The sequence below is a fragment of the Benincasa hispida genome, chromosome 3, assembly GCF_009727055.1.
Source record: "Benincasa hispida cultivar B227 chromosome 3, ASM972705v1, whole genome shotgun sequence".
In the NCBI taxonomy this organism is placed as follows: domain Eukaryota; kingdom Viridiplantae; phylum Streptophyta; class Magnoliopsida; order Cucurbitales; family Cucurbitaceae; genus Benincasa; species Benincasa hispida.
The window spans coordinates 44,391,732-44,535,910 of record NC_052351.1 but is presented as its reverse complement, the minus strand read 5'-3'; the positions used below and the strand labels follow the sequence as shown (position 1 = coordinate 44,535,910).

At 33.3% G+C, this 144,179-nt stretch overlaps 3 protein-coding genes, 1 long non-coding RNA gene and 8 other non-coding genes across 17 annotated transcripts; 2 read left to right on the top strand and 10 right to left on the bottom strand.

Annotated features, from left to right (window-relative positions):
* Positions 1 to 37,870: 37,870 nt before the first annotated feature.
* LOC120074698 lies at positions 37,871 to 38,488 on the bottom strand. Its single transcript, XR_005481046.1, has 2 exons — positions 38,244 to 38,488; positions 37,871 to 38,159 (listed from the first exon to the last, which is right to left on the bottom strand). It is a non-coding gene; the product is annotated as an uncharacterized LOC120074698 (long non-coding RNA).
* Positions 38,489 to 56,551: 18,063 nt separating this feature from the next.
* Positions 56,552 to 56,633, bottom strand: TRNAS-AGA. The gene has a single exon. It is a non-coding gene; the product is annotated as a tRNA-Ser (tRNA).
* Positions 56,634 to 56,703: 70 nt separating this feature from the next.
* On the bottom strand, positions 56,704 to 56,776 carry TRNAA-AGC. The gene has a single exon. It is a non-coding gene; the product is annotated as a tRNA-Ala (tRNA).
* Positions 56,777 to 66,584: 9,808 nt separating this feature from the next.
* TRNAS-AGA lies at positions 66,585 to 66,666 on the bottom strand. Its single transcript has one exon. It is a non-coding gene; the product is annotated as a tRNA-Ser (tRNA).
* A 70-nt stretch (positions 66,667 to 66,736) lies between these two features.
* TRNAA-AGC lies at positions 66,737 to 66,809 on the bottom strand. Its single transcript has one exon. It is a non-coding gene; the product is annotated as a tRNA-Ala (tRNA).
* A 12,038-nt stretch (positions 66,810 to 78,847) lies between these two features.
* Positions 78,848 to 78,920, bottom strand: TRNAA-AGC. The gene has a single exon. It is a non-coding gene; the product is annotated as a tRNA-Ala (tRNA).
* An 871-nt stretch (positions 78,921 to 79,791) lies between these two features.
* Positions 79,792 to 84,034, bottom strand: LOC120074435 (probable proteasome inhibitor). The gene is made up of 9 exons (XM_039027554.1): positions 83,732 to 84,034; positions 83,471 to 83,648; positions 83,233 to 83,376; positions 82,668 to 82,802; positions 81,806 to 81,883; positions 80,763 to 80,797; positions 80,622 to 80,682; positions 80,445 to 80,522; positions 79,792 to 80,167 (listed from the first exon to the last, which is right to left on the bottom strand). Exons 1-9 carry the CDS (start codon positions 83,904 to 83,906, stop codon positions 80,095 to 80,097), a joined length of 957 nt encoding a protein of 318 aa, XP_038883482.1. The 5' UTR covers positions 83,907 to 84,034; the 3' UTR covers positions 79,792 to 80,094.
* A 12,293-nt stretch (positions 84,035 to 96,327) lies between these two features.
* On the top strand, positions 96,328 to 99,553 carry LOC120074283 (glucose-6-phosphate/phosphate translocator 1, chloroplastic-like). 2 transcript variants are annotated; one of them, XM_039027361.1, is made up of 3 exons: positions 96,328 to 96,542; positions 97,132 to 97,302; positions 97,847 to 97,949. In XM_039027361.1, exons 1-3 carry the CDS (start codon positions 96,423 to 96,425, stop codon positions 97,856 to 97,858), a joined length of 303 nt encoding a protein of 100 aa, XP_038883289.1. In that variant the 5' UTR covers positions 96,328 to 96,422; the 3' UTR covers positions 97,859 to 97,949. The 2 variants fall into 2 exon arrangements, 1 of the variants encoding a protein (XP_038883289.1); XR_005480947.1 differs by lacking the exons at positions 96,328 to 96,542; positions 97,132 to 97,302 and adding exons at positions 97,509 to 97,626; positions 98,473 to 99,553 and having other exon boundaries at positions 97,847 to 98,276.
* Positions 99,554 to 111,247: 11,694 nt separating this feature from the next.
* TRNAS-AGA lies at positions 111,248 to 111,329 on the bottom strand. The gene has a single exon. It is a non-coding gene; the product is annotated as a tRNA-Ser (tRNA).
* A 70-nt stretch (positions 111,330 to 111,399) lies between these two features.
* TRNAA-AGC lies at positions 111,400 to 111,472 on the bottom strand. The gene has a single exon. It is a non-coding gene; the product is annotated as a tRNA-Ala (tRNA).
* Positions 111,473 to 115,509: 4,037 nt separating this feature from the next.
* On the bottom strand, positions 115,510 to 115,582 carry TRNAA-AGC. The gene has a single exon. It is a non-coding gene; the product is annotated as a tRNA-Ala (tRNA).
* Positions 115,583 to 129,077: 13,495 nt separating this feature from the next.
* LOC120074621 lies at positions 129,078 to 143,143 on the top strand. 5 transcript variants are annotated; one of them, XM_039027796.1, is made up of 6 exons: positions 129,078 to 130,421; positions 130,727 to 130,845; positions 137,193 to 137,293; positions 138,868 to 138,914; positions 142,697 to 142,887; positions 142,982 to 143,143. In XM_039027796.1, the coding sequence occupies exon 1, from the start codon at positions 129,218 to 129,220 to the stop codon at positions 130,232 to 130,234; it is 1,017 nt and encodes a 338-aa protein (XP_038883724.1). In that variant the 5' UTR covers positions 129,078 to 129,217; the 3' UTR covers positions 130,235 to 130,421; positions 130,727 to 130,845; positions 137,193 to 137,293; positions 138,868 to 138,914; positions 142,697 to 142,887; positions 142,982 to 143,143. The 5 variants fall into 5 exon arrangements, with proteins under 5 accessions (XP_038883724.1, XP_038883723.1, XP_038883726.1 ...); XM_039027795.1 differs by having other exon boundaries at positions 129,078 to 130,425; XM_039027798.1 differs by lacking the exon at positions 130,727 to 130,845.
* The last annotated feature ends 1,036 nt before the right edge of the window (positions 143,144 to 144,179 follow it).

Here is a 144,179-nt window from a genome sequence, read left to right as displayed (position 1 = left end):
GTGGATCCCGTGACCAAAGAATTTAGTCAGTTATTCACACACCGTTGGAGCTTCGAGCTACAGGTCCATTAGGTCCCTTAGTAGCTCAATGGATTCAAGTTGAGGATCAATTCTTGGTGTTGATTTGAAATGTTCAAATTGACAAGAGGTAATTCGATTATATATGATATGATCGGTATGATGTATGAGATAATATTTGAGGATTAATGTAAATGATATTTTTCAGTAAGTGTCATGGAATAGAAAAAGAGCTATGGTTTATATGTTTCATGAGATGAAATATTAAAACTATAGGTTAAAATATAGTATGATAAGGTTGGTTATCATTTATATATTAATAATATTAATTATTGGATAATTATCTATTTATCTCTATATAACCAATTGAGTGGGAGGTTATTTGGTAATTTCATGGTAACCGTGAGATAAAAGAAAAAATGTTTTCCTAATTTTAATAGAAAAAAAAAAAAAAGCTTGAGATTTCCTCTCTCGAAAATATTCTCATGAAAGTTATCAAGTAAATAGGATTTACTAAGCGACAAATTGGATACTCAGCTAAGCGATGAGCTAAACGATCGCATAGCTTTTGCTAGACAATCGCTTGGCTTTCCTAAACGATTGGGCACCTCAGATCCTTATACGATAGGTTCTACCATCTCCCACTTGCTCAATCGTTTACACAATTGTTGTTTCCTCCGTCTTCTACCTCAAACCAAGTCCACACAGAGCCCATCCTCTGTATTCTCACACCGAGAATACCAAGATAGCCTTCTTGTGGTGTCATACTCAATTCGACACTGTCGAGGTTCTGTGGAGGTCGTTCGTGTTGTTCGGAGTGTCCGTGACCTAAGTGATCGCTGAGTTTGAGTGTGCAGTATTCGTGTAGTGTAGTGGTCGTGTTGGACGAACATTCGTGGTTGTTGTGTTGCTGTGATTGAGCATTTGTGATCAAGGAGCTTGGCAATGAGTTAAAAATGTGTAGCATTTCTCCTTGATCTTTTGTATATCATGCTGTGATTTATGTATTTTATGCATAACTGTATGTTTCTATTTGTGACTGTAATTGTAAAGTTCATATACGATTGTAATTTGGAATGATCTTTCTGTTGCTCATGGAAATCCTCATGTTCGGTTTCCTTCAAAGAGTATAAGAATAGAATGAAAAAATAAGTCACTCTTACTTTATAACATTATTTACTGTTTAAGACTGACTATTTCAATTCGATGACCTAGGTAACTTAACCTTAATTTTGAGCTAACTATGAACTCCTGTTTATTCGAGATTATCCTTAGATTTGCATAGGTGAAGGTTGGCTCAATAGCGTTGGTTCTATAAGCCTTCCATTTCAAGGGTAAACCCGGGTATATAGCTGGGGACATACGGTGTAAAACGGAATTCGCTTATACCCATCTTTAGGGATAGTAGAGTGGTTGTTATCTTAAGTACTGATTTTAGGTTTTAAACAATGGACCTCACCCTTTCATTGGCCAAAGAGGGACTCAGTTTAGTGATTGGATAAAAAAATCTATTGTTCATTAGAGAATCAATGGGACTTAAGGAGCAAAATGTAATTTTGGGGGTAAAACAGCAATAGACCCAACCATTATTATGAAAAACCAGTGAAGAGTCTACTATTTATGGTTAAATCAAGTGCACAGAAATATATCGACAGTGAGGAGAGTGCAACCGTCGAGTTATAGTGGTATGTCTTGGTGGTTAACGAATATTGATTAATAAAGATTAAAGAATTTAATCAATTAATCTCAAATTGTTGGATTTCATGATCTGTAGGTCCATAAGGTCCCTTTACTAGCTCATAAAAGATTAAACGTTGGATTAGAATATTGAGCAAATTTGAAGCGTTCAAATTTGAAATTAGGGTTTGCAATTTGAAATGTTCAAAAGTATTTAGGGTTTGGATAATTATATTCGATATAAATAACGTTTAATTTTGTTGAAATTAAACATAATTGGAGTGTTCAAAATATTTAAATACTGATTTAAATATTGATTACATGAATAAGATTTATGTTTAAACTAGGTGTTTTATTAATTTAATATTCGATATTAAATTATTAATTATTTATTTATTTAAATTAAATCAATTTTAAATTTAGGAAATTTAACTTCTGAAATTGATTTTTAATTTAATTGGAATTAAGTTGAAAAATTGAATTAAATTAAATTTGAAACTGAAATTAGTGGATTTATCCAAGATTTCAATTTCTTAGTGGAGTTCTCCATATGTCAACACCTAGGACTCACTAAGTACAATTTGAAGCGTCAAATTGCTGAATGTTGAATGCTTGCATGCTAAAGCTTAATAAAAGCTTCAATTATCTGATATTGAGAGATGCTAGATTCTGAATTTTGAGGAGTTTTTGCTTTCAAGCTCTCTCAAACCCACTCAATCCCTCTCAATTCTGAGTTTTTACCACTCAATCCAAGGCTGAGAATAGTAGAGAAGATTCTCTTGGTGGTCTACTAAAGAAATTGAAGGTCAATTTCGTAGATTAAGTAAGGAACAAGTGGAAATCATCAAAGGTATACACAATGAAACCATCTTTCTATTAAAAACTTATTTTAGCATGCTTTTGAGTCAAATTTATTTTAATAGAGGAATGTCCTCGATCTCCAGGGTCTTCTACAGACCAAAATGGTTGGAATGCATATGACAGATGAATTAAGGTAAATGAAAAGGCCTGAAATATTATTCTAGCATATATCTGATATATTAGCTAAGAAAATTAAGAACATGACTTTTGCTAAAGAAATCATGAATGTCATAGATGAAGAAACATAGAAAGAAGGACAAAGTAAATACGATTTGTTTGTCACTGAGACGTGCTTTGTGGAACATGATAAAAAGACTTAGATAATAGACTGAGGTGTCGCTATCATATCTGTGCTTTCGCTCAGGACACTAGTTCCTAGAGATAGCTTACAGAAAGCGAAGTAATTTTTAATGTAGGGATCGAGGAAGTTGTTTCAGTTAAAGCAGTGGGAGATATGAAGTTATTTATTGGAGATAAACACATTTTACTTGAAAATGCCTATTATATTCCTTCTATGAAAAGGAATTTAATATCTATCTCATGTTTTCTTGAACAAAAATACAGTCTCTTGTGAAAATAATGAAGTGTTCTGTTGGGATTGGTGTCCTAATTCTCCCGGTGGTCTCGTAGTTTGTAAACATTTTGTACACATTATTACTAATAGAATAAATGTATTTTATAAGCATTTACTCAAATCCAATAAACTAAGATCCGTAGTTATTTTATGTAACTTAAGCATGTATGGATACATATAAGTGGATCATGCCTTAAGTAATAACCTAAATGGTCTGTAGTATAAGGATAAAGGAGGAATACCTTATCCTTGTGATACTACGAATACGACCCGCTTTGTAGATGTTTACAAGTGTTGTAAAGTTCTACAAATGGTCTGATTCTGACCATTCAAGTGGAGACATGCAAGCGGGGGTATCCTATACAAAGAGTTTGTATAAGACCGGACCACAAGATGATTAATCTATTTATATAACGCCGTTGATAATTGAGACTTACATTTCACTAAAATGACCATAGGTAAAGTAACCTTAATCCTGAGTGAGTTGGGAACTCCTACCTATGAGAGCGGTCCTTTGATTAGTATGAGTGAGAGTGGCCAGATTGCCAACTCAACAAGCCTACCTTTTTGAGGATTCGTCTGATTGAGGAGCTGGGAACTCAGCTATACAAGACGAAATTCACTCCTTCTCCGAAGTAAGGGTAAGTAGATAAATTGCTCCCTTAAGGGCTAATTCCGGGTCTTGAACGTAGTGGACACACCCTCTCTTTGGAAGAGAGGACTCAGTCATAGTAAGACTTGACTTATTATTCATTAGAGAAATCAGTTATACTTAAGCAGTTAGATGTAACTGTAGGGTCAAAACGATGAATTATCCCAATTGTACTTACGAGCGATTTGTGAAAAGTCATCGCACTGTTGATTGGTTATATGGACACAGAAATATATCTGTAGTGAGAAGAGTGCAGTTGCCGATCTTTAGTGGTGTGACCAACAGCTAACAGATGGTGGATCTTGTGACTAAAGAGTTTAGTCAGTTATTCACGTATTGTTGGAGCTTCAAGCTACAGGTCCATGAGGTCCTTTTGGTAGCTCAATAGGTTGAAGTTGAGAATCATATTTTGGGTTAATTTGAAGTGTTCAAATTAACAAGAAGAAATTCAATTATATGTGATATAATTGATGTGATGTATTAGATACATTAATTGGAGGAATTAATATAAATATGGTTTATATTAAATACCATAAAATAGAAAAAGAACTATGGTTTATATGTTTCATATGATGAAATATTAAAACTATAGGTTATAAATATAATATGATAAGTTGGTTATCATATTTATTTATAATATATTAATTATATGATAATTAATTCTTTTTCTCTAATAATCGAATTGAGTTTGAGGTTATTGGAAGTTTTATGGTAACTGTGAGATAAAAAGAAAAATTGTTTTCCAAAATTAGTTGTTGATTCATTCGGAAAAATCTCATGAAAAAGGCTATCAAGTAAAAATTGTTTTTACTAAGCGATAGTGTTGAGAGCATACACGATTGAGCTAAGAGTTGACTATACGATAGTTACTCGCTGATCATTGCTACACGATCGAGTACCAAAGTCTATGCGATGGGCTTCATCTTCTAAACGATCGAGTACATCGTCTATACGATAGACAATCTTTATATCTCCCACTTACTCGATCGTCTACCTCCTGTATTCCTCAATCCCAGATCATACAGAGCCTACAATACCTGGATTCTCACACTAGAATACCAAGGTAATACTTGTGGTGGTGTTCTAAATTCAGTTTGAGGATTGTGTTGGACTCGATTGGGTTCGAGATGCATTCAGACGATCATTGTGTTCGTGTTCATGTTGTTGGCTGTTCTGTTCGTTACGTTCGAGTGCATCGTTGGACACATTGGACATTGGTCGAGGGATACTTGAAGAATAGTTCTTCAAAGGTACACATACCCTATCCCTTGTATCCTCTTGTAGCATTCTATAATTTCTGATTATGTATAACCTGTTCGTTTCCGTTTAAGACTGTAATTGTTTGTGTTCATTCTGAATAGAATTTGGAACGGTCCACTTTCGCTGCTCATGGAGATCTCTGTTTAAATTTCCTTCATGTTCATTATTTCAAAAGGTATTAAAATATGTTCTGCAAATTTAGAAAATAGCTTACACGTGTTAAAACCAACTGAGGTAAAATCCATTTTAAATATAGAGATGTTTGGAATAGCTAAAACTCAAAAGAAGAAACGAAAGAGTTCTCCAAATGCCTATCTTTGGAACTTAAGATTAGGACACATTAATCTCAATAGGATTGAGAGATTGGTTAGGAGTGGACTTCTAAATTAGTTAGAAGATAACTTTACCTCCACGTGAATCTTGTCTTGAGGGTAAGATGACCATAAGATCTTTTACATGAAAAGGTATTAGAGCCAAAGAATCCTTAGAACTGGTATATTCTAATCTTTTTGGTCCGATGAATGTTAAAGCTAGAGGAGGATATAAATATATCATCAGCTTTATTGATGATTATTCGAGATATGGCTATATTTACCTAATGCATCATTAGTCCGAAACACTTGAAAAGTTCAAGGAATATAAAGCAGAGGTTGAAAACCAATTAGGTAAAAAGATTAAAATACTTTGATCAGATTAAGGTGGTGAGTTTATGAACTTAAAATTCCAGGACTATTTGATAGAACGGGAATTCAATGTCAACTCATAGCACCTGGTACACCACAATAAAATAGTGTAGCGAAAAGAAGAAATAAAACTCTGTTTAACATGGTTCGTTCAATGATGAGTTATGCTCAGTTACCTATTTCTTTTTGGGGCCATACAGTTGAGACTACGGTGTATATTTTGAATATGGTTCCCTCGAAATGTGTTTCAGAAACAACTTACGAGTTATAGAGATGACTTCAGGATTTGGGGATGCCTAGCACATGTGTTGGTGTAGAACCCAAAGAAAATGGAATGTTGTTCAAAAGTATGTATATTTATAGACTACCCTAAAGAGACAAAAGGTGGTTGTTTTTGTGATCCTTAGGAAGATAAAGTATTTGTATCGACAAATGCAACATTTCTAGCGGAAGACCACATGAAAAATCATCAACCTCGCAGTAAGCTAGTATTGAGTGAGATGTCCAGAGAAACTACAGATAAAACAATAAAAGTTGTTGATCAAGCTGGTCCTTCAACAAGAGTTGTTGATGAAATTGGTACTTCATATCATTCTCAAGAGTTGAGAATACCTCGACATAGTGGGAGAGTTGTTTATCAGCCTGACCGTTACATGGGTTTAATAGAAACTCAAGTCATTATACCTGATGATGGCTTAGAGGATCCATTAACTTTTAAACAGACAATGCAAGATGTGGATAGATACCAATGGATAAAAGTCATGGACCTTGAAATAGAGTCAATATATTTAAATTCAGTCTAGGAACTTGTAGATCAACCAGAAGGGATAAAACCCATTGGATATAAATGGATCTACAAGAGAAAATGAAACCAAGCTGGTTAGGTACAAACCTATAAAGCTAGACTCGTGGCAAAAGGGTTTACCCAAAGAGAGGGGGTAGACTATGAAGAAACCTTCTCTCTAGTTGCCATGATTGAGTCTATTAGAATACTCTTGTCCGTTGCCACCTTTTAGGATAATGAAATCTGGAAAATGGATGTCAAGACAGCTTTTTTAAATGGCTATCTTGAAAAGAGTATATATATATGTCTCAACAAAAGGGGTTTATTGAACAGGGTCAAGAGCAAAAGATTTACAAGCTTAATAGAACCATTTATAGGTTAAAACAAGCATCTCGATCCTAGAATCTGAGATTTGACGATACGATCAAATCTTATGGCTTTGAATAGAATGTTGACAAACCTTGTATTTTTCTTGTCAAAAAAAAAAAATGTAGCTTTTCTGATTCTATATGTTGATGATATTCTACTCATAGGAAATAAAGTAGAATTTCTTGCTGACGTTAAGAGATGGCTAGCTACGTAATTCCAAATGAAGGATTTGGGAGAAGCACAGTATGTTTTTATGATCCAAATAGTTCGAAATTGCAAGAACATAACTCGTAGCTCGTAATGTCAAATATATTCTATTATCAGTAAAGATGTTATTGACTTTTATTCAATAAACTTTGTTGTTGAGTCCATAAATTGTACTTGTAATGACTAAATCCAACAAACTAAGATCCACGACTATTACATGAATACTTGGACTTTAAATAGTCAAAACGGTCTATAGTATATGAATAAGGTTGGGTACCTTATTTTGGTAATACTATTGGATATAGCCCACTTTGTATCTACTACAAATGATGTGATCCTGAATCGTTCATGTGGAGACATGCGAGTGGGGGCGTCCTATGCAAAGAGTTTGTATAAGACTAGAACCAATAAATAAGTCACTCTTACTTTATAATGTTGTTTATTGTTAAGACTGACTATTTCAAATCGATGATCTAGATCATTTGACCTTAATCTTGAGCTAACTATAAACTCCTGTTTATTTGGATTATCCTTAGATTTGCATAGGTAAGGGTTGGCTCAATAACATCGGCTCAATAAGTCTTCCATTCAGGGTTAAGACCAGGTAGATATTTGGGGACATAGGGTGCAAGACGAAATTTGCTCCTACCCATCTCTAGTGATAGTAGAGAGGTTGTTCTCTTTAGTACTGATTCCAGGTCTTGAACAAGGGACCCCACCCTTTCATTAGCACGAGAGAGCCTCAGTTTAGTGATTGGATCATAAATCTATTCTTCATTAGAGGATCAATGAGACTCAAGGTGCAAGATGTAATTTCGGGGGTAAAACAACATTAGACCCAACCGTTATTACGAACAACTAGTGAAGGGTCAACTTATTGTTTATGGTTAAATCAAGTGGACAGAAATATATCTATAGGGATGAGAGTGTAATCATCGAGTTATAGTGGTATGTCTCGGTGGTTAACGATATTGATTAATTCAGATTAAAGAATTTAATCGATTAATCTCAAATCATTGGAGCTCATGATCTGTAGGTCTATAAGTTCCCTCTACTAGCTCGTAAAAGATTAAACCTTAGATTAGAATATTGAGCAAATTTGAAGTTCAAATTCGAAATTAGGGTTTGCAATTTGAAATATTTAAATTCAGTTTTTAGGGTTTGGATAATTATATTTGATATAATTAACGTTTAATTTGTTGAAATTAAACATAATTGGAGAGTTCAAAATCTTTAAATACTGATTTAAATATTTATTACATGAGTAAGATTCAGGTTTAGACTAGGTGAATTATTATTTTAATATATTAAATTACTAATTAATTAATTATTTAAATGAAATCAATTTTAAATTTATGAAATTTAATTTTAGAAATTTAATTTAATTAAGTTGAAAATTTGAATTAAATTAAATTTGAAATTGAAATTAGTGGATTTATCCAAGATTTCAATTTTTTAGTGGAATTCTCTACATTTCAACACCTAGGCCACTCACTAAGTGCAATTTGAAGTGTCAAATTGCTGAATGTTGACTGCTTGCATGTTGGAGCTTAATAAAAGCTTCAATTATCTGATATTGCGAGATGTTGGATTCTGAATTTTGAGGATTTCTCAATAAAAACTGTTTTTTGCTTTCAAACTCTCTTAAACCCACTCAATTCTGAGTTTCCACCACTCAATCCAAGGCTAAGAATAGTAGAGAAGACTTTCTTGATGGTCTTCTAAAGAAATTGAAGGTCAATTCCGTGGATTAAGCAAGGAGCAAGTGGAAATCTTCAACGGTATACACAATGAAACCCTTTTTCTGTTAAAAACTTGTTTTAGCATGTTTTTACTCAAATTAAGTGTAATTAGAGTGCTTAAGGACTCTATTAGCTTCCATTTATGCATCTTTAATCTATCAGTAAAGATACCCGTATCTTGAATAATCATCTATGAAAGAGATGAAATATTCATACCCTCGACATTCATCAAACCACAGAGATCTGAATGTATAAGCTCCAAGGTCTCTTTGGCTTTATAACCTTTTCCAGTAAAAGTTCGTTTTGTCATCTTGCCTTCAAGGTATGACTCACTACAGGTAAAGAGTTTTCTTATAAACTATTTAGAAGTCCACTTTTAACTAATCTCTCAATCGTATTGAAATTAATGTGACCTAACCTTAGATGTCAAAGGTGTGCATTTTCTTTAGGAGAAACTCTTGGTCTCCTAGTAGTTGTTGCCATTTTGAATATTTTAGTATGTAGGAAAACCTTTGTAACTAATGACCTTAGTACATATAAGTTACTTTCTATTGAAGCAAAGCCTATCTCCATTACATTATTAAAAATAAACACTTTATTTCAGAGAAGGAGAGAGAATATTTTTATTCAATCAAATAAGAAACAAAGATTAATTTCCTCTTGATATTAGGAACCTCACCAGTACTGACTCGAAGAGCCATCTCTCTAACTACCAATCATCTCCAGGAATTAAATCCTTGATAGGAAGAACATACGTGATTAGTAGCCCCTGAATCAACTATCTAGGCAGGATCATCATTCTCTACTAAGCATGTTTTTAAGACAAATAAATCAGGTTTACTATCATTGGACTTCTTCCTTTTCTCGAGAGTAGTGGGATCAGCTTGAACCTCTTATTATAAACTCTAAGTTTTACCTCAGAGGATGAACCTCTTTGATAAACTTTACTAGAGTTAGCAACATTTCCCTCCTCTATTAGTCCCTTGACATTCAATATGGACCAAAGTTCATTTAGAGCTTACATTACTGGTTTCGTCAAAATCAATCCCATCCTTCTTGAATTGTGAAGATTATTGCTCAAACAATTCTTGCATTGATTGTATGATCTGAAGTGTAGTGACAATACCTTCAAATATTTTGACTGAGACATCAGGTATGCTCGCCAAAATGTAAACTCGAGCCTTATTATTGGCATTCGTCCATCTTTTGTATACATCATGAACATTTCGTGTTAAATCAGGGGTTAGGACTGAAGCACATTCCTCAATCAAGATGAAGTTAAGGTCGTTAACCATGAAAATAGTTTTAATCATATCTTTCCAAGTTGTATAATTGATTTCGGTCAAATATGTAAAGGGAAACAATAGAAAAATAGAATTTGACATTTTTCTTAAATGAAACAAACTGATCTACATTAGATTTCAGCATAACTCTAATAAATCCGATTTTAGAAAAATTTTAATGAACCTCATTTACATCTAATTTTTCAATGATGCTTAAGTGATTTAGGAGAAAAGCCACCGAAGGGTGATCAGTCACCCCTCCACTGAACTAAGACACTCTTAATCAATTATTACATCAAAATAACTCTTATTCCTATAATAATTAGTCACTATCGATTTGGTAAGAAATCATTAGCTTGTTTAATAATTTCTTGTAAGTGTGACTCTCTATTTTAGACCCTAGAGTTTTGCCCAAATGAGCCAACCAAAGGGGAAAACCGACTGAGACAAAAACTAAAGCGATTCTATCTATTTCTGGAGTTTGCCCTGATATTGACCTAATGCACATACCATCTGAAGGGGGACGCTCCCAGGGTGCCTCTGAAGGAACTCTTATTCAAGAGAACCAGTAAGCGGAAGCAAGATCTTTCCAAGTCCATTGTGAAAGAATAAAAGGCATTCACAAACATACAGAACAATTATGCATCATAAAACAAATTACAACATGCTTTCTTAATCAAATACAAAAGGAATGAGAGACATACCTTTGAAGAACACTTCTTCTATAAATATCTTGCTCTTTTGAAGAATTGGATAGCAACCTCTTGCTATCGTTCAGATCGCCTAGCCAATTGTCTAGTAATCACGAACTGTCTAATCCACACACAACAACCCCTCAACACAACCACTCAGCAACCTTGGTATTCTCGGAGTGATAATCCAGAAGGTATAGGCTTTGTGTGAATTTGGTAGAGGGATGAAGGAAGGAAATGATCGAACTACACGATCAAGCAAGTGAGAAAAGGTTCTGTCTATCATATAGACTGAGAATGCTTGATTGTTTAGTAAATCTCGCTAGCACACGATTGTTTAGGAAATCGCTCTAGATCGTTTAGTAAATGTCGCTAGCACACAATCATTTAGTAAATCTCTCGCTTTCGCTTACATTCTTATGAGGGCTATCGTATAGTCTCTCGTGAGTAAACGATTAATCATTTACTAAATGAAGCAAGCGTATAAAAAAATGAAAACACTTCTCATTTAATCCTTTAGTTATTCAAAACTAAAAATAATCTCCCACCTTCACGATTAATGGAGAAAATAACCAACCACAATTATCATATAATTGTTTAATTATAAATAAATATAATAACTAATTTATCATATTATATTTATAACCTATAGTTTTAATATCACATCATATGTAATATTTAAACCATAGTTCTTTTCTCCTTTAATTAATATAATCATATTTAATATCAAATTCCTCCAATTAATATATCTCATACATCATATCATATTATATACATATAATTGAACCAATTTAATTATATATCATATATAATCAATTTCTCTCTTGTTAATTTGAACACTTTAAACTACCTAAAAACTGATTCTCAACTTGAATCCATTGAGTACCAAGGGGACCTTATAGATCTATAGCTTAAAGCTCCAACGGTACATGAATAACTGATTAAACTCTTTAATCAAAAATCCACTATCCGTTAACTGACGGACACTCCACTAAAGACTGACAGCAGCACTATTCTCACTACAGATATATTCTGTGTCCATTGGATATACCAATCAACAGTCACGATGACCCTTCACAGATCGCTCGTAAGTACAGTTGGGCCAATTTAGCTCCTTAAGTACCACTGATTCCTCTAAGAACAATGCATCATAGTCCTACTATGAGTGAACACCTCTTGAGCCATGAGAAAGTGTGTGATACCACATCGTTCAAGCCCTGGAATCAGCCCTTAAGGAGCAATTATCTACTTACCCACACAGCTATCGGGTGCAACGGAATGAATTTCGTCTTGTGTAGCTGAGTTCCCAGATTCAGGTTTGAGTCAGCAATCTTTCCACTCGCACCCATGTAAATCAAAGGACCACCCTCATAGGCAAGAGTTCCCAACTCACTCAGGATTAAGGTCATGTTACCTATGATCATCCTAGTGAAATGAAAGTCTCTATCATGAATGGCGTTATATAACCAGACTAAATATTTCGTGGTCCGTTCTTATATAAACTCCTTTGTATAGGACACCCCCGCTCGCATGTCTCCACATGAATGATCAGGATTAGACTATCTATAACACTTTACAACACTTGTAATATCTACGAAGCGGATCATATCCGTAGTATCACCAGGATAAGGTTTTCCTCCTTTATCCATATGCTACAGACCATTTAGGTTATCATTTAAGGCATGATCCACTTGTATGTCTCCATATACATGCTTAAGTTACAAGATAACCAGGGATCTTAGTTTATTGGTTTGTGGTTAATGAAACTAAAATATCTTCTATTTCGTAGACAAGAGTGAAGAAAATATTTCATATTATTACATCACAAACGTTTGTTCATACAGGTGTTTACAAACTATAGGACCCTATGAGATTTAGGGCATCAACCCCAACAGCCTCGAGGTCGTGCAAAAAGACCTCACGATGTAAACTAATGAAGAAGATCGTAGGACATGTTGACATACATCCCTCTCCCACTTACTATAAATAGTCTCTTCATTCACCTTGATATTGACCCATGCAAACACCATCTGAAGGGGGATGCTATCATGACAGCTCAAGGCCAAGCATACATCTCACAGAGTGAACATTAAGAGAGAAACATAAGTGGAAAAATTTATGTATCAAATACACCTTTTTCCTCCCACTGAGTATTTTAAAACATAGGGTTTCTTACTTATGTAAATTCGGCTAATTAATTTATCTAAATGATTGTTAACTTTGTCCAACATAACTTTTAAATTGGGCAATTAAACAATAATGATTTTTGTTTATTAAACATTTTAATAAACCCCAATCACTTATTGCATGCTTATAAAAAATTTATCTAATTCACCTTCTAAGTTGGTTCCCAGTAGGGTATTTCATTTTCGTCAACTTAAAAACCTCATCCTAGACATAACCTTCCTTAGACAATGGTCCTTTATGGATAAATTTGTGATAAATTTAATCTTTTATTTAATCCAATTTAATCCTATTAAACGGAATTAAAAGATTAAATCTATTTCTGCTTGTTAGAATTTTTATTAAAATAGATCTAATGGTGAAATCGATTTTAAACTATTTAAAACAAATTTTAACCTATGATCGCATGCAACTCTTTATTATTTAATTCTAATTTCATTTAACTTATAACAATTATTAAGTTTAATGAAACAACTAAAACCTATACATGCATCTAATGACATACTTGAAAAATTAATAATTATAATTTTACTAAAGTGGTGTTATGCTTCATGCATTCCATTTCCATTACAACTAACATAACAATTCTATAGTAAAGTAAAAAAAAATTAAATAACATCCCTCCATTCATCTAAACTATATATTATAACATTTATAATATAAATGATAAATGGACATATTATTAATGCACGCTATCATATTATATAACTTTTATATAAATGATGTACGAATATGCTTTTCATTAGTAATATAACACTTATATTATACTAATGAAATTATATCAAACATGCATTTATAGTATAGCCCTTATATTAAAAATACATGAGCATGTTGCATATTCATACAACTATATAATATAACGCTTATATTAAATACGATGGATGAATAATGTTTATTCTAAGGTGAGATTTTTAAATAAAACTATATGACATACTTTGTGACATATAATTCATTTAACCATACATCAAATGTAAAAATTAAATTTAAAATAGCAAATTGAATCGAATTTTGGCACCCTTAAAAGTTAATTAAATTAATATAACTAATTTTTATTAATCTAATTAATTAAAATAATAAAATATAACAAAAGGAAATCTGCTGCCAAAAGCCACATGGACGGCTCAAATGCACGACCTCACGAATGCATGCAACACGCGTAACTGCTTCGGAATGTCACAACACTACGGAAAAATTTTCGTCCGCCTCGCGTCAGAGCTTCGTGACACTAAGGTATAGTGTTGCAACACTGCATCATAGAATGCACATTGATAACATCAATCTCACACTGATTTCCTTTGTTTTTCATCCCAATCGTCAGCAGCTTGCCACAACCAAGATCTGGACTTTACAGGCTTGGTAGCATTAAAAAAATGCCCAAAAACAACGTGCCCTTTACATCTTGAATCAAATTAAAGCAACCCTAAAGTGCCACGATTTGAAAATGCCCATGTGATAACTCAATCTAAAAAATTGCATAATCATTCAACACATCAAAATGTGTAACGTAAAATCCCACCTAAACTCTGATTTTTTTAATCAAATTGGGAACTTAAAATCGGACGATTTGGCTTTGAAATTAATTGATGGGATTGAATCCCAAGTGAAAACATGTGAACACCGTACAATTTTAATTTCAATTTGGATCCAAAATCGAAAATACAGAGTAAACCAATTGTCTTTCTAGAATAAACAAAATAATAAAATCTACAGTATGCTTGAGAGGAGAAAAATGAAGAGAATTAAGTCTTACCCTTGAAGACAAATGTTCTTCGCATTTCCTCTCCCGATCTCACAAACGGTTGTCTTCCCCGATCTCCCCTCCACAAATGCAACAAAGAAGAAAGAAACAATGGGCACTACTACAAGACCTTCCTCGTTATTCTCAAGAATGAAAATTTTTGTAGAGTTATGGACTAACAATTGAATTAATTTTGGGAGAAGGGAGTAAGAGATTTATGAGAGAAAATTCACATCAGAAAATTTCCCAGAGAACTTTTTCTAGAGAGAAAACCAAGGAGAAAGAACGTGATCTCCAATCCTCTGTGAAACGTGAACTAATTTCATGTAAAATTTTTTATCGAGAGATTAATGGGGGAAGTTATCAAAATAACTTCCTCCCTAATTATTAAAAACAAAATTAAAATAAATAAATAAAATTTTGAATTTTAAGTAAAATAAAATATATTATAACTAACCTTATTATACATTAATAAAACTATATATTATATCACATATAACATATAATCTATAGTTTATTTTATGTCACATATAATATAACCTATAGTTTATTAATTTCTCTTTTAACCTATAGAATTGATATGAATCACATTCATATTAATTTCAACCTATAGTTTTTATATGAATCATATTCATATAATTAATATTTGAATCATATTCAAATATTTATTTCTTCCTTTAAAACTTATAATGTATCATATGCATTATATTAATTATATCTTATATATAATTAATTTCCTTTAGTTAATCTAAACAATTCAAATTAATCCTATAATGTATCATATACACTATATTAATTATATCTCATATAACTAATTCATTTCCTTTAATTAGTTTGAACAATTCAAATTGATCCAAAATTAATTTAATTCTCATTAATCCTAATTAAACTAATGATGGACGTTATGGACCTATAGATTGAAGATCCAATAGTACTTGATTAATTAATTGAACTCTTTAATTAAATTAATCAATTTTCATTAACTACCGGTCACTACACTAAAGACCAATAGCAACACTCTTCGCACTATAGATATATTTCTGTGTTCATTGGATACAACCAATCAATAGTGTGTTGGCCCTTCACAAATTGCTCGTAAGTACAACTGGGCCAAAAATACTATTTTGCCCCTATAGTTACCGCTAACTTCTTAAGTACCACTGATCCCTCTAATGAACAATTAGTTGTAGTCCAACTATAACCGAACCTCTCTTTGATCAAGAGAAGTGTGACGTCACTTTGATCAAGCCCTGGAATCCGTCCTTAAAGGAGCAATTTCTCTATTTACTCTAACAATAGGAAAATAGTGAATTCCTTCTTATGTAACTGTATTCCTAGCTCCCCAATTAGACGAATCTCCAAGATGGTAGGCATATTGAGTCGGCAAAACTGACCCCTCTCACCCATGTAAATCAAAGAACCATGTTCATAGGCAGTAGTTCACAACACAATCAGGATTCAGGTCAAGTTACCTTTGGTCATTCTGCTGAAATGTAAGTCTTTCTAGCAACAATTTTATAAGAGAGACTATTCATTTCATAGTCCGGTCTTATACAAACTCTTTGTATAGGATAGTCCCGCTCACATGTCTCCACATGAATTATTAAGATCATATAATCTGTAGCACTTTACAATACTATTAACAACTACAAAGTGGATCGTATCCGTAGTGTCACCAGGATAAGTTACTCAGCCTTATTCATCTACTACATACCGTTTAGGTTATTACTTAAATATGATCCACCTGTAAGCCTCTACATACATGTTTAAGTTACATAAAATAATCTAGGATCTTAGTTTATCAGATTGAGTAAATGCATATTAAATAATAATTATTTTATTGATAATAATTTGTTTATAGAGTTTACAAACTACAAGAATAAAGAGAGATTTAGGACACCAATCCCAACACCTTCTGTAGTACCAATAGATTTTTTTTTTCTTATCACGAGAGTCAGTTGCCAAATGAGCACTTTCTATTCTTTCTCTCTTAATCCTATCTTCTTCTTGCACACATTGTAAGATAAGCTCATTAATACTCCATTTTTCCTTCTGAGTATAATAGCTTATCTTAAGCTGAGTGAGGTACGAGAAAGAGAGATAAGTACCAGATGTACGAGAAAATTTTCATTGATCTCAATATCAAGTGCCTTTAATTTACCGCGAGATTGGACATTTCCATAATGTACTCCCTTATGTTCCTATTGCCCTTATACCTCATGGAATTTAAAGCCATGAAAAGACTTCGAAATGAAGTGCCTAAACTTAATGATCATTAGACACATGCAATTTGACTATTCCCTCTTCTCTATCTTAGTCGTATTCGATTATTCCTTAGTGGAAATGGGTTTATTGGTCCTTAATTCAAGGTCCAAATCCATACACCCAAGAGTATTTCTAGGCTTTCCTTTCAAATCTTGAAGTTCGATCCATTCAACTTAGGGATTGAACTCAGATTTCTAGATATTTGAGAAAGATCAACTGAAAAAATAAACAACAAAACATATACTCACAATTAAAATATGAAAAAATAAGTTCACATATACGGTAGGCCCCTTTAATAAGATACCTAACACAATACTGATGTCCAGCCTTTGGACAAAAACATCAATTGTAAATGGTACTCTCAATGTAGTAATCAAAGTGTTGATAATAAACTCTGTCAAAAAATAACCTTTCTTTGGACCGACTAGTTTTTCATGAAATTGACATTCAACAACGGAAGCTATTAGAATCCTAAGCACTCTAATTACATAAATTTTAGTGGATTAGCATGCACGTTCATGATAATAATAGAAGTTAGGTTTCAAGAATACAACATTTGATTAATTCACTCAATTACTCCAAATCTCCATGCATTTCTTCTTCAATCTTTGAAATAGACTACCACAAGAGCCTTCTACTATTTCAGGCCTTAGATTGGATTGTGGGATCCAAATTGAGGCAGATTTGAGAGGATTATAATAGTTGAAAAGAGGAAATTTTTTTTTACAGAATTTCCTCTTCAATTCCAGGTTGCATGAACGATTTTCCTCCAAATAAATCTCTATTTATTCAATTCTAACATGCAATTAAGTTAATATGGGATATTGACACTCAATCTTTTCATTTTTAAACTATTTTTCTTTTAATTTAATTTTATTTTTCAAATAAAATCAAACTAAAAAAACTTAATTTCTAACTTTGAAATTTGAAATTCAAATTTATTTTAAATAAATAATTAATAAAAAAATAATAATTAATTAATTAAATATCAAATATTAAATTAATTAAATACCTAATCCAAAACATGAATATTTAAATCTCATTTAAATATTTTCAACTCTCCAAAATCGTTTAATAGTTAATTAAACATTTAATTATATCGAATATAATAATCCAAACCCTAAATTGAATTTGAACATTTCAAATCCTCTCAACACGCTAGTCTAAGGTTTAATCACTTAACGAGCTAGTAGAAGGACCTAATGGACCTACAGATCATGAGCTTCAACGATATGAGATTGGTTGGTTAAACTATTTAAAGTGAATTAATCAATATTTGTTAACTATTGAGACACACCCTTGTAGCTCAATAGTAGCACTTTCTTCATTATAGATATATTTCTGTCCACTTGATTTAACCATAATCAGTAAGTTGATCCTTCACAGGTTGTTCGTATTTATAGCTAGGTCAAAATTATCGTTTTACCCCTGCAATATTTCTTGCTCCTTAAATCTCCATTGATCCTCTAATGAATTGGTTTATGTTTGTATCAATAAATCGAGTCCCTTTCAGCTATGGAGAGGGCAGAATCCTTTTGTTTAAGACTAGGAGTCAATACTTAAAGGAACAACCTATCTACTAACCCTAAAACGAGTATGAGCTAATTTCGTCTTGCAAACTATGTCCCCAACTATCTATCTGGTATTACCCCTAAAATGGGAGGCTTATTCAGCGACAATGTTGAGCAACTTTCACTCATGTATATTAAAGAATAATTTTGAATAAACAGGAGTTCGTAGTTAGCTCATGATTGAGATCGAGTTACCTAAGGTCATCGACTTGAAATAGTCGGTTTTAACAATGACCGGTCCTTTTAAAGAAAAGTGACTATTTCTTGGTCCGGTCTTATGCAAACATCTTTTACATAGGATGCCTCCACTCGCATGTCTCCACATGAACGACTTTGGGATCACACCATTTGTATTAATATACAAAGCGGGCTGCATCCATAGAGTCCCTAAGATAAGGTACCCAACACTATCCATATATTTATAGACCATTTTGGCTATATACTTAAACTTGATCCTCTTTTTTTGTTTCTACATAAAGTGTAAGTATTCATGTTATAGCCATAAGTTCATTAGTTTATTGGATTTAGGAATCTATAAATGCAATTTATATGTTCAATAACAACTTTATTGAAACAATCTCAATAACATCTTTATTGTAAATAGAAATATGTTTAAAAGTTTACAAACTGCGAGTTTTAGAACATATAACCTAACAAACTCCCACTTGGACTAAAATTCCAGTGGGTTTAAATATATACAAACATACAATGTTGAGTACGAGAGAATAAATACAATAAACTAGAATGTCATTTTAATTTCTTTGGATTTTGTACCAACACATGTGATGGGCATCCCCAAATCCTGAAACGACGTAAACTACCTTTACACCCTCTTCATAACTCACACGATGTTTCTAAAACACTTTTTGAGGGAACCATGTTCAAAATATATACCGTAGCCTATACTGCATATCCCCAAAAAGACTGGGGTAACCGGACTGAATTCATCATCGAACAAATCATGTCTAATAGAGTTTTATTTCTCCTTTATGCTACACCATTTTGTTGTGGTATACCAGGTCCAGTAAGTTGGGGTTGAATTCCATATTCTATCAAATAGTTTTGAAATTCTAAATCCATATACTCACTACTTCGATCTGATCGAAGTGTTTTAATCATTTTACCTAATAAGTTCTCAACCTCTGCCTTGTACTCTTTTAGCTTTTCAAGAGTTTTGGACTTATGATGCATCAAGTAAACATAACCATATCTGGAATAGTCATCAATAAAACTAGTGAAATATTCATATCCTCCTCGAGCTTTAACATTCATTGGACCACAGAGATCTAAATGTATAAGGCTCTAGAGGTTCTTTGGCTCTTAGACTTTTTCCTGTAAAATATCTCTTAGTCATTTTACCATCAAGACATGATTCACACAGAGATAGAGAATTGTCTTCTAACTGATTTAGAAGTCCATTCTTTACTAACCTCTCAATCATTTTGAGATTTATGTCTCCAAGTTTTAAGTGTCAAAGATAGGCGTTAAGAGAAATTTTTCGTTTTTGTTGTTTTAAACGTTTATATATTTAAAATAGCTTCTGCCTCAGTTGGTTTAACACATAAAAGTTATTTTCGAGTTTAGCATAACATATTTGAACACCTCTTGAACTAATGAACAGTTCATTGATATCAAAAGTAACATTATACATATGTTCTAATAAACAGGAGATTGAAATTAAGTTTCTTTTTATGTCTGGTACATAACATACATTTTCGAACAAAATGTAAGCATCTCCAAAAAATAACTTTGGATCTCCCCCTACACGAGTCGAAATGACTTCACTTGTTCCCACCTTGTAAGTCATCTCGTTCTCTATCAGCTGTCTTCAGGAACTAGTTTCCTGAATCAAAGTGCAAATATGGTTAGCAACATCTGAATCTAGTATCCAGGTCAAATGAGAACTTTCCACTAAACATGTTTCAATTACAAATAAATCAAATTTATCTTGATCTTCTTTTTCAACCTTCTTTTTAGCAAGATATTTAGGGAAATTTCTTTTCCAATGCCCATCTTCATTGCAATGAAAATATTTTCCGTTTACAACTTTTTCCTTGCTTTTCTTTGTAGGAGTTTTCTTTTTCCCTTTTCCCTTCTTCTTCATTTGGATACTTTTATCCTTAGAGGTCCAGACTTCTTATCAGAAGGTTTTGTCCTAGATGTCGATCCCTTCTGAAATTTTCTTGGGCTACAACATTTGCTTCCCCTTCATGATTCTTATTTTTCATCAGGGAATGGTAAGTCTAAAGCCTATTCAAAAGAGTAGTCAGATTGTATTCTATTTTATTCATCACAACAATTGTACGAAGTTTTAGGAAACTCTTCGGAAGAGATTCCATGATAAACTGACTTGGCTCTTTTCGTCTATGACAACCCTATTTGCTTCCACAATGTTGAAGTGAACCATCATGTCCATGACATGTTTTCTAACAGAGGTTCCTTCCTTCATATGAAAATTGTAAATGTATTTGATAGTATCATGTCAACCGATAGGACGGTTATCCAAACATCACCTATAACGACTCTATGATCTCCTTAGTTGTGACCATGCTTTCATACTTCTTAGTTAACATATCAGATATGCTAGGTAAGATACATGCTCGAGCTTTTTTCATTTGCCCTAACCCATCTATCATATGCATCCCAAGCATTTCCGTTTGCAGTTGAGCTGGGAACTGGAGGACATTCCTCCATTAAAACAAACCTCAAATCATCCCCAACTAGTATCGTATTGATGTTCGATTTCTAATTTGAATAACTCTCGCTGTTAAATTTATCGAAAGCTAAAAATTGGATAACTAAGTTTGACATGCTGAAACATAAACAAATTTTATCAGAAAATTGCATCTAAATCCAAATTCATTTTAGAAAAAGCAAGACATTCTTAACTAAATACTAATCACAGAATAACTCTTTATTCCTTTAGTTATTTAGTTACCGTTTTCAATCAAAAATTTACTAACACTTAGTAATTCTTATAAGTGTGACCCTCCATTTTCAGATTTCATAGAACGGTATCAACAAGCCCCCGAATTGGAAGACAATGTTGAAGACGAAACTAAGAAACGCTATGTATTTCTGAAGTTTAAGTTGTTCCAAATCCTATGTTACAAAACCCTACGAGGGGATAGTCGTTGAAAAAATGACTAGCTAACGCCACCTAAAAGCAACAGCAGGAGCAACATAAAAATCTCACTATTCAAACTAATGGAAGAGACTGTAGGATATATTGACACATTTCCTTCACCCACTTACTATGAACTACTTCCTCTATTCACCTTGTTATTGACCCATCAAACACTTTCCGAATGGAGGAGTCGCGGTAAAAATGATATGAAAAAGAGCATGGATCTCACGGTGTGAACTCTTAGGGACGTGAGAGCTAAAAACAATATATCATATATATTGTTAATCTCCCACTGAAGTGTTCTATTTGATTGGGTATATTCTTTACTTAGGTATATGCCGGCTAAAAACATCCTAAGTCTAGGTGATTATCCAAGTATAATGATTATACTTGGATTTAACTTATGATGTCTAAGTGATAAAACCATTTATTATCTCACATCACTCACGCATGCTCATAAAACTGAGTTAATAACGCTCAATAATTCGACTACAATCCTAAGGTAACAGGTGTTTCGTAAACCATCAACTTAAATACCTCAAACCTTAGACAGAATTATAGTCCGATTGAGTTTGTAACTAGAGTTTTATAAGATAAAGACCTATTTTAATTATTAAAGCAAGTTGTTATTTGTTAACCCTAAGTGAGCATATATCTTATTTTTGTTATAGATTTTAAATATCTAATTCATTTTATAACACTTTATAAAACTAGAGATATGTTATAATATTCATCATGTATTACATAATTTAATATAACAACTTATATTAAATACATGAAACCCTAAATCATAAATAATATATATTATAACATACTATAACATACTTTTAATGCATGATACATGCTTCCTATGGTGGGATTTTAAATCTACATGGCATACTTTATGCATATACAATATTTAATTTAATTATAACATACATTTGTAATGCATAAATAATTAAACATACACTGATATGTACCAGTTCTGTCTCTTATACACATCTAGATGTGTATAAGAGACAGAACCAGACCTCCAAGGAAGAAATTTGGGCTGAACCGGTTTGAAATCGGTTGAACTGGACCTCCAAAACCCGAATCAACTAGACCGGTCCAATTCAACCACCAGTCTAGTCGTGCGCATGCATTCTGGGCTAGGATGAACAACGTTGCAACGCTTTATCCCAGTGTTGCAACGCCATGGGTTTTCTCCTCCTATTCTTGGTTGGCTGAAAGACAACGTTGCAATGTTGTGAGGCAGAACCTTCACCTGTTGCTTTCTACTGCTGAGGATGCTTCAAATCTTCTTCAATTATAACCTAATTGCAACTCTGAGTCTAACAAATTTACAAACTCTTAATCACACATTAAGACATATAAACAATCTAACAAATTTACAAACTCTTAATCACACATTAAGACATATAAACAAAGAGCCAATTACAATAATTTCATCATAATTAAAGAGAAATGTAATGTCAAAACCATAATATATCCATTTTAGCACCCATTTCATGCAACTCATGAAAAACACTCACCAAGCTAAAATTAACATAAATTGAGTGCTTAAATAAAGCTTTGATACAAATGGATGAAGTTGACATTTAATAAAAGGAATCTATTAGGATCCTAAACACTCTAATTACATCAATATTAATGGATTAGCATGCATGTTCATGATAATAACAGATAGGGTTTCAATACAACCTTTGATGAAGTCACTTGATTGCTCCAAATCTCTAGCATTTCTTCTTCAATCTTTGAAGTAGACTACCACAAGAGCCTTCTCTACTATTCTTAGATCTTATATAGGATTGTAGGATCCAAATTGAGAGAGATTTGAGAGGATTATGATAATTGAAGAGAGAGAAAATTTTTGACAGGATTTCCTCTTCAATTTCAGGTTGCATGAATGATTTTCCTTCAAATAAATCTTTATTTATTCAATTTTAACATGCAATTAATTTAATATGGGAGATCGACACTCAATCTTCCACTTAATTGAGTGGATTAGGTGTAGGTTAAATGAAAAAAGTGGGAAAACCAAATCAAATTTTCAAATAAAATCATATTTAATAAAAAAAACTTAATTTATGAACTTGAAATTTGAAATTCAAATTTATTCTAACTAAATAAATAATTAATTAAATAATTAAATATCAAATATTAAATTAATTAAATACCTAATCTAAAACATGAATATAAATCTCATTTAAAACCGTTTAATTCGTTAATTAAACGTTTAATTATATTGAATATAATAATTCAAACCCTTCAAATTCTCTCAACGTTATTCTAAGGTTTAATCCTTTAACAAATTAGTAGAGGGACCTAATGAACCTATAGATCATGAGCTCCAATGATCTGAGATTAATTGGTTGAACTCTTTAAATCAAATTAATCAATATTCATTAACTACTGAGACACATCACTATAGCTCAGTAGTAGCACTCTCCTCACTATAGATATATTTCTGTCCACTTGATTTAACCATAATCAGTTAGTCGATCATTCACAAATTGTTCGTATTTATAACTAGGTCAAAATTGCCATTTTATCCCTGCAATACATCTTGCTCCTTAAGTCTCCATTGATCCTCTAATGAACAATTGGTTTATAGTCCTACCAATAAATCAAATCCCTCTCAGCTATGGAGAGGATGAGACCCTTTGTTCAAGACCAGGAGTCAGTACGTAAAGGAACGACCTATCTACTAACCCTAAAATGGTTAGGAGTGAATTTCGTCTTGCAGAACTATGTCTCCAGCTATCTATACAATCTTACCCATAAAATGAGAGGCTTATTGAGTGGTGATGTTGTGCCACTCTCACTCATGCAAATTGAATGATAATTCTAAATAAACAAGAGTTTATAGTTAGCTAAGGATTGAGATTGATTTACCTTAGGTCATCGAATTAAAATAGTCGGTTTTAACATTAAACGATTCTCATCTTTTTCATAGGATGCCTCAACTTGCATGTCTTCACATGAACGACTTTAGAATCACATTATTTGTATCAATATACAAAGTGGGCTGCATCCATAGTGTCCCCAAGATAATCTACCCAATCCCATCCATATACTTATAGACCGTTTTGGCTAAATACTCAAACTTGATCCTATTTTTTGTCTCTACATAAAGTGTAAGTATTCATATTATAGCCATGAGTTCGTTAGTTTATTAGATTTAGGAATCTATAAATGCAATTTATATGTTCAATAACAACTTTATTGAAAGAATCTCAATAACATCTTTATTGTAAATAGAAATATATTTAAAATTTAAAAACTGTGAGTTTTAGGACATATAACCCAACAAACTTCACTTGGACTAAAACTCTAGTGGGTTTAAATATATACAAATATATGGTTGGGGTTGATGCCCTAAATCTCGCCGGGTCCGTAGTTTGTATTGTATTGTATTGTACAAATATTTTATTTATTTAATAAAATATGAGATGTTTTATTTGACATTTAGTAGCATTAAACCCATAAAACAATAAACTAACATCCAAGATTTTCATCTGTAGCTTAAACATATAGTAGAGAAATACATGTGGATCATGTTTAAGTGATAACCTAAATGGTCTGTAGTAGATGGATAAGTTTGGATACCTTATCCTGGTGACATTACGAATATGGCCCGCTTTGTAGAAGTTACAATTGTTGTAAAGTACTACAAATGATCTAATTCTGATCATTCATGTGGAGACATGTGAGGGGGATATTCTATATAAAAGAGTTTGTATAAGACTTGACCACGAAATGACTAGTCTCATTATATAATGTTGTTCATAATTGAGACTTACATTTCACCAGGATGGCCATAGGTGACATGACCTGAATCCTAAATGAGTTATGAACTCCTACCTATAAAGGCAGTCCTTTGATTTGTATGGGTGAGAGTGGATAGATCGTTGACTCAATAAGCTTACAATTTTGGGGATTCGTCTGATTAGGGAGCTGAGAACACGGCTACATAAGACAGAATTCACTAATTCCCCAAAGTCAGGGTAAGTAGATAAATTGCTCCCTTAAAGACTGATTCCGGAGCTTGAAAAATGTGGTGTCACACCCTCTTCTGGCCCGAGAGGAGTTTGGTAATACTTGGATTATGACTTATTGTTTATTAGAGTTATTAGTGGTACTTAAGAAGTTAGAAGTAACTACAGGTGCAAAAGGGTAATTTTGGCCTAACTACATTTACGAGCAATTTTTGAAGAGTCATCACACTGTTGACTGGTTATATCTAATGGACACAAAAATATATCTGTAGTTCGAAGAATGCAGCTGTCGGTCTTTAAAGGAGTGCCCAACAGTTAATAGATGTTGAATAATTTAATTAATTATTCAAGTACGATTAGAGCTTCAAGCTACAGGTCCATGAGGTCCTCTCTGTAGCTCAAAAGGGATTTAATGAGATTCAATTTTGAATTAATTTGAGTTGTTCAAATTAATTGAGGGAATAAATTATATGTGATATAATTAATTTAATTTAATTATATGTGATATAATTATTATAATGTATTTGATACATTATAATATAAAGTTTATTTGAAAGGAAATAAATATTTGAATATGATTCAAATTTAATTATATGAATTGGATTCATATAATTAAATAAAGTATAAATGGGATTTATATTAAATACCGTGCATTAATGAGAGAATGAAAACTATAGGTTATATTGTATTTGATATAATATTAAACTATAGGTTATATGTTATATTTGATATAACATATAGTTTAATATATATTATATGATAACAATATATAGTATATGATAAAGTGGTTATCATATAGATATATATTCAATAGTTTATTAAAATAATTTTTTAAATTTATTTTTTGTTTCTTCTTTTTTAAAATAAATAGTTTATTAAAACAATAGTTTAATCCTTTTTCTCTCTACTACGTGTGTGTGGATGAGAGTGGAGAGTGGTTGTTTCTTCTTCTTTCTTGAGTTTTATAGAAAATAGAAGATTTTTTTTTTCTCTCTGAAATGATCTCGGCAAGATATCTTTCCCAGTTGTTCTTTTCTCTTAATTCCTCTCAATTCCCATATCCTCTCCAAATTCACATAGCCCACAAATTCTTGTGATTCTCATCCCAGAGAATACGTAAGGCTCTAACTGGTGCTGGTCATTAGGGTTTCAAAATCGTTGCAGTTGGTGATCAATTCCGGAGAAGATAAAATATGTGAAGAAGGTTATTCTTCAAAAGTATCATTTCTTTCTCCCTTTTCTTCTTCAAATTGCATGTTGTAAAATTATTTTTAGTTTGATTGAATAATGTTTATTATGTGATTGTTCTATAAAATTGAAATTTGGGACCAATCTTCGCTTCTACACTGAACCTTCATCGGTTCCTTCACATATTGTGAATCTCTTAAATCTTTCATTTGAAATTGCAATGCTAGTAATCTCTTAACGTCAGTTAGGAATCCTATCTCATTCCCAATGAGTAGGATATCATCAACATATAATACCAAAAAAGCTATAGTTTTGTTGACAATTTTCTTGTAAACACAAGATTCGTCAACGTTTTGTTCAAAGTCATAAGATTTGATCGCAGTGTCAAATCTTATATTCTAGGATCGAGATGCTTGTTTTAACCCATAAATGAATTTTTTAATCTATACTTATCGACCGTTTTGGCTATATACTCAAACTTGATCCTCTTTTTTGTCTCTATATAAAGTAAGTATTCATGTTAGCCATGGATTCGTTAGTTTATTGGATCTAGGAATCTATAAATGCAATTTATATGTTCAATAACTTTATTGAAACAATCTCAATAACATCTTTTTTGTAAATAGAAATATGTTTAAAGTTTACAAACTGCGAGTTTTAGTACATATAACCCAACATTTTTCATATGAGCAATCCTTATAATTGTTATATACTCATTACCACATGCATACCCACTATTTTGTATGATCGGTATGACAATCCTAGAAGGGTGAATAAGGTTTAAACAAATTAATTAAAACTAATGAAAACTTTTTTTTTCTAATGTAGGCCCAATTAAATAAATTAACAAACTTTTCGTTAAAAAATAATTTGAACAAGAAATTTATGCAAATAAAGACGACCCAAAATAGCCAAATAATTAAAACTAACACTTTTAAGCACTCAATTAGATTTTAATAAAAAAAAAAATGATATAAGATATGTAAAGATCAATTCAACCAACCTAAATAAATATTAAGCAATTGATTTTAGGAACAAATATATTGCAATTAATTTCATGCAATAAAATATAACAACAAATTTATTGCAAAATTAAAGTAGGAGTGAGATAGAGAAATTAAGATCGAGATTTTTATAGGGGTTTGGCACAATCGACCTACGTCCAGTCCACTTCCCAAACTTCTTTTGGGTACTTCACTAGAACTTTTTGACTCTTTCCACGAGTTAGAGTCAAACCACTATAATGTTCTTTTTCCGAGTGCAAGAATAAACCTAATCCTCTCCACAATTGAGGATCAAACTGTTACAACAGCTCTTTTTCTGAGTTCAAGAGCAATCCTTATAAAATGTTTGTAAAAATAAAGAGCACACCTGACAAACTCTCTACAATAGTAGATTTATAAATTGTAACACTCAACAAATTAATCCTCACAACATAAAATATCTCTCTCAAGAAGAAGATGGAAGAAGAAAATTGAAGCTTAAAGAGATTACAATAGAGGTTTTGAATTATGGAGGATTGAAAAATAATGTAAAATTGTTGTTATAATTTTGGAGAAGATGAAAAGTTTAAATAGAAAGGAAAAATTGTTGAAATCCACGTTTAATTTAAACTAGTGGATGTTGGTAAAAGAAAATTGAATGGTGGAGATTTAAACTCAACTAGTTGTTAGACACAAACAAAATATAATATAATAATATATATCTTTTTAAATCATTTTTCTAAAACCCAATAAAAAGCAATTCTGTGTAAAACTAGCAGTTAGCCATAAACATAAAATAATATTAAATTTATTTTTTTTTAAAACCAATTTAAAAATCAAAAGTCCACCATATGTCACTTCTCCATTGGTCTAAGTGACACATTTCAATTAGTCTACTTTGATGAGAAAAATTATGTCACGTCATCAATTTGGGATTTTTTTTTTTAAGCTTATTTCTGCCATATCTTCTTCGTTTGATGCATGATTTAGGTGATTTAAATTGTCTTGAAATCGATGTTCCAAGCTCTACGCAATGGACACTTCAAAACACTCAAATTATTAATAAATAAAAATAGGTTATCATCAAAATATTAATTAGTTAATTAATTGGGGATTAACGATAAAAAACCAACATATTTGGCCAAATAATTATATCTTTTGGGTTGATAATTATCTACATAAATTCATGAATATGCATATCTTATATTTTTAAATTAAACTAATCTAGATTACAGATGCTACTTTGACAATAGATTATTGTGAACAATTCAATTTAAAATATAAGATACAATAATATAATAATATTATTTAAAAAAATAATACAAGTAAAACACCAACTAGTCTTTATCAAAATTCACCCAATAATTGTATATACATAATACAATTAAGGAAATTTGTATTGAATAATACAAATGGAAAAAAATCTAATTATATATACCACATTTTTAATATTTGCTATTATAGCAAACATTGACCGGTAAACCTTTCCTTTTTTTCGGAATTCCAAATTTATCCTCTCTTTCCCTTTATTAACTTTCCTTTTTCACGTTCGTGACCTCCTTTGAACATTGCCGTTCGTGACTTCTTCTTACAGTGAAATATCTATCGTCTCCATGAAATCAGATCAATGAAGCTCTGTGATACCTTTTGCTTTCCTTTTTGTCGTTCTTTCCTTTTTACCATTCTTTCCTTTTTGCCGTTCTTTCCTTTTTCTTTCACGGTGAAATATTGATGAATCAGTCTCCATGAAATCCCATTCGTGAAGCTCCGTGATACTTCGATCAATTCCAATTCGTGAAGCTCTGTGATACTTCGATCAATTCCGATTCGTGAGTTCATTTTTCTTTTTTCGATTTCATCTTTGATCAATTCCGATTCGATGTTGGTGTGAATGTATTACCTCCAATAGTTAAACGTCCGATTGGACAACCACGTAAACAAAGAATATTATCAATTGGTGAAAAGAAAAGGAGCTCGAAGTGCAGTCGATGTCATCGTCGTGGCCATAATTGTAGGACATGCAAATTTCCACTACTTGTTTAATGAAGAAGCTTGATTTATAATTGATGTGTGTAATGAAGAAGCTTGTTTTGTAATTGATGTTTGTCATCAATTTATCAATGATAGTGAGACAGCCGATGTTTTTCACCAATTTGTCAATTAGATTGTAGTTGTTGCTTGTTGTTATCAATTTAACCATTAGATAGTGAGACAATTTGTTATTGATGTTTGTCATAAATATATTAGAGACCTTGTTACTAATGTTTTGTTAGTGGAACAGACTTTGTTGTTGATATATCTGTTGTTTAGTCAATATGATGCTTTTATTTATGAAGCTTTCGTTTTCCTTTAGCCACAACAATTGAAAGAAATGATATCAAGCTATCTATAATAGCTTCTGTCAACAATTAATACAATGAAGTGATAGATTCTATCACTGACAGTAGATAAACATTTTTGTAGAAGATCCATCAATGATAGATTCTATCATTGATAGAATTGCCAACCAAATGCTACACGATTGTATAGCATTACTGATACCATATTATCAGTGATAGAAGCTGTGCAGCTTGTGTTTAAACAAGTTTGTAGAAGAAAGTTTCTTAAAAGAGCTCTGGATTGTGAGTTATGAATTTTTGAAGTTGTACCAGGGAATTAGTGCATAAGCAGATAGCTGCTTGTGAAGAGCAAGCAAGCAGTTCATCGTGGAGAATTACAATGAGATTTTGTAAAGAGGATATCGCTCTCGGGGGAAATCTCGCTAAGAATTGAGGTGAGTATCACTAAGAATTTCACAGGAAAAGCTTGGTATCGCTCTAGAAGGTATCGCTGGTGTCGCTCTAGAGGATCTCGCCCTAGAGGATCTTGCTAGTGTTGCTTGTGGGGATCTATTATTCTTTAATGTCTTGGTTGCATGCATGTATTTATGTAATCTTTTTAGAACCTTAGGTTTGCTGTTTGTATATATTACTAGTGTTTTAACAGGTTGGTATTTAGATTAAAAGTCTTGGGTGGTGGGTGCTGGCAGGAGGGGCTAGTAATTACCACGGTCATATCATTTTCCAGAATATTGAGTAATCTGGGAGGGGGTGTGACATTATACGATCGCCTACCCAATGCTAGATGATCGCCTACTAAATGCTACACGATCGCTGAGCTCGGCTAAACGATCGCTTAACTCTACTACACGATCACTGAGTAACAAAATACTATACGACGTTGCAACTATATCAATCACATTTATGAATCAATCACATTTATACTATGCGATCGCCCTCTTTTCCCTCCAACCAAACAACCTCCAAAATAAATTGAAAGTTGCAACTATATCAATTACATTTATGAAGGATTCATATTGATTCAATATAACTATCATTGATCTGGTAAAATAACAATGTAATTCACAAATCATCAATTAAAATCTAGATTTTAAATTTACTCATCATCAAAATAAAAAATCTAGATTTTAGAAAACACTAAATTATCCATCAAATTTAAAAAAAAAAAAAAACAAACAAACAAACAGATTCACAAATTCTCAATCAAAATTGAGATTAAAATTCACAAAAAGTTAACAATCCAAAAATCAAGAAACGTAGCACTATCAAACAAGAATAGCCGGCAGAACGACAATCAAGAAATACGACAGACCTCAAACGGCAATTAACCAAAAAATATGACTGGTATGTCCTTTGATTGAAAAAGAAATCATCGCAGGAAAATCCATGAAAACCACAGTCGGCAAGTCTTTTGATCAAAATCCATCGCCGGCGGTGCCTTCGACGACAAGCAGCGCCGACTCCACGGATAGCACATCGACCGCCGGCGGATTCCTTTGATACCGATCAACCAACTGGTTTTTCGTAACGTGAGTTTTTTTTTTTCATGCATTTTTTTAAAAAAAATCTTTAAATAATCTTTAATTCTTTAACGAAAACCATAATTGAATAGAAAAATCCAATGGACAACAAACCTAAATCAACAATTCAACATGAAATTCATGCTCAGATACCACTTGTTAATATAAATTCTTTAAATCGATATTGAATAAATTAACTAGATCATTTATGTTAAATTGTCAAGAATAACATACCGATTTCCATTTAAAAATTGATGATAGATATAATGTGGCTATTATCTTCCTCAACCAAAACTCTGAATGTAGGATCTCTTTGTATACTAGTTCAATTAGAGTTTCTATTAAACCCTAATTAATCTAGGACCTTAATTAATTAGATCACATAATAGGTTTCAATCTAATAAAATAATCTAATGTGATAGTATATTAATCTGCATACATAGTTCATACTTTAATTATACATACTATAATTTAAATACATATATGTAACAATTTTGCCCTATTTATCTTTTAAACTTCTCAATTTAATCTTATGACTTTATCGAACCTTGCTTGAAATTAGTCCATAGAAAGTCATAAAAAGATGGGTCAAAGTAAGTAGGCTCGACTTTTGAAACTATTACCATCTAAAACTTTGTCTTCATCTATAAAAATAGGTTGAATTCTCTCTTTTTGCCTAGACTTTTAGGAGAATTTCATCTTCTATATCCTACGTAAGATCTTTTAAATGTTTAGCTTGCAACAAATATTTTATAAGGTTTGATTTAGGTTTCAAATATTTTATGAAAGGGTAATTTCATGATTAATTGATTAGACTGTTGTTTAGGTACTCTATCTTTTAACCACAAGTAAACATAATCTAAAATGATTATTTTTATAAAATATTTGTATTTACAAGTTGTATTTACGTGCCCTGAAAAAGTTGTATGTTGATACTTCAATGCTTCAGTTAGTTTAGATATTTTTGTATGTACCAAGAGTCTAGAGTAATGAGAGTTAACTTACCTTCACAAAAGTGAAAAGAATATATTTATATATTCTTTTCACCACAAGTAAACATAATCTAAAATGATTGTTTTTATAAAATATTTGTATTTACAAGTTGTATTTACGTGCCCTGAAAAAGTTGTATGCTGATACTTCAATGCTTCAGTTAGTTTAGATGTTTTTGTATGTACCAAGAGTCTAGAGTAATGAGAGTTAACTTACCTTCACAAAAGTGAAAAGAATATATTTATATAAGGTTTGATTTAGGTTTCAAGTTTCTTTTAGTTTGGAGTGGAAAAGGAAAACATAAATCATGAACTAAGGGTGACTTAGGTTGGGGTCTCAAGAAGCAAGTCTCATATATACCTTCGCTGGAGAGGTCGAGGAGACCAATTGTGCCTTTGGCCCAATTAGTTCCTTTTTCAGGACTTGATGAGCTTTTAGGTTGCATCTCGAGACTTGTGAGTTTTTTTTAATCTTGAGATTGACCTTTATTATTGAGCCTCTTTTACCATGATTTTATATCTATTGTCCTCTTTTTTCTTTTTGGTTTGTCCTTTAGGTCCAATATCATCTCTCTCTATATATACATAATAATAAATTTATGCACTAAGCTTTCAAACCTTTTTACGTCCACAAATTTACTAATCAACAAAATGGAAAGATTAGGATTTATTTGACATAAAGTTCAAATTTATATCTAATAGATCGATTAATTTTTAAAATAATTGAATTTATCAGGAACATAGACACACAATATTGAAAGTTTATGAATATATCCTATACTTTTGAAAGTTGAGAATTGAAACATTAAACTTATTTTGTAATCTAATATTTGATGATTATATAAGCTTTACAGAAAAGAATGAATTATAAAAACTCAATAAATGTGAGCATACTAATCTTAATAAATATATATTATTTTGACATAATATTCTTTAAGATAAAGATTGGTCCCAAGTGTAAAAGTATGTATTTTGGGTCTCAAAATACTATCTACAATGTTTATCAGAGCTACAAATTTAAGATGTTTCCAAATTTTAGAATATTGGAATAACAAAGATCTGTTGACTAAACCAAATTATTGTGCATTTTAAGAGATAGAATTAAATGGTTGGGCAACTTGAATTTCTATCCATTTATATAAAATGCTTTCCATAAAAGAAAAGCAAAAGAAGGGGATCCCATTTCTTATTTTGGCCCAGAAAAGATGGGATGCCCTTTATCCAACATTGAAATCCCTTCTCCATGGGATGCCAAAGGGTGACAGGGAACAATATCAATCACCTTATCTTTGATTTATACAGGAATATAACTTATAAGATAAAGTTTATTTTTTGTATAGATAAGTTACATTGCTCTATCTTTTCTACCTTCTTCTCATCCCCATTCTAAGTGAATATTTTTAAATTATTATTATGCTATCTTTATTTTGTTAGTTTGGACATATATAACTTAACTGACATCACAAAGCGTGAATATCTTCGACCAAAAGGTCTGAAGTTTGAATCTTCATACCAATGTTGAGCTAAAAAAATATAGGGAGAATTTCAATTCATACCCTTAAATTTTAGGATCATTTCAATTTAAACTTTGAATTAATAATTAATAATTGTATCAATTTAACTCTTGAACTTTCGTAAGTATATTAATTAACATCCTCGTTTAAAGAAAATTGTCCAAAATTCAAAAACTTCTATCAAATTACCTCTTATCCGAAAATATGTTTTTTTTTTCACAAGATGTGAAATATCCAACATGCCCTCATTTTAATTGAATCTTTCTCCAATTCTCTTCTTTGTATTTCTTCTTATATTACCAAAACATCTAATATATATACCAAAAACTATCTAAATGAAAAACTTTTTAGGCCTTTTAAAAGTAAAGATGCTTTAATATTTAGCTCTTTTTATAAGAGTGATCATTTAGCTAAAATGAAATTGTATTGAATGGAGATATGACCAAAATAAAATTACACCTACACTTAATGATCGTTCACCCAAGGTTAGCGATCGCACATCCAAGGTTAGCGATTGTGTACCTTTTGTTAGAGAATGTTGGTTTTGTTTTGGTCATATCTTCGTCGATACAACTTAGTTTTAGCTAAACTACCATTTTTTTCATATATTTTTCATGTTCTTTCCAATCATGCTTGTAAACATAGCAAAAACCTGAACAATATTTGACCTTAATACTCCCAAAAGCAAAATTTATCTACATTTAAACATTGTATGGCCAGTTAAATTCAACTATTCTACATTTTGCTCTTTTTATAAGTATGATTGAAAAGAACATAGAAAAACTTATAAAAACGAGTGGTCATTAAGCTAAAAATGAGTTATATAAAAGAAGATATGACTAAAACAAATTCAACATTTACGTAACAAAAGGTGTACCATCGTTAAGCTCACCTTTATCAATAATTTTCATATACTATTTGATCAATAGAGGAAAAGAAGTATGTCAGTGATCTCTATCAATTATTTGTCATTTCAATTTAGGTGCTTTTATGTTTATAACTGATTTATGTCCTCAAATAGAACATATATCATTAGTAGACATAAAAAAGGGTTTAATATTGATAAATAGCAATCTATTATGAATGTTATAATAAAAAATAGATGTCAATTACTTAGTGTCCCAAAAGTCATGTGTCACTATTCATGTTGTCCATGTGTCGTGTAGTAATTCATACTTGGTGTCCATGTAAGTCCACATCCTACTTGTCATTTTACAAATGTGACCTTTGGTGGATCTTAAAATGATATATCCATTTGTGAGAAATCTACACCAAATTCCACTAAAATTTTCTATTATCCAATTTTATAATTTTAGTTTTATTTATTTATTATTATTATATTATATTTTTTTATATACGTATTTTTGTTGTACTCCTCAATTTTACAACACAATTAATATTATCACTAACTGATTTCTATCAATATTGTCAGAGATAATATATTTTATTTGTATACTATATATGGAAATTATATATAAGAGAGCTCAATTCAACGTATAATGTCATATAAATTCAACCCAATTCAAAATAAGTTGATAACCCAACTTTAATTATATAGATTGGATCTTTAGGTACTCCTAAAAACATAATTTTATTTCCTTTTTAATCCGAATTTAAAATAAAACATATATCACACTTTTGATTTATGTGATTTGATCGTTTCAAACGTCAAAGACTAAACTTTTAAAGACTCACAAAAAAAATTATATGGCATTAGTGAAGATTCCAATTTTATATTATTTTATCTCATGTGAATTTTTTCTCTTCTTCACTCATTTCTCTCTCCCTTTTTTGATTTGCTTACCAATTTTCTTTCAATCTTCTTCTTCTCTTTTGTAAGAAATTGTCTATTTTAAAATTTTGATTTGCTCACCATTTTGCTTTAATCTTTTTTTCTTTCAAAAGAAAGTGTCTATTTTAAAATTTCAGTGACCAAACAGACATTAGGTATAAATCTCCCAGACGAAAAGTTCGTTTTATCCAATAAAATATGAATCATCATTATGAAATTATTTTAATGATATTATCGTAATAAAACTATGAAAATGTATGCAAAGGTTATCAACATATAAAATTCCAACTTGTTTCATTGGGTTTGAATCACTGAGGCCCGTATTCACTTTCCAGCCCAAATCACCCAAAAAATATTTTGAATATAAGGTATTTATTTTTTGGTTGATCATGTTGAAGTTGTTTGTAGAGGCATATCTTTAATTATATAATTTTACCATTTTAATTTATTGACATTATTTTCAATCAACAATTTACCATGTTATTTGACTTTGAAATAGTAAATCACTTTGTGGAATGTCTCTAAATTATAAAGCACAAATTTAATTTAGATTCAAATCATTTTGCATAGAAACTTTAATTTGATAAACTGTTGTCTAATGATTAACATAATTAAACAAAAGTCCTCATCAACTACATAGGCAGGACATACCAAAAAGGGAGGAAAATATGGTTCAATTCAAGTACTGAATATCATGTTTATATTAAATAGGGAACATCATCTTCTTATTTCATTTGTTTGTTTACCTTATACTTGATTAACAAATTACAAAGAGATGACTGAAAAATCATTTTCATTATTATTTTTAAGTATAGTTCATTTAGGCTAAAATGTCAATTAAAAGAACAAATTAAAATAATCCAATAAATTTTATGTTCATTTAATAGTGATGAAGTTGTATATTAGTTACAAACTGTCAGTTTTATCAATGTATCAACATTACACTAATTCTATATATATATAATAGGACATTTATTAAAAAAAAGTGGAAGAAAATTCATGAATTTATAAATAAAAATGTCATCTTTTCATTCCTCAAGATATTCTTCTTCTTCTTCGGTTAAAATATAGGGTAATTGCAATTGATAGCATTTTTAGGAATAATAACCAAATGTATAACATCATTTTAAAAAAATTGTAAATATAGCCAAGTCTATCAACGATAGACTTCTATCGTCGATAGACTCCCAAGTCTATAGCGATAGACTTCTATCGTTGATATACTCTTATCAGTGATCAGTCATATGGTCTATCACTGATAGACTTCTATCAATAATATGACTGATAAACTATTTAAATTTGATCATATTTATAATTTATTTTTACATTATGTTATATTTGTTAATACTTTGGATCTAATGTCTATATTTGCAACTGTCCCTAAAAAATACATAAGAGCTTAGTCCAATATTTTAAAATTACGATGAAAATACTATACTTCACTTGTTATGACTAGAGATAAAAGGAATGGCTATCATTGTCCATCTACCATATTAGATTAAATACCTCTTAACCTTTTTTTTTAAAAAAAAAAAAAAAAAAAAAAAAAACTGGAAATTTGACAATCTTCTTCCTATACTGAGTAATATTTATTTCAAATAGATGCAGAAAGTTGAGAATTGTGGCCTCTTGATCGAGAGTATACACCAAAGTCGGTTAGGTCATTTTTATATTGGTTAAAGTCACCAAAACCAGTTAGGTCTTTTTTATATTGGCTGAAGTCAACAAAAATATAACAATCCTAAAGTATTGTCTGAGATTGCCAACCATCTTTTACAGCCTAGTTCAATTGTCCAACCATAATTGTTATGTAGCAAACTCTTATTTCTTCTATTTTTAAAAATATTTTTTAGTTTTTTCTGTTGTGTGATTGAGTGGACCATAGAAAATGACTTCATGTATTGTATATAATATCATAGACATAGTTCATCTCCAAATACTCCTACTCTATATTATTATCTCTTATGTATTTTACAAGAAAAATAAAGAGAGAATTGCTAGAAATGAAAGAGAGATTGGATTTAATATTGTTTCCAAGGGGAACAATGGAGATTAGAGCAAGAAGTAGCAAACTCAGTAGAGCATTTACCTCCAATCCCATCACAACACTTGCATTCAATTCCCATTGTTGCAAAAATCTCTGAATTATAATATCCCTTAAAATCTGTCATAAAAAAGCCCCATAAAATCAAATTATATCATAATAGAGAATTTACAAAAATTAGAAACAGAGAAACATTATAAATACCTTTTTGAAGCTTGAGTATTGGGAAGATTGAAAAGGGCCTACTACTAGCTTCCACAGTAACTCCATTTTTAAAAGAAACACACATTAGAAGAAAACCCAGAAACAAACACTTCCAATTCCAAAAACCCATCTCAATAAACCAAAAAAAAAAAACAGCCTTGAGTAGATTAAACTAGAGGGAACTTAAGGGAATAATGAGTTGAAAATGGTATCTTTATTATGGGGAAAGAGAGGGAGGAAGTGGGAATATACAACACGTTTTCTAGTTTAAAAAATTACAAAATGTCTTTTCATTGAGGGTTGGTGGAAATGTCAAGGAAATTTCCTTCCTCTTTGTCCTTTTTTGCTTGTGGAAAACTTATAGACGAAACTTTACATGAATTTGATGGCAACTCTTGTTTTCTGGCTGTGGGTGTTTGGTGTTCTTTTTTATTTCTTCCTTTTAGATTTGGGGGAGACTAAGGTCTTCTTGGCGTTGGAATTTGATCTACGTTGGTTTTATAACTATTTTGTTTTTATTTTTTATTTTAAAAAATAGACTAATCAATGGTTATTACTAAATTTCTTTTTGTCCCACAATAAAAGATTTACAAGTGTTTGATTCCTCAAAATTTGAAAACGTTTTTGCTTATTTAATTTAGAACTGAAATGTTTTCCGTATTTAATTTAGATAAGAAACGTTGTTTATATTTAATATAGATAAGAAAATATTTTTTGTATTTAATTCAAATAGGAAAACCTTTTTTGTTTGAGTTCTTATAAATGGTTGTCTGAGTTTTTTAGGATGGCTCTCAGTTTTTTATAATATCTTTCTCTCTTTTTTCATAATTCTAGTATAAGCAAAGTTTCCACTTGATTTCAATCTTTTTCCGATGAGTGGATGTCTAGAAAAGGTATTCTGTTTGTTTTGGGAAGCAATCAACAAGAAACAATCTAGTACTAAGGTCGTGTCGTGATTTGCTTTCAAGGTAGTGGTCATTCACAGTACAACAATTGATCTATTCAACACTACAAATTTACAATTTTTAGGGTTGATAATAAAATTGGAATCATTGTTCTTTCGATTTTTGACATGGGCCAACATTGAATTCATATTCTATATTTTTCTTCTTCTTTGTAAAATAAAAAAATAAATAAAAAATAAAAAATATTCTCTCTAGTTGAATTCAAAAATAATATAGGTTAAATTATAAATTTTCCTCCATAGTTTCTCTAAATTTTTCTAAAGTACTTCAAACAAAAGTATGTAAGCATTTTAATTACTCAAGTAGAAATTTTATTTTACATGGTAAAAGGTGATTTTGGTCAGAGTTTTTTAAGATTCAAATTTAAGATGGGTGTTTGTTTATAACAACATTTTTAAAGAATCGTAAACATAGAAAAATTTATTGGTAGTTAACTCTATTGCTAATATACTCTGATCCGAAGCAAATTACTCGTATTGCTGATAGACTCCTCTTAGTGATATATAATTTGATACTGATAGACTCCGAGAGTTTGATCTAAATTTTACTATATCTACAAATTCTTTTGCATTGTGTTATATCTGCTAATACTTTAGATCTGATTGTACTTAAAATGTAATTTTAGTAATGGTCTATTTTCGAACTATTTTTGCTTTTTTTTTAAAAAAAAAATGTACTTATTTTCTCAAATTTTCTTTTTTGTTTTTCTAAGCAAATTAAAAACTGAATTTACGATCATACTCCAAAAACAAAAGTTAAAACTCCTTTGGTGACTACTTGATTTTTGGTTTTTGGTTTTTGAAAATTATGCATATTTCTTCTCAATTTCTTACAATAGTTTTCATATTTCCTCAGTAAAAAGTTAAATTATTAACCAAATTTAAAAAACAAAAATATATTTTTTAAAACTACTTTTTATGTCCCATTTAGTAACCATTTCATTTTATGTTTTTTAGTTTTGAAAATTAAGCCCAATTCCTCCCAATTTCTTACAATGATTTGTATTTTTCTTAAGTATAATGGTTGAATTATTAGCCAAATTTAAAAAAAAAAAAAAAAAAGTTTTTAAAAGCTACTTTTTTTAGTTTTCAAAATTTGGCTTGGTATTTAAACCATTGGCAATAGTTAGATAACAAATGAATAAATTTGGAAGTGGAAGTAATGTTTATAAGTTTAATTTTCAAAAACAAATAGTTACCAAACGGGACCTTCATTTTTCAAATCTTAGTTTGTGTTGAGAAATTAGTAACAAAATGTATGAAATTAACTTTTACATGCAGTTAGTAACTATTTTGTAAATCCTCTATATAAAGGATAATGTCACAAGCTAACAACTACTTAGAAATTACTTCAAAAACTAAATACTTATCTATAATTTTCGTCTGATCTCTTCAAGAAATAACATTCTTCAGCTCCTCTGTGGATGTAGGCCTCTGATTGCCGAACCATGTTAAAATCCCTATGTTCTTTTCTTCTTCCTTTCACTGCATGCAAGTTAAGAACTCTTCTTCATTATCTTTTTCTTCAAGAACTACACAAAACCCTCAACATCTCCATTGTCTCTTTTTCTCTCTGAACAAAAATGATGGAAATTAAAGTTGAACCAAATTGATTGCAATTTGTAACATGTGAGTGGAAGAGGTTAATCCTGACCTTAGACGTGTACGGTTGGATAAGTTTTTACGTGGCCATCTCTTTACCATTTATTTTGCTTCTTCAGAGCATCAACTTGATATTTTCTCCAAACTTAGGCCTGAGTGGAAAGTGGAAATGCCCAACAAAGTGGTATCAAAGCCTGTAAGAACAAGAAAGATTTGTCAAGAATTCAAGAAAGTTAATCTTGGAGCATTGTAAGCATTCAAGAAAGCTAGGAGATGGTTATTGCAAGATATGATATAGAAAAATTCGATGGAAAAGGAGATTTCAGTTTGTGGAAGGCTAAAATCAGAGCTATTTTGGGGCAATAAAAGGCTCATAAAGCTCTTGAAGATCCCTCTAAACTCCTTACTACTATAACAAAAGATTATAGGAAAAATATGGAGTTAATTGCACATGGAACTCTTGTTTTAAATCTATCAGACAGTGTACTTAGACAAGTCATTGATCAAGATACAATATTTAAAATGTGGACAAAGCTAAATGAGCTATATGAAACAAAAGATCTTTCTAACAAACTCTTTTTGAGTGAAAGATTCTTTACATTTAAGATGAATCCATCTAAAATCCTGACAAAGAATCTTAATGAATTTAAAAAGATTACAGCTGAGTTTAAAATCCAAGATGATACTATTGGGGCAGATAATGAAGCATTTGTCTTTTTAAATTCACTTCCAGAAACATACAAAGATGTGAAAATGGCTTTAAAATATGGGAGAGATTCAGTCAACACAGATATATCATATCAGCTCTTAGAATTAACGAGATGGAATTAATAACAAATAAAGAAGAAAAACCTAGTGCAGAGGGATTATTTGTGAAAGGCAAGTTTAAGTATCACAATAAAGAGAATAGCAAACAAGCCTCCATATAAGAAATCAAGGAGAAGTCAAAGATTAGATACAAGTACTACAAATAGATTGAACATCTAATCAAAGATTGCAGAACCTTAAAATGGAAGAATGAACATAAAAATAAAAACTAAAATCAGAAAAATCAATCAACACAGTCAAAAGGAAGCCTCAGTAGGGGAAGATTCATTCTTCTATTCAGATGCCCTAACCACCTCAAATCAAATGCCAGAATATGAAGAACTAGCTAAGAACCTTGATTGGGTTCTTGATTCAGGGTGTTTCTTTCATATGACCCCTATCAAGGACTGGTTCAAACACTTATAAAGAAATGGATGGAGGCTCAGTATAAATGGGTAGGTATGAATATTTCATCTCTTTCATAGATGATTATTCAAGGTTTGGGTATCTCTTCCTCATGCAACGTAAGTCTGAAGCCCTTAACAAGTTCAAGGAGTATAAGGCTGAAGTTGAAAACTTGTTAGGTAAGAAGATAAAAACACTACGATCTGATTGTGGTGGAGAGTATATGAACCTCCAATTCTAGAACTATATGATAGAACATCGGATTGTGTCCCAACTCTCGGCCCCAGGTACACCTCAGCAGAATGGTGTATCAGAAAGGAGAAACAGGACCTTGTTGGACATGGTTCGGTCTATGATGAGTTATGCTCATCTTTCAGACTCGTTTTGGGGTTATGCAATGCAGACTGCTTGTTATATCCTGAACACAGTTCCCTCAAAAAGTCTTTCTGAAACACCTTTTGAGTTTTGGAGAGGCCGTAAAGGTAGTTTACGCCACTTCAGGATTTGGGGCTGTCCGACACATGTGCTAGCGACTGACCCAAAGAAGTTGGAACCACGTTCGAAGGTTTGCCTCTTTGTAGGCTATCCCAAGGAAATGAGAGGAAGATACTTCTATGATCCAAGTGAGAATAAAGTGTTTGTTTCCACTAATGCTATCTTCTTGGAAGAAGATCACATGAGAGATCATAAGCCACGAAGTAAGCTCGTTTTACGTAAGATCTCAAGTGAGATTGAAACTGCTGAGGGTTCAACAAGAGTTGTTGAGCAGGCCGACAGATCAACAAGAGTTGTTGAGGTCAAAATCTCTAGTCAACCAGCTCAAGAGTTAAGACTGCCTCGATGTAGTGGGAAGGTTATGTACCCATCGAATCACTATATGGATTTGACTGAAGCCCATAACGTCATTACGAATGATGGGGTCGAGGATCCATTGTCTTTTAAGAAAGCAATGGAGGATGTTGACAATGATGAATGGGTTAAGGCCATGAACCAGGAATGGAGTCTATGTACTTCAATAACGTATGGGAGCTTGTTGATCCACCTGATGGGGTCAAACCTATTGGGTGTAAATGGATCTATAAGCGAAAGAGAAGTATAGATGGAAAGGTGCAAATCTTTAAGGCTAGACTCGTGGCAAAGGGTTATACCCAGGTTGAGGGAGTTGACTATGAGGAAACTTTTTCACCTGTTGTCATGCTAAAGTCTTTCAAGATTCTCTTGTCCATAGCCACATTTTATGATTATGAAATATGGAAAATGGTCATCAAGACTGCCTTTCTGAATGGTAATCTTGAAGAGACCATCTATATGATTTAACAAGAGGGGTTCGTAGTTCCAGATCAAGAGCAAAGAGTTTGCAAGCTTAATAGGTCCATTTATGGGCTGAAACAAGCATCTCAATCTTGGAACATCAAATTTGACACTACTGTCAAGTTGTTTGGCTTTGATCAGAACGTTGATGAGCCTTGTTTACAAGAAGATCATCAATAGCTCAGTAGCTTTCCTGATACTGTATGTGGATGATATCCTACTCATTGGGAATGGTGTAGGATATCTGACTGACATAAAGAGTTGGCTAGCTGTCTAGTTCCAAATGAAAGATTTGGGTGAGGCATAGTATGTTCTCGGAATCTAGATCATTCAGGATCGCAAGAACAAATAGTTAATTCTATCTCAGGCATCATACATTGATCAAATGTTGATCAGGTACAAGATGCAGGATTCCAAGAGAGGTTTGTTATCTTTCAGGCATGCAATCGTTCTGTCTAAGGATCAATATCCTAAGACACCTCAAGAGGTTGAGAAGATGAGATGGATTCCCTATGCTTCTGCTGTAGGAAGCTTGATGTATGTAATGTTGTGTACCAGACCCGACATTTGCTATGCAGTAGGGATTGTTAGTTGGTATCAGTCCAATCCAGGATTTGATCACTAGACGGCGGTCAAAACGATCCTCAAGTATCTTCAGAGAATGAGAGTCTACATGCTTGTGTTTAGAGCTAAGAATTTGATCCTTACGAAATACAATGTTGCTGATCCCTTTACAAAGTCCCTCACGGCTAAAGTGTTAGAGGGTCACCTGGAAAGTATGGGTCTGCGGGATATGTGGCATCTTGTCTAGGGCAAGTGGGAGATGATACTGGGGTATGCCCTAGTTTATTGTATATTGTACATTTTTATATTGTATTGTACATTAGTATGAAACCCGGATTTCCACTTTCCCTACTTAAGCCGGAAATAAAGGGATTAACTAAGTGAAAGTTAAATTCTATGTTGAAGTAAAGGAAATTTCTAAGTGTTTAAATGGATTGTTTAGTAGCTTTGGAATAAGCCATAACTAGTGAAAATTTGGTTAAGTATAATGCCAACAAGGAACCATGCGTTGGAAGTTAGAAAATTGACGAAGTATTTGACAATGCATTGGTGTGGTGCCATGCATTAGCCATGAAGCTTTTAGAGGTTATTTGGGGCGTTGAAGGAAGCCAAAGTGTGGCCAAGAGAAACGTTTGTGGCAGCCAATGTCTTGAGAGGTTAGAACAACGCATATGGCACGATGGATACGATGGAGGCATGCGGCGATGGTATACGGCAACACTATGCATTGGTGTCACACGGTGATGCTATGCGTCGATGCTATGCGGCAACACTATGCGTTGATGTCATGCAGCGATACTATGTGTTGGTGTAATGCACCGGTGCTATGCGTTAGTGGCATGCGGCGGCCTTGCTACGAAAGAGTATGCAGCCAAGGGCATGCGAGGATGCGGCCTATGGTATGCATGTATACGGCCGAAGGAATGCATTGGTAGTATGCGATGGTATGCAGCGATGGATGCGATGGACGCGATGGATATGGCGGCCTTATTACACGATGGATGCGGCGACCTTGCTAAAGTATGAGCTAGGCGATGGAACGAGCTAAGGTGGACGCATAGTGAGTTGCCCTTGAGGTAATAAGGTTTATGAGGTTGGTTGCATTGGTCATAAGGGATGTGTTAGAAAGATCCTAGTTGATGGTGAGCTATGCCTTGAGGTATTGAGTTGAGAACCAAGTCGACCCAAAGGTTGCTATGTGTTGGTGATGTGCGATGCATTGGACATCCGAGGGCATGTGGGCGCATAGGACAAGGCTAGTAGTATGCGTTGAAAGGGTGTTGGTCATTATCCTAGTTGAGCGCACAAGGCAAAGGTAAGCCATGCGGAAGTGAAGAATATGTGGCCAAGGAAGAGCCTTGCGAGCATCTAGTATATGTGACCAAGTTGCGTCAATGGGATGCAAGGTAGGGTTGGATGAACGCATATGAAGTTAGAAGGACACATATGAAGAATGAACGCATATGAATGATGGACGCATTCAAGGACATCATCTAGACATGTGGCTTGTTGGGAAGGAATTTTAGGCCTTAAGCAAATGAGGTGGATGCATAAGAAGACATGCAAACTTGAGGTCCATGCGTTGGTGAAAGGAGAAGAAGACACCTCAGATTGCAGTGATGTAAAGGTTGCGGTAATAGTATGAGGAAAGGACAATTGGACATGCGGCCAAGTAGAAGGTTTCGACCTTAGAGAGATCTTGGACGCCTATAAATAGGGCCAAGGACTTCATATGGGAACTCAAATTCTCTTTAGAGAGTGTGTGCGGACTAATTGGGAGGAGACTATGCATTGATGTGTGCGGACTAATTGGGAGGAGACTATGCATTGATGTAAGACCATGCGTTGTGCAAGAGGTTCCAAGAGGGGAAGATGCTATCGGATAGGAAGGTCAGGAAGTAGCATCAACTTGGGATGAGAAGTTCTCCCAGAATGCTCGTGAGTTTGGAGTGATTTCAAAGCCACCTGAAAGCTGAAAGAGTCTAGTTTTCAGGTCAGGGCTATCAGAGAAGAAGCTCCAAGGAATCGGGTTGGAGAATGAGGACAAGATAGAGGGGTCGAGCTGCCGGGTAAGCAGGGCCAGTCTTGATGTTTTGATGTTTCTGGCCAAACCACGAGAAATTATGAGCTAAGATTTTGAGGTAAGCTTTTGAGACATTGTAGAGCATATTTGTGGAAGAAAATATCTCGAGATAAAGCTTAGAACTATGAGTAATCTGAGCTTTAAATTGAATCTGGATCTTAGGGTTCAAAAGGGAACCCGAGGTGATCAAGGAACTTCCAGAAAGAAAGGCTCCTAAACGATCAAGATAAGTGGTACTTTCCTTTAAGTCTTAAGCGTACTCATTCTAATTAGTTATTAGTTTAGCTATCTACCGTACGTGTAGATAGTAGTTGAGACCAGACTCATTCAAAGCAGAGGTTTGAATGTAATCTCATATTTATGATATACTTGTTATTTATAGTTGAAATAGACTCTAGAAGTTTCTTACCACTCACTAAGCTTTGTGAAGCTCATTCTGTTGTTTCATGTTTTTCTTCTCAGTAGAGAAAAGTGAGGAGTTTCAGGGTGTTGTTAAGGTTAAGGTTTGCCACAAGCCACAGTTACACTTCCGGAGGGTTTTACAATTGTTGTTGTAAACTTGGTAGTTAAGTCTTGGAGTTGTATCAATGTTACATTGTTCTAATAAAATGGGCCTACTTAATCAGTTGTTGTTTGCCTCCTTGACTTAAAGTTTACTGTACGTAGTAAAGGGATTCAATTGGGCAGTAGGTATCACAAAAGAGATGGTATCTGCGGTCCCTCACGCCTCTCCTCGAACTCAAGAGTGCGAGCTCGGGGTGAGGTGTGACAACTTGGTATCAGAGCATAAGTTTCTGAAAAAGTTGAAGGGTTATTTCCGCAAGAGTTATTAGGCAGTAAGTGTCAACAAAAGGGTTGATAACTGCTGCAGTCATGTCCTTTCCTAAGCTTAGAGAGTAGTCTGGGACGGGGTGTGACGTTTTACTTTTAACTCGATACCGAAGGATAGTTAAAAAGGTATTCGAGCAGCTCGATATTGAAGAGTTAGTTGATACTAGTTTGGTATCAAAGTATATGTTCTTGGAAACCAGAGGGTTGAGTTAGAAAAACTTGAAGTTTGAGTTTAGTAAAACCAGAAGGAAGTGTGGTAGAGTAAAGGTTTAAAAAAGAAAACTATGAATTATTCATGTGGTAGAGTAAAGGTTTAAAAAAGAAAACTATGAATTATTCAAGGTAGACTAAGAGGAATGGCAGAAGTGGCATGACCTAGCAGGCAACCGGAGCTGGAACTAACAACGCTACCTGAAGATCTACCGAGGAAGGTAAGTATGAATTTAAGTTATTCTCATTCAGTAGTTGAGAAAGAAAAGTTATGTTGTAGATAGTTTGGTTCAACATCTAGCTTAGAGATGGCTAGGTGAGGTATCGTTGGACAAACTAAGGAGTTAATATCAGAGTAACGCAGTGGAAGCGTGGTAATAGACAAGGTTATAAGAGGTTACAACAATGGTTGTTGTGAAACCTTAAAACCGGAGTAAGTTCGAGTAAATTTTGAGGACGAAATTTTCTTAAGGGGAAAGTAAATGTGAAACCTGGATTTCCATTTTCCCTACTTAAGCCTGAAATAAAGGGATTAACTAAGTGAAGTAAATTGGAATTGGTGTCCTAATTCTCCCAGAGTCTCGTTGTTTTGTAAAGATACACATTGTTCAATAAATAAAATAAGTGTTATTTAATTTGACATTTACTCATATCCAATAAACAAAGCTCTTTGGTTATCTTATGTGAACTTAAGCATGTATATGTGATATACAAGTGGATCATGCCTTAAGTGATAACCTAAATCGGTCTATAGTATAATGATTAAGGTGGGATACCAAATCCTGGTGACACTACGGATACGACCCACTTTGTAAAGGTTTGAAAATGTTGTAAACTACTACAAATGGTAGATCCTGACCATTCGTGTAGAGACGTGGAGCAGGGGTGTCATATATAAAGAGTTTGTATAAGACCTGGACCACGAGATGACTAGACTCTGTATATAATGTCGTTGATACTAGAGACTTGCATCTCACCTAAACGACCATAGGTGACACGACCTCAATCCTGAGTGTTTTGTGAACTCCTGCCTTTGAGGGCGGTTCTTTGATTAGTATGGGTAAGAGTGACCAGATTGCCAACTCAACATGCCTACCTTTTTGGGGACTTGTCTGATCTTGGAGCTGGGAACTCAATCCACAAGATGGAATTCACGCCTTTCCCAAAGCAGGGATAAGTAGAGAGATTGCTCCCTTAAGGGCTGATTCTAGGGCTTGAACATAGTGGCCACAACTTCTCTTTGGAAGAGAAGACTCAGTCATAGTAGGACTATGACTTATGTTCATTAGAGGGATCGGTGGTACTTAAGGAGACAAATGTAACTACAGGGGCATAATGGTTATTGGCTTAACTGTATTTATGAGTTATCTGTAAAGGGTTGTCGCATTTCTGATTGGTTAAGATGGACACATAATATATCTGTAGTGAGGAGAGTTCAACTGTCGATCTTTAGTGGAGTGCCTGGAAGTTAACGGATGGTGGATCCCGTGACTAAAGAATTTAGTCAGTTATTCACGTACAGTTGGAGCTTCAGATCTATAGGTCCATGAGGTTCCCTTGGTAGCTTGGATTCTGTTGAGGATCAGTTTTTAGTGTTGATTTGAAATGTTCAAATTGACAAAAGGTATTTTGATTATATATGATATAATGGGTATGATGTATAAGATACATCTAGTGGAAGATTAATGTAAATGAGATTTACATTAAGTACCATGGAATAGAAAAAAAAAAAACTACGGTTTATATATTTCATGAGATGAAATATTGAAACTATAAGTTATAAATATAGTATGATAAGTTGGTTATCATTTATATTTATAATAATATTAATTATTAGATAATTAATTCTTTTTCTTTTAAATAACCAAAGTAGTGGGTGGTTATTGGATCATGGTAACTGTGAGTTTAAAAGGAAAGTGGTTTCCTTTTTTGAAAAGAAGTTTTTCAAAAGTTTGAAAAGGATTTTTGAGTTTTCTCTCCACAAAAGAAACTCATGTAAGTCTCAAGTAAATACAGATTTACTAAACGACGATTGGGTGAGCTAAACGATCGTGCAGGTGCGAGCTAAACGATCGTATAGTGTTTATTAAACGTTCACTGGCCCAAGGTAAACAATCGTGTAGTGTCTGTAGGTGACAGATGGAGCTAAACGATCGCATAGCTTTTGCTAGACGATCGCATAGCTTTATCTAAACGACTGGGCATCGACCTATACGATAGGTCTCATCCATCTCCCACTTACCCAGTTGTGTATGCGATCGTTGTTTCCTCTGTTCGTCTGCTCATACCAAGTCTGAACAGAGCCCACCCTCTAGATTCTCACACCGAGAATACCAAGGTCGCCTTGTTGGTGGTGTCAGACTCACCATCAAGGTTTTCTAGAGGTTGTTCGTGGTGCTGTAGAGGCTGTTCGTGTTGTGGAGTTGTTCGTGACCGAGGAGATCGTTGAGGATGAACGTGAAGTGTTCGTGCTGTGTTCATGCGGTGTTGCGGTCGTGTAGATCGGGCGTTCAAGGTCGCTGTTGTTTGAGTGTTCATGCACATCAAAGCGTGGAGACGCATCCTCCTATGTGTGTAGAGTTTTACTCTCTGTTCCTTTGTATCTTACATGCTATAATTTCTATTTGAATTGCATAATCTTTCGTTTGGAAGATGTCTGTAAATATGTGCACTCATGATTATAATTTGGAATAGTCTTGTTCCACTGCTCATGGAAATCTCGATTCTGATTTCCTTCAGTCCAAGCATCGACCAAGCTTACTTAAAGGAACTGTCTTGGTCAGTATATCAGCAGCATTATGTGAGGTATGTATCTTTACTACCTCAACTTCCCTTTTCTTAATTTCCTGTCTGATAAAATAGTACTTGATGTCAATGTTCTTGGTTCTGTTGTGAAACGGTTGGTTTTTAGATAAGTAGATTGTGCTCTGGTTGTCACAATATATTCTCACCTTTGTTTATGTAATGTCGAAATCGTTTAGTAATCCCTTTAGCCACAAATCTTCTTTCACGGCCTCAGACAGTGCTATAAACTCAGCTTCTGTTATGGAAAGGACCACAATAGACTACAAACTAGTCTTCCATCTTATCAAATTGTTTCCCCATAAGAAAACATAGCCTGATAGTGAGCACTTTCTATCCAAATCCCCTACATAATCAACATCAACATAACCATACATTTCATCATTGGAAGGATCATTCTATCTATATAAGATCATTGCTTCCTTTGATGAACAGAGTGTTGGGGTTGATGCCCTAAACTCTCGTTGGGTCTTGTAGTTTGTAAACACAGTCTTAAACAAACGTTTGTGATGTAATAATAAATGATATTTTCTTCACTTTTGTCTATGGAATATTGGATGTTTTAATTGCTTTACCACAAACCAATAAACTAAGATCTCTGGTTGTCATTGTAACTTAAACATGTATGAAAGAGATTCAGTCAACACAGATATTATCATGTCAGCTCTTAGAATTAAAGAGATGGAATTGATAACAAATAAAGAAGAAAAACCTAGTGTAGAGGGATTATTTGTGAAAGGCAAGTTTAAGTATCACAATAAAGAGAATGGCAAACAAGCTTCCACATAAGAAATCAAGGAGAAGTTAAAGATTAGATGCAAGTACTACAAATAGATTGAGCATCTAATCAAGATTGCAGAACCTTAAAATGGAAGAATGAACATAAAAATAAAAACTAAAATCAGAAAAATCAATCAACACAGTCAAGGGGAAACCTCAGTAGGGGAAGATTCATTCTTCTATTCAGATGCCCTAACTACCTCAAATCAAATGCAAGAATATGAAGAACTAGCTAAGAACCTTGATTGGGTTCTTGATTCAGGGTGTTCCTTTCATATGACCCCTATCAAGGACTGGTTCAAACACTTATAAAGAAATGGATGGAGGCCCAGTATAAATGGGTAGTAATCATTCATGTCTAGTAGTGGATATTGGCTCAGTTTCACTAAAATTAGAAGATATGTCAGTAAAGCTACTCAGAAACGTCAAACATGTGCCCAAGCTAAAAAGAAATTTGATCTCACTGGGCATGCTTGACTCAATTTTTTGTGAATATAGAGGGAAATGAGGCTATTGTGAAGTTTTGAAGGATACTAAGCCAATCTTCAGAGGGGTAAAAATAAATGGTGTCTATGTAGCCCAAGGAATTCAAAACATACAGTCAGCTCTAGTTGTAAATCAAAAGAGCCTACTAAAGGAGGCCTTTGCCATAAAAGACTTTCACACATCAGTGCCAAAGGCCTTCAAGCTTTGGCCAAACAAGGGGTTCATCAAGTCCTATCCTTTTGTGAACATTGTGTAATAGGGAAGGCAACAAGGCAGAGTTTTACCAAGGCACAACACACAACTAAAGCAATACTTGACTGTGTGCATTCAAATCTATGGGGCCCCTTAATCCTTAAGTGATGCCAGATATTTTCTAACTTTTATTGATGATTTCTTTGGGAAATACTAGAAATACTTTCTTAAAACTAAGGATATTAGTGAGAGAAAAAAGTAATCTTTTGATATGTGTTGATTTCTATGTGTTAATGGTCATGCAATAAACTGAAGAGTATGCAATATGTGTTAATGGTGTTTGTGATGACCACGCATTCCTGTCACAAGTTTTTTTTGCCCTTTCACCAAGTATAACGAGAACGCAAGTTTCTCGGGATGATCCAAAGTCAAACACAGGGACTTGTAACTAAATGATGTTTGTGAAGTAATGTGTTTGAGGTGATGAATAAAAATAAAAAGAAAGAAGTTAATTAATTATGTGTTACTCCTAGTTAATTAATTATGTGCTACTCCTACTCCTAACTAAACAAATTGAGCAATGGAAGTTTGACTATGAGAATTGGTAGAGATGCAGAAACTATTCACGCGTAATAAGATGCATGGAGAAGTAGAATTGTGGAGGGGATAATTTCACAGTGTCATTAATCTTGGTCGCAAGGGTAATCCTAGCTCGCCACACTAACACATCGCGCACCTCTCCATGGTCAGCCACATGCTTATATCTCTATAATGCATGGTTACGTTGAGCATAAGATTATTCATATCTCTAGGAACATTGCTTACTTTGCTTAGTGAGTTCCACCAGGTACCCTCTCAGGCAGTTGGTTATAGCCACTCAGCTCATAGACAAGCATTGCGATAGCCTCGCACTAAGCAAAGAGGATTGGTTCACTATACTCGTGCAATGCACACTTCTCGGTAGATTGCTACATGCGTCATATATCTATGTCGCATGATTGAGTATGCGATAACTCTTGCAATCAACATTTAACTAATTGTGATGAAAGTAAAAGATGATAAAGTAGAACAATATGATGAAGATGGTGTTGAAGGAACTAAAGAGATGCATTGATTACAAAATGTATTAATGTCTTAAGCCAAAATGTAATACAATACATAGATAAAAAAGAGGGGTGGAGGGCTAGATGTAAGCAATCTCTTGCTTCCATCAGATGTATTGGGTTTTATGTCCTAAAACTCGTGGTTTGTAAACATTAGAACTTATTCTGAGAATTCAATAAAGTAGTTGTTGAATATATTGTTTTTTTAAAAATCCAATAAACCTAAGTCCCTTGACTATTATGTGAGTACTTGAACTTTATGTGGAGACATACAAGTGGATCAGGTTCGAGTAAATAGTCAAAATGATCTATAGTATATGAATAAGGTTTGGTACCTTATTCTGTTAACACTATTGGATGCGGCCTACTCTGTAGTTGTTACAAAGTGTTGTAAAGTGCTACATACGAAGTGATCCTAATTCGTGCATGTTGAGACATGAGGAGTGCAGGTGTCCTGTACAAATGAGTTTTGTGCAAGATCGGTTCACGAAACTTGTCATTCTTACTTTATAACGCTGTTTACTATTTAAGACTGACAATTTCAAAGTGATGACCTAGGTAACTTAACCTTAATCCTAGGCTAACTATGAACTCTGTTTGTTCGGGATTATCCTTTGATCTACAAACGGTGAGAGTAGACCAATTGCTTCTACTCAATAAGCTTACCATTTTGGGGATAAGACCAGATGAATAGCTGGAACATAGGGTGCAAAAGAAAATTCACTCCTAACCGATTAGGGTTAGTAGAGAGATTGTTCCCTTTAAGTGCTGATTCTGGGTCTTGAACAAGAGGCCTCACCCTCTCATTGGCCTGAGAGGGATTCGATTTGTTGATTGGATCACAAATTAATTGTTCATTAGGGGATCAGTGGAAGTTAAGGATCAAGAGGTAATTTCGGGGGTAAAACAGAGATTCGACTCAGCCGTTATTATAAGCAACCTGTGAAAGGTTAACTTACTAATCATGGTTATATCGAATGGACATAATATATCTATAGTGAGGGGAGTTCAGCTATGGGCTTTAGTGGAATCACCCATTAGTTAACGAATGGGGGTTAGATTGTTCTAATGAGTTTAGCCGATTAATCTCAGATCGTTGGAGCCCATGATCTGTAGATCCGCGAGGTCCCCCTACTAGCTCGTAAATGGATATGTTTTAGGGTAGTTTGAGAAATTAATTTAAAACGTTCAAATTAAATGGAACAAGAGAATAAATATTTAAATATGATTTAAATATATAAAGATGATTATTGTGCAAAAATTAATTTATATTTGATATTAAATTAATTATTTTTAAAATTAATTTATGAAATTAATTTAAGAAAATCCATTTTTAAATCAAAATGATTTAAAAGTCATTTTTTTGTTTTAAAAGGGAATTGGAAATTCGTTTGCATGGGTTGCACAAAGTGGAAAAAGTTTTTTTCCATTATCATCATCTTTATGCTCACACCCAAACCATGATCTTCTCTACCTTGATTCTCCAAGCATAAACTGCAAGCCATGCACTCTATCTTTTTGCATGTTCATCTTAATATATAAAGAATATTGGAGTTATTGGAGAATGATGAGGAATACAGAATTCGGAGAGAAAAATCGTGGTGAAGAAGAAGTTGTCTTCTTCAACTTGTTGTTGTGAGCTTCCCTTGTTTCTCCACATCTACAAGCTGTTCTTGAGTCCCACAACTTTGCCTAAAGCTCCAAGAGCATGGTAGGGAAGGCTTTGAGGTGGTTCAAGTTGACATCAAGTGAAGACAACAGCTGAATAGACATTTTCTTGAAGAGTTCATCAAAGGTATGTTCTGAAAACCCATTTTTATGAACAATATGCTTTAGTTTTTGCCAAAATTAATGAATTAGAATGCTTATGGATCCTTGATACTTCCGCTGCATGTTGTTTAACTCTAACAAATGGTATCAGAGCATCTTTTAAGCTTTCAATTCGGTTTAATTTTGGCAAGGTGGGTGTTTTTTCATGAGATATATAAAATTATTGTACTGCTATGGTTTTCTCTGTTTTGGCATTATAATTCTCTTTAATTTCTCAATTAAATTTGTAATTGGCTCTTGTTTGATGAGCATTTATGTGTTAGCAAGAGTCTGTAATTTATTTGGAGTCATTAGAGTTGAAATTAAGATGTAATTGAAGAAACAAGCGAAGGAGGTCAAGCTATTGTTCCAAATTTTTCAGCTTCTGCTTCAATCTGTTGCTGAGGTCCAGTTGCTAAACAATCGTTTAGCTCCAGACGCTACACGATGAGAAGAAAAGCTATACGATCGTTTAGTAATATGCGCTGGTCGTTGTGATATTGAACACTAGACGATTGTGTACCTGCAGGAGCTAAGTGATGCGTTCATTTGATATACGATAGCAGTACGTGATCGTTTAGTTTTAGTCGTGGGAACTAGACGATTCGTTGTTTTTGCTAAACGATGGCGCTATACGATCATTTAGCAACGATGTGTGCTAAACGATGCGATGAAATGCTACGCGATAGCACTGAGCGATCGTTTGGTCGCGGAGCTAAGAGATCGTATAGATAAATGATATGCGATGCGATGATGTTCTATACGATGGAGCTATGCGATCGTTTAGCTGCGACGAATACTAAACGATGACTTGAATGCGCTGGGTGATGGTGTTATGCAATCGTTTAGTACTATGCGATGGAGCTAAACGATTACACTACGATGGAACTAAACGATCATCTAGTCCTATGCGATAGAGCTAAATGATCGTCTAGCTTCCAGCAAACATTATGTGATCATGTACTTCCTCTCAACCGAAGGCGATGACACTAGACGATTACCTCTAGGCGCTATACGATCGGCCTTAGCAGCATATTGAGGTTGGATCGAGAGCAACCAGTTCGACCGATTTACTTTAAGGTTCAATCTGGTTCAAACTCAAATGGTTGTGGTTGGTTCGGTTCAGACTCGTCCAGCCCGGTTCAAGTTGCTTTGGGTTTAGTTTGGAGCGGTTCAAAGACAATTATAAAGTTGTTTGTAATAGTTAGCTATCTGTTTGTTGTTTATGCCAAAACGAAAACACATACAGTTAGTATTTAATTGTTTATGCATGAGATGTATGTGATAATTAAATAAATTCATGTATATGCATACAGTATGTCATGTAGATTTAAAACCTACCGTAGGAAGCATGATACATGCATTGACAGAATGTTATAATTGTTATGATATATAGTATGTATATTAGATACCTTTATTATTTGTCGTAGATGTTTAGCATATCTAAATTTTGTAAGTTGTTATAAAATTGGTTAGACGTTTAAAATCCATAACAAAGAACAGTTGCATGCTCACTTAGGTTAACCGCTTGTTTTAATAGTTAAAATAGGTCGTTAAACTTGTAAAACTATAGTTACAAACTCAACCGGTATATAATCATGTCGAAGGTTGGGGGTATTTAAGTTGACGGTCTACGGAACACCTCCTACCTAGGGATTATAGCCGAATAATTGAGCGTTGGTAACCGATTTTATGAGCATTCGTGAACGATGTAAGATAATAAAATGGTTTATCACCTAGACATTGTAAGTTAAATCCAATTATAAGAGTTATATTTGGATAAACTACTTAGACTTAGGTTGTATGAAATTAGTCGTCTTGCCTAAGTAAAATATACCCAAACATTTAGAACACTTTAGTGGGAGAATAAAAGTTTATTAGCTGTCACGTCCTCAAGAGTTCACACCGTGAGATCCATGCTCGGAAGACAAACAAAATTAATCATCTGGGTGGGGATATATGATACTAACATGTTTTTATTTTTATTTTTAATTTTGATTAAAAATTCAAACATTTAAAAAAAAAAGATTAAAATTATTAGAAAGAAATGGTAAGAAAACAAATGTTGTTTCACTAACTTATGATTGCATTTTAATTTTCATTGTCAATTAATTTTAAGATAGAGCTAATATTATTTAATATTGTATCGACGTTCATAAAACGTAAATAAAGATGAGTCTAAAATAATGGAATTGAACTAAGAAATATTGAACCTAAAGACACGGCACTTTTGTTTTTTTCAATGTATTCCCAGAAATTCTTATCATTATTATTGTCTTTGTCATAAGTAAATATAAATCTGTATTAATATCATTTATCCCCACCCAGATGATTAAAAAATTATTAATAAATAAAAAATCGTGAGCGGCAGGATTCGAACCTGCGCGGGCAGAGCCCACATGATTTCTAGTCATGCCCGATAACCACTCCGGCACGCCCACACTGTTGGGAAGGAAAAAGCAATTTAACTTATGATTAAGTTTAAATTTACCAAAAAGAAATGTAAAAAAGTGGAGATGCAGGGTATCGATCCCCGTACCTCTCGCATGCTAAGCGAGCGCTCTACCATCTGAGCTACATCCCCATTTTGTTTATAAAATTAAATAAACAATATATTAATAAAATAGAAACAAAACAGAAACAAAAAAGATCAAGAAAAACAAAAGAAAATAGAAAGATACTGCAATTGTCATAAAGATAGTTGTTATCTACAATCCGCTATTTATAGAGTTGTTATAAAGATAGTGGTCACAGGAACCAACACGAATAGAGAATAATATATGTATATATTTATTTTTAGTAAAAACACAAAAGAGTAGTATTTTTTAGTACAATATTTGAACCTCCAACCTTTAAGAATGAAGATATGTCACTTATCATTGAGCTAAACTCATTATGATAAAGAGCTATGATATTAGTTTGAAATGAATTAATGAAAGGAACAGTTGCAAATATAGCAATCAAACTATTAATAGATATAACATAATGTAAAAAAAAATGACAAATATGATAAAATTTAGATAAGTATATCAATGATAGATCATATTGTTGGTAGGAGTTTATCAGTGATAAATCATCTTGCTGGTAAAAGTCTATCAATGGGTAGAATAATGACCAAGTGTATAAAATCATTTAAAAAAATTGCAAATATAGCAAAGTCTATCAGCGATTATTAGCGATAGACTTTTATCGCTGATAGACTTTGCTATATTTGTAATTTTTTTAAATGATGTTATACACTTTGTTATTATTCCTAAAAATGTTGTGCATTGCAATTATCCTTAATAAAAAGTATAAATACTACTTCTTTCACCCATTTTTTGTTCTTTACTTTTCATATGTGTCTTCAAAAACCAATCCTAGTTTTGAAAATTTTAAAAATAATTTTTAAAAATTTGTTTTCGTTTTAAAAAATTGGATAAGAAATCAAATGTAGTTAGAAGAGATGAAAACCATGGTTAAAAAATTAATAAAAAAATAAAGACCTACATGATTTTAGAAAATTAATAGTTATCGAACCAAGGCCTATTTTGTTCCATCTAAACAATAGCTACTTTATTCTCTAAATTATGGTTCATAACATGCTAAAAAACATTGTTTTCATATGAAAAATTCAAACATGATCAGATAAATCTAGATTTTAGAAAAAGAAAAACTAATGTCCTATTTGGTAATCTCTATTTTTGGTTTATAGTTTTTGAAAATTAAGTTTATTTTCACCACTTTTTTTATGATGATTTGCATATTTCTTAAATATCATGGTTGAATTCTTAGCCAAATTTCAAAAACAAAAATAAGTTTTTAAAAACTACTTTATTTAGTTTTCAAATTGGCTTAGTTTTTTAAACTATCGATAAAAAGTAGATAACAAAAAAAAAAAATTAGTGGTGAAAATAATGTCTATAGATTTAATTTTAAAAAATAAAATAAATTAAATGATTATCGAACGAGTCATAAATAATTTCATTCAATTTAAACTAACTTTTCATTATGTTTTGTAGGTGTTCTTTTCTAGTGCTTTCTTTAGTATTGGAACTTTCATACACATTTATTCTCAATTAAGACATAGCAATATGTTAGACACCTTAGAAAATTTCCATATGCATATAAGAACTTCTACCGAAAAGAGAACCTCTACCTGTCAAGAAAATCTAAAGCCCAATCCTTCCAAGTATACTAAATTATCATATCAATTCAATTGGAATATATTAAATCCTCAAGTCAATTAAATTGTTTCAATCTTAAGGGAACGATATTAGAACTCGAAAAATGAGTAAGGTAGCAGTTCAACTCTAATCCATGGAAAGAGTTTAAAGAGATTTTTATTCAAAATCCCAACACTACAACAAAATCAGGTTTTCATGATTCTAAAAATTGTCATTAGCACATTTCTTGACTTTTTCTTTGTCTTTGAATCAATCATCAAGGAAAATGTATAGATGACTCATGAAAAATCTGTTATTATTGGTTGTTTCATGACATTTCACTTCAATTAACAATAAACATTTATTGACATTTATTATCTATCATGGTAACATTATCTATGACAATTTTCCATTGTCAATAAAAAGACCCAAAAGTTTACTTTTCTGTCAATTAAACCTTTTTCTTGACATTGAAAATTTGTCATAAAAACATTAATATGACATGTTTAAGTGTTAATAATGCTTGAATTGTGACATTTAGTTATAGTTATTGAAGTCTGGTTGATGATAGTATTCAAATGTCATATTAATATATCTCATGACATTTGTGAAATGTCAAAAACTGTTTATAATGATGGATAACTATTTGCTTTATACCTGTCATTACACCTATGTTTCATCCAATTCGGACACAAAATATGTATACAATCATAATTATGAACTTTTATATATACCAATAAGGTTACTTAACTATACAAGAAAACTAGTAACCAAACTTTGATTAAGTTATTTACAAAGAAACAAAATCAAGTGTTGCTAAAAACAGTGTTAGCACTATCCAAAAGAAAAAAACACACATTAATATATAAGTAATTGTTTGAAAGTTTCATCACTTCAATAGATTTGCACACGACGGTCTAGTAAAAAAAACAATATGCTTAAAGGAACCCTATTAAAGGTCCTTGATCAGAAGTAAGGATCAGACCCAAATCCCAAAAATTTACAGAATAAAAGTTTTATAGAAACAACATAGAAACCGTATGCATTTAATTGAAGAAATTTTATAGCATGCTCAAAAAAAAATGAAAATGGGTTAAAGACACTTACTTTTGAAGAACAATTCTTTAATTGATTCTCTCAAACAAACGAACACCACCATGAAATTCACTCCTTCCCATCTTCAAGGTAAATAGATGAATGTTCCCTTAACTAGTGTCTCCGGGACTTAAATAAAGAGTCCTACCTTCTCATTGGCTTGAGAGAGATTTTTGTTTATTAATTGGACCATAAATAGGTTATTCATTAAATGAGCACGGGTACTTAAGGAGTCAGAGGTATCCCAAAGGTAGAACGGCAATTTGACCCAGTTGGAGTTATGAACACTCATGAAGGACTAACTTGTCGTTATTAATCTATATTCATGGACATAGAAATATATCTGTAGTGAAAAGAGTGCAATTGTAGGTCTTTAGAGGAATGTACTCACAATTAACGAATATTGATTAACTTGGTTAATGAGTTTAACCAATTAATCTCGTATCGTTGGAGCTTCTGACCTACAAGTCCACCAAGTCCACTTGTCAGCTCACTAAAGGATATTAAAAAGTAATGATTTGAATTGTACAAATTTGAGGAAATTGTATATTAATATGATTAATATGTAATTGATTATGGATGTGATCTATAATTCAAATTAAGTTGGAAAGAAACATTTGAATGAGATTCAAATAATTAATTCAAGTCAATTAGATTCACAAAGAATTAATTAATAAATAGAGAGTTGTTGCACATAGACATACGATGTTTATGATAATTAAATATATATACGATAAATTGGATTTAATATACAAATAGTTATTTAATTAATGTGCTAATTAATTAAATAAGTATTATTTAATCAATTGTGTACAATGGAAAATTGGAAAAAGACTTGAGGGGTTGATCCTTCTCTATATAAAATCTTCTTTATGGCCCTTTTAGGGAAAGCATTCATGTGCAATTTTCCCTAAGCCACAAAAAGAAATCATCCCTACTCTCCCAAAGGTTCTTCCTCCTCACCCTCTTCCTACGAAGCACAGATACAGATACGGCTACACAATACGGATACAATCGGATACGACGATTCGCCAATTTCTAAAAAACTAAGATATGGATGAGTCATTTTTTATATATTTTTTTTAATATATATATTTCTAAAAAACGAGGATACTGATACGTTAAAAATATATTTTTTTTTAAAAAAAACAAGATATAGATAAATTTATCATACAAGTTAATTAGCAAAAAAATAGAACGCAAACACTGAAATACAATACAAAAAAGCAACATCTAAGATATTGAAGTACAATAGTTAATAAAATGTAATAGAAAAGTGACTCTTATTGCAAAGAAGAAGAAGAAGAAGAATACTAGAGAGAGATGTATGAAGATAAACGAAAAACTTATTGTTGAAGATATCTAAATGGTTTATATTTTGGTGGACTTTGTGGGGACTCAAATGTGAAGATGGAGATTAGATGATTCTAGTATAGGGTTTGATCCGTTATTTTTTTTTTCTTTTAGTTTTGGACTCATCGAGTAGTGAGCTTTTTAAATAGGTTGCCTAATTTTAGATTAGGAAAGATTAGATAAGTTACTTGTCTTTTTTTCTTTAAAAAAAATACGCATAGAAATAGATACGTCAAATCGCGTGTCAGATACGTATCTGGAAAGTATCTGAAAGTATAAATACGTCAAATCGTATGTCAGATACGTATCTGAGAAGTATCGGTATCTGATACGTGTCTGATACTGATTCTTTGCCTCACAGGAAGTATATGTGCTTCATAGCCCTCTTCCAATAGTTTGATACCACCTATCCTTCTATTAGAATCCTTGAGAATAACAAGATTATTTTCGTGGTCCTATTCAAGATTTTTCGAAGAGATGTTCGTGTTCAAGATCGTTGGAGGAGTCATTCGTTGGAATATCGAGAGGATCATTCTAGGAGCTTAGGAATCTACAAAGGTGAGAATGGCTCTTTTCTCTCTCTAAAGCATGCTATTTCACATGTTTATTCTACACATATTCTGTTTTAGTACATTGATTTTGTTTATGTAAAAATTGATTTTTGGGATGCAAGACGTTCACATGCTTTCGCTCGGGATTCAAATCTCATGCGTTAGAAGTAAGGACTTAGTTTTGGATGAGTTACCTTAGAGTTGGAAGCATAATTGGAACTGTAGGAGCCTTGAATGCATGCTTGGACAAGAATAGGCTCATTAGGACACATACTAGGGCAAGATAGACCTTCTTGGGTGCATAAATGAATCATTTTGGGATGCCTAGAGTTAGGTTAACGCATAGAGGAAGAAGTGGTTAAGTGTTGGACAACCATCCGTTGAACTATGCACAACTAAGTGAGAAAACTAGGATTAGACGCATAGTACTGAGGTAGTGAACACATGAAAGGTCCAGGTTGGGAATTTGGCTAAACATAGGACAACATAGGATATAATAGATGGGTGAAACCCAAGGACTTGAGGGTTGGACGCATAGGAGGTGGAGTGGGCGCATAGAGGGCTATGTGAATTCCATTTTAAGCACATGAAGAGCAATATTAAAGCATGAGCCAACTATTTAGGAAGAAGTTACACTAAAAAACCCTAGAAAATACATGGTGAACGTATACTTTGAGGACCAAACCTGCTCAGACACATGATCCAATGTGTTAGGCATTTGGAAAAGTTACTTTGGGAGGTATAAACATCAAAAGAATGTTCTTGATACACAAACCAAGGGAGGTATGCGTTGTGCATCATCATCAACACATAGTTGGGAAGTTTTTGGACATCTTTAGGGAACTATGCATTGGAGATGAGTTCCTTAAGGAGTAAGGTCATGTTGATAACAAAGTAAGGCACGTGGCAACATGACATGAATTTGACTAAGTGTCAAAGCTTAAGGTGGATGCCTAAGGTGCAATGTGGAGCATGAAAAGTTTTGGATTGACATCTTAGAGGATAACATGCGTTGGTCTATGCATAGTGTAGACACATAAGCCTTGTATACAAGTAAGAGGTATCAAGGAACCTTGCGTTAGACCGTGCATAATGTTAATACTTTGAATTTTTCATGCAAAATGAGGTGTCATGCGTTGAGGGCTTAGAGTTAATGATAAGGATGAGCTGAGTTTGTATATAAATATCCTCAATGACACCTTTCATCACAAAACTCATTGTTCTCTCAAAAAGATACAAAAGGGGAATGGTTGGAGGGAATTAAGGGTTCGAAGGGAAGGCCATGCATTGGAGTAGCCTACCATGCGTCTAACTTGATGACCGAGCATTGAAAAGTAGAAATCAAGCGTCTAACTTGGCTGTGGAGGGCAACTAGACGTTCAACTGGTGCTAAGGAAGGCTACCTTACATCCACAACTATCTTAGGTTGTTCAAAGGCTTAGTTTCACATTCGTTGGAGTGGGTAAACTAATTTTAGGGCCATGAAGGTATTCTCAGGCTATTTCTAACCCTAAACATGAGGTTCTAAGTTAAAATTGGGCTAGTGTAGGCCTGGGATTCCAAAAGAAACCAAGAAGCCAGAAGGTTAGGAAGAAGGGAAAAACCAGTAAACTGTGAGTGGGATTTTCTTTAGTTGTTGCTATGAATTTTCGTGCATGTATACATGTAATTTGTGTGATGATAAAGAATACACTGCATGGTATGGTCAGAGGGTCAGAGGGCCTAGTTCCTGAGCCTGTGGTAGAATCTCACAGGATGGTCAAGGGTCGTAAGACCTAGCTCCTAAGCTTGTGAAAAGAACCTCATGTGGGATGGTCAGAGGACTAAAGGGTCTAGTTTCCGAGCCTACATGGGGAAGAGCTATGTACATATAGGAAGATAAGGCTAACTGTCTACCGTGTGTGCAAGGATAACAGGAAACATATATGTCAAAGCCTGAGATTTGAGTAGTAACCTCGTGATGTTGATATGCTATTATTGAGCCCTTGCTCTTAAGGGTTGAAAGAGACCCTATAAATTTGTTTACTACTCACTGGGCTTCTAGCTTATTCTTTTCTCTTATGTTTTCTTTCGCAGGTAGCAGAAGAGTCTGGGTTGCTGTGAGAAGAGGTTTGTCACAAGTTAAATGTCTTATTTAGTAATTGGGAATGGATTGGGCAAATGATGTGTAAAACCTATTCAACTATATGAACTTTAATTTATGTTGTATGAAAACTTGAAATTAATTTTATCTTTAGGTAAGTTTGAGTTAAAGCTAAATCAGTAGAGATAGGTAGTAGATATCATAAAAGGGTGGTATCTATTGTCCTCACGCTTGCTTCCGAGAGAAAGAAGTAAGCTCGGAAGGGGTGTAACATGTTGAATCTTAATATTGGGAAGGTTAAGATATAAACATATCTCACAAAATATAGGACTAAGAGCCTAGACATAAGACGTCATATGACCTTAAACATAAGGCACACCCAAAAAGGTTAAATTCTTCCTCTGGTCCCTTGCCTATGTGAGCTTAAATACTCATGAAAAGCTTCAGAGAGAACTCAAAACTTCTTCCCTCTACCCCTCTATCTACTACCTTTGTTTGAAAGATGAGGAATCCCTTGATCACACATTCCTTCATTATAAGTATGCCAATAAGGGTGGTCTTTTTTGTCTGAAACATTTGGATCAGTTTAGTACCTTACTGACAAAGTAGATGACTGGATGCTTGAAGGGATTGATAATTTTGCCTATGATGGCAAAGGTAAAATCCTATGGAGATATGCTACTCATACACTCTATGGTGCATTTGGAAGGAAAGAAACAACATAATTTTTTAAGATGAGTATGTCTCTTTTAATTCTTTTTGGGTGGTTGTGCAATATTTAACCTCTTGGTGGTGTACAAATTACACAAAATTCTTTTGTAATTATAAACTTTCCATGATTTTTAACAACTAGAAAGCTATCATTCAATAGTCTGTTTTGGGAGTATGGAGGGGATATTATCTCAACCCTTGCCCTTATGTTGTTCTCTTTTGTTTTTTAATCAAATGTACACGTCTATTTCCTATTAAAAAAAAAAGAAAAAAAAGAAAAAAACATAAGGCACACCTTAAAGACTAGGAGAATGTTTGAAACTATCTAAGATTTAGTTAGTCATAGAAATATTAGACTAATTATTTAGGTCGCTAAAGATACTTGATATCAAGGCTGAATAGAGTTGGTCTCGGTTCATAGCAAAAAGGTCAATGTGATTCCAATGCGGTCCCATAGCTTAAGGAAATTTATCTAAGGGTTGAAATTTGACTTAAACTCCGTAATCTATTTTTGCTTATTTTTCTTCTTTGCAATCAACTAAATCCATATATTTTCACTGGTTACTAGTTGGTTTATAATCAGTAGTGAATCCAAAAATTTTATTGACGGACGGTTTTATAATTCAATAAAAATAATTTATAAGTGTTCTAACAATTCATAAACTTACTAACTTTCATACATCACAATTATCCTCTAAGAGATTTCATATTTTGAAATTGATATATAATAACTTCATTATCTCTCGTATTAAATAAAAATTTCTCAATATATATTACAAGATAATCATTTATCTATCGGTCTCCCATTCGATTATGCAATTGAGTCTTTATAATACTCATAGCACAAAATATCTTCTAAAAGAATTAATAAAATAAATATAAAATAAAGAATCTAAAACAAAAAATAAGAATGATTTGTTGTAAATGGTTGATGTGTTGTCAAGTTCCTTGGAGGGATTTTTATTGATTAAAGTTCTCACGAGTACAAAAGCATATGAAAAAGGAAACATAAAGAAGATATATGAAAGGTATTTACATACACTTTCAATTAGTTAAAATCTGCAACTAATTTATTTCCCTTTTTCAATTTATTGATCTTGAACTTCTTTAATTTGTTGAGGTAAAATTTAAGGTCCAGCTAACATGATTTAAACTAAGACCACATTTATTCATTCATAATGAAAAATTGTGTATTGGAATTATTTTTATCACTTTTACTTAGATAATTTGTAAATGTAATTTGATTACGATTAAAATTATTTAGTTTACCGTAGTAGGAAATTAATAATGTAATACTACTAAACTATCCACTAAGTTTAAACAAAAACAAGAATCTCTTATGAAAACCATATGAACTCCATCTCTATCAACAACAGATCTCCATCTCCCTTCCAGCTGCCTAAACTCCCACTCTCAAATCCACCTTCCTCGCCCTTAACCATTGCACCATTCATGTATTTTTATAAAGCGTGTACTGATTGCCCCATTCCATTTTTGTGCACATCACATACAATGGCTTGACATTATTCATTCCAATTTATGGACCGTTTGGATTGAGGCTTTCTCAATGTCCAGAAATTAAAGATGTTTAGAAATAAAATTACTGAAAATCAAAGATGACTATATTTGGTTGTACATGAGAAAACAATGTTTGGAAATAGTATGTGTGGGAATAGTATGTGAGAATTAAAAAGAAAATTGAGATTGTCCCTATCAAGCATTTGTTGAGATGCCTTGAATCTGTTTGTTGGCGCTTCGAACAACCAAATACTATCTCTACATGATTGCTTACAAATATCACACGATCAAACCCACACTTCTCCATGGGTATGGAATTCCTTTATTTGTGTGGATAAAAGATACCTAGGAATTGTCTTTTCTAAGGTAAATAAACAAATTCAACCAACCAAGCATGGGCTTTGTAAACTCATTCTCATTCCCACCCTCTTTTCCCTCTAACCAAACGGTCCTTATAGTCAAAATCCCGAGTAATGAGGAGAAATTTATAGCGAATTTATGAACTGATAACAAATTCCAACGATAGAAATTGAAAAACAAACAAAATTCCCAATTATGACAAATCTTGGGTAAGGAGGAGGAAGTGGATTTCTAGAAACAGAGAATCAAAATTCAAAAAATTAAGGATTATGAGCAATTGAAATCAAGTCAGTCTATAACAGAAATCCCAATTTCAATCGCAATCAAAGCCCTCGCCGATATAAAAGAAACTATACCTCGTAGAATAACCAAAAACAAAATAAACATTCTTGGAAGAGTGAAACAATAGCCGAAAATGGAGCACATGAAGCGTTAGATGACACGTCCTTAGAAGAATCTGCCATGGCTGTCATTCCATTAGTTATAGGTTCATTTTGTCCCTCAATCAATTTTTACAATAAGGTTTGAAATTGCATTTGCCTTCGAGGAAAAACAAAAATAAAAACAAAACAAAACCGTGAGCGGCAGGATTCGAACCTGCGCGGGCAAAGCCCACATGATTTCTAGTCATGCCCGATAACCACTCCGGCACGCCCACGCTATTGGGAAGGGAAAAGCAATTTAAATTATGATTAAGTTTAAATTCGCCAAAAAGAAATGTAAAAAAGTGGAGATGCGGGGTATCGATCCCCGTACCTCTCGCATGCTAAGCGAGCGCTCTACCATCTGAGCTACATCCCCTTTTGAATAGTAATTTGAATGGTACACTTTATACTAAATCAAATCTAAATTTTTTTAGATAATAAAAGAACATTATCATGAAAGCAAAAAAACAACGCTTGTCCTTCAAACAGATCAATCCATAGGGTCCATTTAGATTGACCGAAACAAATTTCAAAAAGATTTCTTTTTATTTAAACACTTTTAATGGAAATAGATGAAAATATACCTGCTATTTTGAATGGTTGTCAACTCCAATTTCTTCCAAAATGATTTATATTTTAAATTATTACAAGTAAGATCATCCACAACAATATTTTGAGATTTTTCAATGTCACAAAACTCCTCAAATTCATCGTTGCTACTAAATTGATTCAAGAGATTTCACCTCAATCCCTCCCTTTTATGTTCTTCCTCCAATTAGGTTGCATTACAGTACAAGTTTCAAAAATATTAATAGATTTTAGGCTTTTATCGTATTAATTTATATTAAGATATCAAACCATCACAAAACTTATTAAGATATCAAATCACGAAACTTGTTCGGACAAATTTCAAAAATATTAATAGATTTAGGTTATTTCATTCTTTTAATATTTATANATATAATTTGATAAGATAGTTCGAAATTATGCAATACTAAAAAAACAAGGTCAACCGATGAGAGATGTCCATTTTGCTCAAGTATCGGTAGTACTAAATTTATATCCATCATTTAAAGCTTTTAGATTTAGTGATTAGGGTAGCATCAAAGTAGGATGGTTGTGTCTTATGTGTTCAAACTTTTGTAATGTTATTTCATCCCCTGATTAATATTCATTTTCACTTGAGTTGAACTTCAATTTGATGAAACTCTTCAAAGAAAGTCTAATGTCAAAAATCTTAATATTGAGCTGAACTTGAAAATCTATCAAATTGTTGTTGTGTGATAGAGAACTCGATACTAGGGTGTCCCTTGAATGTAGATGCTGACTCTTCTCTATTTGTTCACCAGGAGTAGCACCAAATACTAACTTGTCCATAGATCATTCAAATCAAACATTGCATTATCTAATCTAATACTAACAGAGTCAATATTAGTTGTTAGCAATTTGAATATTTTTTATTATTGAAGTAATAAAAGGAACTAAGAATCGCGAATACCAGATATGAATATATATGACACAATACGACAATGGACATTGCGATATGTCAATTTTCAAAAATGAACCTGTTGAAGACAATACCCATACATATTTAATATTTTTAATATAAATTGAATATGTGCATGCAAGGGAGTCTCTATCTACTTTTAGAATTTAGGTTGTGTCTACCTAAAAATTAAAAAAAAAAAAAAAAAACCTAAGAAAAGCAGTGAAGTTAGTTAATATGATTTGAGTTGTTATGATTCAATTAGTAACATTACAAATAATGGAGCTTTGATAAAAACCATCACACGGGAAAAATTGCCAAACTTGGTGTGGAAGATGTTTTATATAAATTTTAGAAGAATTTAAATGAGTAGGCACGATTTAGGTTTCGTTTGGAAAAATGTCAAAATCAAAAAATAATAAGATTTTTAACAAATTATGTGCAGATTACGTATGAGATATTTTTCAAATTCCTATTTTGTCCCTAATAGGGTCGCTGATTTTGTAGTTCATGATATTATAAAGACACTTAATTGTAATTAATAAGTTATCATATTTCAAAATTCAATAAAAATAAAAAAAAAAACTAAATAAATAAAATCCTAGATGTAAAACTATGAGTTATTAGATTTCTTCTTGATTTTTTCCCAAATATCTCTTTGGTATATGTCTTTCAAGACCCAGTTCTCTTGTTTCGAATCATTTTATCTATTTATTAATGTAATAGGTAGTTTTGATTAATTAAATTAATATAAACTTTATATTAATTTAATTAATGCTTTAGAAGTTCAATCCCAGTCCATAGTTGCTCTTTAAATTATGCATATGATGTATGGTTTAATTATGTTATATATGTCATAATGTATGTCATATAGTAAAATTCCACCATAGTTTTAATATTGCATCATATACAATATAAACCATAGTTCTTTCTCTCTATTTTATGGCATTTAACATAAATCATATTTATATTAAATTTAACAACTATGAATGTGATTCATAGAAAATATATTTGAATCACATTCAAATATTTAATCCTCCAATGAAACTATAATATATCAAATACATTATGTGAATTATATCATATATAATTGAATCAATTTATTTATATCATATATAATTAAATTCCCTCTTATTAATTTAAACAATTCAAATTAATCCAAAAACTGATTCTCAACTAAATCCTTTTGAGCTACCAGGGGATCTTATAGACTTGTAGCTTGAAGCTCCAACGACATGTGAATAATTAATTAAACTCTTTAATTACATTATTCACCATCCGTTAACTATTGGGCACTCTACTAAAGATCGACAGCTGCACTCTTCGCACTACAGATATATTTCTATGCCCATTAGATATAGCCAATCAATAGTACGATGACCCTTCACATATTGCTAGTAAGTACAGTTGGGCCAAATTACCGTTTTGCCCCTGTAGCTACACCTAACTCCTTAAGTACCATTGATCCCTCTAATGAACAATAGATCATAGTCCTACTATGACTAAATCCCTCTCGGGCCAAGAGAGGGCATGGTGCCACATTGTTCAAGACCCGGAATCAGCCTTTAAAGGAGCAATTTATCTACTTATCCCTACTTTGGGAAATGAGTGAATTTCATCTTGTGTAGCTGAGTTCCCAGCTCCCCAATCAAACGAATCCCCAAAATGGTAGGCTTGTTGAGTTGACGATCTGGCCACTCACACCCACACAAATCAAATGACCGGCCTCATATGCAGGAGTTCACAACTCACACAAGATTAAGGTCATGTTACCTATAGTCATCCTAGTGAAATGAAAGTCTCTATATTATATAATGAGACTAAGCATTCTGTGGTCCAGTCTTATACAAACTCCTTTATATAGAATACCCCCCCTCGCATGTCTAATACATGAATTATCAGGATCAGATCATTTGTAGCACTTTACAATATTTGTAACACCTACAAAGCGGGCCATACTCGTAATGTCACAAGGATAAGGTACCTATCTCTATCCATCTACTACAAACCATTTAGGTTATCACTTAAACATGATCCACCTTTATGTCTCCACATACATGTTTAAGTTACAACGATAACCTTGGATGTTAGTATATTGGTTTGTGGTTAATGGAACTAAAATATCACATATTTTATAGACAAAGTGAATAAAATATCAAATATTATTAATCGCATACAAGTTTGTTCATACAAGATTTACAAACTATAGAACCCTACTAGATTTAGGGCATCAACCCCAACAGTTCTCTTAAGTGCTGGATTCAGGTCTTGAACAAGAGGCCCCACCCTCTCATTCGCCCGAGAGGGATTCCGTTTAGTGATTGGATCACAAACCAATTGTTCATTAGAGGATCAGTGGAACTTAAGAACCAATATGTAATTTCGGGGATAAACTAATATTTGACCCAGCCGTTATTACGAACAATCGGTAAAGGGTCGACTTACTAATTATGGTTAAATCAAGTGGATGCAAATATATCTGCAATGAGGAGAGTGCAACTATCAAGCTATAGTGGTGTGACTCGGTAGTTAACGAATATTGATTAATTCGATCTAAAGAGTTTAGTCAATTAATCTCAAGTTGTTGGAGCTCTGTAGGTTCATAAGGTCCCTCTACTAGCTCGTAAAATATGAACACCTTGAATCAGTAAATTGAGTGAATTTAAAATGATTTTAATTTGAAGTGTTCAAATTGAATTTCAATTTGAATTATTCAAATTGCAATGAGGGTTATAATTATATTCGATCCAATTAACGTTTAATTTATCAAAACTAAATGAAATTAGAGAGTTTATAATATTTAAATATTGATTTAAATATTAATTACATGAATAGGATTCATGTATGAATTAGGTGTTTGATTAATTTAATATTTGATATTAAATTATTATTTAATTAATTAAAATCAAATTAATTTTCAATTTTCAAATTCAATTTTAAAAATTGAATTTGGTATTTGTTTAATTTTGAATTAAAATAATAGAACTTGAAAATTAATATAATGTTAGTGGAAAAATCCAGAAAATTTGATGGTTTGGTGGATTCTTTCTAAATCCAACATCTAGGCCACCAACTTATTTCAATTGAAGTGTCAATTGTTGCCAAAATTAGTGTTTGCTAGTGAATATCTCATAAAAACTCTCTAATTTCATAAATGGAAGGGAATTGAATAATAGATTTTGAGAGGAATCTGGAGAAATTCATCATCTTCTCAAACCCTCACTAATTCTTATCAAATTCAATTCAATCTTGAATTCCACTACTCAAATTCAAGGCTGAGAATAGTAAAGAAGATCTCTTGGTGGTTCACTGAAGATTTGAAGCTGAGAATTCGTGAGGAGCAGCTTGAAATTGGAGGAATTCTTCAAAGGTATGTTTTCAATGAAACCCTCTTTTGGAAATTTGGTTGTGCATGCTTTTAAAACTCAAGTTAAATGTAATTAGAGTGCTTATTAATTTTAATTGCTTCCATTGCATGCTTCATATTCCATAAGAACCAACATCGTATCACCGCAGTTTTGATTGGTTTGGGCGGTTCTGTCAGTTTGGGCGATGTGAGCTTGCACCCCTAAGAACCAAAGAGGCCTTAGAATTCTTACGTTCAGACCTTTATGATCCAATTAAATATTAAGTCAAGAGGAAGGTATGAATACTTCATCACTTTTACAGATGACTATTCTAGATTTGGGTACGTTTACCTATTACAACATAAGTTTGATACACTTGAAAAGTCAAGAAATATAAGGTTGAAGTTGAGAGTTTATTGGGTAAAAAGATAAAAGCACTTCGATCAGATCGAGGTGGAGAGTATATAGATATGTCATTCCATAATTGTTAGACACAGTTTGATCGATGATGAGTTATGCTTCTCTATCTAATTCGTTATAGGGTTATGCAATGGTGACTACAACCTATTTTTTGGACCAAATTCCATCCAAAAGTGTTTTTGAAACACCTTTTGAATTATGGAGAGGACCTAAAAGTAGTTTAGGACAACTCAAGATTTGGGGGCATCCGACCCATGTGCCAGTGGCTAACCCAAAGAAATTGAAACTACGTTCAAAGTTATGCCTATTTATAGGCTACTCAAAAGAAACGATAGGTGGTCTCTTTTATGATCCAAAAGAGAATAAAGTGTTCATATCGACAAATGCTACTTTCTTGGAGGTAGACTACATTATGGAGCATAAACCAAGAAGTGGAATCGTATCGAATGAACTTTCCAATGAAACTACTGAAACTTCAATAAGAGTTGTTGAAGAACCCAACACTTCACAAAGGGTGTTGATGTTGTTTCATCTAGTCAATCACATTCTTCTTAAGAATTAAGGGAGCTTCGATGTAGTGGAAGATTTATTACCTAACCTTCTCACTATATGGGTTTAATAGAAACTTAAGTTGTCATACCAAATGTTGGTGTCAAAGATCCATTAATCTATAACCAGGCAATGGGTGATGTGGACAAAGATGAATGGACTAAAGTCACGAATCCTGAGATAGATTCAATGTGTTTCAATCAAGTCTGGGATCTTGTAGATCAACCTGATAGGGTAAAGCCTATAGGTTGTAAATGGATCTACAAGAGGAAGAAATGTGTAGAATGGAAAGGTGTAAACCTTTAAAGCTAAACTAGTGGTAAAAGGACATACCTAGGTTGAAGGAGTGGATTATGATGAAACTTGCTCACATGTTGTCATGTTAAAGTCTCTATATATATTCTCTTGTCTATTGCCACATATTATGACTATGAAATATGACATATGGACGTCAAGGCTGCCATTTTGAATGGTAACCTTGATAAAAATATCTACATGGTCAAAAGCAAAAAGTTTGCAAGCTTAATCGGTCTATCTATGGATTAAAGAAAGCATCTCGATCTTAGAAAATAAGATTTAATACTATGATTAAATCTTATGGCTTTGACCAGAATATTGATGAACCTTGTGTATATAAAAAAATCATTAATAGTTTAGTAGCTTTTTTAGTATTATATATGGATGATATCCTATTCATTAGGAATGAAGTAGGCTTATTGAATAATGTTAAAAAATGGTTGGTTGCACAATTTCAAATGAAAGATTTGGGTGAAGCACGTTTTTTTTTTAAGGATCCAGTTCATTAAAGATCATAATAACAAAATGCTAGCCTTGTCACAGTCATCGTATATCGATAAAATGCTTGTCAGGTATTCGATGCAGAATTCCAAGAAGGGTTTATTACCTTTCAAACATGAAATAATCCTGTCTAAGGAATAGTGTCCTACGACACCTCAAGAGGTTGAAAAGATAAGACAGATTCCCTATATATGCATCTATAGTAGATATCATCATCTATGTCATATTGTGTACTAGGTCAGATATTTGCTATGCGGTGGGAATAGTCAATAGATATCAATCTAATCCAATATTTGATCGCTGGATGACGGTTAAAATTATTCTCAAGTATCTTAGGAGAACAAGAAACTATATACTTATGTATGGTGCTAAAGATTTAATCCTTATAAGATACACTGACTCTTATTTTTATATAAATAATGATTCTAGAAAATCTGCATCAGGATCAGTGTTCACTCTTAACAAAGGGCTATAGTATGGTGTAACATTAAGAAAGATTGTATTGCTTACTTTACCATGGAAGCAGAGTATATAGCTGCAAAAGAAGCTGTTTGGGTTAGAAAGTTTTGACAGGCTTGGAAGTGATTCCAAATATGTCAATGTCAATCAGCCTATATTATGATAATAGTGGTGTTATAAAAAAACTCCAAGGAGTCTTGGAGCCATAAGAGAGGAAAGTATATCAAGTGCAAGTATCATCTCATATAGAAGATTGTGCAACGGGGAGACGAGATAATCACAAAGATTGCTTCAGAGCACAACGTTGCTTATCCATTTATGAAGGCCTTCATGGCTAGAGTTTTTTCAAGCCACCTGAAGAGTTTGAGTCTATGGGATATGAGTCATCTTGTCTAGGCAAGTAGGAGTATTATGGGGTATAAAGTATACCCTCGTTTTAGGACAAGTGGGAGATTGTTGGTATAAAGTATGCCCTTGTTTTATGCCCTCGTTATAGGCCTTCAGCCTATACTATGATAATAGTGATGTTATGGCAAACTCCAAGGAGCCTTGGAGCCATAAGAGAGGAAAGCATATCGAGCACAAGTATCATCTCATATGGAAGATTGTGCAACGGGGAGACGAGATCATCACGAAGATTGCTTCATAGCACAATGTTGCTTATCCATTTACAAAGGCCTTCATGGCTAGAGTTTTTTCAAGCCACCTGAAGAGTCTAAGTCTACGGGATATGGGTCATCTTGTCTAGGCAAGTAGAAGTATTATGGGGTATAAAGTATACCCTCGTTTTAGGACAAGTGGGAGATTGTTGGATTTAGTGTCATGAATCTCGTGGATCTTGTAGTTTGTAATTTGTAAATATAAATTATTTATTCAATAAAATAAGCAGTAGTTTATTCGACATCTAAAACGCATTTACTCAATCCAATAAACTAAGATCCAAGTTATTTTATGTAGCTTGAGCAGTATGTGGTAGACACACAAGTGGATTGTCTTCAAGTAATAACCTAAAAGGTCTGCAGTATATGGGTAAAATTAGATGTTTTATCTTGGTGACACTACGGATATAACCCACATTGTAAGTGTTACAAAAGTTGTATGTGTTACACATGATTTGATCCAAATCGTTCATATGGGGACATATGAGTAGAGGTATCTATACAAAGAGTTTGTATAAGACTAGACCGAAAAATGATTAATCACTCTTTATAATACCATTAGCTGAAGAGACTAACATTTCATAATATGACCATAAGTAACTCGATCTCAATCCTGAGTGAGTTATGGACTCCTATCTATAGGGACAATCCCTTAATTTGTATGGGTGAGAGTGGCCCGAGTCACCGACTTAAAAAGCCTACCATTTTGGGGATTTGTCCAAGTAGAAAGCTTGAAACATAACTCCGCAAGATAGAATTCGCTCCTTTTCGCTTTCAGAAAAAGTAGATGAATTGCTCTCTTAAGTACTAACTCTAGGCTTGGAACAAAGGGCCCCTCCCTCTCATTGGCCCGAGAGGGATTTGTTTATAGTAGAACCATAAACAAATTGTTCATTAAAGGATCAGTGGGACTTGAGAAGAAAGATGTAGTTACAGGGGTAAATGGTAATTTTGACCGAATTGTAATTACGAGCAATTCTTGAAGGATTGACTTATTGATGATTGGTTATATCCATGGACACAAAAATATATTTATAGTGCGAAGACTGTAGTTGTACATCTTTAGTGGAGTGACCCATAGTTAATTAATATTGATTATATTAATTAAAGAGTTTGATTAACTTAATCTCGAATCATTGGAGCTTTTAATTTGTAGGTCCATTAGGTCCCCTACTAGTTCACTAAGGGTAAAACAAGGATCAATTGATTTTGAAATAATCATTGGAGCCTAACCTTTTAATTCTATAAAATTAATTTTGATTTTTTCCAATCCCAATTCAAAGATAAAAACGTTTAAATGCTTCCGCATTGGGATTCAATCCCTTTAAGCATCTCATTCTCTCGACTGGTTCTCTGTTCATTCTCTCTGCTATCCCATTTAACCAAGGAGTCTTAGGAGGTGTCTTTTGATGTCAAATATCATGATTTCTACAATACTCAACAAAAGGTCCACAATAGTCACCTATATTATCTATCCTAATACACTTTTGACTTTGTACCAGTTTCTCTCTCAACAAGGACATGAAACTATTTAAACACTTGTAACACCTTATCTTTAGTCTTCAAGATATAAACCCATATTTTTCTTGAATGGTCATCAATAAACATCACAAAATATGATGCACCTCCAAGTGCTTTTATTTTCATAGGACCACACACATCATAATATACCAAGTCTAGTACATTTGGTTTTCTGAATGTTGAGACACCTTAAAAGTGGCTCTTATTTGCTTTCCTGCTAAATAATGAGGACAACTTTTTAGGCGTGCACTCTTTATATTAGGAAGATTATTTTTTTTTCTAATATCTTCAAACCTTTCTCACTCATCTAACTGAGTCTTTTATTCCAAAGCTCAACACTCGCTTCATCATCCACTGTATTTATATCACAATCAGTGATCTTAGCTTCCATATCATATAGTGAGGAATATTTCTCTCCTTAGCTACCATCATAAAGGCTTTAGTAAGTTCTATTTACTGTTATAGAATGTATTGCAGAAACCTTTTTCATCAAGCTTACCTTTTGAAATCAAAGTCATTCGAATATCAAGAATGTGTTTCACATTCTTCAAAATCAGCTTAGAACTATTATTGTTCTCCAAGTGTATATCTCTGATGTCAATTACTTTTTTTTGTCATTACCCATCCTAATACTACCGAAATCACCAGGTGTATAGGATGCAAAGAAATCCCTAATTGATGTAGCATGCACTGAGACTCCACTGTCAATCACCCATCTGCTCTATTGTGTAGCAAGATTTATAACATCACCGTCAAATACGATGTAAGAATCTTTGGTGGCTATAGTAATTGTGTCTGCATCACTAGCATCGTCATTCTTCTTTTCCTTGTCTTTATCATTTTTCTTGTCCCTTTTAAATTTTCGAAAATACTTCTTTATATGTCTTTTCGCATGACAATGGTAACACTCAACATTTGCCAATCGATCACTTTTACTTTTGCTTCTTTCTTTACCCCTCGGACCTTTGTTTTTACTCCTCCCCCCTTTTTTAGTACCAAGAAAATTTGAGTGTGAAGAAGAGCCCTATGACTTTCTTTTCATCTATTCCTTCAATATGCTGCTTTTTACTATGTTCATACTTACTACACCATTTGGAGCGGAGTTCGATAAGGAAATTCTAATATCTCTCACGAGTTTAACAATGTACCAAGAACCCATAACTCGTATATAGCATCCTCAAACTTGATGTTCATCCTATATAACAGATTCATGATATCTTGGAATGTATTCAAGTGATCTAACATGGATGTTCCATCTTGATACTTCAACTTCATCATTTGTTTAATCAAAAACATTTTATTAATACCAGTTTTAGGGGCACATAGCGACTCGAGCTTGTTCCATAGAGTTCTGTGCATGAGTTTCTTCACCAATATGGTTTAGAAAATTATCTTCTACCCAAATTCTCATAATCTCACACACTTTCCTATGGCATAATTCTCATTTCTTATTCATTTTATCGACAGGCTTCTATTCAGAAAAAATTGAAAGATGCAAATCACTCATATAAAAATATCTTCCATCGTTCTTTTCCAAACTTGATGATTTGACCCATTAAAGGTAACCATCTTAGCTAAACTAGTATCCATATTCAACACAAGACAATCACAATTAAATTAACCAACACTCTGACACCACTTTGTTGGGATAAACATTATATCTTTTGGATCAATTATCCCACTCTTGTGAATCTAATAGAATACTAATCAACTAGAAATAACAACAATAGCAATCAAATAAGAACACAAGTAATTTTAATGTAAGAACACAAGCAATTTTAATATGGAAAACCGTCTCAATGTGAGGAGTAAAAGACCATGGATTGAAGCTCAAAATCTCTACTATAATCAAAATAATAGGTACAGTGAGTTCTCTTTAATTACAACTAGAGGCATACATAAAATATATCTCAAGATTAACAAACTTGCCAAATAAGAGCAACAATAATGAAGAATAAATTAGAAAGATCTCACTTAATGTTAGTAACCAATTATCCACTGTATCTGACTATAAGTAGCTTCAAATGAAATTTCCACGTTCAGATTGAAGACCTTCATTAAGAACATGTTGTCAAAATTTCAGCTCGATTAGACCATGGATTGACCCCAACAAGCTGAAAAACATTGTAGTACAAATGACTTCTTTGTTCTAATTTTTCCTTATTGTCATTTTTACTTCTCTCAATTTTCATCTGTCAAAATAACAGACGACTTCAAGATTATTTAAGAATAATCTAAAAGTCAATTTTTGGGCCTTAAATGTTGGGCCTTCACAAATTGTGAAATGACCCAACACATAAGATATTGGGAGGAGGCATAAGGGAACGTACATCTCAAAATGAAAAAAATCAAGTCTCGAGTTTCAAGTCGACTAGATGAGCTCAATGGATAACCAAGTTGAGCTCAATCTTCAAGCTGACCACACAAGCTCATCTAGCGTCTTGTAACCTCGAAACCCACAATCTCCCTAACACAGCCGGTGTTATACGTAACCACAGGTAGGTATTAAAGAAAGGACAACCTCGAGTCTCGCAATGCCCTTGACAATTCTGCTATCACATGTAACCATAGTCGTGTGTCAGAGAACAAGCTTATAAAAATTCGACCACCCCATAGGCAAAGAGTAAGTAATCCATAAAGGAGAGGGTCAACCTTAACTTCTTTTTCATGCTTAGCTAAATTTATCAAACTTACGTATCAGGGTATAATAGGCTCAACACTACACCAGTGCGAGGATCTCTTACATAAGTCAGTTTGGACAAGTTTAAATATCAATTCAAAAAAAAAAGTGAGTGAGAGGTCAAGACTACTAGACACTCGTAATGAAACCCAACATAAACGAGATCCAAGTGCCAACAAGTTGAAAATATGAAACCTGACTATTCTACTTTGGTATCACTATTTTTTTTTTTTTTTTTTTTTTTGTAATTCCTAACTACTATGGAAACAGAAACATGATTTTAGAAGTATAATAGAATATATATTCTTTTGGAAGGAGGAAAATCATCAAATATGGGACGAAACTATGGAAACAAAAAAAAATTAATCAAATAAATAAATATAACAGAAATTGAATTTGCAAAGCCCCATGCCCGATAACCACTCCGGCACGCCCACACTTTACAATTTAATTTAATTTTAAGTTTACAAAATAACCCAAAAATAAACGAAAAAGTGGAGATGCAGGGTATCGATCCCCGTACCTCTCGCATGCTAAGCGAGCGCTCTACCATCTGAGCTACATCCCCGTTATGGGAATGCTCAATAGATATGTAATAATAAAATGTGAATTTCTGCAACTTTCGATTTTTTTTTCTGAACGTGTTTGATTAGGTCAATGTAATTCTAATTTCTTTAAGACTTTCTAATAAATCGTTTGACCTACTCAATAATTTTTAAAATTCACAAATCTCTTGAACAAAAAAGTGAAAATTCAAAATATAAAAGACATTTTTACCGTTTAGAGATTAAGAAATAAAAGTTCGTGGACCTATACAACAAGTATTAAAATTTAGCTAAGGTAAAGAATTTTAAGACAGTGAATTAACAAGTTTTAATTTCAGATTTTAATTAACAACTTGTTTAGAGATTAACAAGTGTGCAATTCTTGTTCGAGACCATTTCAAATTTTTAATTTCTTAGTTTATTATTATGAAATAACAACAATGAAAAGAGATAGCTGCCAAATGCAAACATGAACAACTCGAAGTTAAAAAGGTTGAATCGAGAGAATTAATAGTTTTTTTTTTTTTTTTTGGTAAAAGAAACATTTCATTGATATAAGAGGAAAACCCCAAGCAAGGATATTACAAGAAAGATCTCCAATTACTAATTGGAAAAGATAAATTGAACTGTGCAAAAAGGTGTGTTAATTTACACCAAGAAAAAGCAGTAGATCAAACAAGTTCTAAAAAACGAGCACTAGAAGAACAAGTGTCATCAAAAAGTCTTCCATTCCTTTCACCCCATAAGCACCAAAGGAAGGCACGAATGAAAGCCAACCAAAGCATTTGTTTAATACCACCAAAAGGATGACCCACTAAAACAGAGATCAAGGCATCAAAAGTATTATTAGAACAAGTGAAGGACCAACCAAAGGCAAGAGAAGATTCCAAAAGCTAGTAGCAAAAGGACAATGGAAGGGACATTACGAAAGTTGAGAAATTACATCAGTCCAACACAGTGTCAAGACAACTAGACAAGTAACGATCAAAAAAGCATTCTTAAACTTAGTAAACACCATTCCCATATTCACAGTACTACTATACACAGTCATTACAGGCCACCAAAAACACAAAAAAAAGAACTTCAAGAGAGGAACTCAATACAAGCATCCATAAGGATAGATAGACCATCGATCACTAAAATTTATTGTCTTTCCCTAAACCTTCTAACTTTCAGAAGCTTCATCATTATGGCCGACTATATGAAATCGGAACCGCCTCCGAAATGCTCCAGGTCCGGATGAGTCCCTCCTCCTGGTCTCCGAGGATTTCTGTAAGAAATGGAAGAGGAAACATCCAAGTTAATTAGCCTGCCAGTCCAACTAGTTTTTTCTTCAAAGTTGTCTCCTAACACTAATTGTTTTCTATGAATGACATATGGGCTAATTACTATATCCTTAAGATACATGGTTCGATTTTAGTCGTCACAACATTCAGCAAATGATAAACGCTAATAGAGAATTATTAATCTAACATTTAAGTTTAGACCTCAGGAACACCAAAGAGTGCAACCATATGAAATGGCAATGTAAGGATAATTCCAAATACCTAACAAACCGATTTGGCTCGAACCCAGGAACATCAGGTGGACCGTATGGATCAAAACGAGCACCTGGAGGAACACCCCTGTTGTTTCAGAAAATTTAAGAGTTAGCAGCAATTGTAATGCAAAGATGAAAGTGTGTGCGCGCGTGTGCGTGAGAGAGAGAGAGCTAATCGACTCACGGCTGCCCGCCTTGAAAACCAGGTCCTCTACCAATTCCAAACCATCGCGGATCATTAGGTCCTGCATTATAAAATTGTAAAAGAGTGAAATTATGCTTGTTTTCAATCTAATACTAGAAGAGAGAATAACAATTCACAAACCTATAAGCATGCTTCCATCGCCGCTAAAACCACCTCTGAAGTTATTAATTGGAAAAACAAAAACAAAATTAGCATGATATTTTGCACCTACAACTAAGGTTGTTAAATCGTGAAATGGAACACGTATTGAAATGGAATTTTAAGGTATAACATATGGAAATGTATCGTGTACGTAAGTTTTAATTTGATGAACAACGTTTAAATATAAATATAAATAACAAAGTCCAACAAAGAGAAATAATTAGCCAAACATTAAATTAACCCTAAAATAAATTTGAAAGCATATCTAACTCCAAAGCTTTAAACACCCAATAAAAAGAACATCAATCAACTACAAAATAAGTATGAAACTTTGAAGTTTAAAAACAATAAAACTTCTTTGAAAGAATAAAATTTTAACTAACGGTTAGGATGGAAAGAAATGAAGAGTCACATTACAATTATGTTGCACCTGTATACATGATAGAAAAAGAAGAATTTATTAAACTATTAATTATAAAAATAATAATAAAAAAAAAAAAAAGGAGTTAATGCTTTGAAATTGAAATTGGTTAATAATATTGAATAATGATATGAATCACACATACAACACTTGTCTTTTCACTTCCACTCTTTCTTCACGCCTCCTCTCAAACTTTTTCATTTGTCTCAACTACTTCATATTCTTCTTTCTTCTGTCTGCTTTGTTCTTCGTGACTGCTTTGCACCAATGCAGGTCTCTGTTTCTTTTTCCCTTTCTTTTTTCTTTTAATCACCGACAACTATACATTGTCTTCTCCGGCTAGTAACGCAACATCCAACGTCCACGAGGTATTTTTTTGTCGTCGTCGTTTTCTTTCTTCACTTTTTGGTATTTCTTGAATCAGAAAATCCGATTCTTGAAACGATTCACATGATTCAACTTTGAAATCGTATGATTCTTATTATTTTCGATTCACACTCGCAATCTGTATCGATTTCTCTCCATTGTATCAGACGCTTTTAACAACCATGCCTACAACAGCCACATATACAAAGATTATCGATGAATTTAAATAAATTACCTAGCGGGGTACATTCCAGCACCAGGTCCAGGGAAAAGATCGCCACCACCAAAGGGATTAATAGGAGGAATTACAACTCTGAGAGAGCAAAAAATCAGCCACGTTCAGACTATGTCAACTCACTCATGTGATACAGACTCATAGCTAAATTATTTGTAAGGAATCTTAGTCATGATTCTAAATTGATAGTTAACATTGTCTGCAAGGATTGGACAAAAGACACAAAATCCTAGCCAATAAATATTACTAAACATTCGACCATCACAAAGGAAAACAGCACCTTCTTGTGTCAAACTAATCACAGCATATAAATGCTAAGAGGAACTGGTTTCTGTTTGAAGTGGCAGAATAAATTCAGCAAAATAAGAGTAATATCAAATTATGCCAAATTGACAGTTTCTTATGGGTATCAGGCCTGAGAGTGAAAGGAACCATATCATGCTAACAGAAAAGGTGGGAACTAATCAGTTATGTTAGATTTAGATCTCTCGAAGGTTGAGAAAACCATCACATGCAATGAAAGCATGACCAGTGATCGTTATCATTTTTAACACAAGCATGGTGCCCGAAGCTAAAATCACACAGATCTTTCCTCTCCCTGGTGTGATCTACCCATGAAGGGGAAAGCATGGTATCATGAAAATTTCATAAAGAAAAATGGCATTCAAATTACTGTTCGAAACTTAAATACTAGCAAATTTGAATGTTAGGGGCACAAGACAGTGATAATGGCACCCAACACAAATCTAAAACCATGGTAGTATATAATAGTTAAAAACTTCAAGTCAAGACCCAACATATTTCTAAAATTATGCCATGATATTCTGTGAGTGCAGATGTGTGAAGACATAGAGATAGAGACCCTGAAGGATCAATCAGTGGACCAGGACGCTGGGGAATTCCATAAAGAGGCATATTCGATGGGGGACTACGAGTCTCAGGGATTCCAGAAGCGGGCTCATTTACAACTGCAGATGATCTTTCACTACTCTCTGCCCTGCAAATCACAAAACATGTAGAATGCAAAGAATCATATTAAAGTACAATTGCCAGAGGCATAGATTTTTTCCATACCAGGTCACGTGAATACTAGAAATGGGATCAACTGACTGTCATTTGAGTTCCATAGGAAAGATCAAATCTTTATAAACCGAATATTAACTCAACATAAGAAACTAAGGATATTGCAACATCCTAAAACAATTTTGAAGAGGTAACGCATGAACGTGAACTCAAAATTCAGCAGCATGAGCAAATTGTGTGTAGCTTTCAAAACAAAAGGGTAACTTAAATTCGATTCATAAGTATAACATAACACGCCAATGAATAAGAATCACAGAAAGATTAATCGTAGTAGGTACACCAAAATGCCTCTTAATAACTTCAGTAAAAATGAATAATGAAAACAACGTACGTATAATCACTACCTTGCAGGATTGCTTGTCGTAGCTTTTGAAGAACCATCCAATTTAGACAATATTTCCAAGTCCAAGCGTTTCACCAGTTTATCCAGATTTCTGTACTGCGTTGAATAGTTACTTCCCCCATTCGGATTGACGATTTCTTCAACGCTAAAAATTAAAAAGAACAAAAAAACGAAATTAAATCTCGAAACAGGAAAATTTACTCATTTTCCAAAATAAACAAAGATCCGGGAGAGCTTACTCGATTTCAAGATGCAGCGGCTCCGAATTCTTATCAATCAAGGCATCAATAAGCAATTTCCCGTTCATAACCAGGCACTTGACTATCACCTTCTTCCAATTAGCATCCTTTTCAAGGTTTGCGTAAATGTATGCGTATTCATCCTCTAATTCGTTCCAGCCCTCGATACTAACTTCATCTAAACCCCCAATCAAAGACTCAGAAATACTAAACATGGGAAGAAATCTAAAGTGTTGTTGTCAATGCAGAAAGAAGTCATACCCGTTGAGGGAGAAGAAAAGGCGGCCTCAGTAAAAGCAGAAGGTCCGGTGGCAGTCAGCACGAAGCCGGAGGCGAGAAATGTGGCGTGAACGGCAAACGCGACCTTGTCATAGTCATTGCGAAAGCTAGCCCTAGTTGCCCTGATGACGGCCATAACCGATTGCTCGTTCACCATTTTTGTGTCGGTTTTGCAGATTCTTTGTTCTTCTGGAATTGAATTGAATTCCGACGGACCAAAACGAAAGAGAGAAACCGAGCGAGCGTGCAAGTGAAGGGGACACGTCTAAATGACTTTGGTAGCAAGAAAAGTTTTAAGTCATTAATGAGTTGCTATTAGTTTCAAGTAAATTTTGGGGAAAAATATGTTTTTGTCCCATAATCTTTAGTTTTTATTTTATCTATAGTTTTCAAAATGTTATAGTTTTTAATCTTTGAATTACAGGTTTAATTTCAATTTAGTCTTTAGATTTTAAAATATTTAACAATTTTATCATTCGAGTTTTGTTTAAATTTGATTTCTAACCTTAAGATATATACTTTTAACCTGGATTTTTAATTAAATACTCACTTCCAATCTTTAACATTAATATCCCCACAAGTTCACTACAAAACAGAAAAAAAAAAAGAATATCTTCTATTGAAAATATTTTATATTATAATCTTATGTGAAAATCAAATATTAATTGAGGAGTAAGTATCATGCTCTATGCCATCTTCAATCACCAATTGGTGAAAGTAATTTTAACATTATTTTGTCTAATAACCTCTTTTGGTAGCACAAGTCCAAGAATTTCATAACCTCTTTTTTTCGAGCTTCAAGTAAAAATAAAAATCCACCAAGATGAATAGCCTTTTTTCTATCGTGAACTTGAGTAGTACAACATGAACACAGATACCAATAAAATATAATAATAAAATAAACAGATATAAAAATAAACTAAACATAATATATAAATATATGAAATAAATAAATAACAAAAGTAAATAAAATAAAAAGGACGAATTTCTCCACTTTCTCCAATCTTTTTGGATTTTGTCCGATGTATGTGTATTCCAAAACCCACCAAATACTACTATTTATAGGCAATTTGGCAAGTACTAGATGGGTTACATGGACATTAATAATGTGTAATGTTGAGACACATGAGCAACACTTTGGGAAACGAGTGCATGACACATGACACTTTGGGAAATGAGGGCATGACACATGGTCAATAGACACTAAACATGAGCATCTTATGGGCATCTATTATCATAATATTTATAATATTCCCCCTTAGATACCCATTATATATATATATAATATGTCTCGTTAAAACCTTAGTAGGAAAAAACCCATTGGAAAAAAAATCCTAGTGAAGGAAAAAAAGAATGCATATTTCATATAATCTAATATTCTTAAAAAGAATACAGTATATTTACTCCCTTTCATATACATCACTTATCTTTGAGTCGCCGCATTCCAATATTGTGCACCAATTTCTCAAAGGCTGCAATTGGTAATGATTTTGTAAATAAATATATTAGGTTATCCTTCAAACAAATTTGTTGTATAGTGATGTCACCATTTTCTTCAAGATCATGAGTGTAGAAAAACTTTGGTGAAATACGCGTTGTTCTATCTCCTTTGATTTGAGATATGCATGTTATGTTGTCTTCGTATAATATCATTTGAAGATTTTTACTAAAAGACAAACCACGTGTTCCACGAATATGTTGAGTTGTTGATCTTAGCATACATATTCTCGACTAGCCTCGTGAATTGCAAGAATTTCAGCATGATTGGAGGAAGTAATCGTAATGGTTTGTTTCACTGATCGTCATGATATAAAATTTCTTCTCCATATACTAAGTACCTATTTAAGATCTAGCTTGTATGGAACCTGCATCTTCACAACCAACTAGATCATAATAGATTTATTAGAATAAAATAAATGAATATAAACTAATTCTTAAATAAAACATATCATATGTTTAACTCTACTCCAATATCCTCCTTTTGGAGGTATATCATATATATGTAACAACATTACTGAAAAATACTATAAAGTGCAATGTATAAACTAGTCAAACTATATAAGTGCACTTACTTCTTAAAATTTATGGTTCTTCATGACCTAACATTCTTCATCATCTTTCTAAGATCAGATGATATATCCTTTTCACATCGAGTGAATGAACCACCATAGAAGTATTCAATAATGTATAATCCACAAAAAATCTTTAATGTATAAATTGATGCAATTTCATTTGCTTTATGCTTATTTGCAAACTGGGGCAAAATTTATCATCTCAATTTCTTTCTTCAAAAATTCTATTGTCTTTGAAATCTCTTCAGGCGTTTCTGCTCAAATCATCAATATGAAGTAAATCTCATGTTGTGATTTCTTTATAACAGGAAATGGACAAAAAGAGTTATTTTTGTACCCTTATACAAACAAATATTGAATAAGACGATTATATCACATTTGTCAAAAATATTTTATAAGAATATCTATGATATATATATGATTCTCTAATATTTGAATTATAAAATTATGGTACCTTTAATTCTTCAGGATTTTTATAAATAAATATCATTATTAAGAGATTCATATAAATGTGGTATGATTGCATCTATAAGATGTATATTAAACTTTTCATATACGATCAGATAAATTGAATATCTCATGGCATTATATATCAACTATTAGAGAATATGTTTTCTCATAATTAATATCAGTTTATTGCGAGAATTATTATGGGATCCGTCTTGTTTTATATCTTGTGACTTCACTCTATTTGTTTTACAAATACTCCACTTATATCCCACATGTTTAACATTCTCTACTGTCTGGACTACTAGTCCTCGCGATTTGAAAAATGAGTTTATTTATATTGGAATGTTTCTTTCCACATAAGTAATACTTTCTATATCAATATTTTTCATACTCACTTCCATAAATAATATCGTGAATAATATTGTATGCAAAATGTTGTCAACTTACATAGTTCCATAATTTATTGAGATCTCATTATTATCCTCATTTACTTCAATATCTTTATGAGTACTCATATCTAGAATTTCTTCTAGAACATCATATTTTTAACTGAGTCATTTATTGACTATTTCGTTTTCGAGGATTTTTATCTCTGGAATGGAATGGTCTATCACGCTTCTGGCGTATCCCAGACTCATTAGTGACAACTTACTGCATAATGGAGTATTTGCAGCTAGTATATGTGACTTATTCACTTTCTTAGCATGCATCTGGTAACTGATTTGTTATATTTACAAAATTATTTTTTGAACTTCAGGTTCACATGATCTGTATCTAAATGAGACAATAACGATGCATTCAATATAATGTATTTTTCTAACTTTTTAATTCTTCCCCCTAATGTTGGAAAATTTGTCTCATTAAAATGATAATCAGCAAACCGTGCAGTAAATACATCACCTATCAGAGGTTCAAGATATTTAATAATTGATGAGGAATCATATCCAACGTATAGGTTAATTAACAAAAATAACCTTTTTCAAGTTTTGATTTTGACTTTTGGATCCTTTTTAAAAAGTATGTTTTTTTTACCCCCACAATTTTGAAAATGAATGAAAATTACCCTAATGCCCTTCACATTTCAAAACTCACTCAAACCCTTCAAACCCTCACTTTTCTTTTCCATTTTCACTCTTCTCCATTTCAAAAGTTCTCAATCTCACTCCATTTCACTCTTCCCATCCTACATTTCCTTGTTATTCTCCTTTTCATTAAAGATCATTTCGAATTTTTCAACTAAGGTATGGATTTTCATTTTTTTTCACTCAATGTGTTAGTTTATGTTAGGTATTCTTCCGTGAATATTTGAAATCTATGTTAGATCTATGTTGAATGTTATTTTTTTTTCCTAAAAACATCATGTTCGTCATTTTCTGAATAAGTTCGAGCCTAAAATGTGTTTTCGAAAATCGGTCTCACCCGGCCGGGCTTCATACCATTGTGAACGAATATGTGATCGAGCGGGCAAGTTTGAAGTTGCTTTGGGATAGATTTGGGGAAGAGGGGAAGATTGTGCCTGGTGGTGGCCGGGCCGTATGTGTATTTCGACCAAGTATGGGCGGGAAAGACTGGGTATGGGGGGGAAAGAGAGGAAAGGATGAAAAAGAAGGGGGAAAAATCGGGTAGGAGTAGGTGGCGCATATGGGTATGGGCATATGAAATGATTTCATCATTATTTAGATGCATTGCAAACAGATTGAATGACAATGCGATACCACGTATTTTGAGATGGTCGTGCTCACATTCTCCTCCATATGGAGTGATTAGAGACGAAGTCTTTGGGTCAGATGCAGTATGTTTCTTCTTAATTTTTTTGGGTTAGAATTTTTTTTATGATTATAGCATCTTAGTTTATTTATTCATGATTACAATTTTTTGTATGTGAGAATTACTTTAGAACTCGTTCCTTCTGAGGAAGAGATTCAATTTATGAATTGTGTTATGGAGCCACTCATCCCTCCATTTGCATCAATTGCACCCCCTGCACCACCTGTACAACCAGAACCCACAAATGATGGCGATGTTGCTAGACCTTCAAACACTAAGGAGGTCGATGACAGTGACAATCAATAAAGACATGACCGGAAGTCCCAAAAGAAATGAAAGAAGTACCGCAAATTGGTTAAGCTAGTCAAACGTCTTGATGTCGCGTGGAAAGTTTGGAACGTGACCTAAAAAGCATTAAGAAGTACTTGCGATGTTTATCAAAAGTAAGGATATACCATTATGATGCTTCTTGTATGTTGTCTTCATAACTAAGCATGCAGGGACCGGGCGCCACCTACTCCTACGCCAAAGCTCCCACAGGTACATGATCATTTAGTTCCTACGCCAAAGCTAAACGATCGTGTAGTGCTATCGTATAACATTTAAACGCATCGCTTAGCTCCTGCAGGTACACGATCGTTTAGCGTTCAACATCACAACGACCAGCGCCCATTGCTATACGATTGTCTAAATTTTCTTCACATCATGTAACGTCTGGAACTAAACGATCGCTTAGCAACTGAACCTCAAAATGGGAAGCTTCAGTGAATATTCGTCTAACTTTTCTTCACATTGTTATACGATCGTCTAACTATTTTTTTATGTTTTTTTTTTATATAAATATCATTATGGAAATAATTTGGTGAAGAGAACTTTTTGTGGAGTTGTAAACAAATTAAATTTTGTGGAGAATTTTTAGTGTTGGAATGTGAAAAAAAAATTGTCAATTAATTTTGGATAAAATAATTTTTTGTGAATAAATTTTTGAGGTGGAGAATTTTTTGTGAATTAATTTTGTAGGTTGGTTGTTGAAATTGAAAGTGAGAATTTAATAAGGGGCATAAGAGTAATTGTACAAACAATATTTTCCATGCTCACATCATTTTCATCATCAAGGGGGTCAAAAAACTTGTTTTTCAAAAATAGGTCAAAAATTCAAAATCAAACTCCAAATAGGCCATTTTTGTCAATTTTTCCAACATATATTCCTAACCTCCTTTGAGGACCCATCTTAATACATTGTGATGGAGCAACTGGAACATATATTGCATATCCAAAAATTCTCAAATGGGAAATATCTGGCTCATGGCCATAAGCTAATTGTAATGGTTACTTATGATAAGCTACTGGCCTAATGCATACAAGTGACGTCACATGCAAAATAACATGTCTCATATAGATGTAGGAAGCTTAGCTCTTATAAGCAATATTCTAGCAATTAACTACAAACGTTTTATGAATGATTCTACTAAACCATTTTGTGTATGAACATGAGCTACAGAATGTTCAACACTTATCCCAATTGACATACAATAATTATCAAAATCTTGGAATGTAAATTCACCAGCATTATCAGGACGAATGGTCTTAATTGTATAATTAGGAAATTGTGCTCTTAACTTAGTTATTTGAGCAAATAATCTTACAAATACAAGATTTTGGCTTGGTAATAAGCACGCGTGACCATCTGTTGCATGCATCTATTAATAACATAAAATATCTAAATGGTTCACTTGGTGGGTTAATAGATCCACATATATCACTATGAATTCGTTCTAAAAATGTAGGTAATATAATCCCCACTTTAACTGATGATGGTCCAATGATTAATTTGCCTTGAGAGTAAGCATCACATGATAATTCATTAGATTAAAGATTCTTCAATGTGTGTCCATTTGAATTCTAAAAAATTCTTCTCATCATTATAGACTCTGGATGACCTAATTTGTCATGTCAAATTGTAAATATGTTTGGATTCATGAACTTCAAGTTTATTGTTGCATATGTTTCAATTACTCATATATGAATATTATATAATCCATAAGATAAAGCAGACTACTCTTCTAAATAGTTTTTCATATGAGATAGTAAATATGATATAAAGATACTCTATATTATTTTTTCTATCAGCCTCAATATAATAACCATTGCAACGTATATCTTTAAAACTTACTAGATTTCTCTTTGATTGACTAGAGAATAATGTATTGTCAATTGTAAACTTTGTTCGTCTAGGAAAAGTAATATTTGTTTTTCCAAAGCATTCAATCAGGTTTGCAAAACCTGATATCGTATGCACTTTTGTTTCCAGCATTGTCAGTTTGGAAAACATTTTCTACTTGTAAGTATTATATGTGTAGTTGTACTGTCTGCTAGACATAGATCTTCTTTACTCATTTTTTAGTCACCTAACATATGAAAAATAATCCAAGTTTCTTCATTAAAAAATTAATTACAATAAAAAAAACAACACTTGAAATACACAAAAATTAATATTAACCAAAGAAAAAAATGAACATAAAAAAAACGGACAATATTAATACTAAATATTCTCAAAATCAAAAGAAATATTTGTTATGTCATCAATTGTGCCAATTTTCACTTGAAGAGATTTGAAAAAATGTGACACATCCAAATCTGTTATATTGGATGGGTAAAATATCTCATTATCCTAGTATGCAAAATTTGCTTCCACATTTTTCCCTTTTTTCTTCAGGGAGGCTTGATGGAGATCGACTAAGTGTTTTGACGTAGGGTATGTACGTGACCACTACCCAGTTATTCCACATCGAAAACATTTATTTTTAACACTTTTTGAACTATTATCTTGTGGAGTTTTTCCTTTGTGATCATCATTTTGTGTGGGTCATTTGAAATTTGAATGATTAAAATGACTACCACGAAAATAATAATTATTTCTTCCTCTGCCACGGTCACGACCTCGATCGCGACCATGACCTCGACCACGATTATTAACATTCACAGCATTCACTTTAGGGAATGATGTTGTTCTAGTTGGTCGAGATTCATGATTTTTCATCAATAACTCGTTATTTTTTTCGGCCACGAGAAGACATAAAATTAGTTCAAAATAAAACATTTCTCTCGATATTGCTATTGCAGAAGCATATCCGAAATGTATAAAAATGTCTTCTCTAACATATTGATTTAAAATTTTGGAGTCTCAAGTGCATCCATTTACGACAAGCTTTAGAAAGAAAAATTGTTTTCCAACAATCACATTTTTATGACATCCAGGTGTATTTTAGCGTCAAACACTAATGATAAATAATTATTACCATTCATATCAAATGCTAAAAATTCTACTTTTACAATATTTTTCATAATAACACTATTACAAAATATTATGTTTATATTAGAAATTTAATATATATTAAATATGCAAAATAACGTTAAATCTATCAAGTATAACAAAGAGGCAAAACCAACATACCTTTAGGACCTATCTTTAGCGAGGAAAATGATAGGAGCTCGTGTTAATAACGTGTTGTGAACTTGAAGAGTACAACAGGAATAAGGATACCAATAAAATACAATATTAAAATAAACTAAACATAGTATATGAAATAAATAAATAACAAAAGTAAATAAAATAAAAAAGATGGATTTCTCCACTTTCTCCAATCTTTTTGGATTTCACACAATGTGTGTGTATTCCAAAACCCACAAAATGCCACTATTTATAGGCAATTTGACAAGTAAGAGTTGGATTACATAGACACTAATATTGTGTAATGTTGAGACACATGGACAACACTTTGGAAAATGAGGGCATGACATAAGGTCAATGGACACTAAGAATGAGTATCTAATAGGCATCTATTATCATAATATTTATAACATTTTCAATGTTCTTTACCATCCATCAATACAAAATGGGTTCTTCCTCTGTTCTATTGAGAATCCACCAAAAAATTAACTTTTAAATGTCATTTTGATTATAGGTGAAAGATTTCTAGTACTATTCACATAGAGTTTTAAAGATGTGATTGTAGTCTTAATTAATGTCAAAAATGGATCAATCGTAAATTTGTATTACGAGAAAAATAGTCCAAGTGTCTACAAGACAAAAGAAAGTGAGCATCAATGTGGTGTCAAGCTACACACTTTGACGCCCAAGTTAGTCTCGAGTTTGTGAGTAACTTAATAGTAGAAAATAGTAGGGTATTCTAGGTGTATCTTCAACCCATGGTTTTGGTCGTTTATATAGGATAGTAAAGCATAATTGACATTTAGGCTCATGATGCCTCTCTTAAATTCTTCGAACCGTTGGTTAATACTCATTGGGCAGTTACACCATTATCGTAATTAATGCTTAAATTCACCACCCACTCAATTTCTCAACATTTCTTTTATAGCTCATCAGTTGAAATTATGGACGGTTTCAAACTCTACAACTCTAAGGTCTTATAGAGGTCTTTCATGAGTCCACCAATGTCTTTCATGTGACTCATAGGCTCCCTCTACGCTCCCAATAAGTCCTCTGAGCATCCTCTAAGCTCCCTATAGGTCATCTGAGCTCAATTTAGGTTCTTCTTATGGGTTTTCAAAGCTCACTCTAAACCCCTCATAGATGCTCTAAGCTCCATTGAGCACTCCCCATGGGACCTCTAAGCTCCAATAGGCACTCTCCATAGGTCATTTAAACTCTCTTAAGCTCTTCTCTTGAGTCTTTTAAGCTCTTCTCATGAGCCATCTGAGCTCTTCTTATAGGTCATCTGAGTTCTTCTAGGCTCTCCTTAGTCCTCACAACTTTTCTAGGATCTCTGTAGGAGTATATTAGCGTGTAGCGGAAGCAACAAGGATCAATAAACATTCTAATTCATTAATTTTGGTTGTAACTAAAGCATGCTCATACAATTATAAGAAGGTTTCAAGCAATACCTTTGTAGAACCTTTAGAATCTCAATTCTCTACTGTAAAACTTCAACAAATCTCGTTGTGAACCACCTCAAGATCTTCCCTACTATTCTATTGGAGCTTTAGATTGAGTTGTGGGACTCAAGATAAGCTTGAATGAAGGAAACTTAGAGAAGAACTCACTGCACTATCCCCTTTGAAGAATAGCTTCTTCAACTCGAATTTTTTAGCAAAAACTCAAATGATACATCCCTCAATTCCATCTATCTTCTCTATTTATTGTAGGACATCCATGCAAAGAAGATGGCTGCATGAGATGCAGCTCATGCTAGAAGTATTGAAGCTTGAGTCAAGTGGGTTTTGAGTGAGCTTCTTCATGATAGTGGAGAAATCCAACTTTCCAAAAAGTTTGTGTTTTTCAATCTTTTCTAATATCAAAATAATTTCAAAAATCAATTTTATTTCAAAATTAAAAATATTATTGATTTTACAAAATTAATTTCACAAATTAATTTTCTAATAATTAATAATAATTAATTAATTAATTCTAATTAATTTAATATCAAATATTAAATTAATTTTATACAAATTTCACCTTCATGAACTTTATATTTAAATATTAATAAATTCTCCAATTCCGTTTAATTCTAAAATTAAACGTGTAATTATATCTTATATAATTACTAATTCCCTTAGTTCTACTTTGAACGTTTCAAATTAACTTATCACGTTACTCTAAAGCTAATCCATTTACGAGCTAGTAGGGGGACCTCACGAACCTACAGATCATGGGCTCCAACAATCTGAGATTAATTGGCTAAACTCTTTACACCGAATTAACTCTCATTCGTTAACTATTGAGCCACTCCACTACAGCCTATAATTGCACTCCCCTCACTGTAGATATATTTTGTCAACTTGATATAACCATGATTAGTAAGTTAATCCTTCACAGGTTGTTCATAATAATGGTTGGGTCAAATGTCTGTTTTACCCTCGAGATTACCTCTTGTTCCTTAAGTCCCATCGATCCTCCAATAAACAATTGATTTGTGATCTAATCAACAAACTGAGTCCCTATCAGGCCAATGAGAGGGTGGGACCCCATGTTTAAGATTCGGAATCAGCACTTAAAGAAACAACTCTCTCCTATCCCTAAAAGCGGGTAGGATTGGGTTCCATCTTGCACTCTATGTCCCCAACTATCTACCCGGTCTTACCCCTGAAATGGAGGTTTATTGAGCCGGCGCTGTTGAGCCAACCCTTACCTATGCAAATCTAAGAATAATCCCGAATAAATAGAAGTTCATAATTAGCTCAGGATTAAAGTCAAGTTACCTAGGTCATCGCTTTGAAATAGTCAGTCTTAAACAGTAAACAACATTATAAAGTAAGAGTGACTGATTTCGTGGTCCGATTTTGTATAAAACCCATTGCACAGGACGTCCCTACTCCTCATGTTCTAACATGTATGAATTAGGATCACATCGTTTGTAGCACTTTACAACTCCTTGTAACAACTACAGAGTGGACCATATCTGATAGTGTGACCAGAATAAGGCACCCAACCTCATTCATATACTATAGATCATTTTGACTATTTACTCGAACCTGATCCATTTTTATGTCTCCACATAAAATTCAAGTACTCACGTAATAGTTATGGGACTTTTAGTTTCTTGGATTTCTAAAAAGCAATACATATTTTCAATAACAACTTATTGAATTTTTAGAATAAGTTTTATTGTTTACAAACCACGAGTTTTAGGACATAAAACCCAACAATCTCCCCATGGGGCCTCCGAGCACTCATAGAATCTCCTCATTTGTCCTCTGATCTCTCCTAGGCACTCTCTATGGGTTCTTTGGTATCCATTAAGCATTCTCCATGGGTTCCCTGAGCTTCATTAGACTCTTTGAAGGGATCGAATCTCGTTGCAGAAACGTGTGGATGTCGATGTCAATGATTTCAATTTTGGAAAACATGAAAAACAAAGAAATAAAACATATAGGATAAACATATTTTTAAAGAGCACGTTTTTTCAGGGAAGATGAGGCTTACCCTTGAAGACTATCTTCTATATGAAAGGATTTGAATTCCCACAGTGGAAGTGTTCGAATGCTTGTGTCTTAGAAATTCATTTTGCATAACTCAATTAAACAGAGGAGACAAAATAATTTAATAAACATACCCTCTTAACATGCTTCTATTGGAAATTTAGAGAGGAAAAAGTGATAAGAAAAATGCATACCCTTGAAGAAACAATTTCTTCATGTTTCCTCTCCACGGCAAGAACACAAACAAGAACTTCTCTCGTCTCTCACGATCTCAGCAACACAGCAATACCACAAGTAGTGTAACAAGGACACCACCACAACACTACCTTGTTATTTTCAAGGCGAGAATCACAAAGAGTTTGGTGGGCTTTTATGTTAATTTTGAGAGAAAATGTGCAAGGAAATTGATGAAGAAGCTGAAAAGTTCTTCTGTGAATCTTTTTTCACGTTAAAGTGATAATTTTCCCATGTCCAAAAATACACACATACAAGAGATGAATGAGTAAAATAACTCCCACTTGGTTACAAAGTAACTCCATATAAAGTTAGTATTTTGAATTCAAAATTCAAAAACCAATTTTGATTTAATTTAATTATATTAACCAATTAATATAATTAAATTATATATTATATCTCATAATTGATAAATTAATCTATTGTATATTATATCACATATAATATAACCTATTAATTTATTATTCTCTCATATAATATATAGTATTTAATATGAATCATATTCATATCAATTTTCACTACAAGAATTTTAGGCTTATAGTCGGTTGGAAAAAGTGAAACCGGATGTATAATGTCGGTTTTGTTTTTTTAAAAAAAAGCGGGATCTTTAATATCAGTTTTTAAACTGACATTAAAGATCCACTTTTCTTTTAAAAAAAAAAAAAACACAAACCCATTCCCCCCCAATTTCTTTTCTAAACCCTATTTCCCTATCAGTCACTTGCACCTCGCCCTGTCGCTCGCCGTTCCTGCTCGACACCATCTCATCGACTGCCGCCGCACACTACACTCTCAGCTGTCGAAGTATCACCCGGGCCCTCTCGATGCAGCATTCTACATCTGGCCCTCGCCGATTTGTGTTCTTTTCAAGATTATTGTGTATCATGCTAACCATTCACTAATGTACAAGTAGTTTACATTCCTTATCTTTAGTCTGCTCTGTTCTCTCTAAACTTCAAGTTGAGACATTACTACAATATTTTAATACTTGTTTGTTGTTTTTACGTTTTGCTGACATTGGTTTGCATTGGAATAAATGTTGTCCCTCCTACGGTGTTCTTATATACATATTCTAATATAATTGCCTTCCTATTGGTTTTATTGCCTCAGTTCATGGGTGCCATGATATCAAACTTGGCATTTGTATTCCGCAACATATTTTCGAAGAGGGGCATGAAGGGAAAATCTGTTAGCGGGATGAACTACTATGCATGTTTATCGATTTTGTCTCTGTTACCCTTGACGCCATTTGCATTTGCTGTGGAAGGACCACAATTGTGGGCTGCTGGATGGCAAACGACAGTTTCTCAAATTGGACCTCATTTTGTTTGGTAATTTTATTAACATATTCGTTTCTTGGCATCGATTGGGAAGTTATCAACTAATGATTGATCCACTTTATTCATGTTTTCTCTATATCTGATTGCCCGTTTGATGATTCTTCTGTCTGATTAAAGCAATATATTAACATGATATTATTGAGCATTGTACTTTATTAAAGTAAAACCATCCTGATTAATATTGGGAATGTCTTGCTTATGGGATTTGTATACTTATGAACTGAAATAGAAAGTGTCCTTTTGTCAATTTCATGCGGGGGAGCATCCTGACGGTTCAAACAATAATTTCTAGAAATGATTGTTTAAACACCTAACTAGATTAAACCAGATACCACTTCTAGTTTCAGGACAAAAAAATGGATTTTATGCGAAATCTCATAATAAGCTTGGCAATCTTTTTGGGTACTTTTTAAGTAGTAACATGGATTTGTAGAATGAGTTTGAAATAGGAATATTATTTTCTTGTTATTCAACTTTATAATTAAGTAAGTTGCATGATGTTTGTCATATGATTGAATCTTGTATTGTTGGTTTGAGCCTAAAATAATGCTTATTGTATCGATTGTTTGCTGTTAATCAGGTGTCTTACATGTCCTTGGATGAGATTTCTCCCTTGAAGTTTAGCATTGGAAACACCATGAAACGTATATCGGTCATAGTTTCTTCCATTATCATCTTCTGCACACCTGTGCAGCCAGTCAATGCTCTCGGAGCTGCCATTTCAGTTCTTGGAACCTTCATATACTCGCAGGTGATTCCTTGTTCTTCGAATTTGCTCCTCCTTGGTTCTTCTTCCTAGTTCTTTAGTAAATATATCATCTCATCATATTAGTATGGGTCTTGAAGATAACCTATTGGTCCATACTTGTGTTAGGATAAGATAAGATTTATGTGTTCACATTATTCCCATGTCAAAGCCCCCAATAAAAAATATAAATAAAACAAAGAAAAAGAATAGGGGTAGAAAGATATAGAAATAGAACTGCGAACTCTGTGATATGCACTCTGGTCACAAGATATTAGAATTCTGACCTCATTGTTTGTCGCACAATTTCTTGAATGCTGACTCGAAAATGTAAATGTCGAAAATTGGTTTTCTATTTTTTCCTTTACAGGGTATAGGAACAAATTTTGTTGAAATTTCTTTTTCTTCCCTCCTTGAAAAGAACGTTTATGTTTCCCTTAATATTCTTGAGCATCTTTGATAATCTTTACATCGGATTGAATGCATTAATGAGAGACAAACTTTCACAATCAACAGAATTTGTTGACCAAATCTTTTCCTCTGTTTGCAGGCAAAGCAATGAAGAGAGAAGAAACGAACCACAAATTTAGGTTTACGATAATGTAGCATTAATGTATCGGAGAGGGAGGTATGTCTCATAGTACATTTGAGGCGAAAAAGAAAAGGGAAAAAAGCAACAAAGAAGGCAAAGAAAGAGAAGCTAATGAGGTCGTTTCGGAATATTTAAGACTCAAAATTTTTATTGTAATGAAGAAGGAGCAAGCAGCTGTCTTGTTGTAGATATAAATAATGTTTAGATTTATAAGTTTCTATATGGGTGGGTTAAGTAAGTTATTAAGCATTTTGTTGCAGCTTCTTTGTTTGAGAAGATGAGGAAGGAAAAAGCACGGGATCAGTTTGTTATCCGATCTGGTTTCGATACTGAGGTTTTCTGGAATGATCCTAGACATTTGAAGCCTGAGCCTGTTTACAAACGTCAAGTGAGTATCCTTCAGCCTGTCTTGAGTATTGGACTTGTTTTTATATCTAAAGTTGCTACTCTCTCCTATTTACAAGCGTCAAGTGAGTATCCTTTATGCACATTCCCAATAAACACGGTTAGTTGGATATGAATTATGATAACATTTTCACTTTCAATCCTTTGTCTTAAACCTTTTTTGTTTGTGTATTTTTTAGGTATTTGGAAGGGGTAGGGAGGAGATGGATTTCTTGCAACAGCAAGGGATTCAGGTGAAAATTGTTCCTGGTAAGTGCATTTTTGAATGCTTGCAATTTTAAGCACAGTTTCTAAGTGTTTCAAGTGACTCTAATGATATGAAAATTCCTGTTTGAGAAGTTATAGTGTACTTATTTCTCTTTGGACTATATTGGATTAGAATGTAACACCCGTTTATGACTCATGGGTACTATTTATTTGTAGTTTAGATTTGATTCAAGGTGCTCGAGTTTGTAGGTCGAACTATGGTAGTTTGTGGGTTATTCATGCACTATGGTAGTCTTGTGACAACTTTTAAGGTTTGAAATATATTGTGAGCTAAATTTGCTTACTGATGTATGTGTTCTTGAATATTCATTTTTTGGGAATTCTGATAGTTCTGTTGAGAAAAAGTGGTTGTGAAATATTTTTGGGAGTGTGCTTCTTTGAACAGGTTCAAGGTAAATTTTTGGTTTTGTTGTGGTAGCATCATTATGCTGCCGAAAATTTTCCATCGTCTTCATATCTCATATCTAGGTAACAAGCTTCTCTTCTTCAAGATCTTGAAAAAGAAGATTCTCTCATTTATTCAACTATTGAGTTTTCTTGTTTTGCAGATGCAACAAATGAGTAAATATTTGGTATCGCAACCTCTTTATGCTTTTTCTTGGGGAACTTTAGATCCAACACATTCACTACAAGAATTTTGCCTTGAATGTACCATTTATGCACATTCCCAATAAACACAGTTAGTTGAATATGAATTCTTATCACATTTTCAGTTTCAATCATTTGTCTTAAACCTTTTTTGTTTGTGATCCTTTGAACAACAGTGGTCAGACAAAGATGTCTATAACTAGACACTGCTGAAGCTAGGGGGTTGGTTCAAGAAGAATTATGAAGAGATCCATACTTACCAAGTGGAGAGAGACAATAATCTCATAATGTTTGTATTACTTGTAATTTGTGTTTTCAAGACCTAAATTATTGTACAACCTTTTAAATTATAATTTTTTAGCAGAATTTGTAGATTAAATGTAGTAGATTTACAATCCATAAATGAATAATATGTCATAGCCACAACGTTCAATGATGATGTGTCATATTATACTTTTTGACCAAAAAAATGGATTCGGCAACGGAATTTTAAAAAAACGGACAGATTTGGGCTTCAATGTCGATTAATAATTTAAAAAAAAAAAAACAAAGGCTTTAATGTCGGTTGCACCCGACATTAAAGACCTTTAATGTCGATTGGAAATTTCACTAAAGGTCTTTAATGTCGGTTGCAACCGACATTGAAGGTTGTGTTATTGAAGCCCTTTAATGTCGGTTTTAAAGGCAACGACCATTAAAGGGCTTTAATAACACTATCTTTAATGTCGGTTGTCAACCGACATTAAAGCTTGAATTTCTTCTAGTGTTTAACCTATAGTTTTTATATGAATCACATTCACATAATTAATATTAGAATCATATTCATATATTTATTTCTCTCATTAAAACTTTATATTAGAATGTATCACATGCATTATATTAGTTTTATCTCATACAATTAATTTCCTTTAAATAATTTGAACAATTCAAATTAATCTAAAATTAATTTGATTCTCATTAATCCTTATTGATCTAACAATGAGACCTTATGACCTATAGATTGAAGCTTCAATGATATGAGATTGATTAATTAAACTCTTTAATTGAATTAATCCTCATTCATTAACTACCGGTCACTCTACTAAAGACCAACAGTTGCACTCTTCACACTGTAGATATATTTATGTGTCTATTGGATATAACCAATCAACAACATGTTGACCCTTCACAAATTGCTCGTTAGTACAACTGAGTCAAAATTACCATTTTATCCCTGTAGTTACTTTTAACTCCTCAATAACCATTGATTCTCTAATGAACAATTAGTCATAGTACAACTATAGTTAGACTCCTCTCTCACTAGTGAGAAAGTGTGGGCTTTGGATTGTTCAAGATCCAAATTAGCCCTTAAGGGAGTAATTCATCTACTTACCCTAATAACGAGAAGGAGTGAATTTCATCTTGTGTAGTTGAGTTCCCAACTCCCCATTCAAACGAAACCCGAAAATAGTAGGCATATTAAGTCGACGAATCTGGCCCCTTTCACCTATGTAGATCAAAAGACCATCCTCATAGGTTGGAATTCACAACTCACTCAAGATTAAAGTCAAGTCACCTATGGCCATCCTAGTGAAATGTAAGTCTCTTCAAGTAACGACGTTATAAAGAGAGACTAATCATTTCATGATCTGGTCTTATACAAACTTTTTATATAGGATACCCCTACTCACATGTGTCCACATGAATTATCAATATCAGATCATTTGTTATACTTTACAACAATTGTGACAATTACAAATTGAGCCACATATCTGTAGTGCCACCAAGATAACGTATTCAACCTTATCTATCTACTACATACCATTTAGGTTATTACTTAAACATGATCTACCTGTATGTCACCACATAAATGTTTAAGCTACATAAAATAACCGAGGATCTTAGTTTATTAGATTGAGTTAACGTACATTTGAAATAACAGTTATTTTATTAATAACAATTTATTTATACAAGTTAACAAACTACGAGAATATAAGAGATTTAGGACACCGATCCCAACACTATGTTAATCCTCCCGAATAAACTCCGACGTACAGCAAGTTTCTCCTTCGAATACAAACTCACCGAAGGAACACTACTACTAATGTCTTCTTCACTATTCTCAGGCAAGAACCGAGATGGTGGCATCTAACCTTTTGGAAAAGGGAATTGATTTTACAGAGAGAATTTTTCTATAAAATCTTGTGAGAGTTTTTAAAGAGATCTTCTTTTAGATAATTAAGAGAGATCTTGTTTATGGGGTACGTTTTTAATTCTCTTCCTCAAACCCCTTTGATCAATAAGAGAAGATGATGCACTCCCCACCAACGTACAAAATAACTCCCATGTAATTGAGAGTTTATTTTATTTAATTTAATTTATATTTAATTATATTTAATTAATTAAACTCTTTAATTAGACTAATCAACATTCATTAACTGCAGATCATTCCACTAAAGACCTACAGTTGCACTCTTCGTACTGTTGATATATTTCGGTGTCCATAGATATAATCAATCAATAGTAAGTCAACCCTTCACGAATTACCCGTAAATATAGTTGGGTAAAATTACTATTTTACCCCTGTAATTACCTTTAACTCCTTAAGTATTATTGATCCTTCTAATAAACAATCAATTTATAGTCCAACTATAAACTAAATCCCTCTAAGGCTAATGAGAGGGTGAGATCTTATTGTTCAAGACCCGGAATCAGCTCTTAAAGGAACAATTCATCTACTTACCTTAAAAACGAGAAGAAGTGGATTTCATCTTGTGTAGTTATGTTTCCAACTCCCTACTCAGACAAATCCCCAAAATGATAGACATATTGAGTCGACGAAACTAGCCACTTTCATCCATACAAATCAAATGATTGCCCTCATAGACAGAAGTTCATAACTCACTCAGGATTGAGGTCGAGTTATCTATGGTCATTCTATGAAATGTTAATCTCTTCAATTAACAATGTTATAAAGAGAGATTAACCATTTCGCGGTCCAGTCTTATACAGACTCTTTGTATAAAATATTGTTGTGTTTACACTATTGTTGTCTTCTATCTTGATTACTGTGATACAATGTGTTAGGTGATAGAGTTCAAAATTTCATGTGAAGCTCTAGTTGCGTACAAGTTTTCTTGAGATAGATTCAAGTATAAACCTAGCTCAAGTTTCCTTGTAAGCCAGGGTCGAACGCAGTAATTAGTTAGTACGAGATGATTAAATGATCTTTTGTAGTGATGATTCAAGTATATGTATGTATGTTGGGACTATAAACTAAACTAAGACAACGTACATGCAAGAGAAAAAGATTGAAGAAGGGAGATGCATTGACAGGATGTATAATGCATTGACAGGATGTATAATACATTGGAATGCAATGTGATGATTCCTCAGTAACAAACAACAAGCTTGTATGAAATCAATGGAATGAGATGGGGTTGGAAAGACTATCTGGTAATCTTTAAATATACATATGTGATGTGTCCAAGTTTTGTTCTCTACTTAAGTCTTTCAACATCTCTCGATGCATTTGCCACACTTGTCTTATTTCTAAGATGCATGCGTTTTATGAAATGAACAAATAAAAATGGTTAACTTTATCTTCTTATTTAATGCATTCCACAATCACTTACTCTCTCAAGCAGATAACTATTTCTACTCAAATCGATTAATCAGATGGATTCAAACATAAAACGTTTAAGTTAACATCAAGCAAGCTAGACTCACACGCATGTAACTTAATAGATTAATATTTAATTCCACCCAACCTACAGTGGATGTAGCTATTCATGATGACGAAAAGTAAATAAAAGGATGTAGAAATGGATGAAATCATGATTGAATTAATATTAATTAAGTATTTCTATAGAATCCCAGTTCATTCAAGACAAATAATGGAAGAAAATTCTAAGTAAGGGAAAGAAAAGTGTCAAGCCACCGGGGGTCAATGACTTGCTTCCTTTGGCTTGATTTTTTATGCTTATTGTTGTGACTAGGGTGAACAATACCAAGTGAGAAGGTGGAAACATAGCATCACAAGATAGAATTCACCCTTTCTCACCTTTAGGGAAAGTAGATAGATTGTTCTCTTAAGTGCTGACTCTAGGACTTGAACAATGAGGTTTCACTCTCTCATTAGCCCGAGAGAGATTTTGTTTATGATTGGACCATAACAGATTGTTCATTAAAGGATGAATGGTACTTAAGGAGCAAGATGTAACTATAAGGATAAACGGTAATTTGACCCAACTTTAGTTACAAATAACTTGTGTAGGATTGACTTAGAGAAAATGGTTATTATCGATGGACAAAAGAAAATATTCTACAATTCGGAAGAGTGCAACTATGAATCTTTAGTGGAGTGCCCCATAGTTAATGAATGTTGATTAATTTAATTAAATAGTTTAGTTAATTAATCTCAAATATTCATTGGAGCTTATAACTATAGGTCCATAAGGTCTCCTGCTAGCGCACTATGGGTTAAACAAGAGTTATTAAGTTTTTGAAAGAATTTAAAATGTTCAAATTGTTAAAGGGAAATGGTATTTGTTGTATATGATACAATTAACAAGTTTATTTTGAATAAGATTCAAGATTATATATAATACAATTAACAAGTTTATTTTGAATAAGATTCAAGATTAAACAAGGGAGATTTTCAATAATAGAAAAATAAAAGAAACTATTTACACAAAATAGCAAAATTTTAATCTTCTTTGATAGAGCTGATAGAGACTGATAGAAGTCTATCAATATCTATTAATGTCTATTAGTGATAGAAACCGATATAAGTCTATCACTGATAGATGCTAGTAGAAGTCTATCAATGTTTATCAGTATTTTTTTTCTATTTTTGTAAATAGTTTGACATTTTTTCTATCTGCGAAAATTTTCCATCAAACTAAATAATATGAGAGATTTAATTTATTTGAATAAGTTTCAAATAATAAATAATATGAACTGGATTCATATTAAAACCATAGGTTAAAATTAATATAATGTGATTCATATTAAATTATAAGTTCTAAGAGCGATGTGTATTTGAATATGATTCAAATATGTATTAATTAAATATGAGATATTTGATTAAATAAAATTAGTATAATTATAATATTAATTTAGTAAATTATTTATTATTGTTATTATAATAATAAATAGCCTCCTGCAGTTATCAATAGGGGAATGGGGTAGTGGGAAGGAAATCTCCCTTCTGTATTTATGTGAAATACGGGGACTATTCTTAGAAAATTTATGGGACTAAAGCATGCTCTGTCATACCATCAATCTCTCCGATCTCTCAAGCAAAATACTTAAGAAATCTTTTCTCTCCGTAATATACTTCTTCTTCAATAAAAGAGTTCCCACGAGCCAAACTCTTTCCAAAGAGTAGCAGGAAAACACTTGTGATGGTGTCCGATTTGAAGACAAGTTTGTGTTGTTCATGACGTAGATCAAGACAAGGAGAAGATTGAAGAGAAGTCTTCAAGGGTGTGTATTTTTCTGCCTTGGATTTTTAGTTTCCTGCATGATTAACTATATCTGTTTACTGTTTTGTATTTGGTTCTTGTAACACAATGGGGAAAACAACAATCCATTGCTTCCGTTTTAGGAATTTCAATCCTTCACAGGTAACATAGAATATGTCAAGGAGGAACAAATTGCCTCGTCAGCAGATGACAAGAAGCCATGTAGAAGCTGATATATATGCTCTCGATGGTGTGTATGCTCTCACTGGTGTGTATGTTCTCGCCGGTATCGCTGGTGTGTATGTTATCGCTAGTGTCGCTGGTGTGTATGCTCTCGCTGGTGTCGCTAGTGTGTATACTCTCACTGGNGTTCTCGCCGGTATCGCTGGTGTGTATGTTATCGCTAGTGTCGCTGGTGTGTATGCTCTCGCTGGTGTCGCTAGTGTGTATACTCTCACTGGTATCGCTGGTGTATATGCTCTTGCTGGTGTCGCTGGTGTGTTTGCTCTCGCTGGTGTCGCTGGTGTGTATACTCTTGCTGATGCTGATGTGTATGCTTTCCTAACAACCTCTGCCATATAATTATTCTCTACCAGCTGTACAGAAGATTCGTTAGTTATTTTTTGTCCTTATTCTAAAACCTTAGTGTATATATCTATACATCACTACCCTATATTATGTGTGGGGAAAAGTTTTAATATACGAAATCAAATATACAGAAAAGGGAAGAGAAATTGCTCTCCCAGATCTTCATCTTCTGCTGCAACTTTTTCTTCTTCAAACTTAGCTCATACAGCTGTTCGACTTGGTATCAGAGCACCAGGTAAGCTATGGCAAATCAACCCTCTACAAACTTTTTCTCATCTATTTTTTCTGGAGTTGCCAGCAGTGGAATCATCACAGGTCCTCCTCTAAATCAACTTCTCAACCAAGTGACATCCATCAAAATGGATAGGTCGAACTTTTTACTTTGGCTGAATCTTGCATGGCCAATTCTAAGAAGCTATAGATTGGAAGGTTATCTAATTGGGGAAACTCCTTGCCTATATCGTTTTATTCAAGTTCCAACCAGCGGTCGATCCGGTGAAAACTCCAGTGCAGATCCAACCACTGTCTCAATCCTTGTTATCGAAATGCAATCAAATCTAGCTTATGATGCCTGGATAGCAGTGGATCAGCTTCTTTTGGGCTAGCTTTATAACTCAATGAACTAGGAGATAGCAACACAAGTGATGGGTTTTCAAACTTCCAAAGAACTCTCGAGAGCAATCCAAGAGTTGGTTGGAATCCAATCTAGAGCTGAAACAGATTACCTCAAAAGAATGTTTTAGCAAACTCGCAAAGGCGCATTGAAAATGAGTGGGTACCTTGCTACGATGAAACGTTTTGCTGATAGTCTTACCCTTGTAGGTTCCCCCATCTCCTCCTCTGATCTGACTTTACAAGTGCTAGCTGGTCTTGATGAAGAGTACCCAGTTGTAGTAGCAATTCAAAGCAAAGGAACAACACGTTGGTCTGAACTGCAATCTGACCTGCTGTCATATGAGAAAAGGCTTGAGTATCAACTTACTGTCAAGACAGGAATTACCGGAATAGCTAATGTCTCACTCTCACCCAGCCCACCCTCAGCCAACATTATGCATAATCAGTCCAATCCTTCAGCACACACCCCTTGAAACTCTTATGGATATACACAACCACCAAATGGTAGGGGTGGAGGAGGTCACAACAGGGATCGTGGTTGTTGGAATAATGCATCCACAACTAGACCAACCTGCCAAATATGTGGAAAACTTGGGCATAAAGCTGATGTTTGCTACTTCAAATACAACAAGGAGTTCAACAACCCCAGACAAACTCACAACCGTATTGAATCTACTCAACTCCCACCAAATCGAAGTCAAGAACAGAACACCTCTGTTCTTCTTACTCATTCAGTTGTAGCTTCACCTGAGTCAATTGCTGACCCCAACTAGTATGTAGACAGTGGGGCGTCCTCACACATCACCAGCAATCCAAGCTTTCTCCAATCCTCATCTGCCTACACAAGTAATGACAAAGTAGTGGTTGGAAATGGTAAATCCCTTCCTATATCTCGCTATGGACATACAAATATACCTACTAGTTCTGGTGTTTTGTCATTATTAAATATTCTTTATGTGTCTGCCATAGCTAAGAACTTGGTAAGTGTATCCAAACTTGCCAAAGACAACAATATAGTGGTTGAATTTCATGCTGACTTTTGTGTGGTCAAGGACAAGGAGTCGGGAGTACCAATCCTGAAAGGCCGGCTTAAAGATGGGCTATACCAGCTGAAGGATGTCAACCAGTCTATAAATAATGCCCCACTTACTTCAAGATTGTCAGCATCGTTTGACTGCTCCATCCAAAGAGTTCTCACGTCAGTCTGCTTTTCAAACCAGTAGGATAGTAACCACAATGCTTCTCCACAAGCGACTTGGCCATCCATCCCCTAAAGTTTTGTCAAAAGTAATTAGTGGATGTAACTTACAAATTACTGATAATGAGAAGTTATTTTGTGAAGCTTGTCAGTTTGGAAAGTCTCATGCCTTATCCTTTTCTGACTCACTTTCCCATGCAAGCACACCTTTTGAACTAGTGCATATTGATCTATGGGGGCTAGCCCCAATGCTTTCTGCGGATAGATATAGATACTATGTGTTGTTTGTTGATGACTGTAGTCGATTTACTTGGCTATACCTGTTAAAACAGAAAGTGACACTGTAATTGCCTTTAGACACTTTCAAGCCTTTGTTCTTAATCAATTTAACAAATCCATTCACATGTTACAAATGGATGGTGGGGGTGAGTACAAAACAATGGCACATTTATGTGATCAGCTTGGAATTCAAATAAGGGTCTTTTTCCCCTACACTTCAGCACAAAATGGTCGAGCTGAATGTAAACATCACCATGTTGTTGAAACCGATCTTACTCTCTTAGCATAGGCTAAGATGCCACTGCACCTATGGTGGTATGCCTTTCAAACTGCTGTTTATCTTATTAATTCTCTTCCCTCTCCTATCCTTCAGGGTCATAGTCCCATGGAAGTGTTACTTGGAAGCAAATTGGACCTGCTATCTCTAAGAGTTTTTGGGTGTGCGTGCTATCCACACCTTTGTCCATACCAGCACCATAAGTTTGCCTTTCACAGCAGTAAATGTGTTTATCTTGGCCCTTCCCCAATACACAAAGGTCACAGATGTCTTACTGAGGATGGGAAGGTCATCATCTCTTGCCATGTCATATTTAATGAAGACGAATTTCCATTCCAAACAGGTTTTGCTAACCTTCAAATCTCTACTCCCACAAATAAAGCTCCATCAATCTCCACATGGTTCTCTTCACTTCCCATCCATCCATCCTCTCCACAACCCTCATCTGAAACAAATCCCTCTATCCAACCTCAATCTCCTCACACTTTTTCTACACCAGCCACAAGTTCGCCTTCCCCATATCATAGCCCATTACTATCTCCCTCAACTATTTCTCAATCCCCTACAGTGTCACCCTTAACAACACCTCTACCCTCCCCTCCACAACAATCCCTACAACCTACCACTCAACCCCTTATTGGCACTCATCCAATGATCACCAAAGGGAAAGCTGGTATTTTCAAACCCAAGGCTTGGGCTGTTGAACGTATTGAAGACCTTACTCATAATGAACCAACTTCAGTCTCTCAGGCTCTTACAGCTCCACAGTGGCAAGAAGCTATGAATGAAGAACTTGCTGCACTACAACGTACAAATACCTGGTCACTGGTACCTCCTTCATCTGATCAAACAGTTGTTGGTTGCAAATGGGTCTATCGTATTAAACGTGATGCTCAAGGCCTTGTTCAACGGTATAAGGCACGTCTTGTTGCCAAAGGGTTTCATCAACACTCTGGCTTTGACTATTTTGATACATTCAGTCATGTTGTTAAGATGTCTACTGTTAAAATTGTACTTACTTTGGCAGTGTCTCATCACTAGCCACTTCGCCAAATTGACTTCAATAATGCCTTTCTCAACGGCAAGCTGAAGGAGACTGTCTACATGTCTCAACCCCCGGGTTTGAAAGCAAAACTCACCCACATTACGTTTACAAGCTCAACAGAGCTTTCTATGGTCTCAAGCAGGTTCCTCGTGCGTGGAATGATGAGCTCAAAACGTCTCTTTGTCAACTCGGCTTCAAAGTAAGCTCCCTAGACACTTCTCTATACTATATGCGTACCTCATCCTCCATCACTCTGCTGCTAGTCTATATAGATGATTTGATACTCAATGGCAGTGATCCAACTCACATCGATCATCTTGTTGCCCAACTGCATACACAGTTCTCTCTCAAAGATCTAGGATAGCTCAGCAAATTCCTTGGTGTCCAAATCTCTTATACACCATTCGGCCTACATCTGCATCAAGCTCAATACATAATTGAGCTTCTCTGTAAACTAAACCTCAACCATTTGAAATCTTGTCCAACCCTTGAAGTACCTGGCACCTCTCTGTCCTTGAGCATTGGAACACCCCCCCATGACCCATTTCTATATTGCAGCACGGTTGGTGCTCTCTAATACCTCACTAATACAAAAACGGACATTGCCTTCATTGTTAATAAGTTAGTCAATTTCTCAAAGCTCTTACTGATATTCACTGGTCAGCTGTCAAACGTGTGCTTAGATATCTTGCAGGGACTCTCCACTTTGGCCTAACCATCAACTGTGATACTTACCTCAATTTAACAGCCTATTCTGATGCAGATTGGGCCTCAAGTATTGATGATCGAAAATCTATAGCTGCTTATTGCCTCTATCTTGGATCGACTCTCATTTCTTGGTCATTTAAGAAAAAAATGACAGTGGCTCGTTCCAGTACTAAGTCCGAGTATCGAGCTATTGCTCATGCTGCAACCGAGATCATTTAGGGGAAAAATCTATTAACCGAGATTGGTTTCTCTCTAAAAGGTATACATGTTCTCTAGTGTGACAACGTGGGTGCAGGTGCCTTAGCTGCCAACCCTGTCTTTCACGAACAAACTAAGCATATCAAAATAGATGTGCACTTCATCCATGACCTTGTCCTTCAAGATCAACTTCATGTTAGATATGTGCCCTCTGCAGAACAATTGGCAGATTGCCTAACTAAGCCTTTACCCCCTGATACATTTGTCTACCTTCGAAGCAAGCTCGGACTAAAGGACTTACCCTCTCGCTTGATGGGGGATGTCAAGGAAGAACAAATTGCCTCATCAGCAAATGACAAGGAGCCATGTAGAAGCTGATATATATGCTCTCGCTGGTGTGTATGCTCTCGTTGGTGTGTATGTTCTCGCTGGTATCACTGGTGTGTATGCTATCGCTGGTGTCGCTGGTGTGTATGCTCTCGCTGGTATCGCTAGTGTGTATGCTCTCATTGGTGTCGCTGGTATGTATGTTCTCACTGGTGTCGCTGGTGTGTATGCTCGCGCTGGTGTCGCTGGTGTGTATGCTCTCGCTGGTGTCGCTGGTGTGTATACTCTCACTGATGCTGATGTATATGCTCTCCTAACAACCTCTGCCACATAATTATTCTCTACCAGTTGTACAGAAGATTCGTTAGTTATTTTTTATCCTTATTCTAAAACCTAAGAGTATATATCTATACATCACTACCATGTATTATGTGTAGGGAAAAGATTTAATATACGAATCAAATATACAGAAAAGGGAAGAGAAATTACTCTCCCAAATCTTCATCTTCTGCTGCAACTTTTTCTTCTTCAAGCTTAGCTCATACAGTTGTTCGACTGAATAGAGGTTAAATGGAAGTGGGTGCGTGTCGAACCTTTTCAAAAGAGGAAAACACCACCAAAATTTGCCCAAATCACGTGGGTTTCCTCACAACTGCTTTGTTGAAGCTAATTTGGGCTTGGTGCTGCCATTTCTAATTATTGCATGAGGGTGAAGGCGTCGTTGGAGCTCGAGGTGGTGGTCGCACGTCCGATTCGTGGACAAGAGGTCGTCCATGCCATGGCTCTCGTGCCAAGGCTGCACTTACTCCAGCTTGTATGTATTGTTACCTAATTATACTAAAAATATTTTTAAAATTCAAAACTTCTAAAACAAAAATAATTATTGAAATTTTAAAAACATGTTTTTTTAATTGAACTAAAAATTCAAATAATTGAGAAAATGATACAAGTTATTAGAAAGAAATGGTAAGGATGCAAATGTGTCGAGAATTTTACTATTAGTTTATGTGTTGCTCTTTAATTTTTATTATCCATTGATTTTGAGATAAAATTTCAATATCATCTATTAGGTTATATAGTATCAAAATTCTTAAAACCTAAATAATTATTAGTGTAAAATAATGAAATTCCACTAAGAAATATTCAACCTAATGACACACAAGGCTCTCTTCTTTTTTTCGAAAGAGTTTGGAGATTTTTTAGTCGTCTCTGTGTCTTATGGATAACAAAGTCGTGAACTTCGAACCATTAATTGGTGTATTTCCTAAAATTATTATTATTATTATCTTATTTGGAAATTTTATAAACTATACTACACGCAACCGCATGTCTTTTTCATAAGTAAATATATATCTATATTAATATAATATATCCCCACCCAAATAATTAATGTAATTAAAAAAGTAAAAATAAAAGTCGTGAGCGGCAGGATTCGAACCTGCGCGGGCAGAGCCCACATGATTTCTAGTCATGCCCGATAACCACTCCGGCACGCCCACGGTATTGGGAAGGGAAAAGCAATTTAAATTATCATTAAGTTTAAATTCGCCAAAAAGAAATGTAAAAAAGTGGAGATGCGGGGTATCGATCCCCGTACCTCTCGCATGCTAAGCGAGCGCTCTACCATCTGAGCTACATCCCCAATTTACTGTAATATTAGGTCTTTAATTATCTTATCTTCGGGTTGGAGTTAGTAATATTTAAATAATTTGACAATAGTACTATATACATTATTTTATAAATACAAAAAGGAAGCTTGTATATTTCTAATTACTGTTATAAAACTGGAACAAATGGAGATTAAGAAAATAGAAAGATACTGCAATAGTCATTCAAATTTGAATTGGTGTTTACAAGGGTTGTCTATAACTCTCTATTTATAAAGTTATTATAAAGATAGTGGTTACGAAAGTCAATATCAAAACAGGACACTATATGTATATATTTTAGTAAAAACAAGATAGTTATGAGATTTTTGTTTCCCAAGTGTAACAATGGTAAGAATGGGAGATTGAACGTTCGACCTTTAAAGAAAAAATTGTGTCAATTATTATTGAACTAAATTAATTTTGACAAAAAAATTATGATATTAAGCGAAAGGAGTTAATATAAAATATAAACCCTACTTCTTTGACCTATTGGTTTGTTTTATTATTATTTTTTCATATGTGTTTTTAAAAATCAATCCTAATTTTGAAAATTAAAAGAAAAAAATTTTCAAATTTTATTTAAAAAAATATATATGAAAATTAAAATATTTAGTTAGAAGAGATAAAACCACGGTAGAGAAATTATAAAAAGAAAAAAAAAATTGATTTTAGGAAATTAATAATAATATTCATCAACCCGAGGCCTATTTTCCTTCCACGTAAACAATAACTAACTAGCGTATTCTCTAAATTATGGTTCAATAATATGCTTAAAAAACATTGTTTTCATATGAAAAATTCAAATTCGGTAAGATAAATCTAGTTTTTCAAAAAAGAAAAATTAATGATCCATTTGATAATTATTTCATTTTTTATTTTTTGTTTTTGAAAATTAAGTTTATTTCTTCTTATTTTTTGTATTTCTTAAATATCATGATTGAATATCTAGTCAAATTCCAAAAACAAAAACAAATTTTTAAAAGTTACTTTTTTAATTTTCAAATTTTGGCTTGGTTTTTTAAACTGTCGAAAAAAATTAGATAACAAAGGAATAAATTTGACGGTGAAAGTAGTGTTTATAGACTTGATTTTTAAAAATTAAAACTAAAAATCAAATGATTATAAAACGGGCCTAAACAATGTCATTCAATTTAAACTATTTTGCGGTTATTGATCTTTTTATTATGTTTTGTAATTGTTCTTTTCTCATACTTTTTTTAGTATTTGAACTTTTCATACGCATTTGTCCTCAATTAAGACATAGTAATATGTGAGACACCTTACAAAATTTTCATATGCATATAAGAACACCTAGCCAAAAGAGGACCCCGAACCGTCAAGGTAATCCAAATTCCTATCCTTTCAAGTATACTAAATTCTCAAATTTTCAATTCAATTTGAATATACTAAATTCTCAAATCAATTAAATTTCAGTTTCAATTTTAAAGAAACAATATTAGGATTAGGATTACCTTGATGATCGATGAATGTCAATAGTTGTAGGTTTTTACCTTAAAAGTTATAGTTATTTCATGACTTTTGTTTCTTTACGAGATTTCATATTTTGAAATTGATGTATAATAACTTCATTATCTAGCTTGTCAAATAAATCTTTCTCAATATATGTTATATGACAATCATCTATTCATTGGTCTTTCTTTCAATTATGCAACTAAGTCTTTAAAATATTCCTAAAACAAAATGTCCTCTAAAAATTAATAAAATAAACAAATTAAAACAAAAAATAAGAATGATTTGTTGTAAATTGCCGATGTATTGTCAAGTTTCTTGGAGGGATTTTTACTGATCAAAGTTTTCACGAGAACAAAAGCATATGAAAAAGAATATACATAAAATAGAAATATGAAAAGTATTTATAGACACTTTCAATTGGTTAAAATCCATAACTAATTTATTTTTCTTTTTCAGTTTATTAATCTTAAACTTTTTTATTTGTTGAGGTAAAATTTAAGGTTCAGCTATCATGATTTAAACTAAACGTATAAAAGTAATTAAAACATGAGAATTAAGATGTTTAAACTAAAAATAATTGAAATATGAAAACTAAATGCATATAAATAAAATAATAAATTTAAAAAGAATAAATAAAAAAAAAATTATCTCACAAACTAAGAGAAGGAGTTGAAGAAGAAATCAAGGAAGAGTCGAAGAAGAAATTTAAAAACTGCAGAATTATTAAAGTTGAAGTCTTAAAAAAATAATAATAAAAAAAAAACCTTTTTGGTACCTGGATTTTTAGTTATACGTTCATTTAGTCTTTAAATTTTTGTAATCACCTTTTAAATTCCTAATTTTTGAAAAATAGGTTTTAATGGTCCCTAAAATTAGTGGAGTTTAGTTCTTCGTTTGCTACCTAACAAACTAATTTTTTATTATTTTTTAACGCTAACATGAAAAATTAAAAGATTGTAAATAATAAAAGTAATAATAAAAATGTCTCCCACCGTTTCCTCGATTGTCATTTGGGTGTTTGTCAATTTTTACTGTGAGAATGCTTTTTGAACCCATTAAAATATTAAACCACCGTTTTCCCATCTTCATATGGTAAAATCGTTCTCATTTTTAGGGTGTTTGACAATCAAAGAGGGTTAAATTGAGTTGGTATTTTTTGCTAATTCAATATTTGACAACCAACTTTAAATATTAGTGAGGTTGAGTTGGTTATTTTATAGACCACCTTCGATTGGCCGACTCCGACAACCACCTCCGACTACACTCTAATAACCAATTCTGACAACCACCTTGGTACAAAAAAACTCTGACTTCCACATTCACACGACCAACTTCGACGAAGAACTCCGAGCTCCACCATCCACCACCAACGACAACTCTAATGACTAACTCCAACGATTACCTTCGCACAAGCAACTTCGGCGACAAACTCTGCCTATCGTGTGCCCAACTTCGATATCACTGGTAAAAATAAAATGGTGGGTTTAATTACCCACCATTTTGTTACTCTCATTCTCATCCGTTATTCCATATGTTTTCATTACTCTCCTAACTCCCTTAATTACTTTATCGTTTCTCTCTCTCATGCTCTCTTCACATTTACTCTCATTCTCTCATCTTATCCCTTCTTTTGTCGTCTGGTTCATCTTTTTTATTTTTTCTCTTCTTTCTCTGTCTGGCTCGTATGAGTTTTATTTTCCCCTTTTTTTCTCAACTTCTCCTTTTTCTTTTTTTATTTTCTTTCTATAGCTGTTCTTTTAGATCTAATTATTCTTCTTCTATTTTATTTTTTTTATTAGATCTAAAAAATATTACATACTATATTTTATTATTGTTTTACTAAATAAAAATTCAACGATATGTTCTAAACAACTTATCCATTGATATTTTCAAATATTATATAATTCTAATAAAATAATGAAATTTAAACTTATGGCTCAAGTTTTTTTTTTTTTTTTTTTTTTTTTTTAAAAAAGATAGTTTGTACACACTAATGCAATATAATAGTAGAAAAAAATAGACATCAATATTTCTAAAACCATTTCACCGATTTTAGAAAAAGATAAGTCTATATTCCACAAATTGATGAAAAGAGACTATCTGATATTTGGTTTTATGATTTAAATTGTAAGATTTTTGGTTTTTTTAAGATTAATATTTAAGTATCATCCCTTCTATCTAAAACAATGTTAATAGTTTCATTTGATGACACTAATCTTTTCAGTTCTTTTTAATTTTTATGATAATTAATAATTAAGTTGGGTTTTTGAATGGAATAATTACTTTTATTTGAGTGTTTAAAAAATTAAATTCAAAATTTTGTGTTATGTATATGAATAATTTGTAAAGAATTTGTTATGTTTTGAGAATGAAAAAGAATTGAAAACTTTTTTATTTTTATATTTGAAAAAATAGAAAAATATGTATACAATTGAAAATTAAAATTAATAATAATAATAATAAAAAAAAGACGACAAAACCAATTTCATTTATAAAAACAGCCGCAAACTAAACACTAACTATAATAATTATCAGCTCTGCTTTGATAAGAAAAAAATGGAGATGCAGGGTATCGATCCCTGTACCTCTCGCATGCTAAGCGAGCGCTCTACCATCTGAGCTACATCCCCATTTTGTTTATAAAATTAAATAGACAATATACTAATAAACTGTGAACTTCATGCCAACTTTCGGTTTCTTTTCTTCTGAACATGTTTAATTAGGTCGATGTAATTCTAATTTCTTAGACTTTCTAATAAATCATTGACTATTCAATAATTTTTAAAATTCACAAATCTTTTGAATAAAAAACTGAAAATTCAAAACTTTTAACATTTTTACCGTTTAGAGATTAAGAAATAGAAGTTCATGAACATATTCAATAAGTATTAAAATTTAGCTTGGGTAAAGAATTTTAAGACAGTGAATTAATAAGTTTTAATTTCAGATTTTAATTAACCACTTGTTTAGAGTTTAACAAGTGTGCAATTCTTGTTCGAGAACATTTCAAATTTTAATTTCTTAGTTTATTATTATGAAATAACGATAATGAAAAGAGATAACTGCTAAATGCAAGCATGAACTATTTGAGCTACATCTCCAAATTGACATTTAATTTTAATAGTTTAAAATATATTTTATAAATTATTTTTAGCTGACAAAATAATTTTAATAAAAAAAAAAGAAAAGAAAAGAAAAGAAAGGAAGAAAAAGAAAAAATGTGTAACAAAAGAGAGGGGGAAAAAGAGAAGAAAATTTAACCTACTTCTTGCAAAAAATTTGCAAGAACATGTAAGATAGACAAAATTATACAGCAAAAACTAAAGAAAAAAAATATTCAGGAAAAGTTATTAAATGTCTAAAGTTTTTTTAAAAAGACATTTTTAGAATTTATGAGTCAAAATATAATAAATATGAGAGTTTAATAATCAAATTCCATTTCATAATTATTTTATCTCTTTGATCTTCAAAAATTAAGTCTACGATTTACATTTTTTTTTTAAGTGTAATAGTTGAAAATTTTAGCCAAATTATTAAAAAAAAAACAATTTTAGTTTTTCTCTTTTTTCTTTTTTTCTTTTTTCAAAATGATCTTTTAAAATATTGATTAAAATTAGATAACAAAACAATAAATTTAAAAATTGAATAAATTCCATTGACCTGATTTTTAGAAACTTAATCAAATGATTATCAAAGTTAAACAAGGCATAAAAACATCTAATAAATTTATAAAATATTGAATTTATGTCTAATTAGTTCTCAAATTTTCAATTATGTATTTAATAAATCGTTAATCTATTCATTTATGGGGTGTATTTTTTAAAATTAAAAGTTAATCGATAATAATTCTTTCGCAAGAAAAAAAAATTAAGAAAAAAAATTATTTGTAATAATTTAGAATTCGATCATCAATATTGTTTTCTTTGTTGCATCGGAACTAAAGATTAAGGCTAGATTCCACGTGCTCCAAACAACACCTTGTATTTCGTCCTTTCACTTTTATACTTGTGATTAATTACAATTACAGCCTCCTTTAAATAAAAATTACAATTACAATTGCACGACCAAACCAACTAACAAGGCGGACGACATGTCGTCTCGAAAGCAGAGTTCACTTCTGAGTTCTGTCGCCTCGTAGCTCTAATGTAGCATATAATCGCCACCAGAAAAGTGGTAGCGAGTCCACCCAATATCACGCCTCCGCCGGCGATAGACTTATCTCTCGATTTATGATGCTCATGATTTTCCAACCGAATCTCATTCCCACTCTCTCCGCCGCTCGCCGCCGCCGAGGTCCCCTGAACTTTCATTTCGCTCCGCGGCGCTTCAGTCGGACTCGAAAATACAACCGCCGTACTCTGGTGCTTCCCGAGCTTTCTTCCGGAAGGCGCTTCGGCGGAGGGCGGTGGTGGAGCGGCTCCGACGGAGACTGAATGGAGAAGAGCATTGGCGAAGATGAAGAGAAGGAACAGAAATGGAGGCATATTTTGGGAGGTGAGATTTACAGAGATTAAGCGATTGGAAATAAATAGGGTTTTTGGATCCGACATTGGAATGGGGGTGAAAGGAAAGGAAAGTTCGTTGGAGAAGCAGGGGTCGATTTTTAATTAATAAAATTAATTGGCACTGTTTGGGGAAATGCAAGGAAATTTAGGCGGGTACACGTGTGGTGTGATGTTGGAAATATAAGATAATACAATTAAGATTGCAAGTGAGGGAACAATATCATTTATGTGTTTATATGTAAAGCTGTGATGACAATATAATATTCGAGTTTTATATTATTGCAATTTGAAACAAGTATTAAAAATAAGATCTCATGGTGGGGTTGCTAAGCCAATTCAAGTTGTGTATTAGTATTAAGGTTATTGGCTTATGGAGATTAATTACTTCGGAAAGCCCTCTTTCTATGGAGTATAGTTTGAAGCCTTTGCTCCGTTTGCTATTCTCGTATAGGAATATTGATGAAATGAATGAAACAAATTTGTAATGGGTACATTTATGATATAAAATATGTTTTGTGAAATAATACACTCCAACCCTTTTTTTCCTTCTATGACTATTTGAGTAATTTATCATAGGAATCTATATAAATCATTAATATTCTGCATGAGACACAATGAGTCAACCTCTAGTTCATGTATCTCTTTTAGAAAATGTATTTTAAAACTCTCCATTATGTGACTATAATAACTCTTAAAATGAAGAATTTGATAATAAGAAGTGCACATTGAACTCACTTTTGAAAAAGCTATTTCGTTGCTTGAAACTACTTTTCTCGATTTTTTTTAGTTACCAATATCAAGGTTAGGAAATGCTCCTCTTGGCCGGTTGTATAAACTTCAATCATCACATGTTTGGGAGTGATTACAAAAATTCTAAAATTTCACATTCAAAATCATTTTAAAACTCGTTTTAATGACTCAAAATTAATTTAATATTTAATTTTTTACTTTTAAATGTACTTTTTTATATCATCAAAATGAGTTTTGAATAATTAAATACATGTATTATAGGACTTTTAAAAACGATAAAAGTGATTCTAACCATTTTAGAATTACTCTCAAATATGTCCTCAATTAAGCTATATCTTGTTGTTATTCTAATCAACAATTCCATATTTTGGATTTTCATTTTATTATTGTAGGGGAATTGAATGCGCACATTGTAAACAATGATAATGTTCAAACCCAGAAGTAAGCCAAATAATATAACAACTATAAATTGATATAACTAAAAACCTCCAGATACTGTAGAGACGTCAATAGGTAATCGAGGCACGTTCAGATAAGCATTGTCCTTAGAAGACAATTGTTCCCTTTACATGGATTGTAAGCAGGCTATAACGATCGTCTTACATGATATGATGAGTAACTCTAGTAGGATTGCAAAATTGAACTAGTCAGATCTAGTTAAACTATTGGATACTTGCTCTCAACTCAACTTAATATGGAAAGAAAAAAGAGAAATGAGAGAACTCTTCAATTTGGAATAAGATGCTATCAATGAAGAAAGAAGTTGCTATTTATAGGCTAGTAACTTAGTCAATCTAAAAAATATAAAATCAAATCAAATAAATAAAAAAATTAGAACATTTGTCAAATTTAACTCAACTGGATTGTTATTTGAAAAAAACTAACCATAACTCATTCAAATTGAAGAAACTACAGATTTAACTTTTATATATGTTATTGACTAAATATATTTATATATATATGTTAAATTTATACATGAAACATCTTTTAATTTTAAGTTTCAATCAAAGTTGAAAGTTTCTAATCTTGAATTTCATCTACATAATTGAATTCATTTGTTTATGTTCTAGTATTCAAATGTTTCACTTTTTTTCACTATAAAAATCCAACAATTGTGAGTGAGGCACCGATATCAAGCTTGTGTGAAGAAAATATGCTAACCTTCAAAGGAAACTTCTAATATTTCCATTCTCTTATTCTTTCACACAAATGTTTCTCTCCACCTTTTGTCATATACCTTCTAACAAAAGTTAGCGTGTAACCTTTTCAATATGTTAGAAGTGTGATCAAAGTTCCATATTATCTAGATAACATAAAGTCATAAATTTATAGTTAAATAAGGACAATATCTTTATGAGTACAAAATCTTTCTAGTGATACATGTATTGGAAATAAATTTAGGGAATTTAAATTTATGAAATAATAATGAACATATGGGTTGTGTCCAAAGTTTTGACGTGTAAACACAATAATTTATGTGGGAAGTTCCAGTGTCGGAGAAAAACTATGGTTCCACTTATATCATTTTCTTTACTCTCAGACTAGAAAATATCATAAAAAGAATTTGACTAAAGTTAGTACACTCAAACTCAAAGTGTTTCTAGATTTAAAGTCAATGACATAGATTCCTTTTATAGTACTTAGAGTCAATCACTTTTGTTATGGGTGAATTAAGGCTAAAGGCTAATCCATCACAACCCATGAGGTTTGACAAGCCCAAGTGTCGAAAGGGGGAAGACGAAGATCCCAATTTTCAAGGCTCCCATATTTGAGTTGAGGAGCAATCCTATTGTGGGTGTCCAGCCCACTTGTTGCACAAGCAATATTTTATTTTCAACTTGTGTTTTTGTGAGTCCAATTGGGACTAATTTTTAGAGTAATTATGTAGAATGACCAAATTCATATATGCAATTGGAAGAATGACAATTTTTTAATTATAAGATTTATGGCCAAAATATTGAGGTGTAGGACCCCACCTTATATTTTATTTTTCAATTCTACCCACGCTCCCATATATGGATGATGGATATTTTTCCTCATTTTAGGAAAACCCATGACAACAAATAAAAAGAAAAAGAAAAAGTACATGATTTTAGGAAAGCTTCCCATGATTTTAGAAAAACCCACACCAGTTTAAAACTAAGATTTTGTTGCGATTTGATTTTAAATTTAATTAAATTAAGATTATAGTGTTAGTTTTTCCCTGCTTCTTGAAGGTTTCTATCAACACATCAACAAAAAAAGGCTTATTCTTTTGAGGAGCAAAAAATTATAAATAACATGTGGTGTGAATTTTTAGTAAGAATTGAAAACAAAATAAGTATAGATTATTAACAAGCACCATAGAATACAACAGCAAAAAAAAAAGTCATATTCCCTTTTGCCAACGGATTTTATTTTGTTTTAACTTTAGTTATTTCATTTTGCACTCTAATCGACAATCCTAGATATTTGATGAATTTATGTTTTTGTTTTTTCACTTCCCAGTTATAATATACTTGTTTTTGTAAGCGACACAAATACAATGTAAATACAATTTTCGCATAGCTTTACACTAACTTTAATTTTCATTTACAACATATATGTAGATTTTTAGTTTAGGGTATTTGTGTGGTTCAATTGTTTTTTTAATACATATTATTCGCATTATTTGAGTGACTCAATCTGAGTAGAAGGTATTTGTGAGACCTATTATGAGACAGATTTTTAGAGTTGATGGGTAGAGGATATTTGATAACTATTTTTATTTGCTTATTACGTGCATAAATTTTGAGTTATTATTTATAATTAAATATTCTTGATGATTAATATTAATTTTTTGGTGAAAATCAAAGTCTATTTTTTTTTTTTAACTTTTCAACACTAATCTCTACTTTTAAATATATATATATATATATATTAAGACTATGCATCTCTTCGTTAGTTTTGATTGCGTGTTGATGTTATTTTAGAATTAAGGTTAAATTTTGGTTAATTAAGTTTGTTAGATCTTGTTTTAGATTATTAGTTTTATATTTCAAAATACAACATAATTATAGGAATTAGGTAGTAGGGGTATTTATGTCCAATATTAAAATTTAAACAACATCAAAACTAATCATTCGGTTATTTTCACAAAGAAAAATACATTTGGGCATTTTTTAAAAGGCAATGGTTCGGTTTTTCAGCAACAACTTCCACAAAATTATCGATTGCTGGAGATTGAACATTGGATTGTGCTGAAATTTGGTTAGCCTATTTGAGACACATAGGGTCTCGTTTTGAATGGTTGGATCATTGTTTGGAGCTCAGGTTTGTCCCTAATCGATGTCGAACACAATCTGTAATGAGTGATTTTCATTCTTTTTATCTCTCGAGTGTTCATCTTGTATGTATGAAAGTATTGGTGGGTAGTGAACCTTTGTATGACTAATTTGGGTTCTTTTTGCCTCAATTTTATCATAATAAGATAAGTTGATAAGGGTGGACTCCTTATAAGTCCTGTGGTTTTTACTCTTCATATCGAAGGGGTTTTCCATGTATAATTCGTGTGTGCTCTTTGCTTTTTAGTCTTTTAGTCTTTTATGGTTTATTGTTGTCTGTTGTTGGTTAATTGATTGGTGATTATTCAGTGATTTATTTGTGGTGTTTTGGAGAACAATTATTTGGTTGATTGTCTTGAAGGAGATCCTAGTGGGTTGTTGTTATATTGTTTGGGTCCTAACAGTTGGTATCAGAGCGAATTTTAATTTAATGATTGTTATGGAGTCTACTAGTAATGGTGGAGATAGTTCAATCATAAAATTGACATTGGCCAATTACTCCATTTGGAGACCCATGATGGAGGATTTGTTATATTGTAAAGATTTGTTTGATCTAATTAAAACAACCACAAAAGCAGATGACACAATTTCTAAATCTGCAAAACCAGAGAAAATGGAAGAAAAAGATTGGAGAAAGTTAAAGAGAAAAACTTTGGCGACTATTAGGCTATTAGAATTTTCAACCATGTGTCTAAGGAGTTCGACCCATATGAGTTGTAGAAGAAATCGGAAGGTCTTTATGAAATGAAGACCACACATAACAAAGCTTCTTTAACCAAGCAACTTGTTGATTTGAAATTGAAGGGCGGGAGGTCTATTTTTGAGCATTTGAGTGACTTTCAGATATTATTAATAAATAGACTACTACGAAGATTGATTTTGATGATGAATTGCAGGCTTTGTTTTTGTTGAGTTCTTTGCTGGATAATTGGAAAACCTTGGTTGTGACTATTAGTAACTCTGCTCCAGAAGGTGTTTTGTCTTTGGATATTATTAAACAAAGCATGTTCAATGAAGAGATAAAAAGAAAGGAGATGAGAGTTGATAATTCACATGCTCTTGTTGTTGAGAATCGTTGAAGAAACAATAGTAAGGAACTTAAAGACCATGATAACTCAAAAGAGAGGTCCAAGTCCAGAGACAAAAAGACTATGACATGTCATTACTTTAACAAGTCTGGCCATATAAAAAAGTTTTGCTATCTTTGGAAGAAAGAACAAAGTAAGAAGCAAGCCTCACAAAAAGAGGAAGATGATAAAAATATCGCAATAATTATTTCTTAAAGTGATATTGTTGTCACCTTGATTTGTGCAACTAGTGAGTGCCATCATGTGGAGAGTTCAAACACAAAATGGGTGGTAGATTTAGGTGCTTCATACCATTGTGTTCCTAAAAGAGAGTATTTCATGAACTATCAATCTTGTGATTTTGGTAGTGTGAAGATGAGAAATAAGAGCTCAGCTAGCATAGTTAGGCTAGATGTATTCGTGTGAAGACAAGTATTGGGTGCACACTTATATTAAAGAATATTGCGCCATATTCCTGATTTACGCCTTAACTTGCTATCTGCAAATGTTCTTGATCAAGAAGGATTTCGACATACCTTTTGTGGTGATAAGTGGAAATTGTCTTAGGATTCAATAATAGTTGCTTGAGGTAAGTTGTGTTGCTCTTTGTATAAAACAAACTTGAGCATATATTCTTTTGAGTTGAATGCAGTAGAAGAAAATAATTCTCCAAATTTATGGCATCAAAGGCTAGGGCATATGAACAATAAGGAGATTGAATTATTGGCAAGAAATCTCTTATCCATGTTGATAAAACAGTTTCTCTTGACCCTTGTGATCATTGTTTGGCAGGTAAGCAACATAGAATTTCCTTTATAGGAAGTCCACCAAAAGACAAGGAAAATTGAAGTTAATACATTCTGATATTTGTGGGCCTATTGAGATAGAGTCACTTGGTGGCAATAAATATTTCGTCACTTTTATTGATGATGCTACTCAAAGAATTTGGGTGTATATGTTTAAGACAAAAAGCCAAGTGTTCAAGATTTTTAGGAAGTTTCATGTCATGGTAGAAAGAGAGACCGAAAGAAAGTTGAAGTGTCTTCGATATGACAATAGTGGTGAGTATACTTCTAATGAGTTCAAGTCTTATTGTTCAACAACATGACATTAGACATGAGAAGACAGAGCTTGACACACCACGACACAATAGAGTTGCTAAGAAGATGAACAGAACCATTGTGGAGAAGGTGAAGTATATGATTAGAATGTCTAATCTTCCTAAGACATTTTAGGGTGAAACAATGCAATGTGTCATGTATTTGATTAATTGATCTCCATCAATTCCTCTTGGTCTAAACATTCCAACGAGAGGATGGAAGAGACAGGATTCCACTTATTTGCATCTCAAAGCCTTTAGCAGCAAGGCATACATGCATATGCCTAAAGAACAAAGGTCAAAGCTTGATTCGAAGACCAATTTATGTATTTTTGTTGTGTATGGGGATGAAAAGTATGGTTACAGACTCTACAATCCAAAAAAGTTGAGCACGGAAAGGGTGCAGATCTTTTTAGTACAAGGTACGCTTCTACTATAAAGTTGTGTTTTGATACTACTACTAATTCTACTTCTACTTCTTCTGTTGTTTAGGCGAAAAGTGAGAATGTTGATGATGTACATGATGATGTCGGTGAGATACAATCTGATGGTAATATACTAGATCATATTGATGATGATGATCTTGATGAGTCTTCATCCGATGAAGAAATTCATGAGGAAGATGCATATGAAGAAGTGATTCATGGAGAAGTTCATGAGCAGGGGGAACAACCTATTCCCCAAGTGAAGGATACTCAGGCTCGAAAGTCCACCAGAGTGTGTAAACCTTCAACAAGTTATCCTAGCTCAGAGTTTATTCTAGTTAGTGAAGATGGAGAGCCAGAGAAATATCAAGAGGTCTTGTCTCATAAAGAAAAAGACCAGTGACTTGATGCAATGAAGGAGGAGATAAATTCCCTAAAAAAGAATGAAACCTATGAACTAGTGAAGCCTTCAAAGGGCAAGAAAGTATTGAAAAACAAGTGGGTTTTGAATTACAAAAAGGATGGTAAGAAGATAGTGAGGTACAAAACCAGTGACTTGACTTTGATGAGATCTTTTCTTCAGTGGTCAAAATGACATCTATCAAAATAGTATTGAGATTAGCAGCAAGTCTTGATCTTGAGATAAAGCAACTTGATGTAAAAATAACTTTTTTACATGGTGACTTGCATGAAGTCTATACGGAGCAACCTGAAGGATTTGAAGAAAAAGGGAATCATAAGCTTGTTTGCAAGTTGAAGAAGAGTCTTTATGGGCTTAGACAGGCACCAAGGAAGTGATACAATAAATTTGATTCATTTATGATAAGCAATGATTATAAACGAATTATAACTAATTCTTGTGTGTATTTTAGAAAGTTCCCTGCAGGCAACTTCATCATTCTTCTTTTATATGTAGATGATATATTGATAGTGGACAAGATATAGTTATGATTCAAAATTTGAAAAAAGATTTGTCTAAGTCATCTGACATGAAAGATTTGGGTCCTGCAAAGTAAATCTTAGGTATGGAGATTGCTCGTGACAGGAAAGCTGGGAAATTGTTGTTATCCCAATTGAAGTATATTGAACAGGTGCTGGAAAGGTTCAATATGAAGCATGCTAAGCCTATTAGTGCACCGTTAGCAACTTACTTTAAACTAAGTAAGAGAGCTTGTCCTACAACAGAGAGAGAAATAAGTTATGTCATTTATTCCTTACTCTTATGTTGTTGGTTCTTTGATGGATGTTATAGTATGTACTAGACTTGATATTACACATGCAAACAGTCTAGTGAGTTGTTTTCTAACCAATCCAGGTAAGACTCATTGAGAATTAATGAAGTTGATCTTTAGATTCTTGCGAGGCACCTTTAAATTGAGTTTGTGTTATGGAGGTGGAAAACCTATGCTTGAAGGCTATACTAATGCTGACATGGCAAGTGATCTTGATAACAGAAAGTCTACCTCGAGTTATGTGTTTATATTTTAAGGGAGAGCCATCTCATGGCAATCCAAGCTACAAAAATGCGTAGCATTGTCCACAACTGAGGTAGAGTATATTGTAGCAGTGGAAGTAAGCGAGTTGATGTTATGGCTTAGAAGGTTCCTTCAAGAGTTGGGTTTGAAGCAAGATGAGTATGTAATATTTTGTGATAGTCAGAGTGCTATGGATTTGAGCAAGAATCCAATGTATTGTACTCGTACTAAACACATTAACATTAGATATCATTGACTACGATATGTAATTGAAGAGAAGATATTGAATCTGAAGAATATCCACACCGACAAGAATAGTGTAGATATGTTAACTAAGGTAGTTCTTGGAAGCAAGATTGAGCTTTATAGTAAGCTTGTCGAGATGAGGTTTAAGTGGTCATGGATGTGATTGAGTCTTCCCCGTGTTGGGTTGGAGGGGAAGATTGTTGTGGGTGTCCAACCCACTTACTGCACAAGCAAAACTTTATTTTAAACTTGTGTTTTGTGAGCCAAATTGAGGCTATCTTGAAATCCTTAGATTTTCTTTTATGTGATATGAGATGACCTATGAAAAAAGAGAGTGAAAAAGAGGCAGAAAATCAGAGAGGAAAACAACAGTTTGGTTTTTCAGCAACAACTTCCCCGAGATTATCAATTGTTGAAGTTTGAACCGTTGGATCGTGCTAAAATTTGGTTAGCCTATTTGGAATATATATGGCATGTTTTGAACGGTTGGATTGTTGTTTGAAGCTCAAGTTTGTCTGTAATCTCTGCCAAGCACAATATGTAAATGGGGTGATTTTTCGTTATTTTTATCTCTCAAGTGTTCATCTTTTATGTATGAAAGTATTGGTGGGTGGTGAACCTTTTTATGACTGATTTGAGTTCTTTTTCTCTCAATCTTATCATAATAAAAAAAGTTGACAAGGATGGACTTCTCACAAATCCCGTGGTTTTTACTTTTCACATCGAAGGGGTTTTCCATGTATAATTCGTGTATATTTTTTGATTTTTAGTCTTTCATAATTTTATGGTTTATTGTTGTCTATAGTTGGTCGATTGCTTGATGATTATTCGGTGATTTATTTGTGGTGTTTTGTAAAACAATAATTTGATCGATTGTTTTGAAAGAGATCCTAGTGGATTGTTGTTATATTGTTTGGGTCCTAACAAGTCCAACCCCCAAAAAGAGATAATAAAAACCTCACTATATGCGTCTAGTCACACAACCTATTTCGACATTGCCCTTCTGACATAGGTAGAGCCCACATAAGAACGTCAAGACAATGTCAGACTACTCAAAGGTATAAATAATTGAAGAGACATGTCAATCCATTAGTATATGCTATATTACGTTGCTCAATTCGACATCAACTATATCTGATATCAACTTAAGCTTTAGAATGTGTTAGATGAGAACCACATCTTCCATGTAGAATTATTCTCTCGTAATATGTTGCCAAAATTTCTACGAGCATAATGGATTTGAATTGCAACTTTGAAGGGAAAAAATGGGAAAAAAAAGTGAGTCAACCTGGAATCTACAGCCTGCATATCAGATCATGTTCTAGAAATTGTAAACATGTTGCCGCTGTTCATAATTATTTAAGCAAACAACGCTTCCTTATTCTATAATTAACAAACCACATTGCTCATAGATTGTCCATTATATTGGAAGCAACATGTTTTCCTTTTATATTTTTTAAAACTAACATCTGAATATTTTATATTTCAAATTTTGTGTTTTTTTCCCTTTCTTTATGACATCAATTTGATTTTAGCCAACACAATTTTTATATCAATATTCGTGGGTTGATTTTGTGAGCTGTAGTAGAGTGCAGATTTTCAACAAATCTAAGGAAGAAGACAGCACCGATATTATAAAATATGCGGTTTAGTCGAGAAATTGTTTTCGTAACGATTTTTTATTTTCATTTTATTTCTTTTATACTTATTTTATTTATTGGAAAGGTATAAACAGTGACCAACAAAAGGTTTAGGCTGAATTACTTTATTTTATTTATTGGAAATGTATTTGTTATGTCGTCTACTTGTAAGAATTTAGTGATTCAGAATAAATAAATAAATCAATCAAAGTCAAATTACAAATTTGGTTTCTATAATTTGGAAAAAATTAGAAATTTAGTCTCTATAGTTTTAAAAGTTTGAATTTACCTTTATAATTTTATAAAATCTCATAAATAATTGTTAGAGAGTACGAGACTCCATCTCAAAATCAATTAGCAATGAAAAGAGTAACCCATCTATCTTATAAAGAGTGTGAGTTACCTTGGTTTTTCCAATGTGAGATTCTTAACAATAATCCATATAGTTTAATAAAACTTTTATAAATAGTTCCTATCGAAAAAACTATTTATGAAAATTTTATCAAGTCATAGTGAGTCAATGACTACAATTTAATTATAAACTACATTGGTTAAATTATAAATTTTTTCAAATTATTGGACCAAATTTGTAATTCAACTATAAAACAACCATAATTAAGCCAGATTTATTTTTAAAAACATAAAATGGGTTTGAATGATATTTTTATTTTTATTTTCTAAAATACGTTTGTAAAAGAATTATTATTTTTTAAAAGAGATTTTTACATGAAAAATCCTTGTGAGTCATATATTTCATTAAATATCTTTAAATTTGAAAATTTTTATTGAAAGCTTTTAGGTTAGTTTTGGACAATTTTATCATTTTTCCATTTTTTTAATATATTCGTTTTTTTTCCTTGTAATTAATGAGCGGCCTTTTCTTTTGGTCCTTAATGAGTTTTTTTTTTTTTTTTTTAAAAAAAATTATTATTTAAATTATTTTTTTATTTATGAATATCTATTTCCATTTTAATGCACTAAATATGTGATTAATGAGATTTTCTTTTTCTTAGTTATAGGAGGATTGTTTCATTTTCTTCATCTCTTAGATTTAGTTTCGTTTTAATCTATCATGAACATCTGTTCGTGATCTTTGCAACCTTAGACCAGCCTTCGTCCGTTCATTGTCGACTTCGACTAACTTTTCAATCTCCTTTGTTTGTCGATTTTAGAAGAAGTAAAATAGTTCTGTAATTTGAAGAAGTCATGAATAAAGGAAGAAGAAAAAGAGTGAACAAGAAGAATGCAAAGAGAAGAGGAAGAAACGTGAGAAACACGTCTAGTAAAAATTTTGGAGAAAAATGAGAAAAATGGAGGATTCAAACCATTTTTTTTTTTTAAATTTTTTAAAAAGGAAGTAATGGGTGCATGGATACACGAAATTGTATGCATGGATGGGGAGATATACAAAATCCTAGACATCTTTTTTTTATAAAAATTTTTGTTTTGTTTTATAAAAACAGTGAACGAGGTCTTAATGGTATGCATTTTTTTAATTAAAAAATATTCTCAAAATAGTATAAGCTCATTGGGCCCTTTACATTTTGGGCTTTCTAGTACTCGGCCCAGGATATCGAAGCCGCCCTGCCGGCCCATAAAATCCTACCCGCCACCCGTTTCCGCCATCACTGCAACCGTGAGTATCTGGGCGCCTCCTCCTCTACCAGTTCCATAGGTTTGCTGCCTTTCATCAATCTGCCATCAGGGCTCTGTATTGCCACTTCGATTTCTTCAGCTTCAAAGTATCGAGGAAGAAATGCCAATTCTTCCAATTTCCCTCGCAATTCCAAACCCTCTTCGTCCGCCCTTATTCTCTTTCTCTCAGTCTCTAACTGGTTCAAACCACCTCTTCTACTTTCCAAATCGGATGCCGATCGTTTCAAAGTCGACAACGCTTATTCGAATGGGTGGAGGTCCTAGAACTTATCCAGGCGGAGTATCGAAGTGGCAGTGGAAGCGGATGCAGGCCAAGAAAGCTAAGCAGCTGCTTAAGGCCCGGCTATGCCGCGAACGCCAGATATATGAAATGCGTAAGCGGGCTGAGCTTAAGGCGGCTGTCGCCGAGCTGGAGAGACCGTGGGAGGTTGTGGAGAGGGCTCCCAATTTGTTCTCCGTTGGCGCCGATGAGCAGGTGAAGGTCTTGGCGGATAGGTTTCAAAGGCCTGGTGGATTCGATTTGTGGACGGAAAAAGATGGGCCTCAATTGTTTCAGACGGTTGACGAACTACCTTCCGCTAGGTTTTTCCCGAAAGGGGTGGTTCATAGTGTAAGGCCGTATAGAAGTATTACTGGGTCGGAGAGTTCGTTGAGTTTGGATGCAGAAGCTGGAAATGAAATTGCAACTAGTTTTCAAGAAGATGATTTTAAGACTCACCGTAGGTCTTCTAACCGGAAATTGAGAAGTGCGCCAGTGAATAAAGGGGAAGTTAACTCAGATTACCCAGATTACTCGAATACAGAGGATTCTTATCCGAAGCGTTCCTTGGTACCATCAAGTAGTAATGGTAAAAATGGAAATGTATACGAGGGCGGAACCAGGAATCGGGGGACTGAAAGAAACCTGAAGTCTTCTAAGAGAGAATTGAATCCAGGACAAATTGGATTGGATAGAAGACAAAGAGTTCCTGGTTCTCAGGCGCACAATAGCAATACACAATATGGAAGACGCAAGGATTCCAGGCGATCCAAGAGTTCACATTCTGAAGTTTATGATATGAGTTTGGAGCATGATGGGAGTTACAGATTCCAACCAATGAAAAGTCGGTCAACCTGAATGATATGGCCCAAGTTAAATCTTGAGAGAAATCCTTTTAGTATAACAATCATATTGGCTGAAGAAGAAAAATTCACTTTGACTGTGTCGTAGAATTGCTGGAGCTGAACTGGAAAGGCCACCCAGATGACAGGTTTGGCTGATAATTGTCTCATAGGCTGGTTAGCTGAGGTGGATGCCTCTCGAAGTATGTATGTTATACATTCTCACTTCAGCATATCCTATGTATATGTAGTTTCTGAGATGACTTAGAAATACTTTATTGCATATCTCCTGCACGTCTTTGTATAATGCACTAACTTATCAAGTCTTTTAGTTCTATCAATTTACTCTACAATTTCTAGCTACTTTACTGATGTAGGCAGATATTATTAGTTTGATTCTCCTTTTATAAAAGCATAAGAAAGTGGAAGAGGTTTTATAACGATAGAATGCTTAAACCATGAACGGGCATAACATACAAATTTTTGTGGCAATTGTGATTAACAACAGAAACTACAGATGAGAAATTCACCATGTAAAATTGTCACAACAGTTCAGATGATTCCCTATTAGACCTATTATACCTGATGATGGAATGGAACCAACTTACTGATAAGGAAAAACCAAAGGTATTTTTATAGAATTCAGCATTTTTTATGCTCCCATGGTTTGTTATTTGTGCTCTCTAAACCTTATTTATTTAGAAAAAAAGAAAAAAAAAGGAAAAGAAAAGAAAACCCAGGCCGAAAGGCGTTAAACACATAAAAACAAAAAAAAAAGCTAACCTTTATTGTAATCTGTAAGTTATTAGTCACATATGTCGGTGCTTTTCTTTTAATTCTATTTTGGCATCATCACAGATTCACACAACTGCAATTATCTTAAACTAAGATACAGGCTTCATAAATATTCTCTTTCCAAAATTTTCAAATGTGTGCTCTGTGAACGTTTCATCTCGTCATGCATGGATGAATATTTATTTATTAAAAGCCTTTATCACATTAATATAAACTTTGGCTTAACAAAAAAGGTCATTTTTAAGTGATCGTGCAACATACCACTTATCAACTGCCCAGTATCTCTGTATAACGAAGCATCTGCCACAACAAGGATACACACCTAGACTTAAACGATCTTCTAATATTTCACTTGACACGTAGATCAAGGTTGCTGAAAATTATGGTGTAGCTCCTATCTTTTGCTTGAGTTGTACCTTCAGCCATTCAAATGCTCATCAAACACTGTTTAGTGTCTATTTAGGCCCCACCAGTGCCCATGTCTATTGGCATATTTGTGGGTTGGTAACAGTAACGCGTTCCCTTGTCATGGCGTCTTGGAAATTATCAGAATGTCATGGACAGCCTTTCTCAAAGTATGTCTACGCTCTCTCAAAGAAGGCATTTCAGATTTGGAGCCAGTAGTCAAATTTGCTTCTCCTTAGCAGTTTTTCTTGAGGTGCACTGGTGTTCACAACTCTAACTGGCTATTTTCTTCTTGATAGAATTCATCTTCTTCAAATGGCCAATAAATAGTGAAATCTCAAATGATCACATCCACCACTTAATTGTCTTTTCTTTTGGATAATTGATTCAATTTACTTCTATCTTCTTTAAATTAACATGAAGTGGAAGAGATGGATGGACTCCTAAATTAACATGAATATCTCCAACCGGTGGTTGAAAAAGTGAGAAAAAGTCTAGCCTCTTGGAAATAAGGTTACTTTTCCAAAGCTTGGAGACATGCTTTGATTCTGTCAGTTTTGAGTGGCGTTCCCATTTACTTCTTTTCTTTGTTTAGAGCCCCTAGTAAGGTTTGCAAGGACATTGAAAAATTTATGCGTAACTCCCTTTGGGAAGGGGCAAGGGAAGAAGGATATGGTTCACACTTGGTTTGGTGGGATATTGATGGGAGCTCGGTGAACCAAGGGGGTCAGAAATTGGTAACTTAGGGGGTCTTTGGGGTAAGGAGTGGAGTAGTGAGAAGTAAAGAGTTATGAAGCCTTGGGAGTTGTGAACTTATGGGGCCCACAGTGTAAAGAGTTGATAAGATATAAAATTGATGTCTTTTAGTAGTGGGACCCACCAACGCCTCGGGCCAAACAAGGAGTGGAGTTCACAACTCTTACTTTCCAACTTCTACTTCACAACTCCTCAGGCCAAACACACCCTTAAGGACTCACAACTTGGGGGCACCTACCAGAACTTATGGAAGGATATTTCTAATGAGCTCCCCTCTCTCGCATTTTGTTCGTTGTGTGGTAGGGGAGAGTAAGGAAGTGTATTTTTGGAAAGATAAGTGGTTGGGGGATGAACCTCTTTGCTTTACGCTTCCTTGTCTTTATCATTTATCCTCCTTTTAAAATCACATAGCGTTTGACATTTTGATTGGTCAGGGAGCTTGATTTTCATATCCTTTAGGTTTTGGTCGCTCTTTGACTGGTAAGGAAGCTGAAAAGGTCATATATTTGATGTTGTTGTTGGAAAGTTTAGCTTTAGGTATGGTTGAAAGGATTTGCATGTCTGTAATCCCAACCCTCTAGAGGAGTTCTTCTATAACTCATCTTTTTCATTGTCTGCTAGATCCTTCTCCTTCTAACGAGTTTGTTTTTTTTGTCCTCTTGAGGATTAAGATTCCTAAGAAAGCGAGATTCGTTACTTGGCAAGTTCTACATGGATGTGTGAACACTTTAGATAGACTCTTGAGGAGGTTGTCGTTGTTAGTGGGCTTGTTTTGTTGTTCTTTGTCGGAAGACGGAGGATGACCTGGATCACATACTTTGAAGATGCGAATTTGTGCACTTTGTCTAGAATTTGTTCTTCTAGATGTTTGGTTTTATGCTTGTTTGTCAAAGAGACAATAGTATTATGATCGAGGAGTTCTTCCTCCATCTACCTTTTTGTGAGAAGTATCGTTTCTTGTGGTTGGCGAGGGTGTGTTATCATGTGGAATCTTTGGGGAGAAAGGAACAATTGAGTCTGTAGCACGTTAGAAAAAGAGCCTAGTGATGTTTGGGTTCGTATTAGGTTTCGTGTTTCTCTTTAGGCTTCAACTTTGAAGTTCTTTTGTAATTATTCTATAGACACTATTTTGCTTAATTGGAACCCTTGTCTTGAGTGAGGTTCCCTTCTCTGGGGCTTAGGTTTTCGTATACCCTGAAGTCTTTCATAATTTTTTCTCAAGGAAAGTGGCTCCTCTATAAAAAAAAACCAAAAAAAAAAAAAAAAGAAAAGAAAAGAAAAGAAAAGAAAGGAAAGGAAGAGAAATATCTCCAACTCCAACCCCTTTTCCTTAGTTGGGTTCCTTTTGGAGGCTTGATTTTTTTGTATGTCCTTGTATTATTTCCTTTTTTTTCTCAATGAAAGTGGTTGCTTATTTATTTTTTAAAACGAATATCTCCGACCATAGCTTTGGAAGTCTATCTCAACTTTTAAGTCTCAAGGACTTCATGAAGAATAATACAACTGTTACGGTTGGCATCGGTAAAAGAGTGAGTTTGGCCTGATCTATGGATTTCAGATAACATTCTTGGCCTATTAATCTTATCACTAGTGTCTACAAAATCTTGGCTAAGGTTCTTGCTAATCGCCTGAGGAAAGTGCTCCCCTCGACTATTGCAGGGACTCAAGGTGCTTTCATAGCCGATATTCAGATTCTTGACCAGGTTTTCATTGCCAATAAAGCCATTGAAGAGTATAGGGTTAATAAGAGGAGGGGGTTATTTTCAAACTTGACTTTGAAAAGGCTTTGATCATGTTGATTAGGACTTTTTGGATAAAGTGTTGGAGAAGAAAGGGTTTGGGTTCAGATGAAAAATGTGGATGTGAGGGTGTGTTAGGAATGTGCATTAATCTTTCCTGATAAATGGAGCACCTAAGGGATTGATTTAGGCTTCTAGAGGTTTAAGACAAGGGGATTCCCTATTCATCTTCTTGTTTGTTATAGTGGTGAATGTTTTAAGTAGGCTCATCTCTAGGGGGGTGGAAGGTAATATCGTTGAGTGGCATACCTATTTATTAGCTTTCCCTGTTTAGGGCTCCCAACTTGGTTTGTAAAAGTATTGAGAAATACATGGGAGACTTCCTGTGGGAAGGTGCGGATGAATGTAAAGGATCTCACTAGGTTAGCTAGGAGGTTTTGGGGCGTCTTGTGCGCCAAGGTGGGTTTGAGATTGGGAATTTAAGACTTCAGAACAAAGCTCTGTTGACTAAGTGGTTTTGGCGTTTTGCCCTTGAGCCCGAATCCTTGTGGCATAAAGTCATTGGTAGTAAATGCGGTACTTATCCCTTTGTCTAGATGGCAAAGGGGGTTAAAGGTACACACACTGGAACCCTTGGAAAGATGTCGTGTTAGAGCTCCCCTCGTTCTCCATTTTGGTTTGTTGCATTGTGGGGGACGGTCAGGATGCTTACTTTTGGGAAGATCAGTGGGTTGGGGACAATCCCTCATGTTCCGCGTTCCTGCATTTTTATCACTTGTCGTCCTTTAAAGATCGTCTGGTCTCAGACTTTTTGGTGTGGTTGGGGAGCTCTGTGTCCTTTTCTCTCGGATTTCGTTGTCGTTTAACTGATAGGGAGACGATGGAGTTTGCCTCTCTTCTTTCGTTGTTGGATGAGTGTAATTTCAGGGAGGGGATGAAGGATATTCGAGTTTGGAAGCCTAATTCTTTTGAGGGTAGTGTGAACACCTTGGATACCAAAGAAAATTAAATTCTTCACCTAGCAGGTTTTGCTTGGCTGTGTGAGCACCTTGGACAAGCTTGTTAAGAAGGGGTCCTTGTTAATGGGTCATTTCTGTTGTATTCTCTATCTGAAGGTGGAGGAAAACCTGGATCACCTTCTCTAACGCTGTCAGTTCAAGAGGTTTGTGTGGATTTGCTTTTTGCAGGAGTTTGATGTTCAGATAGCTGGTTAGAGGGATATTTGTGCGACGATCATGGAGTTACTCCTCCACCACCTTTCAGAGAGAAGGGTCATTTGGGGGGTTGTGTAATGGGATGTTTGGAGGGAGAGAAACAATAGGGTGTTTAGAGGTTTGGAAAAGGTGCTCAGGGAGATTTGGTCCTTAGTGAGACTTCATGTGTCACTCTGGACTTTGGTATCGAAACTTTTTTGTAATTATTTTATAGGCAACATCTTGCTTAGTTGGAAACTCTTTTTTTTTAGAGGGTTGTTTTTGGGGGCCTGTTTTTTTCGTATCCCTTGTATTCTTTCACCTTTTCTCAATGAAAGTTAATTTTCCTATCCAAAAAGATATATATATATATATATATATATACACATTCTTGCTCATTTTCCCAAGCTATGAAATACCTCAGTGTTGGAATGCTCAAAACAATGATTGATTACTGGATCTAAGAACAAATCTGGATAATCCAGATTTGGAGTGGCTACTATCCTCATGGTCTCAGATCTGTCTGGCCTTTTCTCTTTCGAGATATTGCTATATATCTATCTACGATTACCATATGCCCTTTCTTCAATGTTAGGATACTGAAATTGCTAAACCAATGGATGAATACCTCTTTCTTTCAATTTTATCTTTGAGGCCTTAACAGTTAAGCTCTAACGATAAAATTCAAGGCTGATATCCATGCATCCTACATCAAACGAATTGGCGTATTCTTGGTAAAGGCCATTGGGAAAATGCTTGTCATATTTTTTCTAGGATGTTCTTGTATCCTAAACATTTGCTGAAGAATCCCCGTACTTTTTTGTCCTTTGTCCTCCCACTAATTGTAAAGCAGAATATATAAAGTCGAAGATCCTTTGGTTTAATGCTAGGGAGTGACCTTTTGTTGTAGTGGATTGAGAAGAATAGGAGAATTCAAATATGGATTCTCAGGATTGGGGGAAAGTTTAGGCGTCTTTTAAATGTATGCTTCATTTTGGTGTTCTCTTCCCAAGTATTTCCCTAATTGACGCTTTCCTTATTTCTTTCATCAGACTGCCTCTTTGTAAATTCCTTGGAAGTTTTCAACATTTCTTTCTACCTAATGAAAGGTTCACTTTTTCTATCAAAAGGAAAAGGAAAAGGAAAAGGAAAAGGAAAGGAAATAAGGAAAAAGAAGAAGAGAGGTAGAAGTAGAAAGGAAAAGAAAGAAGGGGAAAAAAATCTCTTTCCTTCTGTGAATAAGGGCTAAATTCGTCCGATATTGCTCTCTCTCTCTCTCTCTTTTTTTTTTTTTTTTGGTGTTTTCAATTTAAGAAACTTTGTGCTGCACAGCAACATAAATATTATTTCAGAGCACTTCAACCATCATTGGAGTTGCACTTGTTTGACGATGGTAGCATCCCATCCTATCATTCTTGTCTGTTCGTTGTTTTACCCAGGCAGATTATCTGCAATTTTTATGCAATTGGTACTTTAAGCGGCTCTTTGTCATAGCTCCGTATCTTCAATTATGACTAGTGCTACCTTTATGGTTTTCTTTTTCAAGGGGTGCAAACTTTATGATTGATCTCTTCAAATGTAAATCAATGGTATATGCCATAGAATCTGTACAATTTGAATGCTCTCTTATCATTCGTTCTGCTGGCATACTTTCAAAAGGAGATTCTTTGGTGAAATCTTATCATTTGCTTTGCTGGGCATCCTTTTTGTGATAAGGAAAGATCCTTTAATAGTTTTCTTGATTATCTAGTTTTTTTTCTGCTTTTTTTTTCCAGTGAGTTGGTCTAAAAATTACTCTCTTTAAAGATTTTTCAATCTCTTATCTCGCATCTCATTGGAAACTTTTTTTTTTCTTTGTAATTTCGAGGGAATGAGCATTCAACCTTCTTTTTAAATTCTGTCCCATCAATGAAATCATAGGTGTTTCTGTCTAAGAAAAGGACAAAAAAAAAAAAAAAAGAGAAAAAATTGTGACATTTTTTTTGATTGCTTCGCGAGTTGGCGTCCTTCAATTGCCTTACCGTGATAATACTAATGGGTCAATGGCGCACATATCTCAAGCACTTTATGTCAAATACTCGTACAGGTACTTAAATGTGCTTAGCCAGATAAATTTGGAGATAGCATTATCAACAGGGATGAGAATTATTTTTGCTGATTGTTGGCACTGTAAAATCAAACCGACAGGTATGTTATTCTTTAACATTTGTCTTGCTTCTGTAGGTTCTTTTAGCTTTGTTAGAATTGCCTTTGCTTGTTATCTGTATGCAGATAAGACCAACAATTATGCCGTCTTATCTGTTGGTTGGCTCATTGGTTGCAAAATATGCTTTTGCTTTTTGATATTGGATTAAAAGGGGTTTAGGCAACTTCCATCTCTGTCCCACTGAAATTTACTCCTATATGTGTCAAAGTAGCAACAACTGAATCCCTCCTCAATTCAAGAATTCCTTTTCACTTTGCAAATTTATTGGAAACTCTTTCTTACGCTTGGTGTTAGCCCAGCTCTTCCTAATTCCGCACATCAAGGCCTTGAAATCCTCTTATAGGTTTCATTCTAGAGGAAGAACCAATTATTTGGTGCAATGCTATCAGAGCTGACTTTCATATGTGTGATTGGAAAGAAATTAAAGAATTTTTCTGGAGCCAAGTGTGCGGGTGGAAGATATTTGGAACACACACCAATAAACAAACAATATTTGTATATATTTCTTCTATGATCACTAACAATGGGAACACGTTCCTATAATTCCTTGTAGGTTTTTGTATCTTTCATTATTATCAAAATTTACCTTTTCTTATCACATGCAAATGGAGAAAAAAAAGAACAGTATCATTTAAACATTAAGGAGGATTATACAATGCAAATCAACCATGAATGATGAAACACAAACGAACTTCATTTTCTTATCTGTTAACCATGAAACACAAACAAACTTCATTTTCTTATCTGTTATCCAGAGCTGACTAGCAGTCTATCCTCCAGACTGGCTTCACCGTCATTAAGAGCTTGGTAATTTCTGGTTTCAGCCATGTGCTTTTAAGGTCCTCTTTTCACCTGCTGTGATTACTGATAAATTGTTCGATGTAGTATTCTGAAAACAAAATATTATTCACTCATCCTTTCTGGCTATACTTTGTCAGATGATAGTAGCATCTCATCGTTTCCTTCTTTTCTGTCAAATTTTTGTTCAAGCAAATTATGCATTTTCTACTTGCCTCAATCACACCTCACAAGTATATCGAATTACATATACTAGTGCAGAGCTTGTGATTTTTTTTGATATCTGTGGGTGTCCGGGCCAGCTTACCTGCACCTCGACTAGTCTCACAGGATAACCCGCTCGACCCTACAACATTAAGGGTCAAGGAAATTCATAGGAAATTAATTCCTAGGTAGGTGGCCACCATGGATTGAAACCTTGACCTCTTAGTCATTTATTGAGACTATCTCCTTTTTACCACTAAGTCAGTCCATGATGGTTTAATGTAGAGCTTGTCATCGATATTTTAAAATTTAGAATCCGACTTTCTTATGGTCAATCCTTGTAATTGAGTGCTAAGTAACGGGTTGGTGGCAAAGTCATATTTGTAGCTAGCAAGTCCCTTTATGCCTTTAATCATTTAATGGCCTCGCATCAATTGATTGACCCATATGGATAATACTAATGGCACACATATCTCATGCACTTTATGTCAAATACACGTATAGGAACTTTTACATGCTTAGTCTGATAAGTTGGAGATATCATTATCTACAGGGATGGAATTGCGACTGGACACAATAGCTGTAATTTCAAAAATTCAGGTACCGTTATTCTTAAATTTTCTACTCTCTAGGGTTTTCTTGCTCTGTTAAAATTGTTCAGTCGCTGTAGATTTGTTGATAAGGCTAAAGCGACGGTTCTTTTCAATAGTTTACTTTAGGCCCTTGGTTCATTTGATGTTGATGCTTTGTTTTTCTTGTCTTCTTGGCCGAAGAGATATATTCAACTGGTTTTAGAAATAGTTCTTTCTCCATAATTGGGCCTATAAAATCAAGTCATAATGCCTTTATTTAGTTTGTAAGCAGAGTCAACCGCCATAGTCCCTTCAATCTTCTGGTTTCCACATCTTTTACGTAAGTGTATGTGCATCGTGGGTTTTTGTGCATCTCTTTTTTAAGCTTATCTGAGTGGATTTCAGGTTCTGTCACAAACTGGCACTAGTTCTACTATTATAATAGTGCTATTGTTAGATAAGAATTTTGCATGTTGCAAAATAGTTTTTGTCATTAGCCCTTTATGAGAAGTTGACTTCTCTGCATAGGTGGGCGGCTATTTCAACCTTTTTGCTTGTTCGCAACCTTATAGACTTTCTTCTGTTTTGCTCCCTTTTAAAAACTTGTGGTAGGAACACATCCATTTTACTAATAGGAAAAAAAAAGCTTTTTTTTAGAGAGGGATGTAGCATTATAGAGAGTTAAAATTAGTAATGTCAAATAAAACTTGTTTAAGTTATTTCCAGAGGAAGATAGGTAGAAAGTAAAATCTAATAATTTTCCATGCCTGTTTAAAATCATCAACAAAGGTTTCACAGTTTTTTTTTTCTTTTATTTTGAAAAAGAAATATGACCTTTCATTGATACGATGAAAGGAGTCTTATTTTCAAAGTACAAGAAACATAATAAAAGATAAACTACAATAAAGCTTAAACCGAAAAAATAAAAGTGTTCCAATTTAAACTAATTTCCTGAATAGAATAATTCGAAAAAGCCTTGAATAGAGAACACCAAGTGGATGCAAGAAGACAAGTAGAATTCGAACGAGCTGACTAAGAAAGTGACTTATAGGGAAAGACGCACTGATTTTGTTCAAACCAAATTTTTGACAAAAGAGTTTTAACTGCATTGGACCATAAAATCTGAGAGCTAGAGGCCAAAGGAGGGCCAACCAGCGAATAAGTCAACTTCTTGGCCATTGTAAGTCTTGCGGTGTAGTCCTTCAGAGGTATTTTTAGTGAAAGGACAATGCCAGCTTTTGAAAGATTATGATTTGAATAAAGATAGTATGTTACTCTGAAAAGATTTATCAAAGACCTACTGAATCTGGAAAGTTGACACCAAGCTGATTGAGAGAAACTGCATTAAAAAAACAGATGTTGTAACCATAAAGATCATCACAGAATTAAAACAATATCTTCAATTCATGGCCTATTGACCCATAAGCATGATCGAGGAACATGAGGTGACCCAATTGTTGTCCTGTACTCGGCTTTGATAATTTTGAAACAAGAATGAGCAAGAGGCAACTCTTTCTTACCTCTGTTTCAGTTTGTTTGCAATAATAGCAAATATGGTCTAAATAATAGATTTATCCCTAGTAAAATATTTTACAAAAATGGCACAAATGTAAGAATTCATATATAAGTGATATAAGTATATTACTGATGTAGTTATACATTAGGTATAGGGTTGCAAATATAGCCATTAAGCCCAAATTCATGGGAAATATAGCAAAATGCAAAAAAATTACTGTAGCAAAATTTAGATACAACCCGTAGAAAATTCTCAAAAAGCCCATCAAATAGCCATCAAATCCATCTACAATCATTGGTTTTGTGGCTTTTTGGATTGTGGACTGATATGTTCGATTCAGTGGAACTTGACAGGTTGGTTGTTGATGGGCTTGATGGCTATTTGATGGGCTTTTTGGGAATTTTATATAGGCTTTGTCTAATTTTTGCTATATCTGCAATTTTTATGAATTTTTGTTATATTTGCAATTAGTTTGGGCTTAATTACTATATTTACAACAAGCCCTTACAAATTTGGAAGTACAAGAACTAATTCTTTATGAACTAAAGTTCAAAAGTTAAGTTGTTACTTCCATGAAAGTTCAAAAACCAAAAGTGATTTTTAACCCATATTTTATCAATTATACAAAATGGTAAATGGGTGATATACTTTATATTTGTATGTCAACGATTTACTTTATTAATAATAAAAAAATAGTAAAAATAAGTGATATGCAAGGAAAGAAATCATCATACTTACAAAATTTTCCATTCATTACATTTTTCCTTTTTGGATATTTCACAAATTGTCGATGAGTGGGATAACATGTTTGTGGATGACACATATTGAATACAAAATCACTTCAAAATTGTTGTTATGCGGATCGAAAATTATTGATGTTGATATGTTAGAGAAGATATTTTCTACATTTCATGTCTCGAATATGCTTCTACACTCCAATTCTTTTCTGAAATGTGGAATACGTGCTGAATACATTGGATAGGAGAGAGACACTTGTTAAGCACATTGGACAAATGAAATGGAATGTAAAATCTGTAAATTTTTACTTTTTGTTTGAAAAAGATTGATCGTAATAGGAAATAAATTCTAAGAGTGAAACATACCAACTTTGTACTAGAGCATAAAAATATGGAGATATTACTAAATTAATCAGTTGGTATTGAGCATTTAAAAAAACGTTTTTTTTCCCAAGTTTGATAACCATTTTGTGTTTGGTTTTCTGTTATTGAAAATTGTATTTTGTTTCTAACAAGTTTTCGATAAGTTTCTCACTTACTTTTTTTAGTTTTAAAAAATTGGCTTAGTTTTTGACATCGTAGTTAGAAAATACGTTAACACAGTAAAATTATAAGTAGAGATAATGTTTATAAGCTTAATTTTAAAAAATAGAAAATCAAGAACAAAATGGTTATCAAACAAGACCTTCATTATTTGTTTTTAATGGCTTGTTTTTAGATCTTAGTCCTTTGCTAAAATTAAAAGGTATTGCATGTTCTATCTCAATTCTTTCATATCATCTTTCATATATAAATATCATAAACTAAAACATTCTTTTAACGTGAAATTTATTGAAATATACGGAAATATCAAGCATACATAAAAAATGTGTCTTTCCCCTGCCCTTGGCTTGATCTTTTACTAACTGGTGTGTGCCTATGCCTCGTGTCTCTGCCACTGTCTGTCTTTGTTTTGGTAATGGTTTTCTTGGGGTGATGCATTGCAAGTGAAACACTTTTACTCTTTTAGGAAAAGCACTTTAAGAGTGGTAAAATTTGAAATAAAGATTGGATTAGAAGAATTTTTCGTGGTTTGTTACACAGAATAAAGAGATCAGAAGTACTAAAGACATCAGATTGGTGGTGGTTTGGAGAAAGCACATAATTTATGCTTATTCTACTACAAGCTGTACTTCGCTTATAAATTTAAGAACTACTCTCAAAAGTCATTCTAAACTCATTTTGTAGTGTTAGATTTTTCAAAAGCACAATTATCTGATCATATCTTGAAAGATTTTGAAAGGTGCTTCAAGTTACCTAAAAGGGCAATTCACTGTTTCAAAAGTCATGTTAAACCTACTCCCAATAGATTAGGATCTACTGATATGCCGGGAGTATTGTTAAGAGTTTATTGTTGAGGTTTATGATGAGTACTTAATCTGCTTCCTGGATCTTTTATTGGTTTAAGATAATTTGAAGAGATGTAAAGCAGTAAACTAGCTTTTATTTGACAAAGATAGACCGTCCAGCTACCATTATAATCACTTCTACCTAATGGATTACTCTGTTTCTTTACAGCATCAGCCTCTAGAAGGTTCAGAACCAAAATAGAGATTCCTTATCTTTCATTCGTGCTTAAAGGACCAGCACTCAAAGACCAATCCACATTCCACAGAGACCCAATCAAATTAATTCATTTTTATGGCATGGACTGACCAATCTTGTTTCGATTACTTGGGATCACCACCTCTTTCTCCTGTTTGGCTAAGGTAAATTATGAAAGTTTTGAACCTTTTTCTTTTGAAGGGTCCTCTTCAACTATTAGAATGATTCAGACCCAAAACTTTTCTCTTTTATGGCCAGGCCAGATTTGTTACTCTGAGTCTGAAATGGACAAGAAGAGCATGGAGGTGGATTAGATATTGTGGTGTTGTCATTGCTTGTTAAACTATTAGGTTAAAAAACACTATTAGTCCTGTACTTTAATGAAAAGCAATAATTCAGTATCTAAATTTTAGTATGTAACAATATTATGTAATAATATTGCTTCTGTACTTTTAAATTTGTAATTATCAATCCTCTTAGCTTAACAAATTTAAAAGTATAGGGACGAAATCGTTATTTTCAACAAAACTATTGTGTTTAGGATAGGATTGGGAAGAATTGCAAATCTTATTGATAACAGAGGGGACAGCACAGCCACACACCACCTTGTATTAGATGAAATGATATGGCCAAACTATGAACATCTCACGTTCTTTATCTCTAAAGATGATTCTGAGTCAGCTACCAATACATTCCCTTGTCGGTTTCTTGTGGTGTTAATCCAAACAATGCCTTTTTGGGGATAACTACTGGCCATACGTTGATGGTATTTTGTTGTAGTGGTTGTTTGTTTTGGTTTAATATATATTTTTCTTTCATTTAGATGAAAAAGGAGTACCAATTAAGGTGTGTACAAAATCGAACTGAATCTGTAGTTTCAATCATAGCAGGTAGAGCTAAAAGGGACTTTCTTTTTCCTTTGGCATGTCTCACGATTACGGATTTTTTTTTCTTCCTTTTTATCCTGTTAGATCCTTGGTCGTTTTCAAATTAGAGAGATGTTATTTGTATGTAATAATAGCAATCAATTTATACGTTAATTTGAGCACAGCTTAATAAATAGGTCATAGTTCGATTTCAAATTTTTGCAGTTTGTTTATGGTATTATTTTTTGAGAAATTATTATGATTTCCGTCTTGTTAGATGACTTTCCCTCCTTTTTTTTCCATTTATTTTTCTTGTTCTCTCTTTTCACAAATTTCGTTGGATATAAATTTTTAAATCAAAATATTAAAAAAGTTTGTGCTATTTTATTTTAAATCTTTATTGTGCATTTTAGACGTTAAAAATATATATAAAAAGACAATATTTTTGTTTATGTTAGTAAACATAATCAAACCTAACAAACAAGAAGCTTGACGTTTTAAGAATTTACCCTTTAATTGTAAAGTTTTGTTATCTCAGACGGAAAAAGAAAAGGTGAAGTTTTGTTATCTCATAAGCCGAAGTTTTGTTA

What these genes read in the sequence shown, in the direction of transcription:
- LOC120074435 (XM_039027554.1), bottom strand. Translation starts at nt 83,906, where the DNA reads ATGGTGAACGAGCAATCGGTTATGGCCGTCATCAGGGCAACTAGGGCT. An exon ending in CTTTTCTTCTCCCTCAACGG is followed by an intron (nt 83,649 to 83,731) that starts GTATGACTTCTT and finishes TTGGGGGTTTAG; the next exon opens with ATGAAGTTAGTATCGAGGGC. An exon ending in CCACTGATTGATCCTTCAGG is followed by an intron (nt 81,884 to 82,667) that starts GTCTCTATCTCT and finishes TTGCTCTCTCAG; the next exon opens with AGTTGTAATTCCTCCTATTA.
- LOC120074283 (XM_039027361.1), top strand. Translation starts at nt 96,423, where the DNA reads ATGTTTATCGATTTTGTCTCTGTTACCCTTGACGCCATTTGCATTTGC. An exon ending in ATTGGACCTCATTTTGTTTG is followed by an intron (nt 96,543 to 97,131) that starts GTAATTTTATTA and finishes GCTGTTAATCAG; the next exon opens with GTGTCTTACATGTCCTTGGA.
- LOC120074621 (XM_039027798.1), top strand. Translation starts at nt 129,218, where the DNA reads ATGCCAATTCTTCCAATTTCCCTCGCAATTCCAAACCCTCTTCGTCCG.